Genomic DNA, 144,179 nt, shown 5'->3' with positions numbered 1-144,179 from the left:
GAAAGACAAAGAATGACAGAGAAAGACAAAGGAGGAGGAGGAAGAAGAAAGGTAGGAAAGGAAGCTGAAGATACCCATGGATACCCAGTAATCAGGGAGGAAGGAATTAGGAGTCAAAGCTCTAAGAATTCAGATCGGATCTCTTTGAATGTGGTGCTAATATCTTATCTATGAAATACTACACTGTGAGCACAATCCTAAGATTGTGTTGGGCTGGCGCAAGTCCCTTGTGCGGAACCAGAAGTGTCGCAAATGTGCCATAAAGTACGTTTGCACCCACTCCTGAGTCAGCTGGGCCGGTGCAAGCGTGGCTGTCTGGGGGGGGGGAGCAGGCAAAGGGCAGGGGGAGGATGGGTGGTGAAAGAGGCCGTGGGGGGTAGCAGGAGAGCACAGGTCCCTCTTGAAGTGGCGCAGATCCAAGTAGCCCCATTGGGGCTGCCATGGCTCTTCCTGGGGTAAGTGATTATCCTTGCCCCAGGCTGAGCCACTTTCAGCCCCAAACTCGCGCTAGATATGGGGCAGGTCAACCAGCCTCCCCATTCCAGCACAAGTTCGGATTGCACTGCATTCACTAAAGTGATTCACTGCAATCCACCACCACCCACCTCTTGCTGCTCTTAAGAATATTGTCAAGGTCCTTCTATTCTGCAAGGTCAATCATTGATTCTGTTCTGGTTTTATCTGATTAGCTGTTTTTTATTATCGTTTTTAATTGCTTTGATTATTGTTTGTATTTAATTATTGCAAGGTCCTGATAGGCAGGGTATAAATGCTGGGAATTGTTCACCCAACTGAGAGCCCAATCCTATCCAACTTTCCAGCACCGGTGCAACTGAAATACAGCTCCAATGTAAGGGAACAAATATTCCCATACCTTGAGGAGGCCTCTGTGACTGCCTCCCCACCACAGGATGCAGCACACACCCCACTGACACAGTTGCACTGGCAGTGAAAAATTGGATAGGATTGGGCCCTAACTGGGCAAAGTGGCCCCTTTGAAAGCAGTGGCTCTCTTATATTAAGCAGGAGAAAAGCATCTGTCCTTATTCATTCCAGCACGGCATATTTTCCCAGTGGCTGGTTGCTGGCAGTGGTGTAGCTAAGGGAGTGCAGGGGGTAGCAGTTTCACCGGGCAACAAGCTGTAGGGGGACAACAAGCGGAGCTTGACACTAGTGGTCAAAATTGTTATGTACAAATAATACCATCATGTTATGTATCATTGGAAAGGTAATTTAATGCAGAATGCATTTAAACAAACTGCATTAGAATATCTGTATTCTATCAAAAGTTCTGGCCAATTAACCAGAAAATGAAAACACAACTGCCTTAAGGAACAAAAAGTGGATTTCTTTAACTCAAACCTGACCTGTGAGACTGATTGTTCTGATGGCTAATGAGATGGTATTAAGATACTGCATGGAACCAATAAGGTGTTAATATGAGTCAGCTCTCATATCCATGTATCATAATACAGTTGCTCCTGCTAACTGGTAAAGAGGCACTTTTTCAAGTGGTGCTCCTCTTATATTTAGCAGGGAGAGAATAACCATCCTCTTCACACCAGCACAATGTCTCTAACCAATAAGGGGCACACTTAATTAAATTTGATTTTGTTGTGGAAGGGGGGCTACAAAATCTTCTTTGATCCCAGGTAGCAGATAGCAGCTATGCCACTAGCTGGGGGGAGGTAGCAGACCAAGTGGGTGGTGAACTGCTGGGGGGAAGAGGCAGGTTTCCCCCAATTTGCACTTTTCAAAAAACCCCGGCATGATGTCACTTCCGGTTGTGACATCACTTCCAGGGCATCATTTTGAGCTCCACACCAGCCTATACATTCATTAGCTACGCCAGTGGTTGCTGGTGTTTTCCTTGTGTCTTTTTTTAGATTGTGAGCCCCTATGGGACAAGGAAACATTTTGTGCTTTTTATTTTCAATAATAATAATAATGATAGAAATATTCAGATGTCTAACAAGAAAAAAGGCATACATGCCAACAGTGGTTTTGTAACAACTGGGATATATCTGTGTTGTGTTTTTTTTTAATGCCTCCCTTAGCAAAGTACATTGGTAGCAATTCATTTTTGTGCACATAAAGCAATTGTCACACTGTCAACGGTGGCAGCGGGATGCATCACCAGCATGCAGGGGTTATCAAAATGTCACGGAATGAAATTATCAGAAGTTACATAAGAGTGTTGATCCACTTGAGGTTTGAAATATTTGGCAAAGTGATCTCTAATTTTGTCATATAGGTGTCAGTGCTTCCATACTTGCCTCACCGTTTCCAGTGATTGAATGCCCCGTGCCCTGACAAATGTCTTCGATTCAAATATTGTCTCCGTTATCTTCTTTCCTGGCAACAAGGCCAACCGCCTCCATCATTATCTCAGGGCTGTCTATGACTTTCTGTTCCTGTCAGGTGCCGTTAATATATTGTTGCCACCAAATCATAAGTTCCTCACTGTCTCAGTTTTCATCAACAGGAACCAGTTTCAGTCCATATGATCTTGGTAAGATGATGCATGCCCAAAACTAAGTTGGGATGCAGTGGAAGGGAACCCGCTTTGAAAAATGTAACCAAATTCAGATCTGGCTAGTCATGGTCAGACCTGTTTTTGTATATTATTTCAACCCGTTCAATTTCAAAGGAATATTAAAAACAGTAATCACTAAAACGTTAGTGCATGGATATATTAAAACAAGTGGTGAGGGGGGGTTCATGGGGAATTTCAAGGAAGGGCTCCACTGTTGGGTAACCTCTCCCTCAACAGCATCATTGCAGCTGCTGGGCTCCAGGTCTGAGTAACTCATAACACTATAGAGTGGTTGAGTCATGGAGTGCATCCCCCAATCCTAATCCCTGTCTCCATGATACTAGAAAGTGTTCAGGTTCAAGGCTTGAGTAGGTTCAACTTTCTCTCTGTCTCCACCCACCCACTTTTAAAATTGATGTGTGCATCTTGACTTCCTGGGGAAAGAATAGACCACTAGGGTGGAAGCAAGGCCTCTACAAATGGGTGTTCTGTGACGGGTGGTTTCACTATATTTTAGTGGTGGGTGCAAATAAGTCCACAAGTGGCCTTGAGAGCAGGGTCTGGTGGCAATTTGTTTCCTCATTTTGGGTTGGGGCTTTGGGCCCTCTCAGTCTGCTTTCTTGCACCCCAGTGAGAGGGGTTTGGAGAGGGTAGGGGGGATTGGGATGGTAAGGAGAGAAGCACACAGGCAGGACTGTTGCATCTCTCTTTCAGTGTGGCTTTTTCCTTTTCTCTTTGTCCTGGAGTGAGTTTCTCTCTTTGTGTGTGCAAGTGTATGTATTATTTATTCCACCTTGCTTCTGTGCAAGGGGGCAGGTACTTTAGTGAAGGGGGCATGTGGTTGTTGGTTGGTTTGTATCTCACTAGTTGTGTGTGTGTGTGTGTGTGTGTGTGAGAAAGAGAGAGAGAGAGAGAGAGAGAGAGAGAGAGAGAGATTTGAAGTAGTATTTACAGATTACCCAGAAGTCATCATTGTATTGCTCTCAAATGTCTGATACTTTGCTGCTATGTCCTTTCATCACCAAGTTAAGTGAAATAAGAGTGATTATCTGCACTGAGACAGAATCAGTAACGCCATTACTGGAAGAGAGAGCACTTTATAGGCAACTGCTTTTTTTTGTCTTGGCTGAAACCTACGTAGTCTGATAGTGAGTGAGATTAGCAGAAACAGATGCCAGAGAAACAGTTGTGTGGTGGTCTGTTGCAGGACCCGTGGCTCCTACAAGAACTACATAAGCACAGCCTTATGTAGACAAGAGCCCACGTCACTTCATCAGATGCGTGAAGCAGACCCACAAAGTGATGGCTAATGGAAAGGTACAATGGAAGGAAATCCCAGTGTGAGGAGTCAAAAAGGCAAAAGGATGCATATTCCTTATATGGGCATGTTGCATAAGGCATTTGATTCAATGCTTGATTCCTGTTGAAGCCAAGAATCAACCAAATACCAGTTGGTGTTGCATGCTTATGGCATACAACAGCTTACATAAACTGCAGGCTTAACAGCAGAGACAAAGAGTTAATGCTTTCAGGAAGGGCCAGAAAGAAAGCAAGAAATTCATGTCCTCCTTCCATTGTAATATATTCCTTGCACTTAACTTGTGTCAATAGAGTGGAATACGTGCTGAATAAGAGCAGCAGGGTGAGTCTCATATTTGTCAGGTGCAATTTGACTAGAATGGTAGCACAGGACTACTTAGCTCTCCTTAGGTGCAAGAGATTTATGGAAAAGGAATCAACATTCAAGGGAGGAAAAACCCTTCTTGTATGTCAAGGCTGGCTTGAAGCTCATTTCAGGAACAGGGGCAAAGGAACTCATTTCAGTAGGTAATAATACCATCGTGTAGTATGGAAATATGCTCATAAAGTACTCCTGTAAAATGACTACAAAATCTACTAAACAACATTATGGATTACATAAGTAAACACCTGTAGCACACAAAGAAAGCTTGTGTAACTGTTGTCTGCATGCAGAAAAGGAGAATTAATTCTGGATAGCAGTCCACAAGTTCTGCCCACAACACAATGAGGACATGAGTGTACACATTCTCCCCCTAGAGGTGTAGCTAAAGGGGGGCAGTGGGGTATATTGCCCCAGGTTCCAGGCCTTGAGGGATGTCTTAGAGGCCTCCGAAAGGCACTTTGGTTTTTGATGAAAATTAGAAATGCCTTTCAGAGGCCTCTAAGTGGCCTTCTGAGGTCTTCTCTTGCTGCTACCTCTGGCTCTACTCCTCCCTCCTGCATTTAGCAGCCTGCTCCAGAGTATCCAGGTAGCTGATCAGAGGACAAGAGTAAGTACTTCACTGTCTTTTCCCTTCTAGCATCTTTCTAGGAACTTGCAGGAATTTGGGAGGGGGGTATTATGGGGGTTGGGAGCCTTCCCAGGCCTCACAAGGAGGCCTTCGGAGGCTGGGGGGGTAAACGTTTTAGTGGCACCGACTTCCAGATGCCTTAGCTAAACCACTGTTTCCCCTCCCCCCGCATTCTGATGTACTGTTCCACTCTGCATAACGCCAGGGGGAAGATCATCTGGCAATCTGGAAATACTACTTTAAAGATGAGAGAGTACAGTCTCAGCTTTCAACCAGTTTCAGCTTTTTTTCCTTTAGTGAGCAGGGAGAGGAGCAACCCTGACCAGCAGAATGAAACTCCCATTTTGTTCCAGCAGGCTGAGCGAAAGGCTGGCCCACATCCTTTGAACCCCCTTCCATGATGCAAAAAGGTTCTCAAAGTTTAGGTCCGACTGGCCAAAACTCTTACCTTGTCACAGTTGATATCTAATAGTACTTTCTGGACACAGGTTTGGGCACAAATGTCCTAAACTGTTCTTCCTATAAGTCATATGAAACATTCTTTCAAAGAAGGAGCATAGTGTCTCACTAACTGCACATCCTGCACACAAACATACATACAAGCATGCTCCTTAAATATAATCACCCTCACTTTGTCAGTAGCCAGGTAGACGGCTCCCATTCTAAAACTTGTTGATGTTCCAATTGCATGATTCAAATCCATTTCACCTCTGAAATATTTCCATTTAATCTTCCGCATTCCTTGTAGTGATTTCACTTTGTCTGCAATAAAAAAACAGCTCTGACTTTCAATAGAAAAGACAGTTAGCACTTAGCGAAAGAGAATGTCACTGTCTGTTGATTCCTCTCTTCCTCGGAAGGTCCAGTGACTTAGATTATTCTCCTAATATGAAATCAAATCCATGAGAAATGAGATTTCAGCTACATTCCTTCATTCATTCTCTCCTAATGTGTAGTTTTCATTAAAGGCATTGCAATGGACAGGTAACCTAACAAAATAATACATTGTCTGCGTCATGCCTTTGTGGGTATGTTGTTTTTTTTAACTCCCAACCAGAGAGTTCTGGAATTCATTCTTACACTGTTTATTTTCACACTGAGGCACATGACAGGAGTTCAGTCTGTTCTCTGCTATGCCTATAGATTGCATTACCCCATGTGCTGTTGTACCTTCAAGAAAGCATTGCTGACTTTTATTTGATCTTGTGCCTTGCTCAGAGCAGATAACGTCAGGCAGGCTCTTCCTTTTTCAGTCCCCAAGACTGTTGGGATTATTGAACAGATGGGTTTGGGGCAGCCCTCCACAGAGTTCTCATGCCTCGTCCTCTCCTTCTGCTGGCTGCTGAACGCTGCTGCAATGCTGGCCACCTCCAGGGTGAGGATGATAGTTAAACTGAAGCTGCCCTTAGAACCTCCAGACAGTGCCTACCTTCTGAACACTCACAGAGGCCTGCAATCTTATCGTCATGGTATAGCAGAGCTAATGTCATGGTACCTTCAAATGTAAGCCGTTGTTTTTCACAGAACTCATGCAGGAGGGAGCAGGCTGCACGGCTGTGAGTAGAGAGATCAGATGCTTCATTTTCTCCCAATTCCAAGGCCTTTTGCCGGTTTAAACAAGGTCTCTGCCATCACTTTAACATAGTGTGGGGTTTGAGAGCTGGCAGCGGCATCCTGCCGAGAACAGAAACTACTTGCTTAGGCATTCGACAGGAATGCATCTATAAAACTGACAGCAATCGGCACCCAGAGACCTCTCAGGCTCCTGTCTGCAGTCTTTAAAGTTTTCAGCCAAATGGTAGAGAAAATGATTTTCTGTAGTGCTGCATCCTAACCAGAAAGCACCAATGATGCTGTAGTTCCTTCCATTTTAATCATGATTTTATGCTGCCAGGGTGAGAGCGGGGGGGGGGGAGCCCCTCCGGAGTACACCTCTTTTCACTCAGCTGCAATGCCTGAAGAGCCCGCCACAGCTAAGAATGTTATTAGGAAGGCCTGAAGATCCAAAGCTTGCACCACAAAGAGCTTTGCCTGTCAGGTCTATGCATGGGAGAACCATCCGAGGACCTCCAGAGATGTTAATTCATGCTTCCTTTGTGAGAAGGTCCCAGAAGAAGTGGTTTGAGTGCAACAGGTGGTGCAATGGGGGGGGGTGGACAGGTCGATGAAAGTGTCGACCCAATGTGCGGCGGCAGTGAAGAAGGCCAATTCTATGCTTGGGATCATTAGGTAAGGTATTGAGAACAAAACGGCTAGTATTATAATGCCGTTGTACAAATCTATGGTAAGGCCACACCTGGAGTATTGTGTTCAGTTCTGGTCGCTGCATCTCAAAAAAGACATAGTGGAAATGGAAAAGGTGCAAAAGAGAGCAACTAAGATGATTGCTGGGCTGGGCACCTTCTTTATGAGGAAAGGCTATGGCGTTTGGGCCTCTTCAGCCTAGAAAAGAGACGCCTGAGGGGGGGCATGACTGAGACATACAAAATTATGCAGGGGATGGACAGAGTGGGTAGGGAGATGCTCTTTACACTCTCACATAATACCAGAACCAGGGGACATCCACTAAAATTGCGTGTTGGGAGAGTTAGGACAGACAAAAGAAAATATTTCTTTACTCAGCATGTGATTGGTCTGTGGAACTCCTTGCCACAGGATGTGGTGATGGCGTCTGGCCTGGACACCTTTAAAAGGGGATTGGACAAGTTCCTGGAGGAAAAATCCATTACAGGTTACAAGCCATGATGTGTATGTGCAACCTCCTGATTTTAGAAATGGGCTGTCAGAATGCCAGAATGCCAGATGCAAGGGAGGCCACCAGGATCCAGGTCTCTTGTTATCTGGTGTGCTCCCTGGGGCATTTGGTGGGCCACTGTGAGAAACAGGAAGCTGGACTAGATAGGCCTATGGCCTGATCCAGTGGGGCTGTTCTTATGTTCTTAACAGTAGTGGTAAATGAATGTGGGAGAGCAGAGCTGATGGGCAAGGCAGAGAGAGTTCATTGTCAGTTTCTCTGCTCAGCTGATGAAAAAAGAAAATAGTGCATCCCTCCAGAGCTTCAGAAGTCACAACCCAGTTGCGGACCTACCATAAGTTCTGTCGGGGCAAAAGCCCCAGGCGCAAGGTGCTAGGGTGCAGCAGAAGCCTCTCTGAGGCTTCCAATGGGGCGGAAATTGTGCTTCCAGTTTCCCGGAAGCACAGTCTATAGCAGGGGTGCTCAATAGGTGGATCGCGATCTACCAGTAGATCGCGAGTCAAGATGAGTAGATCACGGAGTGCCGACCCCCTCCCCCGCTTCAGGTGCCTCTGGGAGGAAACGCCAGGAGTAAGGCCCATTGTACTCAATGGGGCTTACTCCCAGGTAAGTGTGGCTAGGATTGCAGCCTCACAGCCTAATTCTAGGCATGTCTACTCAGGAGTAAGTCCTGTTATACTCAGTGGGGCTCAAGGTACACCAACATACATTGTACACATAAATGTTATATGTTATGATGGCGCGAACATTGTAAAAAAAACTCTGGTAGATCTCCGGGCCTTGCTCGGTTTCAAAGTAGCTCTCAAGCCAAAAAAGTGTGAGCACCCCTGGTCTGTAGCTTTGGGGAACCTCTCTGAGGTTTCCCCGACATAGGCGGAGGTTGCATGAGGCTCTGTGAGCCTCTGGTGAGTAGGGGGGTGGATTTCTGCAAGGGGGGTGACGATAGCCTGCCAGGGGGCACCATCGCAGACCTTTGCCCCGGGCGCAGGGCTGTGGAGGTCCACTGCTGTCACAATCGTAGCCATATCCATCCCAAAACAACTGATGGCATTTGCCAAGTGGGGAACCTACATATTAACACCTCACTATCCTCTCAATGTCTAGGGGAAATTCAGGTGAGGAGACTCTACAGAAAAAAAGTCTTCTGGTATCTTGGTTCCAGCACAGGTTCCTTGTTCATAATTATGGGGCAATAGATCAAGATGGGGAGATGATAAAGATGATCTGTAGGAGTGGTGCAAATATTCAGAGCCTAGGCACTCTGACTATGCTCAGTGGGGCATATTGTTATGGTCTCTTTTGTATCTTGTCCATGGTAGGAAGGACCCAGAGAGCAAGACTTGAGTATCAGCAAGAGGTTTCTTTAAGTTACAGCAGTCACTAGTTCCACCACAGATGTATTTTGTAGCAGCACCACTGCTATGAACAAAGGTTGTAAAAGGGAAAGGCTTGGCTTATGCCAACAGATATTTTCTCTTGAATCCTTAGTATGGAAGTCAAGAAAACTCAGGACAGGGTGGACTCTGGATATTTCCATCACCTTTCAAGAAAATACTTGAACTCTTTAATAGGACACAGAAGAATCATTTCGCAAGATTAGGAACTGTACAAGCTATTTTTATTTTATTTTCCGCCTACCAAGGCATTTATAAGTCATCATTTCTAACCAATTCTAGTATCTGCAAACTTCCAATAAACTTTAGGCATGAAATACTAACTCTAAATAAAGTTCATGTGCAGAAAAACCACAAATGAATGTCAAACACACCAGCCAAAGTGAATGATTTTGAATATTATTTTATGATGGCTTATACAATAATTTCTGAAATGTGAAAGATGATATAGAACCTTTAATCAGAGCCAAGAACTACCAATGAATAATACATGACACCCTATAAATTAAGGGAAGAATGAATATACATAATAAAGAGAATAAGAAACTTCCAGTTACAGGAAAGATAAGAACAACGTAATTACCAAAAGGTTCCAGCCATGAGCAAAACTATGGGCAGAAGAATGACAAAGGAATGAATAGCCCAATCCTATAAATCAGTGCTCTAGTCTAAGCCAACAGCTCTCTTGATCTGATACAAGGATGTTGTAACTGGAGTTAAAGCTACAGCACTATAATCAAGAATTTGCCTCATTTTCCCATTTCAAAGACCAGCCTCTAGCACAGTGATTTTCAACCTTTTTCATCACATGGCACACTGACAAGGCCACTAAAATTGTCAAGGCACACCATCAGGTTTTTTACAATTGACAAGGCACACCATGCTGCCAGTGGGGGGCTCACATCCCCATTGGCCCAACTAATCAATGACCTTCCCCCAAATTCCAGTGGCACACCTGTGTACCATTCGTGGCACACCAGTGTGCCACGGCACAGTGGTTGCAAATGGCTGCTCTAGCAGGTCTCTCCCAGCCTCACACTGTAGCATGCCTGTAGACAAAACTGAAAACTAACGCTTGTTCATGAGGGTTTGGAGGGAGAGAGCACTGGTTTTGCTGCCTGCAGAGCAGATTTTGTTTCAGTACATCAACTTAAGCCAAAGCCAAATACTGAAGTTGAGAAAACAAAACCAACCTGAGTCCGAGGACTCCGATTTGTGTAGTCTGACTCATGCATATATCCTTATTATTTCAGGGCATGCTGACACCATGAACCCAGCGTTTGTTTGATTTCAGACCGCCCATCATCTTAATACTAAATGCATTGTTTCCCAAGCATGTGCAGATTCCTTCTCTGAAGATTGTGAGGTTCGTAGCCCAATCCTATGCAGAAGTAAGCCTCACTAAGTTCAGCGAGACTTGCTTCCAGGTAATTGTGCATAGAATTGTAGCTTCATGGCCCAATCCTATCCAATGGTGGCACAGTGGGGCTGCCAAGCCCACACTGCATCCATTGCTGTGCAGGTGGGAGCCCCAGCCTGCTAATCAGATCTACACCAGCTAAATCGTAGGCGCAAAACCAAATAGCCCTATGTAGGGCTTTCAGGTCTGGGAGAGGGGTTAGGATGCTGTGAAGGCCAGCGCCGCCATCCCTGTCCTGGACCCAAACCACCAAAATCTGCAGATCCACCCTTGCCCCAAATCCAAAACAAGCAATGCTGAGGACTGAACAGTCTGAAAAAGCACAACACACAGTTGGGAGATCTGAGACCAAGCAAGCAACAAAAAGCAAGAAAGGGGGGGGGGGTGTTAAAAGCATGGAATAAACAAGCAAATGAAAGAAATGGGGATGAGGATCCAAAGTGCAGGACATAGGTCAAAAGAAAGCAGGGCTGACCCAGAACAAGGTTTGGCAAAATTGGCAGAGAGTTTCAAAGACTAGTAAAAAAGAAAATAAGCAACCCAATTCCAATTAGGGCTTGATGACAACAGAACACAATTCTGCTGTCAGCTATATGGTGGCCAATCAGAACCACCACCACAAATGTGGCAGTGTTGGCAGCCTGCTGCCGCAGCTGGAAATCAACAGGAGCACAGGTAAGCCAGCACAGGAGGCAAGAACTGGGAGGAATGAAGTGGGAAGGGAGAGGGAGAGTGGAACAGGGAAGGATTCCAGAGGTACTGCATGCATCGAGATCCTATCCCCATTCCGCTACTTTTTCCGTCTTCCTTACGTTCCTTGGTTCTGCACTAGAAAAATTCCTGGCACAGAACTGAGAAGATCCATTTGGGCAGAGGAGACATGCCCCAGGGTAAGGTAACAAAAGTACCCTTATTTTGATGAGACCACTGCAACTGCTGTCCCCCTCCCTCACAAGATACAATGCGTGTTCAGTTGTGTTACTGCATCAGCAAGAGGAGGCCCAATTTAGGGTTTGGCAGAAAGTCCTTGGTGCAAGTAACTGGATATTAACCATCCTTAGCTATTTAAACTATCCAGGAGGAAAGGAGTGAGGGTTCTAGTTCCAGCACTAGAATTAGGTGCAATCCTAACCCCTTATGTCAGTGCATTCCAGTACCGGCAGAGCGGTGCCAATGGGACATGTGCTGCATCCTGCAGTTGGGTGTCACTCATGGAGTCTTCCTCAAAGTAAGGGAATGTTTGTTCCCTTTCCTCAGAGCTGCATTGCCCTTATGTCAGTGTTGGGAAGCGCTGACATAAGAGGTTAGGATTGCATCCTTAGTGACTCAACTACTGATGAAACATTGCATTATTTTCAGCACAATCCTATGCATGTCTACTCAAAGTTCAATTCAGTTCATTGAGAGTTACTCCCAAGTAAGAATGTTTAGGATTATTTTCTTAGGGTTCTTCTCCTTGCCAAGTTTTGGTTACTAAAACAGAGGGTTGAGTATTGAAGAAACCAAAAACAGAGCAGCAACTCAGAGACAGAGTGGTTTCCACAGTGCTAGGGCATTTTGCAGAGTGGGTGGTAGCTGGAAAAAAAAAATCACACAGTGAGCTTCTTAGGTCACTTTCAGCTTGATCTTATCTGCTGTGCTGGTGTAACAAGATTGTACCAGTAGCTGAAGATCTGCCAGGGCAGCTTTGGGATCTGCATGAGGGTTTGGACCAAGGCTCCTGAACAGCAGTCCTCCTGTGCCTGTATCATACCACAAGGCTTTTCAGAGAAGGGATGAGAGTGAAAGGATACATTTCTGAGTATGCATCTGCTGTTTTTAGTCATCAGTGCACCAACAGAGAATATGCAAACCCCACAAAGTCAAAGAGGCATGAACTAAACCTGTATTAGCACATGTCCATCTACATAGTCTACATGACACAGATGCCATATGAGGGTTAGCACCACAGGCCATGTTACTGGTTGTGCAACCCACACAAATCCTGCTAACCCCCTGTCCCTTCTTTGGAGATGCAACAAGCAGCGCAGTCATCTGCAGAATTGCCATGTGTCTTGTGGGCATCTGAAAGCGCTATGAGTACTTCAAAAGGCTCTGGACTGATACCATAAAAAGAAGCAAACCTCAACATTAAGAAACGCAGCGTGGTTGTTTTGATACATGTGGTTGGCCATCCCAGATGAAGGTGTGCATCTCCATCTGCATCAAGTCACATCCGGTTTTCACAGGGACCAAATGAGCAATGAGATGTGCATTTGTGTACATCCACATCAGCCGTATGCACAGAATATTAGGATAGGTGGGGTGTGTATAATTACACATATGCATCTTATGCCATAATAGAGAACCAATCATTCAAAGACATGCAGCAAACGTTTGTGTCACTATTTCCTTCTTGGTCTTCCAAAAAACCAGCGGTTTCATTGTTTTTTATTTGATGGGCAAAGGTAGGAGAAAGAAATGTCACATTTATTCATCCTGGGACTGACAAAAAACTGTTGAGTCCAAAGATTCTATCCTAAGTGGGCTGAGGCTAGCAATCCTTCAGATCTCATCTAATTGTGATTTCCCACAGTTCTAAAAGACAAGCTGCAATAATTAAAATAGAGACATTTCTGTGCCAGCACTACGTAGAACTTAAGAAGAAATGGAATGCAGTACTTGTTTAATTACAAAACAGATGAGGTTCTTTGGGCTACTCAGCACAAACTACTAGGTGCAATAATAGCCTCTATGCAAATAATAGTGCTTAACATTATTTTTCCAAATCACCTCCTATGTACAATAGGCACAATCCCATTTTTTATATGCATAGAACATTGTGGTGTATTCAACTGTCTGTCTCTCAGTCACTCCTTCTCCCTCATCTCCAAATGAATGCCATTCCAAAGTAAAAAAAAATACTATTTTGTGCTTATGTGTCCATTTGGTTTTTCCTTTGGTAATGTGATGCAGTACATTATTATTTTTTTTCCTGCTTGCTCTTCTCTGCAACTAAAATAGAGAAACAGAATTTAGGAAGTTTTGGTGCAGTAGAAAAGCACAATGCACAGGGCAAAGTGGCCCATTGTTTATGTGATGTACACAGGCTGGCAGGCACTTTGTATCATACGTTCCCAGATAATGTACTTAATGATCAGAATATATTTTTCCAAAACAAACTCACCACCAGTCTTCATGATGGATGCCACTGTGCACAATTATTTTAAATGCACATTTACAGTTTTCTTACATGTCACAAACTTGCCCCCAGAAATCCTTACATAGAACTGATGATATGGAGCTGGTTTCATGGCCTGTGAAAGCACAATGACTATGATGCTAAGCAGGAAGCAGTCTTGTAATTCATCTACTCTGGGAATAAACTGAACCACAGTGTGCTCTTTATCGTTCATTAGGCATGGCGGGGTAGGAAATATAGACCACTTTAAAAGATCTACATGGAAGAGACATTTTAAGCCCTTCCTCTGTACATGTGGATTGTAACTGACCAAAATATTTATTCTGTAACTTTTCATTGTCATTTTGAGAATAATGAAAAAAATGTCTGGAATGTAATGATACCAACAATCTAAAAATCTATCAAGTAATGTCTAGGTTTTGCTCAAATATGCCTCATAATCCCCTTGACAATAATGAAGATCACTTCTGGCAATTTCATTTCATGCATCATATTTTTATCCCACCCTTCCTTCAATTAATTCAAGATGTATACAGGGTTCTATTCCTACCCCACCCAAATGTTATCCTCACTACAACCCAGCAAGGTAGGTTAAGGTTATAGAGAATGACTAGGGTATGGCACTGCAGCTTAATGTTAGAGCATGGGCTTTGATGCAGAAGAATCCAGGTTCAATGCCCAGCATCTGTTGGTAGGAAGGACCCCAACAGAAAGCCATCACCAGTCAGAGTAAGCAATATATAAATCATATATGCCACCCACTGAACTTCAAGATTGAGTGGGGATTTGAACCCTGGTTCTAGTTTGACACACTAACCACTACACCACACAGTTACCGGGAAGCTGACTTCAGCAAACAGCATTCCCATTAAAGAAGGAGAATCTCCTCTTTTCAGCTCAAATACAAGCAGGAGCTAGGAATTCCTTTGGACTCCCCCCCCCCCCCGCATTTTGCCTGGGGATTGCTTCCGGACAGAAGTAAGAAAGTGATAATCTTCTCACAGTACTTCATTTGACACCTATCTGATAGTGTTAGAATAATTTTACTATACTTTATGCAAACTACTATCAGAGAAGTAGATGGCATGATGTCTCAGGGAGATGAAACCAATTTATTGCAGATGCCACCTCATCCAGATCTTGCATTGGATATTAAAGCTACTTTCAGTTCTTACTGACTTTGAACAAAATAGGTAACCTCAGCGTTTGGCAGGAGCGTGCAAGTTTTTATTTCAACATGGTTGTTATTCATTTCTTAGCAGGACAATGCCTGACTGTTTCCAATAAAATGGGATCTCCTTGGTTAGTACAAAACAGTTCATCTGCTTAGGAAAGATGCATTCAGAGCCACTCACGACTCACAACTGATCCTGAGCTGCCTGTTGCACTGGGACTGCACACAAAAGGGGAGCCACCGGCGGCTCCTCGGGGGAACGGGACTTTCGTCCCCTTCCCCTGGGTAAGGCAAGTAGCTCCACAATGGGGTTACTCAATTCTGTGGCAACCCTTGGCCTGCTGTAGAATCAAGAGCCTCTGTGTTGGGCCCGCAGCCTGACACAAAGGCTCAGAATGCAGAGCAGCAGAACTCCTCAGGTCCTGCCTCCCTGCCGCCCTGCTCCTTCCCCTGGCATGCCTCCTCCCCACCCTCTCCCCACTCTCTCCCCATCCCAGAACAGTTCCTTCTTGCCTCTCCCCATGCCCCACCTACCTCCCAAGCAGCGGCCAAGCAGCGGCAATCCACCAGCACTAGCCCAGCGCCAGCTCACACCAGTACTGAACTGGGGCTGAAGGCTGCAGATGTGTTTGCAACACTCAGCGCCAATGGAGGACCGGTAGTAAGAGCTCAGGATTGGGCTCTCAGCAGTAGCCATAGGTACTGCATAAAGCAAAACAAAAGCAAAAGGATATAGCTCTGAACTACATGTTACTTTGGCAAATGTGTTCCAAAGCCAAGTTTCCCAACGTAAGAGGATCGGCACTTGTAAGAAGGAACCAGAAGGTGGGAAGAAGGGGTGCCTACTCCTGCCACTGTAAACAATAATTCTCCACTGTTTCCCCTACCTAGCTGGTCAGAGGATGGCAGAAGGGGGGCCAAAAGCAGCCAGTGAAGTGCATTTTCAGGGAAGATTTGGCAAGTGCAAGAATGCAATCTCCTTGCAAATGTTCCCCTAGGCCCCTCCTCCCCAGCATAAGAAAACACCACTGGGGAACCCCATGTTTGTCTCATCAAGGGCCACAGGAGTCTATTCCAGCCTGCACTGAGGGCAGCTCAGACATTTTCAGTGACAAAGGCTGCAATCCTAACCACACTTTCCTGAGAGTAAGCCCCACTGAACAAAATAGAATTTACTTCTGAGTAGATCTGATTAGGATTGTGCCCAAAGTCACTACTACTTAACATTAAATCTTTTATCAGTAGTTTCCAAATTTTTTAGCACTGGGACACGCTTTTAAAATGACACTATCAAGACCCGCCTAGTGTTACAATACTAAAAAAAAAAATGTTTCACTTTACCAGCTATTCAAGCTTCTGTTTTAATCCTTTTTTACTGTAGCTGGGGGGCACCACCGTCTGGAGCATTTGTTGAACTCCATGTACATTGGATCAGGACCATTCTGGGGCCTTGCATTCCCTTTTGCCTGGCCTTCAAGAACAGCGAAAGGTACAGTTGTCTACTCACAAGTAAACACACCTGCAGCTCCATTTCACTAGGGCTCAATTCATTTTTCTTGCCAGCTATCAGCTTGTCAGTTTCCGTTTCACCACCCACCAACATTCAGGTCACGACCCCCTAGTGGGTTCTGACCCATGGTCTGGGAAACACTGTCCTATTTCAATTTCCAGTACCACACACTCGATCTCCTTCTAATAGTAACCATGCTTAGCAAGTTCTTCTAGAGTTGTGCATTCCCTTTTTCTCATTTATATCTTACATAGAGATTGTAAGTTTCTTGCAGTCTACATTGCAGTCTACTGCCTTTTTCAACTGTAGTGCCTAGACTGTGAAACTCCCTTCCCCATGAGGTACACCTGGCCCCCTCACTGCTTTTTTCCTGCGGCCTACAAAGCATTTTTTGCTTTGGCAGGTGTTTAATCACAAATGAATTTATATTCCATACTGTTTGTCAGCTACTAGCTTTATGTGAAATTGGTGACTTGTTTCTATAAGCTGCTATACTGAGTCTTTTTAGTTTGGATTTGTGTTCTGTGGTATTTTAAACTATTGGAAACTGCCCTGGGGCCTTGTTAGGGCTAAAAGTCAGGGTAGAAGTATACTGGATCCTAACACACAATTTCCCCCCTCCCCATCTTACGCATGTACGTGTAACATGTAGCTCATGTTACACGTGTTCTGAAAAGAATTACCATTAACAATTTTGTGCCACAAAGATAGTGAACATAGAGACCAAATAACGGAATGTTCTTGGTTGGCTGTTATAGATGGTAAAAGCAGAGATGGGCAAATCCAGTGCGCCTTGACTTGAGTCAAGTCACGAGTCTCCACTTCAGCTTGACTCAAAAACAAGTCCTAATGGGTGAACTTTCTGAGTTGTCCAGAGCTTTTTGGAGACTCTAAAAGACTCAAGTCCCAAGTCTTTTTGGTAAAAAAAAGTCAGCTACAGAAGAAAAATGGAGCTGCTGCCTGGGGGTGTGTGTGTGTGTGTGTGTGTGTGTGTGTGTGTGTGTGTGTGTGTGTGTGTGTGTGTGTGAGTGAGAGAGAGAGAGAGAGAGAGAGAGAGAGAGAGAGAGAGAGAGAGAGTTCTCCTTTAATACTCCCATTTGTACAAAGTGGGACAAACTGTGTGAGAGTGGGGACAGAAGCAGTAAGAGGGAGGAGGCTTAAGTTGCAGCTGGGAGGCTTACAAGTATGACCCAATCCTTTGCAGCTCTGCTCTGCTCAGGAATAGTCTCATTGTGGCTGGTCATTCAATGAGCCTGCTGGATTTCTCTTGGATGGCTAGGAACTGCACGCCCCCCCCATGCCTTTTTCCCTCACTTGTCCAGGGAAAAAGCCTTCATCCAATGATCATCATTTCCTTCAAAGATCTTGCCTCCCCCTCCCTGCTCAATGCAAAACCAAAACATTAGCCCTTCCCTGCCTCCTGGCTCAAACTTCCCTGTGCTCATCCAGTCTGAACGATGGCCACACAAGGTCTTTCATGCCACAAAAAAAGTAAGCAAGCAGACCCAGGCACAGACAGACTTGAGTCTGCTTATATGGGAACTCATTTCAGAATCAGTGGCAGAGTCATTGGCACACCTGACTCAAGCGTAATGAGTCGGAAAAAAGCATGTGTTTTGAGTCCCATCACTGGGTAAAAGTACATTTGCAGATAAAATAGTATTCTAGATATATTGGGCCAAAGATGACATGCCATCCACAGCAAATTTTCTCTATTTTTATTTTTAAATACATGTATCCCACTTCTCTGTTCAAAATAAAACACCTTACAAAGGAAAAATTAAATACACACACAAAAACAACCAAGTACAGAGCAATAATAATAACCAAACTAGCAGAGAAAAGTGAAAACAAAATCAGCAGAACAAAGGCAAGCACAATGGATAAACTAGCCCTCCACCCGAGCCCAAACAGCTATCATCATATGCTGCCATATGAACTTGCCTGAGCCCTTGGAGTGGCATCTGAAACCTAGCTCTATGGCCCACCTCTAACTGAGGCAGTTTTCCAAGAAAGGGTCTGTCTGCTCAATGGCATCACTACTGCTTTGAAAGCTTCGCCAGGGAGGTCAAACAGACTCCATTTCTCTCCATTTTTGGGTGCTTATTGAACACATCTTTTCCCCACAAAGCCTTGTAATTCCTGTTGTTTTTATTCAGGCAATGGGTTGATTTTATGCCTTTCATATTTTATTTTGTGGATTGTCGTTTATTTGGGGTGGTTTTATTGATATTGATTGGTTAACCACATTGGGTTTTATGACGAAGGGCAAGAGAAATCTCCAAAGAGAAATTAAAAACAGGAATAGCAAATATATTGAAATACATTCCACCTAGTCCATTCACCTCGGGGCAAAGCCCATTTAATTACCATGAACAATATCGGTATCTGCACCCAGGATAGACATGCACGTTGATAAAATAGCAAAACATCGAGCTTTAAATATACATCTCATCTCAATGTATAGAAACACAGCCCTGTGGGCATTTTTCCCCCATTGCAGTGAATTCGAATATACTGCCTTATTCAGCAAGATACATCCAACGTGCTCTATTTTTGCGTGGGTGTTTAGCTGGTTTACTTGCCAAGAAAACATTGCATGCACTGTCTCCACCCATATGCATACCTCTAGCACAATAAATATTTTGAAAAGGGGGGAGGAAGGGACTCGGCACTGCAGAGCTGTACTGAACAATTAATTGTTACAAAGAAATGTGCTGGAGATGTCACAGCCTCTTGTCATGAAACTGCTCGCTCTCTCGCTCTCTCAATCCACACACACACACACACACACACACACACACACACACATCTTGCCTCCAAATGCAAATATTTGAAAATTGACCCTTTCCTGCTGTCTTCACACCCCACTACACTGCCTGCATGTCGTGGTTTCTGCATAAGTGGATGAGTGGAAGACAGCTGCAGACACCTTGTACACTTGCCAAGAAGTTCTGACACTTGCTCCCAAACACCCTGTCTCCACTGCCGCTGTTCTTTTCTTACTTCAAACTGCATCACAGCTCTCTTGGGCTGTTTCAAGCTTGATGGTTTTGCTCACCCAGGGCTTGGCTCTGCAGATTTTGCCCCATATATAGATTTGGTTGTCTGGCCCTTTCTTTGCCTGTTTCAAATAACTTATGTGCATCTTTCGCAATGTGTTATGTCAGATCAATAACAACATCTCGAGTTTTCACCAGCTCAGCACTGATGAAACAATATGGGCTCTTTCACACAAATATCTTCTGTGTGTTTGAGCTTTCTGTTTGGAAAAATCAAGCCAGTACAGAAGAAATCCCACAGATAGCTTGCTTCATAAGACCTCCAACAGCCCAGTCCTATAGGGGCTGCTGGTCCTGCAGTTACAGTGGTGCCAAAACAGCCTCTGCTGTATCCCACGGGCCTGGAAGGCAACTGGAGGTTTCCTTGAAATAAGGGGGCATTGGTTCCTTTACCCGATGTCAAGCTCCAGCCTGCCCAGTAAGGCTACTCAGAGCTTAACCAGCTCAAACACTGAAGTGAAAACTAGTCTTGTATGGGGTGGACAGACTCTGGGCAGGGTTTAGAATGCAGTAGAGGCTGTTGTTCCCCCACTCCCTCCTGGGCCTGAACCACCCCCTCCCTGCCCTCACCCCACCCAAAAACCAACCTCCTCACCCGTTCCACCCTTCCCCCCTCCTCCCCACCGCCCAGCAGTTTACTTATCCTGGTTGGCAGGTGCAGCTCCAGCTGGATGACTGCCGGCCTGCTTCCACATGGCTGCAACATGCTTTACCACACATTTGCAACCGTGCACATGCTTATCCCACCAGTGGGAGCCAGTTTAGGAGTGGGCTGCCAATGTATTTCATTTAAATGGTTAAAAAAAAAAATCAGAAAAGCAATACAATTCTGTACCTTTGTCTCTAGCAATTAAGTGAGGAATAAAGGTCTTCTAGAAGTTCTTGAAGAATCACCTTAAAGAACATACAAACATGTTAAAAATCTTTATGAGTAATAGTTCTGATTACTGCCCCCTTCATTAAATATAAAAATCTTTTGACATTTGGTTGCTGCTTCTTTGGTTTTGCTCTTAGGAGTCCAGAATGAAGTTCTCACTTGGAGATGTTTTGGAAAAACATAAAACAGCAAATGGCTTATTGCAGGTAGATTCAGTAAACTTTCTCATGCCAATTAAAAACAGGGCAATACAACTGAGCAATATAGGGCAACACAACTGAGGAGAAAATAGAATGGTCAGATTCCACATATTTCCATATAGTTCCATTGTGGAACTATAAAACTGATTGCCACTTGATAATGCAGAGATCACAGATTTCACAGGATGTGAGGACAGACTGGATAGTCATCGCTGCTGGCCAAAATACTGGGAAAACTCTACACTCCCAAAGTGCAGTTTAAACCAGCAGTCAGCATTAGAGCAGTGGTTCTCAAACTGTGGGTCGGGACCCACTTGGTGGGTTGCGAACTGATTTCTGGTGGGTCACGAGAAGCTGGCAGCAGCCATCTTGGAAGATGGCAAAAGACCTCGGCGGCGCCATTTTGGAAGTGGGCAAAGCCTGGGCGTCAACATTTTAAGCTTCCCGGCATTGAGATGTAACTAAGAGCAGCTTGCACATGTGCAAAGAAAGCAGTGTGCTGCTTTTCCCCAGAAAGCGTGCTGCTGCCTTCCAGCTGGACCTCCCTCTGCACTTGGAGGCTGCCCTCAGGGGGGCCAATCACGGAGTGCAGGCTTGGTCCCTCACCAAAGGCTACTGAAAAAACTCCACAGTCAGGGAATTAGAGGACAGGTCCTCTCGTGGATTGAGAACTGGTTGGAGGCCAGGAAGCAGAGAGTGGGTGTCAATGGGCAATTTTCACAATGGAGAGAGGTGAAAAGTGGTGTGCCCCAAGGATCTGTCCTGGGACCGGTGCTTTTCAGCCTCTTCATAAATGACCTGGAGACAGGGTTGAGCAGTGAAGTGGCTAAGTTTGCAGATGACACCAAACATTTCCGAGTGGTAAAGACCAGAAGTGATTATGAGGAGTTCCAGAAGGATCTCTCCAGATTGGCAGAATGGGCAGCAAAATGGCAGATGCGCTTCAATGTCAGTAAGTGTAAAATCATGCACATTGGGGAAAAAAATCAAAACTTTAGATATAGGCTGATGGGTTCTGAGCTGTCTGTGACAGATCAGGAGAGAGATCTTGGGGTGGTGGTGGACAGGTCGATGAAAGTGTCGACCCAATGTGCGGCGGCAGTGAAGAAGGCCAATTCTATGCTTGGGATCATTAGGAAGAGTATTGAGAACAAAACGGCTAATATTATAATGCCGTTGTGCAAATCTATGGTAAGGCCACACCTGGAGTATTGTGTCCAGTTCTGGTCGCCGCATCTCAAAAAAGACATAGTGGAAATGGAAAAGGTGCAAAAGAGAGCGACTAAGATGATTAAGGGGCTGGGGCACCTTCCTTATGAGGAAAGGCTACGGCGTTTGGGCCTCTTCAGCCTAGAAAAGAGATGCTTGAGGGGGGACATGATTGAGACATACAAAATTATGCAGGGGATGGACAGAGTGGATAGGGAGATGCTCTTTACCCTCTCACATAATACCAGAACCAGGGGACATCCACTAAAATTGAGTGTTGGGCGGGTTAGGACAGACAAAAGAAAATATTCTTTACTCAGCATGTGGTCGGTCTGTGGAACTCCTTGCTACAGGATGTGGTGCTGGCGTCTAGCCTAGACGCCTTTAAAAGGGGATTGGACAAGTTTCTGGAGGAAAAATCCATTATGGGGTACAAGCCATGATGTGTATGCGCAACCTCCTGATTTTAGAAATGGGTTATGTCAGAATGCCAGATGCAGGGGAGGGCACCAGGATGAGGTCTCCTGTTATCTGGTGTGCTCCCTGGGGCATTTGGTGGGCCGCTGTGAGATACAGGAAGCTGGACTAGATGGGCCTATGGCCTGATCCAGTGGGGCTGTTCTTATGTTCTTATGGATTGCAGGCAAAGAAGGACCAGGAGAGACATGGATAAGCCAGCCAGGTTTCTACCCACCAACCTTTGTCAGCTTGGCTGTCATAATGGGATGGGCTGGTTCGGGGTTGCAAGACAGAGCAGCTCCCCCCCCCCCACTGCAGCTGGACTGGGCTGGAGAGTGTAGTTGGAGACCTGAACACAGGGCTTGGGTGAGTAGAGGCAGACCCACGTGATCTTCCCTCTTGTGAGCCTGCCTTGAAAGCAGCATCAAAGCCACTACCACCCCACTGCCATTCTTGTCCTCTGCATCACAACCTCTCTCCCTCTCTGAAATCGCCTGGAAGCCACATCCTTTCCTGCCCTGGCTAGCACGTCCTCTCTTTATATCTTTGCTGGGGTGAGGGGGGATCCCTGGTTGCCAAGAGAGCAGCCAGGAGGGGGAGGAGGGAGGGCAAGCCTGGCATGTGGGGGGGAAGCACCCAGGGAGAATGCTGCTCCCCCAGCTGCTTCTCTCATGTGCACTCTTCTTACTTCTCTCTTAGGCTGCAATTCTGTCTAGTCTTACTTGGGAGTAAGCCCCATTGCCAATAATGGGAGTCAATTCTGAGTAGACGTGCTTAGGCTTGGGGGAGATGAGGGGAAGCGTCCCTGCTAATCTTCCTTCTGAGGGGGATACTACTGTTTTTATTGCCTTTATTTACAAAAGCTGAAGCTACTTCTTGTATTGAAGTGCATGAGTAGGGTGCACTTGTTTCTGGCTAGTGCTGAGCACAGTATCAATAGCCACATCAATGTTGGTTAGCTTCAAGCACAATACAAGAAGTAGCTTGAGATTTTGTAAATAAAGACAGAAATAAAAACAGTAGTAAATAAATACACAAATATTTTGTTCCAGATGTTGTTTTATTTTTTGCTTGATAGCAATGGTAGTGAAGGCAGGGAGAATTGGAAGAAGCTTCTGGGCTGAAATACTGTCTCTTGTCATTTACAGTTTAAGTTTCTAGGCAAGAACTTCCTGCTTGATGACATCACTTCCGGCTCTGACATCACTGTGATGTCAATTCCTGTTTGATGTCATTTCTGGCTATGACATCACTTCCAGGTTACTGACATCACTTCCAGACAGATTGTCATTCTCAGAAGTGGGTCCCAGGCTAAAAAGGGTGAGAACCACTGCATTAGAGATTAGGAAGAGTTAAGAGAGGTGGAAGTGGCAGATTTTCCATCTGTTTCCTTAAACATTTGGGCACCTGCCTTTTATACACCTGGAATCATTCCTTGATGGCTAAGCAGGCTAGGTTTAGAGGGACTCTGAACTGTATTTAAAAGCATTGTTCTAATCGGATTCCTGTGATTCAATTCTTTTTCTTCCTGACTAGACTGTTTTCCATTCCTCTCTGTTCTAAAATTTCATCATTCCATAAGCCGCTGCAGAGGTTCACTGAAGAAGTTTGCCTTTTTTTTTTCAGGTGTCATTTTGGTTAATTATTATTTTCATCATCATCATTATTAATAAAAGCAGTAGAGACATGAGGGTCATCTCAAATTTATATGACCAAGTTTCATACAGTTGTAAGGGCATATTTGCTTTGATGTGTTAACTCCTGTTTTTTCTTACTTGTTCATTTGTGCAAAAGCATGTGAATGATGTCCATGTAAATGTGCCTTAAAGCAAAATATTTGCTGCAAAGTTGATCTAGGTTTAGATCTCGATGATGACTGGTGCAATCCTAACCCCTTATGTCAGTGCTTTCCAGCACTGGCATAGCGGTGCCAATGGGACACGTGCTACATCCTACAGTTGGGTGTTACTCACAGAGGCCTCCTCAAAGTAAGGGAATGTTTGTTCCCTTACCTCAGAGCTCCATTGCCCTCACCCCTAGATGGGCTTTTAGTCCGAGTACTGAACTGAAAAATTATTGTGCAGCTTCTTCCACAACTGCCATAAAATTGTTTTTTTTTAATTTCATATAGATATACACATCAAGAATAGATTAACTTAGATTCATCACCACTTTTACATTATGTGCCATATAAGCTGCTGTAAAATCATCAATTAATTACTCCCAACGCTCCCAGGAACCATGTAAGTAAACAGGATTATTCAAGATTTAGAGAAGAAGCAAACAAGAGGTCTAAGAAGACAACACAGCCCAATCCTGAGCTGCCTGGCACCCAGGGCTGCAGCAGTGCCAAAAATGACTGCTGCTGCATTCCGAGTGCAACTTAGGGCCCAATCCTATCCAACTATCCAGCACTGGTGCAGCCGCAAAGCAGCCCTGAGGTAAGGGAACAAACATTTCCATACCTTGAGGAGGCTTCTGTGACAGCACCCCCAACGCAGGAAGCAGTGCATACCCCTTTGGCACAGCAGCAGCAGCACCGGATAGGATTGGACCCTTGGGCAGCATCGGTGGCTCCTCAGGAGAAGGGGACTTTCGTCCCCTTCCCCTAGGTAAGGCAAGTAACCCTGCATATGGCTATTCAATTCTATGACATTTTCTTAGCAGTTCAGGTTATTCTCCAACAGTTAGAGACAGGGTTAATATTCAGTCAAAACTTAGGAACTGAAATTCAAATTCATGGCCCCTAACCTTTCTTTCGGAATTCATGTAGTGATGTTAAAAGCACACTTGTCAGCAAACTCCTGATTAGTCAAACAAACATAAATATAAGTTTACTAAGGAGGCACAAGTACTGTACCAGTGAAAAGAAAGGAACTATCAGTAACTAAAGTTCAAAATAAACATACCAAAACCCACATGGAAATCAGCATTTCACACAGATGTAGGGCATGTCTGGATGCAAAGTCCATCTGTGAGTGATCCTGGAGTCTTTTTCCCCAAAATGGAACAAGCCAAATGCCTTTTTAATTTCTTAATCCATGAGTTTAGAATTTTCCATGTGGGTTTTGAACATCTGGTCAGAAAACTCGTATGGTTATCTGATATCCATGAGTTTTTGAGTCTTCAGATGAGGTGAGATGGCACCCTAGGCTGTCTCAAGTGAAGAGTTTGCAGGACCAGGAAATTTACTGCCTCAGAACGGCAAGCGCTAAGGGGGAAACTCCCACCACTTTCAGCAGGCAAGTGTTGCTGGTATACGTGCAAACACAGGAAAAGACTAAAGGATGATAGACAGTGCTGGAGGAGGGACTAGCACAGAGTTGTCCACAGATAAACCCCCAGACATGGGTGGTTGGAAATCCCCATGGACTGAAACTCACTGAAGTAATTTCCCATGAAATAACTGCATGTCTGGTGCAGCCCTTTAAGATCAAGCAAGTGGATAGGTCACATTCATATGGTAAAGGTTGTATGTTAAGATTTACTCCAATCAGCTCCAGTCCATTTCAGCCTGTGCTATTGGTTTCACATGTGATCTTTAAAAACAGACTAATAATTCATTGAAGGGCTCCTTGGAAACCTTGATTACCTAGATTCTAAGGAAAGGTGGTACAGAAATCTACAAATAAATAATACAACCGAAATTGCAAATTCAAGGACGCCAGTGTGCTTTCAGACAGCACCGTTTAACGATCTTTGTTACTATAACAAAAAATGGCAGATCAGGGACTCAAATATGCTTTCAGAAAGCACATTTTAAAACAACTTCTCTGGCAACTAAATCTGCAACATTACATCATATACACAACAGAAACCAAGTGCCATCCTTTCGAGCCAAAAATATAATCTCTTGAATCTTGAATTTAGTTTTATTTAGATAAACTAAAACCAAATACCATTTAGGAATGGCATTCTGAATCTGGAGATATCGGAATTTTCATCCCCAAATAAGAGTTTAAAGCATGAAGAGGTTTTCATTTCACTTGCTCCTCCCCGCCCCCAAAAATATGCTTATGTGTAAATTCCAAACAAGGCAGTAGTGCTGTTTCATCCAATTGGACTATGTATGTACTCTTTGCAGCATCAAGATTTATAATGGCCCATATTCATGTGGCCTGCTGCTAGAATATGTTCCCCACTGATGGAACATGCTTCATGGAATCATGAAACACCTTCCAGAAGCATGTGGAACTACAGCCATAGATTGCAGGGAGCATCCCACATGCAGTGGCTGTGAAGAGGAGCCCCACCAACATCAGTAAGTCAGTGGGGTGGGAGGGTGTTGGGAGTATCAGAGTGGATTGAGGGAGGGCTGGGGTGTGTCAGAGGCAGGAGGGGATTGCACCCGCATGGGTGACTTGCACTTGATGCTATCCCCTCCTGAGTTAGATGCCACGCCCCCTTTGTCTCCTCAGACTTGTCCCAGCTAAAGAGCTGGTGCATGTCTGGGGAGACCCATTGGCAGTCGAGGGACTTAAGAAGGGGTCATGTAAGATGTTTTCTCTTTCCCTTCTCAAGCCTCCTGATTGCTTCCCACACCATAACATACAGCATAGCCTGTTTTGGTGCAGCTGCATGCTATGGTAGGGGAAAGCAGAGGACTGAATTGTAAAACTAATTGCTATTTTTTTTATTTAAAAGGTTTCTAAGCCACCTTTCAGTAAAAACCTGCAGGACAGCATACAATTACAGCTAACGCAATAAATATAATATGTAAAACAACAGAAAAGTCAGCAGTCATAAAATGGTGCTGATTAAAACCAGTTTAGATGACATTCTGGAATGCCTGGACAAATAAAAATATCTTGCTCAGTGCCAAAAAAAAGACAGAAGAGTTGGCACCAGGCAAACATCCCCAGGAAGAGCATTCCAAAATCGAAATTTTACCTTGACCAAAAAGGCCCTCTGTCTGATCACCATCCATTAACCTCATAAGAAATTAGAAACAGCCCTGCTAGATGAAGTCAAAGGTCCATCCACTCTAGCATTTATTTCCCACAGTAGCCCATCAGCTACCTTTGGGAAGCCCACAAGTAGGAGAAAAAGGCATTAAAGGAGAAATGGGCATTCTCTCCCATCAGTGAACTCCTGCAACTGCTAATCAAAGGCATACTGCCATTCAACCTGGAGGTAAGACATACTCATCATGACTAATATCTTTTGATATATCTGCCCAAGAATTTGTCCAATCCTCTTTAAAAGCTATCTAAGCTAGTGGCCCCCATCGCATCTTGTGGCAATGAATTCCCCAGTTTAATTATGCACTGTGTAAAAAATGTACCTCCTTTTGTCTGTTCTGAATCTCCTGCCAAACCTTAGGTGATGGGGGTGGAAGCAGACCAGGCAAGTGCACACTGTAGCAGGCAGACCTTCAGAAACCCAGGTCCCAGGCTTTGGGGGGCTTTATAGATAAACACCAACCTATGTTAGCCCTATGACTTCAATCAGATCTTGTCTTTGGATCGCTGTGTCAATACTGACCTTCCAAATGAATGTTCTATTGAGACTACACCAACTTCGTGTACGTGGAACTGTCCACAGTGCTGAAAAATAAGTGTATGCCGATGTGTGTTACATTTGCAATATCTGATATTTCCTCAGAAGCCCTCATACTGTTCTTATATGCTCACAAGAACCCTGTGAGGTAAGCTAAGCTGTAAATTAATGATTTGCCTACTTCACAGCTGAACAGGGATTTGAACCAGGGTTTGCATCATCTATGCTACCCAATTCTGTGTCTATTAAATCACTCTGGCTGCACTGCCAATAAATCAAATCCTGATTCATACAAACAGTGCAGGCTTGCTTCTGTGAAAACTGCGTATTCAAATCATGTTACACTGGCTTTTTTTGTGGGCACTGAAATGACAGCATGCTGAGAAGTGAACAAACAAGAGCAAAAAATTGTCAATTTGCTTGCAGCAACTTATTTGTTTCTTGCCAAAACTATTGATTGCAGGTTGTGGTCTGAGGTTAAGTGTTCTTTTCCTCCAAGAATAGCAGTTTTGACTTAAATTGCATTGTTAACATTGTGCAGGCAGGAAAGAACAAGTCATGGTACCATTTCCACCAAGCTTCGTGGCAACTGCTTTAAATCTCAATGTGCAGAAGCCGCTCCACATGGTGAAAGCACAATATTTGTATGCATACAGAGCATCCCCTTTTCCTTCGGTGATTCTATACTGTGAGCCATTCATGCACAGCTGCTCACCATGCAGAAAATCCAGTTTTCATTCTGCCACACATACCCATATTTAGAGATGGAACTGTGGTGATATGTTACAAGACAGCAACTGAATATGGTGAGCAGGGACACCACCACCTTCTGGAGTCAACAAAAGTTTTAGCAGACTACAGCATTATATTACTAGCCCAGCTGTCCATGCAAACACTGCACTACAGAAAAATTGCTACAGATTTGTAGTAAACAAAGGTGGCGGATAGGTGAAATTAGAACTCTCCTGGTGACAAAAGCAAGGAGGAATGAACGCCTTTGGGAAGTTTCACAGTGTCAAAGTGCTTTATCATGTGGCATGTGGGGAAGACATCCCCCCACATCAGATATCAGTTTGAGAACCCCAAGCCCAAAGACCATCAACAACTTTTGAATTCTACCCTAATTTCTGACAAGGATTAGCACATATTAGAGGGAGCAGGGCTGGGTATTAGAAACATATTTGACAGAAAATTTGCTTTACTAACCATCAGGGCTGGCTGAAGACCTCCTGACACCTGAAGCAGCATGCCAAATGCCATGCTCCTTCAGTTCAAAAATGATGATTGGCAACCTTCAGTCTAGAAAGACTATGGTATAAGCCTACAGCACCCGGTATTCCCAGGTGGTCTCCCATCCAAGTACTAGCCAGGCCTGACCCTGCCTAGCTTCCGAGATCAGACAAGATCGGGCATGTGCAGGGTAACAGTGAAAAAAGGAGGAGCAGTGGAGGGAAGTAAGTGGCTAGTGATGGGTGCTTCTCATGGATCTAACTCAGGCAACTGCTTCAGTTGGCCTCACAGACAGGCTGGCCATGCCAACAATTCCAGTGTAATCTGGTTTACTACAACAATGCAAATTTTCTCATTCTATCTCATCGATAGCATATACAGAATTGTACTTTTCTTGAAGGCATGATGCCTCTATTTCAGATTAATTAGGCTATCTAAATTTATGAGCAGCTGTTTGATACAAACTCGTGCCTGTGACCAAACAGTTGCAGTTATCTCTTTATAGTGAGTGCCTTCATTCAGCATGCTCTCTCTTATTTAATGCTATTTAATTAACATCAGCCAGGCTGGGCTGCCTTTGAGGCAAACCTGTTATGTTATCTTCTCTTTTCTTTCCCTACCTTTCAAAATACAGTATGAAAGCTCTAAATTGACTTCTCTTTTTGGATTAGCTGTTATGTTTCAGTATATTGTGGCCATTTAGACTGCATGTTCAAATAGGAATGAGAGGCAGCTTTCTTGCAGGAAACACCCAAATCATTAGCCTAACTTTGCATATTATGACCATTAATTTTGCTATCCATTTTATTAATATTCAGGAAGTGTCTCTTTAACATAAGCTGCTGTACATCTATTAGTCAGCAGCTGAACACAAATAACCACCATGTTACTCTCACAGCTACAAAATATCTGAGATGCTTACCAAAAAATGCACTCAAGGGTGCCTTTTATGAAGTAGGAATTACATCTTCAGGAGTAATAAAATCTGGACCCTTAGAAGCTCTGAATCTATTTACACTTTGTCCCTGGCTGCTTCGCATAAAGTTAACGGCTGGGTTTTACTAAAACCCTGTTTTAGTAAAAGCCTAAAGGAGGGATGTCAAGCTTGTTTCATACAGAAGGCCGAAGTTAGCATCCATGGTATCTGCTGAGGGCCGGAAGTGACATCATTAATTAGATGATGGCTAGAAATAAGTACTTTGTTCCAACATAGAAACTCATTAGCTGCAAATGACCAAAAAAAAAGTGCAAATCCTGTTCATATTTTTAAGATATAGGACAGTTCAATTATCAAGTTGGAAGAGTCCAATTGCTGGATTAATTGCTTCTGGAGACCACATTCAGCCCACGGGCCTTATGTTTGACAACCCTGGCCTACAGGGTCGAGGCAAGTTCTTCTAGATGAAAGATTTCAAAACCTTGTTACAATAAATTGCCTGAGATCAAGCCAGAGAAGCTCACTCTCCATTTCAGAATGGGCTCAGAGAAAAAGTGGAGGAAGGATGGAAGGAGAGGGATGGAGCATGGCTTTATTTATTTTAACATTTTAAGACTTCATATATGCCTATTTTCAGAAAATGAAAAGGATTTATGTACTCCTAAAAATGACAGAAGTATTCTTACAAACAATAAAGTACAACCTTGAGACTGCATTCTGAAAAGAAAAAAAATTCTACAAAATCCTTTCTCCATGGACAGCTTCCTCTCAAGGGTCAGGACTACAAAAGATAGTACTTAAGATACCTTAGGGCATCCCAATGATAGGTTGATCCCTGGTCAGGAACAACCACCAATCCAACCTCCCTTATAGATGTGACTAGGAACAGAGATGCTATGGCAGAGTCATTGTCTATCCCAAGAGCTGCTTGAGAGACAGTATGTAGTTCATGTTACCATAAAAATCTGCAATTCCATATACCAGTGGTTCTAACACTTTTAGCACAGGGACCCACTTTTTAGAATGAGAATCTGTCAGAACCCACCGGAAGTGATGTCATGATCATAAGTGACATCATCAGGCAGGGAAATTTTTAACAATCCTAGGCTATAATCCTATCCACACTTACCCAGGAGTAAGTCCCACTGACTATCATTGTTAAAAGCATAGACATAGTACATTGTTCAAAGTACAGATCTGTAACATTTCCCCAATGCAGTCACATACCATGACAGCATCAAGTCTAATATATTAAAAATAAAATATTTAAATGAATGGGGACCCACCTGAAATTGGCTTGTGACCCACCTAGTGGGTCCTGACCCACAGTTTGAGAAACACTGCCATACGCATCTACGTAGAAGTAAGCCTAACTGAATTAAGTGAGATTTATTGCTGAGTAAACATGCACTGTAGTACTCTAGGGGCCCAATCCTATCCAGCTTTCCAGCATCAATGCAGCTGCAATGCAACCATGAGGTAAGTGAACAAATGTTCCTTGAGGAGGCCTCCATGTCTGCCCCTCAACTGCAGAATGCAGCTTGCACCCCATTTGCATGGCTACATCAGTGCTGAAAATTTGGATAGGATTTGGCCATAAGACAGGTGTGTTAAACATAAGGCCCATGGGCCAAATGCAGCCCCCACAAGCAATTTAACTGACCCCCATTATAATTCAGCTCTCCAAGCATGATAATTGGGCTCTCTCAATTCTTTAAATTATGAACAAGATTTGCACATTTTCTCTTCTGTCATTTGCACTAATGAGTTTCTTTGTGAGAGAAAAGTGCTTATTTCTGGCCACCATCTGCTTAGTTATGTCACTTTCTGCTTAATGATGTCATTTCCAGCCCTCAGTAAGCACCACGAATGCTAACTTTGGCCCTCTGAATGAAATGAGTTTGACACCCCTGCTCTAATGTATCTTTTAGAAATGTATTTACTTCCAATATTTTTGGTCTCATCTTTCAATTTTTATACATCTAATTTACAACTATTGCAACCCATTCCAACAGTTTGGGATGAAATAAGATAGACCTTTAAAAGAAATACAATATGTTTGAAAGTAAGAGTAAGTGGCAGGAGAAGAAAACAGTGTAAAGAAGAAATTTAAGTTGATTTTTTAATTTTATTATAGTCTTAATGGGGCGTGGTTATTGGAAAGCATAATGACAAGTTGCGTGGGAAGATAGTGTTCCCTAACAACTACTTGCACTTCTATAAGGAGGTTTGCTCATATTTTGAGAACTCTGGAATTTAGAAAGAATATCGTGGGATTACAGCATCTTTTTTCTATAGTAATATGGGGACAGATGAGTAAGTGTCATTAAAACATAGCCAGAATGTTCTTTCTATGCCAGCATGTTAGTAAATGCGATCATCTGTATACAATGGACTGAAGTGGCATGACAACATTTGTTTTTCTTTTGGTCTCCTTTTTCAATCTGTTCACGGTAATGGTGCAATCAGAGGATCTCCAATCCAATTTTAGCGTGGCTGCTGTCAGAAAAGCAAGCTAATGGACTGTCTCGGAGACAGACCGTGAAACTGCATTTCTAGCCACCTAGGGCACTTGAAAAAAAAAGAGCTGTATTCCCTAAAAGATAAGTCACGCAGATTTCCTTTTAGCAATCAACATGAATCATTAGCATACTGCTTATGAGTAACCACTGGGAATACCCAATAAGAATCAGTGCTACTGTCAATTTCTTCATGATTGACTTTCTTTCTATATAGTTATTTAAATAGAAGAAAGGTCAAAGCCGTGAGGATCAGCTTGGAATTTGTACTATACAGAACCAAGTGCAGAACCAAGCTTTTTAGACATTACTGGGGACAGGGATATCCTTGGATTTTACCGAATTGAAAAAAGGCAGAACTTCTGTGTTTTCTCCATCCAAAAGGAAAGACTGAAAGTCTGTTTGAAGTAGCCTGCTCATTGGAGGTGCAACAAGAAAGAGGAAAAAAAACAGATCATTGAGTAGATCAAACAAGAGTATATATAATACATAGTTTGTAAAGCCCAATATAGCCCTTAGACCAGTGGTTCTCAAACTAGGGTTGCGATCCAAATGAGGGCCACATGGGTGTTCTTGAGGGTCACAGGTAGGTAATAATAAATATTAATACTGTTATTGTTAATAATGTGTACCACCTCAGTGGGTCACTGAACTGAAAGAAAAACTGTATTTTTAAGGATAATGTATTTAAATGTATTTAGTTTGGGAGATGCTGCCTTAGAACAATACCCGCTCAACACTGATGTGACAAATGTAAATATGCTGCCTTTAGTCAATGATCCATCAAGTCCAGCATTCTGCTTCCGCCAGCAACTAACCAGATCCTCCAGGAAACCCACAAGTAAGATACGAAGTCCAACCTGCTGTTGTTTGATGCCCACATCCAGCAACTGGAAGTGCCATCTGTTCATCATGACTAATGACCACCAACAGATCACTTCCCTTTTAAAGCTAGTGGCCATCACCACACTGCACAGCAGCAAATTCCACAAGTGAATTCCTACTTGTATGAAGAATTCTGTCCTCGATCTCCTGCCAATCTAGTCACTGGATGACCCCAAGTTCAAGCATTAAGATCCAAGGGATTAAAACATTTCTATCTCCCCTTTACTCACATCATGCATAATTTTATAAACTGCATCCTGGGAATAAACTGGAATTTGTGGGTGCACATTTGTGCTCCACATTTTCTGTGTTGGCAGCAGGAAACACTGATGTCCAAGCAGTTGTTGCTTTGGTCACATCAAGTGGGGACCTGCCCACAAACAATATGGTTACAACTGGGAACTGGATCAAAGAAGGCCGTGAGGTCTCCAAAAGCCAAATGAGGTAGAAGGAGATGGCAAAAACAACAATGAACAAATAAGAAGCGGGGAATCAGCAATGGCCCATTTTCCCTCTTACAGAAGCTTCCCAAGTGCACAGGTACATTTCTAGTTAACATCTCCCTATGTCTCCAGAGAACCTCAACCCTCATTTCAAAATTCTCTACCATTATGACATCAGCTCTGAAGACAAAAAAAAGTGATGCCGTTGTGTCTGAAAAGGTCAGAAACCAGAAGAGAAATGGAAAGATAACTTTATTACATGTCTTAATCCAATAATTTTGAACTTGATCTCAGCAGTCTGATTTTGAACATACATGAGAATTGATGTGAACCAGGGTGCAGCCGTGCAAGCTGTTTTGAATGCTGGCCAACCACAGAATGGGAAACGGAATAAAAAGTTTAACATCGGAGCTTGTGAAGACTGCATTTTCCCCAGTTCTGAGTAACAGCAGATAGCAACCATGCACCTGGGGGGATTCATGTCCCTGATCAGACATGATGTTTAGAACCCCCTTTTAGAACCTCGGCAAACAGGGCTGGAAATACTTTTGTTCCAGATTTGTTTCTAAAAGCAAAAATTACACACAAATCACAGTTCAAGAGCCAAGAAGTAGCACAACATGTCAATGCGGGTGTGGAAATCAAATCCACTAAGGGCACAATCCTAACTCCTTATGTCAGTGCTTTTCAGCACTGGCATAGCGGTGCTAATGGGACATGTGCCGCTTCCTGCAGTTGGGTGTCACTCATGGAGGCTTTCTCAAAGTAAGGGAATGTTTGTTTCCTGACCTTGGAGCTGAATTGCCCTTATGTCACTGCTAGAAAGCGCTGACATAAGGGGTTAGGATTGCGCCCTAATGTATTCAAACCTCATGCAAATTCTGCCTGTTTCATATAATGACAATTTCCCAGGGTTCTTTAGTTACTATTGGACATAGTAACTGACCTTGCTTTAAAGGCCAACAGAAATTTGTAGAATTGATACATTTATTCTTTCCAAATCAGACTACAACGGGCCCTCCTTATCCATAGACTTGGCTGAGTCCGCAGCCCACTCCATCCCTGGCCTCAGAACACCTCTCAGACGCAAACCAGAAGTGACTTCCTATCACATCTGGATGCCTTCCAAAGACACTGGGAGGTTGGCATAACCTCTGGATGGCCTGGTGTGGCCTGAAGATGAATCCCTGTGGTACTGTGGCCTCCCCAGGATTTCATTATCCACAGCTTTTGGTATCTATGGGAGCTTGGGAAACTGATCCCTCATGAATTCTGAGGGCCTACTAGTACTGTGTTTTGGAGATGAAACTGTGAATTAAATCACAATGAAGCAGAAGTGGTTCCACAGCAGAGAGGAAACTTCTCATTAGCATCCTTAGGGCTATATTTTTATTAAATGTGTTGGTGTTATTTTTCTTTTATTTGGCTCTTGCCCTTAACTTCTACCTTTTCCATTGTGAAGATTAACTGATTTGTTTCAGGGTGAAGACTACAAACCATGATTACTTGAACTAACAGGGTATAATCTTGGACACTTTCTGGTGGTCCAAGGTAAGGTGGCAAGACTTGATTTTTGCCGCCCTCTTCATGAAACAATAAAGGGGGGAATTCTGAAGAAATTAGGGTAAGTTAGTTAGTAGACCTTTAATGGCATAAATACATCTATAGCAAATTCTACAAACAATAACACCAAAAAGCATACAACACAAGCGATACGCATTTATTTTTCCTAAATTAGGGTAATTATCTCTACTTTTAAAACATAGAAACATCAAATGCCACTTTAAAAATATCAAACCAATGTTCCTATGTGCATATTCTTGTTTATACATATTTAAACAGTACTAGTCACTAACCCCAGGAATGTCATGAGATTACAAATGAATGCAGAAACAACTGAATTATAACCTGTCTATTGAGGCATGATCCACTTTGCAAAGAAATAGGAAAGCCCCCGTTCCATTTCATGTGTTAATTGCAAGCTGAATAACACTAAAAGGTGTGAACTCTCCACATTCATCATCCATGGGTGTTAAACTTTATAGCCTTTGCTCTGCTGTCAGCATCTCAATTGCCATTTAAAAACACTGGACTGGAACCTCACTTATGGCAAACCAGCACATAGCCCCAGTTCAGCAGGAAAATGGATAACTGTTCTTCTACTTCAATTCATGCATGCTCTCTCTTTAAAATGACAAGATTTTATAACGTTACTGAAAATGCTATGACATCTTTGTGGGGCTGGCTCTATTTTGGATTCCTATGTATGTGGACATCCCCTGCATACATATGGAAAAGCAAGTTTAAATGTGCGCTCAACTATGAAGCTCTCGAGGTGGCCAGGGGCAAGTCACCACTATGCAGTCTACATCACTCACCTCATATCCTCATCGGGAGGATAAAATGAGCTAGCCTCATGGTGTCTCTTACAGGCCAATCCTACCTAATTCTTCCCCCCTCCCCGAATTGATGCAGCAGAACCAACCCAGGTTAGGCAGGGAAATTTAGCAGGTTGGAGGTCTCTTCAGGGTAAGGGGAGATTTGTCCCAGCCACTACTATGGGTCAACTTGTTTGTGCACCAGCAATATTGCATTCACCCATGTCGATGGATCAGGCCCAGAAAGAGGGATAGGATACAGCGCACAGTTAATTCAACAAAGTTGGAATACAGTCTTAGGTACTACTGGCTTCATCTCTCAAAAGTTTTATGAAACTGGAGTGTATGGCCCTGCTTGAAAGTGGAGAAGGTTACAAAATGAAGGGCAATTCTTGCACTTTGTTGGAACAGACAGTGTTTCGAATGAGGAGCAGAAAAGGCTAGACATGGCATACTGTTGCATCCCGTGGGGCCAAACTACATGCTATTGAAGCTAATACTTTCTGTTAGCTGCTTGCTCAAATGACTCCGATCAGGAAGAAGAAACCAGAGTGGTTCCACAAGGACTTTCTGAGGGACTGGTATGCACCTGTATAGGAAGTACATTGAGGGGCAAATTGACAACGATATGAAGCGTAAGGAGACTTGTCAAGGGGGGGGGGGCTTCCCTCCTTCATTCCCCAGCAATGTCTTGGTGTGTCACTGTTTACAGCAGCAGCCTGGTTTTCACACCACCATAAAGGAACTTGTACTGCCGGAACACTAGTTAGCTACATCTCACATTAGATTCCTTGCTCCTCAATGTATGTATGAATGTCACACAAACCCAGCTCTCAAGTTCTACAGTTGTACAGTTCAGTGCATGCTAGCAAAATTGTTCCATCCTATTTTTTATAAAGCTGGCAATCGACCAGCCAAATTAGTACAACAGCATGGTGCAAAGCACTAAGCTTTACAGGGAATCGCTCCAAAAGGGAGGGGGAGGGATCGCTTGCATGCCGTGGTGAGGATCCCTGCAAAACTTAGTGCTTTGCACCCCCTCTAGCTACACCACTGCTGGTAATCGTACACAGGAATAAATAATAGATATTAAATACCTACATTGAGTAGACACTTAACCAGATGATGCCGATCTGTCCTTGTCACAGTCTGCCCTTGATTTCTCCCTAACATTAGGTACACAATCTTTGTTGCTAGTCAGTCTCAGTATTGCTTTAACTTTTGGTTGTGCTGCCCTTCAGAGTCTTATGTGTCAACAGTTATTTTCCCACTTCATTACTATCTCTTTTCAGATTCTGCTATTTTCCTTCATTTGCCACGTGCTTCATATTATCGGCGTCCCTCTCCTCGGTCCCCTCATCCCACTGCACTGTCAACTCTGCATGTTCTTAATTAGGTTTGTAAGGTCTCTAGGAATGTGAAATGTCATTACGTGTTTTATAAAACATTGTGCGCTCCTTTTAAGCAATACACTGAATAAATAATAGGAATCTATTTTCGCTAAGAGTCAAAACAAGGGCTGCTCGACATTTCAAGATTTCCCGTTGACGAATCCACCTTGCTTTTATGTCAGTAATTAAATCAGTACAGATTAAATACATTTTAATATTCTCAAAACGTGAGTCGGGGTGCTGTTTGGAATGCACTGGTGTGAGCGGGAGAGACGTCAGCAGGAGGAGGACAAGACTCTGTGCTGTTCCACAAACTCTTGCTCAAGCACTGGGGACCACCAGCCACAGCACAGAGCCACCGCGTACTGTGGGTTGAATTACAATCGAAGAATTCCGGTGGCACGTGTATTAGCACGCCACCGGCGTTTACCCTGCCCGCCCACGAGACACAGGAAGGGCCAGCCTCGCAGCCGATTGGCTGGGGGCTAATTGGTCTGGGGCCACGTGCAGGCTGCTCAGAGAAGCCCGCGCAGTCGGGACCAGGCAGCGGTCAGGGAAGGACCTCTTGCACGCTGCTCCCCGACTCAGGCCACGTTGCTGGGGCCTCGAGCCCAGCAGACTTGGCTGCGGGCGCCCGCCTGCCCGCCTGCCCTCTCGGCTTACCTGTGGGCAGCGAGCGGTTGCTGGTGGTGTTGCCTGGGTTGGGCTTCTTGGCTGGGTTGCGGTGGGCTGCCTTGCAGGGGCGGCGGTCCAGCTGCGCCCCTCTTTGGCCTCGTGTGTGCGGCTGGTGTGCCCACGCCTCCAGTGGGCTTGGTGTGCCTTGGGGCTGGTGCTTGGCTGCTCTCCTCCAGGCTGCTGGCTGCGCTCAGCGAGAGCGCTCAGCGGGAGCCGCTGAGCGCCCGACCTCCCCCCCACCTCCCTCACTCAGTGCCCGACCCCCCCCACCTCCCCAGGGTAGTTTGGGTGGCCAGCGCTTGGACGCCTGGCGGCTCTGCACGGGTCAGTGTTTGAGCCTGCTGGTCGTTTGGGGTGCCTGTGGGAAACGGGTCGCCTGCTTGGTGTGCAGGCGCCCCGTGGGAGCGCTGTTTGGGCGCGTGCCTGGCTGCAGCTGGTGCCTGCCGCTCTTGGGGTTGCTCTGCCTCCTGCCCGGCTGCTTGTTGAGCCTGCTGGCAGAGGCACCAGGAGCTTTTCTCCGCACCTTCCTCCGTGTGTTTGGGGCTTTCAGGGCGTCACCAGCCTCCTCCCCAGCACATAGTATGGAAGAGCATTTTGCCAGGAGTTTGCTTCCTTTGCTTGCCTATAAGGCCTGCTGGCTGAGTGGTGTTTTACACTCAACATTGAGTAAAGCTAAGCAGAGTCAGCTGTGGTTGAGAATTGGATGGGAAACCGCAAGTTGGATAGTTGTTTTGCTGTGTCATTTGCATGCTAGTTCAAAAAAAAAAAAAAAAGAGAGGAAAAAAAAGGGGGGGGAGAGGAAAGAAAATAAGAAGTTGATTGGATAAATAAATAAAGAGGTGAGATTAAAAATAATAATAATATTAATAAAAATAATAAATAATAATAATAAAAAATTTAATTTAAAAAAAAAACACAACGAAACAAACAAACAAACAAACAAAAAAAAAACCAAATTCCATAATTAAGGAAGTTGTAGTTAAAATATAAATTAATAACAAAACAAAACAAAACAAAAAAAAAAGAAAATTAATGATTGTTAAATAATAAGACGGTCATGATAAATAAGACTTCAATCTTGTCTACACTTTCCTGGGAGTAAGCCCCATTGACTATAATGGGACTTACTTCTGAGTAGACATGCATAGGACTGGGCTCTCAGAAATAATATATATATATTTCTCTAATAGAAATATACTGGAGGGGTGAGAGGTGGCTGTCAGTTGCCACCACTCCCCCCCCCCCCAGGTTTTTTGTTGAGACGTCTGTATGCCCAATGAGGAATAAGAAATCAGGGGGGAAGGCCCCCCCCAGCTCGCACTGATTTCTTCCTCAGAGGAGGAGGATGATACAGCTGAGCTGTGGGCTCTGGTTGCACAGGCAGAAGCTTTTAAGAAGGAGAGTGCAATGTGCAAACGCTGGTTTGGGTGATGGTCAATGCATCAGGCGCTTCCCTCCCCAGGGAGGTCTACCAGGAAGGGACGTGGGGCGAACCTAACGCAAATCCTCTCTTCCAGAGTAACCATTGGAGGAGCTTAAGGAGTCACAGGCTCCAGCCAGACCTCCGGTTGTGCAAGCACAGTGGGACCCTGATGAGCAGCAGCAGCCACAGGTGGCATCTTCCCAGGTTCCTGGGTAGGGACAGTTCAGGTTCTTATCTGTGGGCACTCCATCATTTTCTGGGCACAGAAGAGATTAACCACTTTGGACAAGCTCATTGAGCGACAGGCTCCGGGACCTCCAGTTGTTCAGGTACAGGCATCGGATCTTGATGGTCTCTGGTGTCCCTTACAGCCTGGCTCCTTATGCTGATGTCCTGTATGGTGTTTTCTCTCAGGGAGCCACGGAAGGGTCAGGTGAATGTCCACGAGTGGCCTAGTGGGATGTGGCCCTGCCTTTGGGTGGTCAACTCGTCTTGGCAGTTAAAGGAAAATTTAGCAGGGCGAGTTTGTTACTGTGTTTAGTTTATTGTGTGAGCAACCTGAGCCAGCCTTGAAGGCGGGTGACCCAGTGCCTGTCCCTCAAGTGGGGTGAAGGCAGAAAAATTGATAAAAATTGGAATAATTGGTCGACCTGATATTTATGCTGCAGTAGTTATTCTAATGTAGGCAGCACGGGCAGCTGCACTTTAAGTACCTGGATATTATCCCCTCGACTGGCAGATTTCAGAGCAGGATTGTGGGTTCAAATTATCTGGCTGGCCCGGTCCAATTTGGGCGATTGATCCTTAGTGGGCATTTGCTCTGGGCGCAGCCGGGCCAGTGGCAGGGATGTTAGGAGTGTGATGCATTCACCCTCCACTCCTGCTATGAGTTTAACTCCATGGGGCGGGGCGGCAGGGCAGGTTGCACCCTTGCACATGTCAGCGGGCAGTACAACGGCCAGCACTCGGTGTCCGTGTGCCCCGAGTTGGCAGGATTTAGGAGGAGTCCCAGGCTCCGAGCTGGGCAGGCCAAAAGTGGGGGTGGTCAGCCCCCTCAAGCTGGGAAGGTGGCCCACCCTGATTAGAGTAGAGGTGTTGGCTGTATTTTGTTGGGGTATCCTAAGTTTTCGGACGCTCAATCATTAGTTGAAGGTAGTGACAAGGGATTCAGATTCCTGTGGCCCCTCCCTCCAGGTCTACCTGGGCCAGGAATCTCCTGTCGGTAAAGGGTATGGAAGGAACAGTTTAAGCTAAGATAGATAAGGAATAGGGAGCCGGCCATCTGGTGGGCCCCTTTAAGTCTCCTCAGTTTCCCAATGTTTAGGTGTTCCCGTTACGTGTAGTTCCAAGAAGGTCCCTGGACCTTCCCTCTCATTCACCATCTGTCCTATCCTTATGGGGGTTCAGTTAGTGATAGGATCCCTGCACACCTTAGTTCATTATGATATATTCTTTGGACCAAGCTATCAGGGTAGTACGTGGCTGTGGCCTTGACGCCCTTATGGCCAAGGCGGATATTGTGTCTACAGTCAGACTCTTGCCCGTCCACCCTGATGATTTTTGTTTGCTTGGTTTTCAGTTTAATGGTTCCTTATATCTGGATAAAGTGCTACCAATGGGATGCGCAATTTCCTGTGCCCTTTCGAGAAATCTGCCTCCCTTATGGGGTGGTTAGTGGTGAGCAGAGCACGACTCGCCTCAATGGTCTATTATTTTGAGGGGCCCGCAACTACCCTTACGTTTTTGGTATTGAATTAGACACTGTACAGCGGTGCAGTAGGCCGCCTGGCAACAGGTTGGTTAGGCTGCAGCAGCTAATACGTGCTGGCCTCCAGGCTCCGAAATTGTCCTAGAGACATTTGCAGGTTCTCGTGGGGCATCTGAATTTTGCCTGCAGGGTAGTTGCCCCTGGCCAGGCCTTTTTTTTTTCAGGGGCTGCATGCCTGCATGGCGGGTATTAGAGGCTTCACCATCGCCTGCGGATCACCCAGGACATGAAGGCAGATTGGGTAATCTGGTTACAGTTTTGGAGTTTTATAATGGTGTATCCTTTTGGCAGCAGGAGTGTTTACTTGGGGCGGGGCTGCAAGTTCACTCTGATGTTGCGGGTGGTTTTGGATTTGGAGTTATTTTAGAGAGAGATGGTGTTCTGCCCCTTGGCCGGATACATGGGTTTCAGAAGGGGTTACTGTAGACATGATTTTTTAGGGCTGTCCCCCCCCTTGCGGTGGCAGTTCAATTATGGGCAGAGGAATTTGCCAACTCCACTGTGCGTTTCTGGTGCGACAACCAAGCTGTGGTTTTTGTCGTTAACCAGCAGACGTCCCGGTCCCCACAGGTAATGGGACTGGTGAGGGTGTTTGTTTTGCATTGCCTTAAGATTAACCTTGTTTTTCATTAGGCACATCCAGGGTCTTGATAACGGCATAGCCGACACCCTATCTCGTTTTTTAGGTGGAGCATTTCCGGCAGCTGGCTCCAGGGGTGCAGCGGGATCCCGACCCGATGCCTCTTTGGCTTAGGACCCTTGGCTGTGCAGAGCGCAGCATGTAATTTTGTCTGCGCTTGCGCCGTCTACCTTCACAGCTATCAAAGGGCGGCAAGGGAATTTGAGGCCCTTTGGGCAGCCCTGGCTGTACCCCAAGTCTGGCCTATTCCGCCAGAACACCTGATGCGGTTCTTTTATACCTGCAGGGCATTAACGTATCGTGTGGGTCTTTATCAGTGTACTTGGCGGCATTGGCGTTCTGTGCCAAGGCCTCAAGTTTTGCTGATGCTGGTCTTGTTTGGCTGCACGTCCTGTGGTTTGGGATGCCTTGTTCTGTCATGTTGATGCCTCACCTGTTATGTTTTTCCAGTTAGGATCCTTTTTCGCAGGGCAGTGGCGGACCTGGGGTTTTGGACGGAAGATTACGGCCTGCACTCTTTCAGGATTGGGGCTGCATCGGCTACAGCTGATATCGGCCTCCCAGCCCGGGACATTCAGAGGATTGGCCGTTGGCGCTCCTGCGCATTTTCGTATTACGTCAGAGAGCCTGACAAGCGCTGAGCGGGATTCGCTCGGCTATTCCCCCTCGCCCTGGTGGTAGGGGCGAGGGGTGATGCAGATACCACAGAAATTTCCAGGCGCGGCCTGTGACAGTGGTTGGGCGCTCTTTATACTGGCATTGCCAGGTGTTTATAGTGGCACTGCCACAAGTTCCTGTATTGCATGCTATATTTCCGGGCTTGTCCCGTGACAGCGGTTGGGCGCTCTTTATACTGGCATTGCCAGAAGTTTATAGTGGCACTGCCACATGTTCCTGTTTTGCATGCTATATTTCCGGGCTCGTCCCGTGACAGCGGTTGGGCGCTCACTTGCACTGACTTTGCCAGGTGCTATATGGTTAAGTGATGCATGTTTCTGGAATTGTGATTCCTGTTTTCCTGTCCACAGGTTCCAGGGCGGGAGCAGTTTGGGTCATTATCTTCAGCCACTCCATCGTTTTCTGGGCAAGGAAGAGGGCGGTATCCAGTAGCTTTGGCATGCAGTTGCAGCTTGGTTCCTTGGCTACTGTGCATTGGGTTGCACGGCGGGGAATGCTGTGGGATCAGCTTCTTCCTGCTTTTTATGAGTTTGTGCATGCCCATGCCCAGCCTCACATTGTTGTTATACTTTTGGGAGGGAACGACCTGGGCCAGAGGACGACTCTGTCCTTGAGGCTTCAGGCCTACAGCGATATTCTCCACATTAATCAGCATCTTGCAGGACGGTCATCTTATGGTCTGACCTCTTGCCTCACAGTGTTTGGTGTTATGCCTCTGATGTTAAAAAGATTGAACTGGATAGGAAGAAGGTAAATTCATATGTGAGGCGGGCGGTACCCCTTTACGGAGTCGGTGTCATTTATCACCCAGGCATCAGCTATGATGCGCCCCAGTTGTTCAAAAGCGATGGAGTACACCTTTTGGTGTTGGGCAATTATCCTTTTCTTCTTGAATTGCAACTGGGCCTGCGGAAATTTGTTTCCGTGTGGGGCGGTGGGGCCAAGCGCTAGGCTGACCCCCCGGGTGGCAGGTGTCGTGCGGGTTTTGGGTAGGTAAGGTCATATCGGTGTACACCGCAGGGTGGCAAGGGCCGGGTGGACTCCACGCTTGGTCATGCTGGCATTCCCGGCTGGGTGGCGCAGGCTGGATGAACCTCGGCCTGGTGGTAAAGGCGCACCGCGGGTTCGCTCGGGTGGCCTGAGCTAGCCTGCCACCCTGCCCCTTCGGGGTGACAATGAAGGGGGCGGCAGGCTTGTACTGACGCTGCCCTGAGTCTGGTGTGGTCGCCCAAATCACTATAGGGGGAAGTAGACGGGCAGCTCCGTTTCCCCCATGTAGAACCCGCATGACTTATTTGTTAGGCCCTGTTGCAATCTGAAGTATATTTAAATAGTTAATAAAGTGGCCCTTTGTACCATATACCCTTGCCTGTGTCTTTATTGGGGGGTGCTGGGTAAATATGGTGAATAAGGAAGACTCAAGCTGTGGGACCTAAACTCCAGGGAACTGTAAGAATGTGTGCAGAGTCTTGAACAACAGCTTGCATGAACTCTGCATTGGGGGCTACTTTTCTTACACAGCACTCCACGAATGGGAGGCTTTCTGCTAGGAAAAGGGCACCGTTGCATCAGAGCCATTGAAAGAAGGTTATTGTTTCAGGGTGAAACACATTAAGAACATAAGAACAGCCCCACTGGATCAGGCCATAGGCCCATCTAGTCCAGCTTCCTGTATCTTACAGCAGCCCACCAAATGCCCCAGGGAGCACACCAGATAGCAAGAGACCTCATCCTGGTGCCCTCCCTTGCATCTGGCATTCTGACATAAAATTACACAGTCCAATCCTATCCATGATGACCCATGCCATCCAGTGCACTGCATCCTATGGGGGAAGTTGGAAGGATGGCAGGCTCCTCAAGGTAAGGAGACATTCATTCCCTTGCCCCAGAGCAGCAGCATTCCTACATAAAAGCCTTGCTGGATCAGGCCAAAGGCCCATCTAGTCCAACTTCCTGTATCTCACAGTGGCCCACCAAGCGTCTCAGGACACTCAAGACAACAAGATACCTGCATCCTGTTGCCACTCCCTTGCACCTGGCATTCTGAGGTAGTCCACTTCTAAAACCAGGAGGTTGCAGATACCCATCATGGCTTGCAATCTGTGGTGCACTTTTCTTCCAGAAAATTTATACCCCACCTCATCCTTAGGCCACTGGACAAGTTAATCCGTCTATTGCCATTTTCTTTAAATATTTCGCATTCCAGAATAGAAAGCAGAGAAGGCCATTATCCATGTAGGGTTCACCATGTAAGTAAACCGTATGCAAGCATAGGTCATCGTATCTTAAATTCACATGAAAATGAAATGATGATGATGACAATCTGCTGCAAACCTGACACCTGTACTCATGTTCCTGTTTTTCATTCAAGTACTATAAGCTGGTGGGAAGTTTCAGGGTAAACACAGGTTTTGTTTCTTTTGGATGAGAAAGCACTGGAGATTTATGGGTCTTTGGAATAATTGCTTGTAAATTGCTTGTATTTACAAATAGACAAACAAGGCACACTACAGGCAAATACTGAATAACCAGGCAAGACAGCCTGCATCAGATTCCAAGTGCATAACCTTTCTCTAGGCTGTACTCCAGTTCCTAGTTAACTCTCTCTCTCTCTCTCTCCCCTAATTTAAACTGCTTTTTGATGTGTCCCCCTCACCACAGCTGGAGAGCTGTCAGCTTCAAGCACTGATGCCTCTCTCATTTCAACAAGAGAGTCGGCAGCTATCAGGAGGCCAAGTCCTGTCACTAGCTGAGTTCCCATTTATGAAACATCAATGGACCATCCTGGACTATTAGCCAGTCATTGGTTTAACAAAAAGCTACAGTAAGTCAGTAGTGATCACATAAAGAACATGATTCATGTTTCATGTTGCTTCACAACTGTGATACCTCTGACCTATCCCACAGCCTCCTTGATCCCACCCCATCCCAAGGTGTCAAGATAGGAAGTAAAATTCCATAATACAAGAGCTGTTCTAATACTTACTCTCCCACATCCTCCATCACCAGTGTTCCACCTCAGTGAAGGTTTGTCTCTGATTTGCTCTCCAATACAGTTATCCTGTTTCATGTACAGCAGAGAAGCTGCATGCATGAAAACACCTGTTCCACACATGAAACCTCCGACAAAACTCCACTGCATGCAGAAAAGCGCAGAGCCAGCAATCTGCATTCTGTATGCAGTAACCTGCACATGGGGAAAGAAGATCTTGTGGTTTTGTAATCTGCAGTACAGATCTACTGAAATGCTTCCACATATGCAACATGTCACAAAAAGTGATGCAATGTAGACAGCCTCTTTTTGCAGACTGCATCTCTACATCAAAGACTTACCTCAAAGTACTCTGCTCAGAGCTAGTCACATGCAGCATCCTGTTGGCACACAAGAGCATCTACTCTAGACAAAGTGTTTACTTTTCTGAATTTACCTGAACTTTGGCTCTCAAGTCATAAACTGGCCTCATTCCTAAAAGAGGAGGAAATTCCCGTAGGACATGATAGTAGTGTGTGTTCTGAACATTCACAACAGCATATTCAGCAATTTCATGACATATTTATGTCCAACTTAAATTTATTCCATAGATTATAGAGAGGAACAATTCAGTACCATTTATAAATGAATTCAGAGATGGCAATCCTGCCAGTTACCTTGCTGAAAGAAGACATTCCTTTGACTACTTTTCCCATATTTTGCTCACCCATATGCAAGCCCCTGAATGCAAATGAGAAATTTATTGAGATTAATTAGCATACAGTGGATAATGAGAATTAATGATGAATTAATTATGAAAATGGATACAATGCTGAACATTGAAACTTAGCAATTCAGAAGCTGATTGGCTATTAGATCTCTAATGAATGGGTGCATGGAATTACCTAATAATAAAACAGGTTTCCCTGTGCAAGGGGTAAACACTGCAGCATTCAAATCAGTGGGCATTTTGTGAATCACTTTAATGGGTTTTGGATCTGACATTCAACATGTTGTTTTCTAATTTGTTGAGACAATCTATGTGTGCATACTTGTTAATAATGGTTTTATTTGTTTACAACAGGGGCTCCCAGCATCTTATTGTCAGAAGAACCCTTGGGATGGATTGACAGATGGATCCACCATGTCCATAGGAACAATTATGAAACAGGCCTGCTGCAGTGCCTGGGTTTTTTTTTAATTCTCAGTTTAAGCTCCTCTCTCTCTCTCTCTCTCTCTCTCTCTCTCTCTCACCATTCTGAGCATTTTTTTTTCTTTCCCCACTCTTTGTCCATGTCATCTTTCTCTGTTAGACATTTTCAGTAGACAGGAAACACGTCAACTGTCAACTATTAACGCAGCTATCCTACATGCTCTTACCCAGGACTAAGCACCACTGAACTGAAAATATGCTTAGATCTTTGCTGCACACTAGTTGTTCATAGTCACAAGACAGAATTTTATATTCCATTGTTACTCTGATCATATTTTGAAGAACCACAGTTAAACATGTTCTAGCACTTATTAATACAATATAGTATTCAGTTGAGTGAGCACATGAGGGATATGACCCTGGGTCCCTTTGGGGAGAAGGGCGGGATAAAAATAAAGTTTATTATTATTTATTATTATTTATTATTTGATTGTCACATTATGCCTTTCTTAGAGAAGGGTATGATAAAGTCTAGTAGAAGGATGCAGTGCTCACCACACTAATCATATATGTACACAACTGCTTCAGCATGTCAGGACTACCACTCAGCTTAGGCAGAAGTGGTCATGTGACTGTGCTGACACAAAAAGAAGCTAAATTTCAGTCCATGTTATAATCTGATCAAAATATGGATTCTTCAGTAGTACACCAACCTCAGCTTAACTTCTGCATGAGTTGATTTGTTCATATGACAGTCATTTTGGATCACAGAAACCACAGACTAGAAAATATCCTTCACTTTTCCAACTATGCTGGCATCTGGTATACCTATGCTACAAATTACAGCACTTTTATACTGGTTCAATGGCTATAACATCCCCCCCAAAAATCTTGGAAACTGTAGTTCTGTGAGGGAGATCCTTATGCCTCAGAACAGTGATTTTCAACCATTTTCACCTCACAGCACACTGACAAGGTGTTAAAATTGTCAAGGCACACCATCGGTTTACTGACAAGAAACACCATGCTGTTGGTGGGGAGCTTACATTCCCAATTGTCCTACTAATAAATGACCCCCCCAAAAAACTCCCATGGCACCCTGCAGACCATTTGCAGCACACCAGTGTGCCACGACACAGTGGTTGAAAATGGCTGCCTCAGAGCAACAATTTCCAGAATTACCTGGAAACAGAGAATGATTATCATTCTAGTGGTCTTTAGTGTAGCAGCTACATTCTTGGGTAGATTCTGGGAACATAAAGGGAATTCCAGTCACTCTCCCTCTGCCCCACCTGGTATACATCAGTGATTCAGTTGGAAAGAAGCATACTTTGGGTATCACACGCAGAAACTTGTTCATGCAACTGCACTAACCCGTCCACAAAAGTATAACCCACATTATAAAGGCCAACTCAGTTTGCCAAGCCAACAGATGCCAAAGGAGCTATGCAAACAATAGGACCTTACTTAGAAGCAAATTCCACAATCAGTGAGACTACCATGTAAATACGGTTAAAATCAAATTGTAGATAAGTTAGGCATCTGTATAAGAGCAACATCTGCAGCAATAAGACAGTATTGTGTAGTTACTCGGCATAAACAGCATACATTACTGGAAGAGTATCAGCACACATTACAAAGTACAAAAGCACTAGTATTTCATTGTAATGTAGAAATGAACAACAAAACTCAAATGTTATTAGACATGCCTCAAGGATGTGATACTTGTAACTGAAAATCACAGTTCAATGTTACACTAAGAAGCATTGTTCCTTCACAAGTCTATTCATGAGCCAAGCAAAACCCTACCCTTATCCAAAACAACTACATCCAAAACATCCTCTTTTTCCCCACCATGTATGTAGCCTAACCAAACTCTACCTTGGTTTCCGGTTGGCATCTTTCAGAGCCAAGCAGGACTTGGCTTTGCAAGGGGTGAGCGCAGGCTGAACTCATAGGAAAGGACATGTTAATTCAGGGTCATCAAGGGGAAGTAGGTTGGAGCTTGCGGGATGCCTGAATGTCTCCTTTCCGCTAAGGCAGCGCTACCCAAACTAACCTCCATTGCGACGCCCTTTGTGCTTGCAGATGCAGCACATAGAACCAGGAAGTATGTGATGATGATGTCATCACCAGTTACTTCCGGGTTGGAGATCCCAAAGTGACCCTGAAAATGGTGGTAAGAGGCTAAGAGTGGGTGAGTGGGCCCTTCCAGCAGTGGAAAACCTCACACACAGAACTCTGCCCACCATGCTAAGCCTCATCACTACTTCAGTGTCCTGTTGGGTGCTTGCTGCTGGGTGGCGATCATCCCACTGTGCCCCTGAACATTTGCCGCACTGCCACTGGGAGTTACATTCCACAGATTGGGGGTCACTGCTCTAAGGTCTTGCAAATTGGGTGCTTCATTCTGAATAAATTATTACAAGCACAAGTCCTGCTGCATAATAAAGATTAATTGTTCAGTGGACAATCTTTTCAAATTCCTATGCCAAGGAGCCTCTTAAATTAACGATCTGAGCCTGGATGCAGCATACTTCCTGCCATGCCTTTTGTCCCTCAGGAATTTTCTGATAAGGGTGCAATCAAGCCTTTGTGTGCTCTTGGAAGGACACTCTCAAGCCCTATCAATCAAGTCCAGGAACTCTGAGTCCAGGAAAGTCCAGGACTTTCCCAATCAAGAAATCTGTGTTGCATACCAAAAGAGACGCTCCAAACCTCTTTTGTCCATCCAGAAATGCTTTTACAGGTCCAACCTTGTTATACACTGATTTTTCATACACAGATTTGACTCAACATGAATGGCCCCTGCAAATGAGAAGGAATGTACTGATCCCTAGAGAAGGGGAAAAATGCATCCCTTTAAAATCAGTTTAAAAAACTGAACTGTCCTTTAACAATAGCCTCCTTAATGAGACGGGGGCACAGCTGGCTGACAATCCATCAATCCTTCTCTCTCCAGGCGACCCCTCCCTTCCCCCTGAGCATGTGAAAGAAAGGTGAACACTTTGCATTGGTGAAGGGAGGGGCTGAGTGAAGCACCTTTCCAAGCACTTGGAGAAGGACTGATTGATGGATTGTCTTCTTAAAGACTCTTATCTTACATCACAAAGGTCAGCAAGGCTGTTTTTAAATCAGCAGAGCAAGGGAACTTTGTTTTTTAAATGAATTCGCTTTAGTGCATTTTTTTGCCATCCACGTGAGTTCTGGGGATGGAACCCACACGAATAATGAGGCTCAACCTGTATTTTCTTTGTGCAAAGTCCTATAACTGCCCCTGCTCTGGAAGCAGAATTTTATTACTTTCTCCATTCCTTGGAGGTGTCCACAATGAGCATTTTTGTCACTTCTCCATCCCTTGGAAAGTGCACATGCTGCTGAGCAATTCCTTCATCTTGCTGTTTGCCAGGACGCCCATCCTGCTGTGCATTCTGGTGGTCTCTCCCGCAGAGGGATCCCCCTCTATTTTATCGCACTTTCTTCCCTGGTGAAGGGCTTCACATTCTTGCTTGGCAGTGCAAGAAGCCTTTTGCTGAGCCCTCTTGATACCCTCACTCTTGGAGGAGCTACCTTTCTAGCTCAAAGAAGAACCTTTTCAGTATGTTTTTCTCCTCTGGAACCTGGAATCATGCAGCCCTGCCCTTGCTGTTTAGAATCTATAACAAGATACAAGAGCTACATAGTAAGGTGAAATGGCATTGGTATATGATTCTCAAAAAGTCTGTGTACAAGCATGCACACACACAAATAAAAAAAATTATTGTTATTGTTAAAAGACAAAGAAGAAGAAGGTGATGAAGACAAAAGACTAACTGCAATAAATGACTGAAATGTTCGTACACATGCAAGAGTCATGTCTGCCTCATAAGAGAACTATGGGACTTCGTATTGGCTGAAACTGATCGAATGGTAATACAAAATGTGCCAAAGGCTATGATGCTTGCAATCTTGGGAATCTTTTCATTAGATCAGTGAGATAGCTTGCATAAAAACCTTAATTTGCATCCTCTAACAGTACCAAGAACTGAAAAGCAACCAACAAGAAAGGTCTATCAAATCCTATACTTGTCATGGGGTTTAAATGCATTTGGGATCACACAAGAACAGGATAATGTTATTAATCACATGAAGAAAGACAGTTCTTGGAAGAAATTTTTTTTGCTCTCTGATAATATCTAAACCAGTGTTTCTCAACCAGTGGTACTCGTATCACTGGTGGTATTTGAGGTGGTGTCTGATGGTATGGGTAGGACCCCACACCCTTTTGCCTGGTAGCAAGGCCAGCAATGCAATGAGGCAAGCAGCAATAGGAGGCTCAGCTCAGCAGACAAAACTCCAGCATGTGCTTTTTGTGCACTTGAAAAAGCCCTCCTGTCTGCCCTGAGTCTCTTACAAGTGTTTGTTGCATTGTGTTTGGCCTTCCAATCCAGTAGTAACGGGCAATGGCATCATTGACCGCAATCCTAACCAACTTTCCAACATTGACATAAGGGCAATGCAACTTCAAAGTAAGGGAATGGACATCGCCTTACCTTGAGGAAGCCTCCACGACTACTCCCAACTGCAGGATGCAGCACATGCCCCACTGGCACAGCTATGCCAGTGCTGGAAAGTTGGTTAGGATTGCGCCCATCACCAGTTACTTCTGATGGTACTTCCAATAGGTGGACCATGCGAAATGGTACAGTGGGAGACAAATGTTGATAAACACTGATCTAGACTACATAGATCACTCACTGCAGACTCAGGGCCCAATCCTATCCAACTTTCCAGCAGCAATGCAGCCTGGAGGTAAAAGAACAAACGTTCCCATGCCTTGAGGAGACCTCTGTGATTGCCTCCTCATCACAGGAAGCAGTGCACGCCCCACTGACATGACTGCACCTGCACTGTAACATTGGATATAATTGGGCCCTTACGCTCCACCTGACAAATAAAAACATTGCTGACTTGTTACAATGCCTGTAATTAGACTTAGCCAGTAATTAAGGATTAGTCAGTTATTGAATACATTTGTATTCTAGAAGTTTGTTATACATAATTTTAAGCACATACTTTAGAAGTAATCTATGTGATATTTGTAACTACCTCACATCCATCTGTAGTGTCATTTTAAAAAAGTTTTTAAAATGGATCATAACTTTTTATACATATTGTTCATTACCATACCACGCTGCTATAAGTTGATTACCAAACATATAGTATCACACATGTAAGTCAAGCTCCTAAGGCATCATGTTCCACTCTTCTCTTTTCCGATAGTATTGGATGTGACTATGGACAACAGATTTCAGAGACTTAAAACTTAAATAAATACTGCTTACCCTTCATCAGTTTACTGTAGAGCCTTCTTTTGACTTTTAGTCCTCATACATCTTGTTTACTCAGAAGGAAAGCCCACTATTTTCAATGGGAATTAGCCCAGATGTGCGCAACATTGCAACATTAAAAAGACTTTCATACTGGCAGCAGACTAATAGACCAGGGGTGCCCAAACCCCAGCCCTGGGGCCACTCGTGGGCCTTGAGGACTCTCAATGAGGCCCTCAGGGACCCCCAGTCTCCAATGAGCCTCTGGCCCTCTGGAAATTTGTTGGAGCCCACACTGGCCCAACGCAACTGCTCTTAGCGTGAGGGCAACTGTTTGACCTCTTGTGTGAGCTGTGGGATGAGGGCTCCCTCCACTGCTTGTTGTTTCACGTCTGTGATGCAGCAGAGGCAGCAAAGGAAAGGCCAGTCTTGCTTTGTACAAGGCCTTTTATAGGCCTTGAGCTATTGCAAGACCTTCATTCATTCATATAAGTTCATCTTTGATATATTCATTTATGTAAACTTATGTAAATTTATTCAAATTTTAAATGTAAATTAATTCTTTTTTTCCCCCGCCCCCGACACAGTGTCAGAGAGATGATGTGGCCCTCCTGCCAAAAACTTTGGACACCTCTGTAATAAACTAATAGTTGAAAAATGATACAATCACACAATTTCCAACACAGTCAACATATGTTTGTTCTAATCAACATTAAAGACCACAAGATGACAGTATGCAACAGTGATGCTCTCTTAACCCTGCACTGGTTCTCTGACTGTGTTCTAGATGTGGAGGATTAGTGTGAAAACAGCATACAAGCCACATAACTAGCAGGCTGTGAGCCCCCCCCCCTCCAGCTATCCCACTGTTTTGGTAATTTCAGCCAGCACCACTGAGCAAAACATGACAATCCCCTGTTGCAGACATTGTGATATAAAAAGCTCAAGCTACATATGACCATACAGGTCAAAACCAAGTCAAAATCCCTCGTTTCTTGTGGAGACCAATTGGATGATGCAAGCCACAAGCATTGTGGCTAAGGCCAAATTAGGGTTGTTGCACTTTTGGGGGGGAGCACGAGTTCCATTCCTTTAACAGCTACAGACATGCAGAGATTCAGTGAAGCCGTTTTCCAGCATAGAGACATCATTACAGGGAATGTTTCACCTGTTGGTTTCTCTGATGCAGTTTTATTCACAGAACAAAGTTCCTGTTCGTCAAAAAGCAGCAATCCTTTACCATACAAACACAAAATGTTTACTGTTGTCAGATTCCTCCTACCTTATTATAAGGAAATAACTTTTAAAGGAGCATCACTGTTCCAGCCATAGAATATAATGGAATTCTTCTAATGCAGCCACTTTCTGTCCTGCACAAAAAGCACCTTGGCTCTAAATCAAGGCTGTCAAACTCATTTCATACAGTGGGCCAAATAGCATTCAAAATGCCTGCTGAGGGCCAGAAGTGATGTCATTAGGCAGGAAGTGATATCATTAAACAGGTCATGACCAGAACTAAACAACTCTTTCTCATTTAGGAACATTAGCTGCAAATGACAGAATTGAAAATACACAAATCTTGAACATATTTCAAGATATGAGAGAGCCCAATTATCATGCGGTCTTCCCTTTCAACAGAGACAGCTCAATACAGCTCAGTAGCTGAGAGCCCAAGGGCTGAACAGAAAGCTTCCATAGGCCGCATCTGGCCCCCGGGCCTTATGTTTGACACCCCTTCTCTAGATTATGTGCTAACTAGAGAATATAATCTTATTACCAGTTCCTCAGGCCATGTAACTCTTCTAAAACATGAGTGTGGCCCAGTTCATGCAGGACAGAGAGCCTTTGGCCTGTTCCCCACATGTAGTCATTCCTGTTTAAACTGTTGCCGGGGCACCTATCTGTGGGTCAACGTCAGCACACTAGCGAATGGCATGAGCCAGGGCTTTTTTTCTAATGGAACGTGGGGGACGTTCCCTCCCCTTTGGAGGCATTCCGGGGGGGGAGCAAAATAGAGGCATTCGCAGGGTGGGTGATGCAGGGTGCAGGGTGGGTGGGCGCCTGGCCCCTGCCGGACCGCACAATGACCCCCTCCTGCCCCATCTCCAAGCTCTCACCTGAGCCCAGCCTGCCTCCCCTCCCCCCACGCTCTGCTTCCCAGCGCAGCTTCCAAGCCAGTGGAGGGTGTGGGGGACACGCGCCAACGCCGAGGAGGAGGACGGACAGCCAGCCAGCCATCCAGCCAGGGAGACGGGCTGCAGCACCCACGGAACGCCCAGGTACTGGCTTGGCGGAGGAGTTGGGGAAGGAAGCTGGCCCGTGCCAATCTGCAGCACGAGCCTAGGTGTGTCTACTCAGAAGTAAGTCTCATTATGCTCAATGGGGCTTGCTCCTGGGAAAGGGTGCATAGCCTTGCAGCCTGAGAGCCCAAGCATGTCTACTCAGAAGTAAGTTCCATTGTGTTCAATGGGGCTTACTCCTGGGAAAGTGTCATAGTCATGCAGCCTGAGTAGACAGGCAGAGGAAGGGCTCTGAGGCTGCAGTCCTCTCCACACTTTCCTGGGAGGAAGCCCCACTGTCTCTAGTGGGACTGACTTCTGAGTAGACAGGCACAGGATTGGGCCCTGAGGCTGCCATCCTATCCACAGTAAGCCCCATTCACTAAAGTGGACTTCTGAGTAGACATGCATAGGATTGGGCTCTTAGGCTGCAATCCTAGGCACTTTCCTGGGAGTAAGCTCCATTGACTAGAATGATACTTACTTCAGAGTAGACATACCTAGGATTGGGCTCTTAATCCTGGCAGAGATATATATCTGCACCCGTTTTCACATGCTAAGGGCAGGTGAAAAGGGATTCTACGTGTGTACAACATGCTGTCCAGCCTTGCCAGAGATCCTCCTCATCCTTCCCCCACAAGCATGCCCTCTGCCAGCCAGCGTTTGCAGCTCCTCTCCAGCAATGCACAGCAGCTGCTCAGGGCAGCAGAGAACATACAATTTCATGCCAAGCGCCTTCCCAAAGACACAGAGTATTCTGATACCTGAATTAAACCATATTTAATGGCTTGTTTGCAAACGTAGCAGTTTCTATGTGCACCTAAGGACCCCTCTGGTGTAAGAATTCCTTTTTTGTTCTGACTCCCACAGTTGCTTAGAGTAATTTTACTACATGGAACTCATGTAAGCCATTTTTTGGAATCCATTCACTGCTTCCTCTCCTTGAAGTAGTGCCATACTACACGCTGCAAGTGCACCTGTACAGTATTTTTCCCCATGTGTAGAAAAAATAGCTAGGGGGAAAGGGATGTGGAGATTGACAGCCCAATCCTATGCATGTCTACTCAGAAGTAAGTTCATCTTTAGGGGGGAAGCACATAAAAATATTTTATTTCTCCAATAAAAAATGGTAAATAAATAAATAAATAAATAAAAGATTAACAAGTTGTGAGTTCCTGCACCTTTTTATTTACAAAAAAAGCACTGGCATGAGCAATGTATTAACCTGACACACCAGGCATACAGAAAGCATCTCTACATATGACCTGGTGCACATAGAAAGTTTACAAAGTTAAGGACTTCTCCTGAGCTTCTCCCCTTTCATGTGTTCATGTCCTGTATAAATCTGATCTAATTAGTTCTCAGTTGCCTCTGAAAGTAGTACTAGATCCAACAGGTACAAACTGCAAGAGAAGAGATTCTGATTGGACATCAGGAAAAAATTTCTGCCAGTCAGGGTGCTTCAGCAATGGAACGGATTGCTGAGGGAGGTGGTGGAGTCTCCCTTGCTGGAAATCTTCGATACTTGACAAGCACATGCTGGAGACGCTCTAGGACAGTGATTTTCAACCTCTTTGCCACAGCGCATTGGTGTGAACGATCTGCAGGTGTGTCGCAGGAGTTTGGGGGAGTGTCATTTATTAATAGGGCCATTGGGGGATCTGAGCCCCTTATCAGCAGTGCAGTGTGCCTTGTCAATTGTCCCCCCCCCAAAAAAAAATGATGGTGTGCCTTGACAATTTTAGCACCTTCTCAGTGTGCCATGAGATGGAAAATGTTGAAAATCACTGCTTTAGGAGGACTTCCCGCTACAGGCAGGAGGTTGGACTAGATGATCTTTTAGGTACCAGCCCAAGCACTGAACTAAGCTTTGGGATGAAGCCCTGGTGAACACTGCTTTTCCTGAGTGATGGCCAGCCCTTTCCTGGGAAGACTGCTACTACACTCCATCACCCCTCCTGGTCCTTCTCCAGGTTCTCCCAGGAGATGTGCCATATTCTCTTCCACATGCATAAGCTCCTGCTCTTACAGCCCAATCCTGTGCATGTCTACTCAGAAGTAAGCCCCATTGTCGTCAATGGGTCTTACTCCCCGGAAAGCGTGGCTAGGCTTGCAGCCTCAGAACCCGATCCTCCGCGTGTCTGCTCAGAAGCAAGCCCCATTCTGGTCACCGGGGCTTGCTCCGGGCCAGGGCGGCCAGGATCGCAGCTTTCCTGCGCGGGCTGCAGCCCTCTCCCCAGCGGCGCGCGCGCAGGCGCAATTCAGGCACACTTGTCCCCATTGTTCCCATTGTGGGCAGCGCTGGAGGGAAGAGGAGCTTCCTCGGGAGAGCGCCGGCGGGGCGCGGGGCTGAGGGCACCGGCGTCACGTTCTTAGTGGGCATGTGCGCGCCACCCGCACATGCCCATTCGGGCTGGAGAGTGGGCAGCTTGTGCCGTGGCGCTGGTGGGGGAGGCGGGCAGAGACCGTGAGTGGGGAGGAAAGGCTCCAGGCGGAGCGAGCGGCCAGGCGGCAGGCAGGCACCAGGGGGTGGGGTGGGCGCTGGAGGAAGCGCCTAGACGTTTCTGGCTGCTGGCGGTGCAAGCAGCGGCTGCGCGCCCCGCGTGGAGCGAGACGGCCATCGCCTGACCCCGATGAAATACTCCAAACTGTATCTCTGCGCTGAGCCATGGCAGCCCCGCGGCTGAGCCCTCCCCGCCCTGCCCGGGCGCCGCGGAGAAGGTGAGGCTGCAAACTTTGCCATGCCTGCGCCCGGCTGGCCGCCTTCCCCGCGGTGAGCTCCTCCGCTCGGCTGGGGCGCGCAGGCATGGAGCTGACCTGAAGCCGCAGCAGCAGGTCGCTGGACAGCACCCCCAGCGCGGGGATCGGGACCCTCCAGTCGGAAAACATCCACGGCGCTCCCCAAGGTGGGGAGGGAGGCGGGAGGAATCCCTTTCCACCCCTGCGGGGATCGCTGGGCGCTGAGATGCCTCCGGCGGCGCCTGGGACTTCCAGCTAAGTTCCCCGCCCGGTCCACGACCCACGGGGTTGTGCTCCCTTCCCTCTCGGAGCGGATTCTGGAGGCGCCCGCGCCGGGGGAGCTATGGGGAGAGGGAGCTCTGCTGCGCCTGGCCACCTGGGCATGGACTAAGGACGCTTTCCGGGGAGCAAGCCCCATTGAACGCAATGGGACTTCCTTCTGAGTAGACCCACTTAGGATCGGGCTGTGTCATGAGGAAACTGGCCCTGAACTCCGGCGGCGTGTGCTCTGCAAGGGCGGATTTCTCCCCCCGGGGCTTTTTGGACTGAGGAAGAGGCGAGTCTCTTTCCTGCAAACGTTGCGAGACGCCGATGGGGGAGGACGTCCATTCATTCAGTTCTGCAGGTGTGTGATCAGCCGGAGCCTCTGGATCTCCAGTGGATCTACAACCCAGCCACCAAATCCCGGCCCCCTCTGAGAGGATCAGGTTTCTGGAGCTCGTGCGTGCGATTTCTTTGAAATATTCGTGTGATTTGATTTCCCCCTCCCCCATCCCTGCCTCTCCCTCCCTCCTTCCCTCCCTCTGTGGTCCACGCCGGGGAGTGGGCGCTCGTCTGAGATTAGTCAGCAAGTGTGTCTGGATTCCCCCCCCCCGCTTCAATCCCCACCCCCATCTCACTCCTGGACCCCCCCCCCAAAAAAGCCCACTCTGCCACCCTCCCACTTGGCTGGGCAGAAAGAGCCCTGATCAGTAAAAGAAACAAAGAAAGAAAGAGGTGTTGTCACCCATGAGATCTGGGTTTCCTTAGTTCCCTTCAAACCCCCCCCCCCATTGGTTTAAAACCTCCCTTTCCCTTGAGAGTCTTTGTGGCTGTTTAAAGTCAGACAATGAGGCGCCGGGAAACTCCCTTAGACAGCCTGGAGGGAGGCAAAGAGCTTTAGCACCCACTGGGCACCCAGCTGGAGAGAGGGAGGGAGACTTTGCCCGTCTGGTCAATTTCAGCCTGGAGGGGAAGCTCCCGCCTGCCTGGGCTCCCCGATGGTTTTGCCTTGGCTCTGGAAGAGCTTCAGATTCCATCGTGCGCGCTTTGCCCTCCTGAGCTGCTTCTGCACTAGGATGTTGCGGCAGGTCTTGCACAGGGGGCTGAGAACGTCTTTCGCTAGACTCGGCCACTTCATCGCCAGCCACCCGGTCTTCTTCGCCTCCGCACCTGTCCTCATCTCCATCTTGCTGGGGGCCAGTTTCAGCAGGTACCAGATCGAGGAGAGTGTCGAGCACCTGCTGGCCCCCAAACACAGCCTGGCCAAGATTGAGAGGAACCTCGTCAACAGCCTCTTCCCTGTCAACCGCTCCAAGCACCGGCTCTACTCTGACCTACAGACCCCTGGGAGATACGGCAGGGTCATCATCACATCCTTCATGAAGGCGAACATGCTGGACCAACACCACACTGATCTGATCTTAAAGGTGAGCACTAGATAGAGACTGTCCTCCATGCCAGATGAATCCACCCCCCCTTCTGCATCCCACTCTTTCAAACCTGTCCCTCCACACTTACTGTGTTTGCTTTTCCGTCTGGAATGATGCCACAACATCATTCATACACAAATAGTTAAGTAACTGGTGTGTGTCTATCTTGGTCGATGGTCCTTGCCCTGAGAATTTAGCTACCAAGTCACATCCCTGCAACAGTTGGGTTGATTGCTGGTTGCAGAGGTTCCCTTTCATTTTGGTAGGCAGTAACCCAGAGGGTGGGGGAGGTTGTGAAGGAGGACATGTCACCTTAAAACCATTCTCCCCAAAACACACACATCCCCTTTTCTAGCTTGCTTTCTCTCTGTTCCTGCTGTACGAGTTGTGTCATTGACAACTAGTTTGGCTGATTTGCACTGGATTCTAAACTTCAAAATTGCTTAAGGAGATTTGTACAAGTTAATACTCATGGGCTGCTCAGGACATTTTTCCTATAGCAAGGTTAGGAAGAAATTTAGATTATCATGGTTCTTGGAAGTTCATTGTAAAACAAAGACAGAGATTGTTTTGTTTTGAGATATATTTATTTTGTGCAACCAGCTATGCTTGTTGGGAAAGTGCCCCATGCGATTTTCTCTTATACACACAAATATTGTACTTAAAATTTACCCTTTCCTTTGAAATGGGTGTCAGTGGACAAGTGATTGTAGAATGCATGGATAGATTTTACCTTCCTGTGTCAATATGCAGTCTGTCATGAGAGGTACCACGTATTTCAATGGTCCATTATAATTTCTCAAGCATTGTTTTCAAGTTCACTTTACAATGTCTACTGCAGTGAGGTTGGGTTGTGGTTGGGAGAAAAGCATAGATGAGAGGCAGATTTGGAAAGAGGATCAAAGTTGGTGAAATGAAAAGAAAAAGAATTTCTGAAAGATGGAGTAATGTTTTGGAGGTGTGGCTTTGAGCGCACACACTTTCTAGCACTCAACAACTGCACTGAATGTTTACATTGCTTCCTTTGGAAAATGCCAGGCAATGACTTCCTGAAAACTGCAAAATGTTGACAAGCCTTCAAAACACACTGTGAAGTCATCGTAAATGTTTTGACCTTTCAAGTCTGTCTCCTCAAATACGAAAATCCATATTCATAGAGAATCCTGCAGATTCCTCTAACCAAAGATACGAAGCTTCCTACTTTTAACCCATCTATAAAGAAATCATTTAGTAGTTATTGATCTAACATGTTGTGATCTATCTAGGAATATTGATATGTCAATCAACAGAACTATCAACAAGCAGATGTAGTTAGAGCCTCTTCCATGGAAAAGAATTTCTGGAAAATAAGAAAACTCCAGAGAGATCCATCCCTGGTCCTTCTTTTACCCTGTAATACATTCCTTCAGAAGCAGGCAGAAGATTAGAATGGATCTTCTCCTGGTGCGCTACCATTAGAAATCTTAGTAAAATAATAATGACTAACAAATATGACTCAGAATCTTTTTTTTTTCCAAACCTCATGTATCAGTACCTGAGAGAATTAAGTGAGATAGTGAACATTCTATTCATATTCAATATAATTTAGTTTTTAGAGTCAGAGTTTGGCCACAGAATGATTATTTTGGCCATGTAATGAAATGATAACCTCACGCCATTGTAATTTTTACACCATGGACACTTGTAGTTAGCTAGAAGTCATTAGGCACACCAAATGCTCTCTGATGCTGTATAGTCATCACCTATTTGTTGTCAATGACTGCTGTTTTAATTACTTCTCTTTGGGACATGTTCCATGCTCAGGTGAATGTGGGGTTAACCCTTGGAAAGACGCTGGAGGTTTGGTTTAAATAAGTGGAAGATAGAAAATACAGTTGACATATTGTGGTGATGTGACATTGACTAGTGGGGCAGCAAAGGAAGGTAGCAGGTGGAGGAAGAGAGAAGAACTAAGGTTTAGAGTACTTGTGATGCTCCACGTTATAGGTATATTATGAGTATGCAATGGAACAAGAACAGGAATATGTTCTGGAGAAGTTCATCAAACAGAGGCAGCTAGGCAAAAAGAGAATGCTGGTAATTAACAACAATAATGCATTGGAACCGAGGTCTTCAGACATTCCAGACCTAGGACCAACCTTTTGCAATGACTTAAAGCATGGAATCCATCCTTAGTGAAGGTGAAATTGTATATACAATAAATGATTTCTGTGTGACTTGGCTAACTGGATGGGACCTCGCCTCCCTTTTTCTTCTGTTTTTTTTTTCCCCACCAAAAGAAGGACATGGCACTACGGGTGCAATTTCCTAACTGATTAACTCCTCCACCTCACTATCTTAAGAGGTGGAGGTGGTCCCATTCATCTGAGTCTGGAAAATCTTGCCCACTGCTATAAATGCAGGAAGAAGATTATTACATTGGTTCTCCCACGTTGTTGAGATGCAAAACAGTTACATCATCCTCAGAATGAGAAACTGAATTTAGAGTGTTGGTTGTTTGGTTTTAGGACTGTTTCCTGTTTATCAGTTTTGGTCTTGGGATACAAGAGAGCCAGACTATTATGTTTGCAACAATGAATCGTACTTGGCAGAAAAGGGCTGAAAGCATAGAGATTGAACTAAAACTGGCAATAGTGCATCAGGGCCCAATCCTATCCAACTTCGCAGCGCCAGTGCAGCTATGCCAGTGGGGCACATGCTACATCCTGTGGTGGGGCAGTCATGGAGGCCACTTAAAGATAAGGGAATACTTGTCCCCTTATCTCAGGATTGCATTGCGGCTGCACTGGCGTTGGAAAGTTGGATAGGATTGGACCCTCAGTCACAGAAGCCTCTTCTAGTCCAAGATGGACCTCAAATGTTACATATTAAAGAACTGCATAAGCCTGACTGTCCCCTACAGTTTTGCAAAAGTTCAATAATAACATGAACAAAGATGTTCTGTACATCACAATTCTGGTCTGAACATCTATGACTTCTGCTGATGTAAAAAGGATTTCAACATTTCCCCAAATGAACTGCCTCAGTAGTTGGTGGGAGATACCAAAGTGAAGGGGTCTGATTATACTTTATTTATTGAGGCATTTTTGCCTCTTAACTGGTCTGATTTTAAATTTCAGTACAACCATATGGCTGTGCTCCCACATTGTACACTTTACTTGTGAATACATTTGGGCAGCCGCAACAGCCAATGTTATTTCAACTTCTGCAAGTTGACAGACAAATTCATTGATGGGAGGAAAGCCAAATTTGTGCCTAAATCTAAATGCCATAGCAGTACCTTTTTTTCCATGACAAAGTGCTGATCAGACATTAAAATAAGAGCTTTAACTACCAAGCTGATAATGGGAATGAAAATGGGAAACTCTGGACTTTGGCACAATAGTTTCCTAATGGAAAGAAACCCTTGTGCCTCTCACTTTAGTGCAAAAAAAATGGCCTTTAATCTTTAGCGGTTAGGAAAACTAATAAAACCAAGAATGGCAAAAAACAGCATAAATGTATGCTTTATTTCTGAATGTCTAGAAGAATGGAACCTTTATCATAACACCAAGGGATTCTGATCCATGACATGAGTCCAGTGAAATTGTTCTCTGAGGGAGATCCAGATAGGTACAAGTGTTCCTTTGGTTTCAATAATATTTCACATGATTCTGAAAATTCTTAGGCAGCAATGTTCTTTCTAGATCTACAGCATAAGCATTCACTTTCTGTGGAGAAGTGACTACTGAATTGACCTATTACATTGTGCCAGACTCCAAAGGGTTTAATACAGCGGTGTCAAAATTGTTTCATACAGTGGGCCAAAGTTAGCATTCGTGGTGCCTGCTGAGGACCGGAAGTGACATCATTAAGCAGAAGTGACATCATTAAGCAGGTGACGGCCAGAAAGAAGCACTTTGTGCTCACATAAAAACTCATTAGCTCCAATTGACAGAAGAGAAAATGTGCAAATCTTGTTCATATTTTCAAGGTATGAGAGAGCCCAGTTATCACACTGGGAGGGCCCAATTATAACAGGGGCGGGAGAAATTGCTTCCAGGGGCCTCGTTCAGCCTGTGGGCCTTATGTTTGACATCCCTGGTCTAGTAGAATTTTGTTTGTTTCTTATTTGACTGGGGGATGGGGAAGGAGACTAGATAAGAAGTTTCTTTCTTGGGTGTCGGAGGACCACATAAAAGGAGGCTGTGGTTGAATACTTATGGCATCCTCAGAGCTTAATTTATACCATTTTTACAGACTAAATGGGTTTTATTTAATAGTGGTAAGAAACATGCTATTTTAAGTTGGAAAATAGCCTGAAGCACACAAAAGGTTGGGAAGTCATGTTTACAGATGTTCACTACAAAATTATAGGGCACTGGCTTGCTCCGGTATTAGTGCCATCTCTCCTACAGTATAGCATGGAAGGTAAAGAGAGAAGAGAACTTATCTAAAATAATTAACTAGGGTTGGTAGCAAAGTCATAAAAAGAAAAATATTAAAGATGGCTTTTTCTTCTTGCAATTAATAGCTCTTCTTTACTAAATTGCTATCTCACACTTGTTTTGACATAAATACTTCATCAATACTGAGGTTTGAGGATGTGTAATTTATGATTAATCAACTAATTTCATTTAAGGGATAATTATTAAAATTAATAGTAAGAATAACTGATCATGCATTTCAGTAGACTGTTAGAAAATCCAGTTTTTGGACATGCTTGGATATAATAATTCTATATTAGAGTTCAACATAGGAAAATTATTCACATTTCAAGTAGGATTTCAACCATGCAGCATTTCCAGTCTACTTTGGGTTCAGCCAATACTAAATTTGTGCTGATTTGGTTCCAGTTTATGTTTGTTTGTTTCTCAGAATGTAGTCAATTCATTTTCAGGTCACATGAGAAAGTTCTGGTGACTCGTACAAATACCAGAATAAAAAACAATTATGATTCCAAAACTTAAAAAAAACCCAATCTCTTTTACATTCACATACTATCCATCCCCAGAAAGTCACATTTTCTATCTCACCTTGAATAGCAGCAGGTGCTACACTCTGCCCTGGGTTATTGAATCACTACCAGAGATGTAGCTTGCCTGTAGGGAACCCACTTTTATATGCTAATTATTGGGTCAAAATGCGATTGAGAATAAAAACTCTGGCTCATGGGTTTGTTTTTTCTTGTTTGTGTTAAGTCTAATGCGGAGCTAGTTGCCAAAAGAACAGGGTGCAAGGATGTTCCTCCCCCCAGTCCTTTTAATAGTGTACATGTTCAGTGATGAACGGTTTCCTTTGTTTCTGCATAATCTGTGACAGGGGATTGCACCTTTACAGCACTGGGCCTTCACCCTGCCTTCTGCTTCCATGGCTCATTGATGCATGTTGATTTTAAATGGGAGCCTGGATAAACTCCGAGCAGAATGGGATGCTTCCCTCAGTGTTGGTTTTGTATAATCATGATGCATTTTGGTCAGGGCCAGTGAGTGTACCACAACATCAGTGTTTTTTGTCAAATCATTAGACTCAATTCAGGCAGCACACCAAACCAGAGCAGTTTCTCGGCAATCATTTTCCATCTGCTCAGCACTCCTGTCTCTACGTGCCGTGGCCTCTAAAGATGGAGCAGCAGCCATAACAAAGGTTCATCCATTCAGACTTCACACCAAACCAAGCTTCATCATCATTTACCATGATGTTGCCATTGACAAGCCAAGGGTTGCAATCCATGGGCAAACTAGACTATGAAGTTATGATGTGAAATAGGAATGCAAGGGCTCATATACACATGTTAGCACTAGCCCACTCCCTGGTTTGCATCTGCCCTTTTATGACTTTTAGTGAATCTTGTTCCCAATCCCAAATCCTGACTACAAGCAGTGTATCTGCCACTGCAGCACTGGGAAAGTTCCGTTTGTTCCTACCGCAGTACTTGTGTTGCCATCAAAAATGCTGCTCTAGGCAACCAGAGTTATGATCCTGTGCACACTTACCTGGGAGTAAGTCAGTGAACTCCATAGGGTTTACTTCTGAGTACATACAGACACTATTGTACTGCACTCTGCACTCTGATCATAATCTAGTTTAAATGAAATAATGTGTCAATAACCAATGGTCTTTCTGAAAGAGGTGGCAAACTCCACTATACAAGTACATAGTACTTCTTTCTGCTTTTGTTGGAATTCTTAGCCATACCCCACCCCCTATTAGAAGACTGTACGTGTTGATTATCCCATTAATAGCCTGACTTTGCCGAGCAAAGTGGCTTTACAACTACCTCAGTGGTTTATCATTAACCCCTAGCATTTTGTAATTGTATGACCTGGAAATCACATTCGGCTTAGAAATAATGAGATGTAATATGCTTTGGGGTAAGATGTCATCAGTATGATGATTACACTCATGGCCCAATCCCATCCTCGAAGTGTGCTGGCATACTAAGGGGTTGGCCAGCATGGCAGGCTCTCCACTGTCACAGAAGCCAAAAAGCTGTGTGCTGCCAGCAGAGTGGGGCAAATTGGCCATAAACAGGATTCTGCTGGTGGAGGGGCAGGGATCAGGAGAGGGGCAGGTTGCAGCAGCACCAGTGCTTGCCATCTCCTGAATCCCTGCTCCAGTCTGATCTGTCTTCAGCAGTTTCTTCAGAACTATGCCAAAGAACTGGCACAGATCTGATAACTCCCATTGGAAACCATGCAGTGGCCAGGAAGGTATTTCACTTCTTACCTTTCACGACTGGCCTAATCCCTGGACAGCACGCTGAATACAGCATATGCAGAGCCGACATCCCTGCATGTAGCATGCTGTCGCAAGACAGGATTAACCCACCTTCTCTCTTGGTCCTTTTCAGTGCCACCAAATGACATGGTAGAGACCCTAAACCAGTGTTTCTCAAACTATGGGTTGGGACCCAATAGGTGGGTCGTGAGTCAATTTCAGGTGGGTCCCCATTCATTTCAATATTTTATTTTTAATATATTAGACTTGATGCTACCACGTATTGTGACTGCATTTGGGGAAATGTTGCAGGCCTGTACTTTTAACAAGCTACTATGTATATTATTTTAACAATGATAGTAAATGGGACTTACTCCTGGATAAATGTGGGTAGGATTGTTAAAAATTTTTCCTGCTTGATGATGTCACTTCCAGTCATGACATCACTTCCGGTGGATCCTGACAGATTCTCATGCTAAATAAGTGGGTCCCAGTGTTAAATGTGTGAGAACCACTGCCCTAAACAAGTAGCTGCTTTCCTTGAAGGGTGGACTGAATGAAGATGAATAAGGATGAGGACCAAATTAGAGTGAGAAGCTGCAGTGGTACCTGTACTGAATATTGACGGTCAGAAGAGCAAATAAACTAGAAATGGGTGGATCTGTGTTCTGAATGGAACTGTACTATTCGTAAAAGGTCAGGTGTACAGTCTGGTAGTCTTACGCTCATGTCAGTCTTTGTCCTGAAACCAAAAATGCTAGGGAAGTGTTTTTCTACTTAATTAAAGCCCAGATTCATAACTCCAAAAGTTAAGGTGCTAAGTGAAATTCAATACCTTATTATGGAATTAGCTATAAACATCTCAGAACTGAATGATAAAGGAGATGCTTAACACTAAACAACCTCATTTCATTAGAAAAAATTATATAGACCATAGCTTTCATTAAAATGGCATTTGCAGGATCCCAACAAGTGGCAAATTGCACAGTTAAATCAAACCGTCTTGTGATTTTTCAGCATGAAAGTATGATCCAGCATTCTGGTCTATTGCAATAGACAGCCACCTTGAATGGCTTTATGTTGGAAGGAAGGGGATGAATAGGAGGGTAATGTTGGAAAGATTATTATGGTGGTAGACTTGGTAGAGGCACAGTAGCTGAGTGGTTAAAGACACTGGAGTGTCTGCTGGAAGGTCGGCAGCCAAGGAGTTTGAGACCCCAGTGCTGTGGAACAGGGTGAGCTCCTGTTACTTGCCTCAGCTCCTGCCAACCTAGCAGTTCAAAAGCATGCAAATGCAAGTAGATAAATAGGTGCTTAGTCATGCTGGCCACATGATGCCTTCGGACAAGGCTGGCTCCCTTGGCTTGGAAATGGAGATGAGCCCCTGCACCCAAGAGTTGGACACGACTGTGCAGGGGAAACCTTTACCTTTTTAGAGTTAATATTAGGAGTTGTTAAGTGAATTGTGGTGATAATTCAGACTTGGAATAGGAGGAGGGCTAGTAATGTAGGGTGGTAGGAAGTTCACTGTTGGAGGATGAGGAATAAATGGGGATATCTGGGGGTCACTGTTGGGGAGCTATCATGGTAATTATGGGGTGAGGGGAGTGGAAATTAGGGGAAAGTCTGAGGGTTAATATTGGGACTGTTATGGAGTGAGGGGAAGAGTTGGGTGGTGAAAACGAGGGGAGTGGTAGGGAGGTAAGTTGGGGAAAACTCAAGTGGAGGGGTTGGTATTGGTGGGGGATTAAGGGCCCAGTCCTGTCCAACTTTCTAGCACCAGTGCATCCACAATGCAGCCCCGAGGTAAGGGAACAAATGTTCCCATACCTTGAGGAGACCTCAGTGAGTGCCCTCCACCACAGGATGCAGTGCACGCCCCATTGGCACAGCTGCACCGGCACTGGAAAACTGGATAGGATTTGACCCTAAGTGATCATGTAGGAGGGGAGGACTTTGGGCTAGGGAAAGGGAAGAGATGTATGGGGTGGAAAGGTTGGTATTGGAATAAAACAAAAATTGGTGGGCAGTATGGGAGAATTAATGTAGGGAGAAGAACATTTGGAGTCTCATTGGGATGTGGGGGGAGCTTGAGTTTAGTTCGGAGGATGGAAAGTTTAGTGTTGGTTGTGAGGTATGGAGCAGTTCTATCTTGGAATGTATCAAGGTAACTGTATTTTCAAGGTGCTCTACAAAAAATATGCCAGGAAGCCTGAGATTTTGGGTTTAATAATGGAAGGGAATATGTGGAAGTGGAGCTTACAGAAGGGTGGAAGTAAAGTGTCATTTGGAGTGGGGGAAGGGAGTAGGCGTTGTAGAGTTACTTTCTAGTTATTTGGCAGGGAAGACTTGGAAGTTTCAAGCTGGACAGTCAGGAGGTTGAACGTGCAATATCAAGTGTCTGCATCTTAAAAATATGTATTTGAAAAGAATTTTATGTATAAATAATTTTTCAGACTTTTGATACTTTAGCACACAGCTCTGCCATGGCAAATTTTTACTAGTTTCCTTTGTATAGAATGATGCAGAGAGAACCTCCTACCCATGAAACAAAAATGCTCTGTATTTAGCAGAAGCTTGGGCTCTTTGTGTATATATGAGGGGGTGTTAAAAAACATTATTCTCCCCAGATGTCAAATGCACTAGCTATGCCACTGTTCTAGGGTTCAGGGAGTATCACACTAACTGCTTGCGTCTATGGGTGAAGGAGGCTTTACTCTTATAATAATACTAATACTAATACTAATAATAATACTAATAAAATTTGTATAGTTCCATCAATTGCATGATACTTTACAGAAGAATAAGACTGTTCCCTGCCATGAGGCTCTAGCAATCTAAAACAGACGCAAGAGGGACAACAGAGGAAGAGAAGGAGAATGGTACCAGGGAAGAAGAGGAAGGATTTGCAGTTATTTCATGTGGACGTACTTTGACTTAACTGCAGTAAGGGAGAGGGACTAGACCAGAGGGTAGTGACAAAGGCTTCACAGAAAAGGTGAGATTTCAGGAGGATTTTGAACAAAGTAAGAGAAGGAACAGCTCGTAAGTGTTCAAGGAAACCATTCCTAGCATAAAGGTCAGCAAAGGAGAAAAGACAGATAAAGCTTGTTTTAGGAAGCAGGAGACCTTCAGATGGTTGAGAGTCTTGGAACTGGAACAGCAAAGATCCCAGGCAAGAGTATAGTGGAGTATGAGAGATAAAAGGTTCAGAGGGCCAATGCCATGGAGGGCTGACAAGGAGCTTGTGCTCAGGGTCAATCAAAGATCTCCTAACACCTGAAGAGGTGTGCCAAATGCTGATTCTCCTCACCCACTAATGCACCAGCCTCTGCTCTCCCTAATCCCTGAATTGGGAAAGCGGGGTACCATTGCAGCTGGAACCATTTCCTCCTGCTTCCTCCCCCTCCCCACCCCTGTTCCACCCTCCTCCACGCCTCTAACTTCCCCCGCTGGTTTACTGCTCCAGCAGGTGGCCAGCTATCCAGCAACATGTGCTAGAAGGTTCTGGCCTTCTCTCCAGGGCTCTGGCTGCTTTGTAGCAGCCACCGCTGGCAGAACATGCATTCTGCTAGCTCTTCAGGATTGGGCTGAAAATCGAGGCAGTGGGAATAAGTAGCACACTCCAGGAATTTGGAGCAAAGGGTAGAAGTTTGACTGTGCAGTCATTGGAAAGGGGGAAAGGATGGTTTCTTGAGAATGGTGGACACATTGGCATTCTCATACAGTCGGGAAGGAGAGAGAAAGGTTTGTGTGGACAGAAGTAGAACCAGTGGAGATAGTAACCAGGGGGTTGGAAGGGGATATGATCAAGGGAGTTACCCTGAGGGATTCAATGAGAATATCAAGGTAGTCAACTTGCCAGGGAAGACAGGGAAAAAGAAGAAAGGGTTGAGAGATGAAGAAAAGGGGGAGCAGGAAAGGATGAGAGATTGGAGCAGATCGCTTCAATTGTGGCTTTGAAATAAGAGGCAAAGCCTTGAGAAAAGAACAAGGACAGGGACAGGTGTGGGGCAGACCTAAGGAGGATGTCAAACATGGAGAGAAGCTACTGAAAATGCATATTGTTGGTGTGGCTCATGAAACTATAATAATGTTTGGCCAGAAATAAGGCAGATGAGAAGGAGAAGATGAATTTTTGATGGATGCAGTTTGCCAATTGTTTAGTTTTCCTCTACAGGCATTCAGCAGCATGAGAGCATGAACGAAGTATTTGGATGAACAAGAGTGAGCCAGTGATAGGCATGGGAAGGGCAAATAGATTGTCAGGAGACTGGAGCAAATATGTCCAAAACCATTTTCATTGAGGTCAAGTTGTCAGAGGGTGCAAGAGAGGAACAGATCACGGATAGTGACAGCTTTCTGGACAGATCCCAAAGGGAACTGGGAGACCATCAGTTACTGAACTAGATGTGGAAAGAGAGAGAGAGAGAGAGAGAGAGAGAGAGAGAGAGAGCAGGAAGGTGCACTGATGCTGTAAGCAAGGGACGGAAGGCAAAGAAAGATGAAGAGACAGAAAGTTGGAACTGTGAGCAGTTGGACTGACAAGGTAGGAATCAAAAGGTAGGTAGCTTGGTCACAAAGAGGTGCCAGTGTCCTTTGGCACTGCACTTTGGTTACCACCCATGATGGCTAGCCAGGCACTGAAATGGTAGCTTGAGCAGCAGATCCACTCCTAGACAAGGTTCAGGTGATGCTGAGAGAGAGAGGAGGATTGCTCCAAAGAGGAGCAGCAGCTTCCTTGGCTGGTCTCTCTGTAATTCCCTCCCTTGGTCAGAGCATGGTCACCAGTTCTCAGTTTCTAACATCTACCTCAAATAAAGACATCTCGATAGCACCTCATTCAGTTTGGATACAAACTGAACACCTTGAGGGAATATCAGGAGGTCCATAGAATATTTTAGTGTCATTAATTTTGGTGACTATTTGTCCTTAATAAAACTAAAGTTTTCTCTGCCAGTATATCAAAAAAGTATAAACATTGCACCACAAGAGAGGAGAAGAGAAGACAGGGAGAAGGATCCAATCATAGAGATTCTGAAAGCCTGACAGTCTTAAGTGGAAATAAGGAGAAGCATAAGTCCAGTCACTGTGGCTTAAAATATTATTTAAAACTAGTCTGTGTAGGCCTTGTGTATCTGTGTAGGTGTCCAATCTCTCTATAGCCAGTGGTGAGTTGTCATTTCAAACGTGGCTAACAAAGTTCCATCTCTAAAATTTTGGTAATGTTTTCTGTAATTTACAGAAATATTATGCATTTGGGGTAATTTTATAAATATTTTAACTTTAAAACACAGAACAATTGTGATGAGGCACTCACCTGCATTGGCTAGCAAAAGGACCAATACATCCCAAATGGCTGTATGTATCAACCTTTCCTGTCCTATAAATATGCTTTAGGATTGTGGTGTTGACCTTCCCTCCAACTGACTAAATCCCAGGACTAAATTCCATTCCACTGAGGGAGAATTCACTGAATATGAGCATCTTTGTGAAAAATGACCATACCGTTTATATTTCTTCTCTAGGGAAGAAAACAATTGCTGGGAATCATGTGGAAGACAGGCAAAACTGATAGTAATCCCAGAAGTGTTTTGTTGCTCTGCTTGATGGATAGAACTTATAGCAGGGCTCTGTATACCCTGTGCTTAAAAAAAACAACTGAATTCTTTGCAAAGTCAACATGGATTCTGAGACCTGTATAAATATGCAATCAAAGAAAAATTGTCTGTGTGTATATAGGCACTCTTTCTTATTTTTTGCATTATTTCTTGATTCTTTTGTGTTCTAGAGAGCTCGTGTAGCGTAGTGACTAAAGGCCCAATCCTAAGGGCCTTTGCGCTGGTGGTACACTCATACTGCTGACTCTGGGTGTCGCAAATGTGCCATAAGGCACATTCGCAGCACCAGAGGGGAGGCCTGTGTCATGCTGCAAGAAGGTAAGTGCTAGGTGGCGTAGGGATGTGGGAAGGGTGGTAGGAAGGGTGGGGGAAGGCGGAGAGGACAGGATGAGGGATTGGCCCAGGAGGGAGTGGGACCAGCAGAGACCTCCTCCATCACATCCTATGCCCCGTGTCCAGCACAGAAGCTTGACATGGAGATTCTCAAGTCTGCGCCAGCTATTTGTGCCTATGAATGCCCCCTTCCCCCAAGGAGACCTCCAGTGGCTTTCTTGGTCCTGCAGGATATAGCGGCAGCCATTTCAGTGCCGCTGTAGCCTGCAGCACTGGGAGCCTTAGGATTGGGCTGTAAGAGACTGAACTGTGAGTTGGGACCTCCTGGTTCAAATCTCATTCCGCCATGAACTCTTGAGGTGGCCTTAGGCAAGCCACTTCCTCTCAGCCCCATAATCCTTACCTTGCAGGTTGTTTTAAGGATAGCACCAATTTAATAAAGGTGAAATGCTTTACACGCTCTAAAAGCACCACACAAATGCTACCCATTGTTTTCTGGTTGCTAATGGGGATGATCATAATAAACCTAGAAGGGCAGGCTCCATTTCTGTCACTTCTCCAAATGTTTCCAGTGTGCCTTCAGTGCTGTCATTTTATTTCTTTATCTCAGTACTTATACTCTGGCTTTTGGTCCCCGAAAGGGCCCCCAAGGGCTCCCTTAGAAGGACTGCAGACTTGCCTAGTAGGAATGCTGAAATTCTAAGGATGCTAAACCCTGTGCTCAGTGTCAGTTTCCATGTTTGACTGTGCAGTCACGGAAGGGCAGAAACCACATGGCCCTGCATGCTTCTGTTTACTCTGTCAGATAGCTTTATATATGTGCTATGGAAAATGTCTTCTGTGTGATGGTGTCAACATTCCCATATGAATTCTGACAACCCCTGTTTGAATTTTGTGACTGTCCAGACATTTATATCTATTTCCACAGCACACGAATGCAGAGAAATGCACCTAAATTGCCTTTAGGTAAATGAAAATGATACACCAGTGAATGTTAGCAGGCAAAAAAGTCATCTAGGCAAACAGGAACATTAACAGCCCAATGCTAACCAACTTTCCAGTGTCAGTGCAGCTGTAATGCAGCCCTGAGGTAATGGAACAAACATTATCTTACCTTGAGCAGGCCTCCATGACTACTCCACCCCTACTGCAGGATGCAGCTAGTGCCCCATTGGCATGGCTGCATCAGCACTGGAAAGTTAGTAAGGATTGGACTATAACTAAACTTTGGAGATTCACAGTAACATAGTATCATATATATTCCGTACACATACAGAGTAAGATCAAATCATCATTTTCAGTAACTGTTAAAACCCCTAGTATATTTGTTCTTTGGGATCCACCTGTGAGTTTCACTGCCTTCAAAAAGAAACTAACTAACCAGTCCATAATCCCTCCTCTCCCATTCACTAGCCATCCATGAGATTCCTGCAAACCACTAGGAAGTCACTTGCCTAAGCAACCTTCTGGAACTCCAGTGTACGCACATCACTAAGACAGAACCACAAAAATAGATTTGTTTTTGAAACAGCCTCTTTAATTTTGCCTTCTGGGATATGTACCAGTGGAATTGACCTTTTCAACATTTCCCCCCTGAAAGCTCTGAGGATTTTTTTTGCTCTTTAATGAGATAACCTGAGGTTCTCCAGTAATGACTCTCCTATAATGACACGGCTCCAGAGGGCTCAGGCTTTATAAAGGGGAAAAAAGTCACCTGTCAAAAGGTTTTTGACCTTACTTACCTGAAGTGCCCTTTTTCATTCTAACCACAGGTTGCTCTTTGTCCTTGGTCTGAAAGTCAATCTGTAAACAACAAAGGGCAAAATTTATAGTTCCTTGGTAGTGTCACAAATGTCAGGCTGTCATACCGGCAATGTTTCTCTGTTTTGTCAGATTACTCACTCTGCTGGAACAAAATATATCCATCATGCTAATTTTATATGGTGAGCTATTTATCTCCACATGTCGAGTGACACAGCATAATTTAAAGTAACAATGTATCGTATTTCCCCTCCAAATTACCATGAACCATAGTCTGAAAACTAAAGAAAAAATAAACACATTTTTGGAGATGGTTGAAGATAGGCAAGCTATTATGTGAAATACAGAAAATAACCTCTTGTTCTTCATTGTTACCAAAATTAGCTTGTAATTGTTTTCTGTGGACCTAATATTAGCAACAAACAGATCCTAATTCCCGGATTTGTATGGATTTAGCTAAGGAATTTATTTTCAGTGACAAGGCCCATTCTATTTGGTGCCTGAAGTTAAAGAACAGAGGCTCATTAAATTCATGTAGGGTGCTTTTTCCTGCCCCCCACACTTTATTTTATTATGTATTCATCTTTTTAAAATACTGTTGCCTCTCCACCAACAGGTGCAACAGGGATTCAGGATTATGGGGAAGGACTTCTGAGTTGGAGGGCATCCAACTCTCATGAAAATCAGTGGGAGTCTTTCTGTTTTCTGAGTAAGTGTTGGACTAGTTTAAATTTGCTTTTGGTTCAGAATTTGATTGGGAACCTTCAGGTTTAGCAGAAAAACCTTTTTATCCCTTCAGGTGTCTTTTTTCCCCTAGATTTTTAATTTATGTTTCATTCTTTTACTTTTCAGCTTTAAATTTGATCACAGGACCCTGTTATACAGCCACCTTTACAAGATTTCAGGTATTATGTAACTGTGCAAAGAAATGCCCCTGACCTTCTATTATAGAGAGAAATGTAATTTGTTTAAAAGAAACTGCATAGACTTTAATGTGCCCTGTGGTATTCTTTAAAAGAAGTCACCAGTTTCTCAGATGATACTGTGCATTGTACTCGGGCATTTGTTTCTTCATGGAAGGAGATCTTTGTTTTTATATTCATTAGGACCTTATTAATAGTTTGGGAAACAACAATAACATACTACCTGTTTTTCTCTGCAGACTGCCTATTGTTCCCCATTTGTTCTTAGCTTCAGCTGTGCTCTATCAGATAGGTGCTCTGTTAAACAGCCTAGAGATAGGTGCTCTGTTGAACAGCCTAGAGAAGGACTGATGGCCCATGCCGGTGGAATGCACGTTCCACCAACGAGCAGTTGCAAAAGCTAGATTAGCATGGCTTTTTCCATGGATAATCCTCCAGATTGGAATGAATATGTGGATGTCAGTCTCATGTGGGTTGACACTCACATATGAGATTTCCCACAAATGTACTGCATGTTTGATCTGGCCTTATGGAGGCATATGTAAGCAGGTTAGAATACAGGTGGGCCCATGTTTTCCATGAGTTTGGTACCCGTGGATTACATCATTTGGACCTGGGCCCTCATTGGGGCACCTGGACCCTCCGAGTACAACCACAGCTGTGTTCCAGTCACATTCGGTGGGTCCAGGTGAGGCCCTAATCTTATTTGGGTATCCACGGGGTTCCAAGAATGGAACCCCCATGGATAACAAGGCCACCTATACCTTTTTGGTGATACAATGGCAAGACTGGGCTCCTACAGGTCTTTTCTCCCTGTCCCAGGTTGTTCCCTTACTGACTCCCAACACCAGCCTTTACTGAGAGCCCTGAGAGGAACACATATATGGAACCTAAGAAGCTGCCTTCTTCTGGGTCAGACTAGTGGTCCATCCATTGAGTAGCAATGGCTCTCCTGTCCTAATGAGGTTCACAATTTAAAAAGAAAGTCACAAAGAAGATGCTAGCAACACCACTGGGAGGGTTGCAGTGCTGGGATTACCAGGGACAAATCTATGGTGAAACCATTTTGAAGATATTCTGTATAGCTCTGATCATCACACGTCAAAAAAGACATTGTAGAACTGGAAAGGATTCAGGAGACTACAACCAAAATGATCAGGGGGCTGGAGCACGTTTCTTATGAGGAAAGACTACAATGTTTGAGGCATTTTTCCTGAGAAACAAGCAGATGGGGGGGCTATGACTGACGATTATAAAATTATTTATGATTCAGAGAGAGGGAAGTTCTGGTATCTCTTTCATGACACTAGAACAGGGGTTTCCAAACCATGGCCCGGGGGCCAGATGTGGTCCGTGGCTATCCGGCCCGCGGCAAACATCTGGTCCCTGCAAGCCTCTGGTCTGCTCATCTGAATGTGACCAGAGCTGTGCTCCAGTCACATCTGGAGGGTGTTCTGAGGGCTGGGGAGGCCACACGCCTCCCTTCAGAATGCCTTCTAAAGGCCTAAAAGCATCACTTCCTGGTTTTCCTGAAAAACTAGATTTTTTGAGCCATCTGAAGGTCTGAGGCTTTCTAATGTATTTATTTAATTTTTATATTTAAAATTTATTTATTTTTCTGGCCCTCGACACCATGCCAGATATTTGATGTGGCCCTCTGGCCAAAAAGTTTAGAGACCCCTGCACTAAAACCACAGACCATTCAATGAAATTGATTGGTGGGAATTTTAGAATAAACAACAGGAAATGCTTCTTCACAGTGAGTAATTAATCTATGGAATTCACATCACACTTGTATGGCTTTGTAAGAGGATTAGATCATTGCATGAAAAACAAGTCTATCACTGGCTACTAGTTATGATGGCTGTATGTCACCTCCAGTTCAGAGGCAGCACACATGGAGGGCAATGGTAGGACAGAGGTATGCCATCATCTCCTGCTTGTGGACTTCTCAAAGGTAGCTGGTGGGTCCCTGGGCGAAATGGAATGCTGGATCAGAAGGGCGTTTGTCTGATGCAGAAGGGCTCTTCTGATCTGTACTCATTGGTACATTTTTCATTATTCAAAATTTTAACATAAGAACATAAGAAGAGCCCTGCTGGATCAGGCCAAAGGCCCATCTAGTCCAGCTTCCTGTATCTCACAGTGGCCCACCAAATGCTTCAAGGAGCACACAAGACACAACCTGTGTCCTGGTGCTCTCCCCTGCATTGGCAAACTGAGGTAGCCTACCTCTAAAACCAGGAGCTTGCACATAACTACTATGACTTGTAACCCATGATGAACTTTTCCTCCAGTAATTTGTCCAATCCCTTCTTAAAGGCATCTAGGCAAGATGTCATCACTACTTCCTGTGGCAAGGAGTTCCACAGACTAATTACATGCTAGGTAAATAAATATTTTAGAATGGTATCATGCTGTTTAATGTACTGAAGTGTGTGTCTGTGTGTGGTCTTCTCTTGCAAGAAGTGAATGTAGGATAACTAATCCCATCTCGCAACATTTAGGGCAGAATTATGCTGCTGGGGTGGAACTATGAATTCATTTCTGTGATTGTTAATCCTCTCCAATTAATACTTCCAGAGATGGCTAATTATCATTTGAACCAAGTCTCCAAATGAAATTCATGACAAAAACTAGAAGACAGTTGTTGAACCCTGGTTATGAATGGCCTGCCCAAACGATAATCTTGAAGTGAAAATTTGTGGGTTATTTATCAAGCTAACTTTAAAAAAAAATATCAAATTAACAAAAAAAAAAAATGATTTAAGTCATGGTTGGCAACTAGATTGGTCAGCAGGCTTAGAGTTGTGGAATGTTGGGCCAAGTTGTTTCCCAAGTTCTTCCCTCTCATTAACTGCCATTGCTCATACTCATAGCTAAAAATCTCCAGCCAGCAGACTGCCTTGCCAAAGTAGGTAAGAGGGAAATGTAGGCAAAATGACTTCTGTTTTTGCCAGTTTGCCCTTTCTTCTGAAGTAAGAAGGGGGACAGCATTTCAGTCATTAAAATGCCATAGATCTTTGATGGGCCAGCTGTTGGTTGACTTGATTTGACCTCTGGACTTCCACTTGCCCAGTATAAGGCAGTACAGACTTTCTCTTGATAAAACAGAAGCGGCATTGCATGGCAATAGTAGCTACACAAACATGGTGATAATGTTTTCAAAGTGAACATTTCTTTTTTGTCCCTAAGCAATTAAGAAAACATCTTAACATATTCTGGGGGAAAAAATATCTGCTCATGTTTTAATACCTATTTGGGGACAGGAAGGAAGGAAAGGTGTGTGTCATTCTGGCAAATATAATGTTATACAAATCTCGCTGCTGCAGTGTTTAGGTGAGATTGCAGCGTTCTTGTGTCTAAAGTTATTTATACCGAGAGAGCTGCTAAATTATGAGCAATGACTAAGCAGTGCCAGTCGCCCTGTGTGTGTGTGTGTGTGTGTGTGTGTGTGTGTGTGTGTGTGTGTGTTTTGTTTGGGATTTTTTGCATCTCAGTTAGGAATTCCTCCTGCAGATTATATTATTATCCCCTTAATTTGCCCTTCCCAGCCTTTAGGGGGGGAAAAAACACCTTTTGTTGATGACAATTAATTGGAATTGAAAACAAACTTCTTGATCAGACCAAGCTGCTTTCCTGCAACTTTTTCAAATCCAGCTTTTGCATTCACAATTCTGTCCCGATTAAGTGTGCACTAATGCTGCCCCAATTAAGCATCTTTCACTGTCATTAAACTAAAAAGTTTCCTGGGGAATTCCTTTAATATACTGTGTCCAAATGAATTAGCATGTAAAATAATAATTCACATTTATAGCACCTTTCATGTTTGATATCAAACAAAGAAAAAGGCACGGAAATGAATTGCTTAAAAAATGAATTATGGAGACTGAAATAATGAGTGAAAATTGAATGCAGTTCTGCAGCCTTTCTCAATGGGGAAGATTTGGTTGTTAGGGGGTAGGCAGCAGTAGCCCTCCAGGTTTGAAATCTGCTGTGTTTTCCTAATCGTAATGAGTCGGCAGGTGTTGGCAACAGTTAGCAATAGGGGTTCTACTGTGTTGCTGTAATAGCCAATATCACAGAGCTGCAAATGCTTCCAGAGAGACAAGTAGCAATTACCAGGACATCTAGAGTCGCTACATGTCCATTTTTCACTAGGACAGTTTGAAAAATGAATATCTATGTCCAGTCCAGATCCAGCTGTTCCCCAGCCATGTTTTTTCTCCCCTCCATTGCCAGAATTTAAGAAGAGCTCTGGAGGATTTGATAAAAGGATTATTTGCTACAATGGCCAACCCAATATGTCTCAAAGTTTGCAAAAGGGCCAGGAAGCCAACAACCCTCCACTCCTTTCTGTTTCAGCTTAAGGTGTTCAGATGGATATAATCTTTGAACTTAGAGGTTCCATTTAGCTATTTTAGGTAATACCTTGCTAGCATTGTCTATCTTCTGACCATTTTTTAAACATGAAAATGCACATAGCAAAACTCATCAGTCACTATAAAAAAAAAGAAGCTTTGGTAGGGTGTGTGATCAATGATGTAAAAATAAGTAACAGGTTGAGGAGATGTAGCTCGTCCCCTACAGCTGCGGTTTTCAAACTCTCCAGGAGTTTGAAAAGCGCAGTAAGTCTTTGCATGAGAGGGAAGGAAGGCAGCCGGAGGAAGGCAGCAACACAATTCCCAGGATTGTGTCACTCAGGGGGGCTACAGGGACTGGGATGCACACACCAGTCCCTGCAGCAACCTTCCCGGGATGCGGGGAGCCCTGCACAAGCGTCTGCAGGGCTCCACAGCATGCAGAAAGTGAAAGTGGAGCGTTTGCGCTGCACTTCCGCAAAACCGGACTAATACAATTTTTAAAAAACTAATGCAATTTAAATTGGCTTAAAAATACCACATTGGCCCACATTTAAACTGGCTTAAAAATACACAGAGAACGTAACAGTAATAAAGTAGCATACAGTGCAAGCCTGTTCAGGTTTATTCAGAAGTGCCACTTGCTTCAGTGAGGCTTACTCCCAAGTAAAGATGCATGAGATCACAGCATTACACTACAGTCATATGCATATCTATTTGGAAGTAAGCCTGTCAGTGGGACTTAGGGTCCAATCCTATCTGACTTCCCAGTCTCAATGCAGCTGCAATGCAGCAATACAATATTGCTCATTCTCAAAATGTTCTCTTACCTTGAGAATCTCTTACCCACAGGATTCAGCATACACTGTGTTGGCACAGCACTGGGAAGTTGGATAGAATTGGGCACTTATCCTCAGGGAAGTGTGTACTGGGTTGGTGGGCCATAGAGGGCCAAAGTTAGCATTCATGCTGCCTGCTGAGGCAAAGAAGTGACATCATTGAGAAGATGATTGCCAGAAAGAAACACTTTGTTCTTACATAGAAACTCATTAGCTGCAAATGATAGATGAGAATATGTGCAAATCTTGTTCATATTTTCAAGATAAGAAAGCCCAGTTATAACAGGGGCCAGATAAATTGCTTCTGGGGACTGCATTCAGCCGGTAGGCCTTACATTTGTCACCCCTGTATTAACTCATTAGTTAGTTCTCATCTTTTTGGAGAAAGCAAAAAGTTAGGTACATTGGCTTGCCTACTCCAGCCTCCCATCCCATACTCCATCCAAAAGCTTCAGAGAATAAGTATAATGAAGCTCAAATGTGTTGCTTATAAAGGGCTTAGAAGGATATCACAAACTTTGAGGAGGTCTCTGTGACTGCCCCCTGCCTCCCATCCTGTTGGCATGTCTGCATCAGTGTGGACAGTTGGATAAGATTGGGCCCTAGGTCTCCTACATGCAGAGAGGTTAGGTTTGGAGCTCTAATACTGATAGCACTTGAAATAAAGACCTGTGTGGAAGAGAAAATATTCATACATAATATGGCAATTCTTGCTGACCAGAGAAAGCTACGCTTATCCCATTCAGACAGACCCTTTTAGTAATCGCCTCCTTCAAGGGAATATAATGAAGCTTGTAAAATGCAGTAAGGTCAGCTGAGATATAAACCCCCAGGTGTTTATTGGCCTTATTAGGGTAGTTAAATATTCTTCAGCCCCACCTTGAGTACAGAAGGTAAGGTTATAGTTATAATTTCAACCTTTTGCAGAATAGTTTTGCTGCCTAAGACCAAAAAATAAGTTTCTAATTTCTTTATGATATTGGGTTAGAGATAGAAAATTTCCAGAAATTTTGAAGCCATAAGAAAATATGTGTTTTTCTTCTCCTTGTGGGAAAGACAGTGTGTGCGTTTAATGTGGGGGAGGGGGGTTTGGAAACTTATGCAGTTCTTTTAATCAAATCTAAATGTACTTCCTTGCTTTAAGAAAATGAAATGCAGTATGCATGACCTAGCACATAAATGTGTACTGTTTGATATATTTATAAAATTATAAATGCCTTCAATTTATTCCAAAAATAATTACAAATGTATCCAGTGTTAAAGATGGAGCACAGTAGTACACCTGAAGGTCCTGAGTCATAAATGGTAGCCAGCTGGGAACATAGAAAAAAATTAAAATAAGAGCTGAAAATAAAAGCCACCTATTTTATAGTAAACAAAATTCAGTTTTTATTATTTGGACTTAGAAACAAGGGAATGTTTTTTATGGTCAGTGTTGGGTAGAAACAGAAGAAACCATACCAAAACTCTGAACAACTGTTTATTGGAACCTACCATGAGATGAGAGTACACCACAAAAGTGATTAAAAAAAAACTTCAAACTGATTCCAAATATTACAATGGCAAGAAAGGAACAGTATCTTTATCCAGCCTAAGAGGTCACAGTATGGACTATCCATAAATCTGGATATTGAGTTAATTTCTATAACACTGAACACATCATTGTTCACAAAAACCAAGATAGTAACCACAGACAAAATCAGCCACATGAAACCCATATTGTATCATTGAATCATGTATTCTTGACAATGCAAACCTATCATGTTTCTGTCTCTAATTGGAATCCAGTATCTGAAAACTCAGTAGCTTCTGATTCTGAACTTTCATTTTTATTTCCATGAATTTCAGAGAGCTGAACACAAGATTCTCTTCTCAAGTTAGCTTGTTTCTTGATTTATGTGCATTTCCAAACATTAGATCATTTCTTTGTCATGCTGCATAAGATGAAGCAAACTGAAGCAGGTGAGAGGCTTTGAGAATTGTACTTGTCTATAATTACAAGAATTTCTAACTGCCTCTGTCTTGCATAGCAAAGAACCTCGTGACGCATGAAAGACTAACACATTTATTATAGGTTTTTGTGGATAGTCTGCTCCATCAGATGTATAAAGTATTATCCCAGGGTGTGTGGAAAAGGAAAACATCTATAAACCATGATGCCAAATGACAATACAAAAGATATTTCCTGTGACACTTCTGTGTAAAGGTCAAATGTACAAAAGATATGCATAGTGACAATTCACAACACAAATAATTGATAACGAAATCCTCCTATCTTTGCTAAATTAGTTCAACCTGCAATGTGACAAGAAACCATTGTCTCAATTAATGCTTGATCAAGGAGAATCAAACTTTGCCTAAAATTCTAATTTGTCAGTTCCATGCTGGAGTCTCCCTTTGGTGTTTGCCATTTTAAGAATGGTGACTTTCAAATCTGCAGCAGACTGTGTGGGGATACAGAAATATTATCCCACTGGTTTCTCAATAGTGCAGTTTTTGATGTCAGACAGGTGCCCATTTATGCTTTTGTGTAGAGACTGACCTATGCAGAAGAGATTTGTTGGTAGATGTAAATGTGAAGGTAAACGGGTAAATCTTGGTGATGTTATTAGGCCATATAATAGTGTTGCCTGAGGGAATATGGGGGACAGGGTTGGCATTTGGGTTTCTTATATAGTCTGATCCCTGTAATGTGGTCTATTGTTGCTAGTGAGTAGCTGTGGAAGATTGAAAAGGGCTGCCTGTGAGCAATGACAAGCCTAACACTCAATGACTCAAAGAGAGACATGTCATTGTAAAAGATGGCGTGTAGGTCGCTGAGGAGACATTGGAGTGGTTATAGCTGGGAGCTGTACGTGGCAGCCAGTGCTATGCTAACGTTTTCTCTTTAGAATCTTGGAAAAGGGGGGGGGCATGAAGGAAAGAAGAACAAAAAGTTTTCAAATTTTTCTGGGTATTTTTTAGGGCCTTCACATCTCTGTCTCAATCAGAGCCTGTCTAAAATTGGGGGGAAAAACCATATCACCAACATGTTTATGTTCCAGAGAACCAGAATTTTAGGAGACCTCTTTAATACATCCAAACTTTATAAGATCATTGTGGACGCAATCCTAACCAACTTTCCAGCACTGACGTAGCTGTTCCAATGTGGCATGCACTGCATCCTGCAGTGAGGAGGCAGCCAATGGGGCCTCCTCAAGGTAAGGGCATGTTTGTTACCTTACCTTGGGGCTGCATTGCTGCTAGGTCAGCGCTGGAAAGTTGGTTAAGATTGCGCCCTGCCAGAGACACTACAACAATGCCCAGGCTGCCCATTGTCCCCTGTGCAAGTACTTCTAGATGAAGAAAACATTGGGATCCAAGGTTCTTCGTGGAAATGGAAACTGTCTGCATTTTGTTAATCTTTGAAAGAATAACCTTCATTCTTGAGGAAACCAAACACAAACACCACTAGATCCCATACACTTGTATCTGCCGCTTTAAGATTTTGAATTACTGCATAAGACATATCCTGACTGCCTCTTGGTCTTTCCATACACAGTTCTTATTAGCCAGCCTCGGACACCATATTTAAATGCAATGCAGATGATGGGTGTTTCCACTGAAACATACCACTATATTCTCTTTAACGTACAAGGGAATGTCCTTAGTAGTTTGCTGCACTCAGGAGCAAGAAGTTATTCAACCTCTGCAGCAGAGTTTCTCAAACTGTGGGACACGACCTGATTGTGGGTGGGTTGCAGAGCTGAAACTGACAAACAGCTGAGAAGGAAAATGCATGGATCCCTATGGAAAGTGAAGCAGAACCACATCGCATTTTTACTCATTTGTAGGTGGACGTGCCTTAGTCCATTGCAAAGGGCGGGCCAAGAGGAATCCAACCCTACCACCATGTTCTGATCCAATGAACGCAGTCCCCCAAAAACACCCAAGAGGAAGTCCCTCCCTCCAAGCTGACAAATGTATTGAGACCTATGGAAAATGAAACTAAGCTACGTGTTCGCGTTTACTTATGAGTATGCAGACATATCTTGGCTCATGCTGTATGTCAGGCAGAGGGAATGCAAGGCCACCAGAATGATCCTGATCCAATGAAAGTGGAGCTCAACAAATTCTCCAGAAGGCAGTCCCCTCCCCCTTATTCTAAAAAGGATAAAAACAGAGGCTTGAGCTGGTAAGGTGATTTTTTTTTCCTTTTTACACATTTAAAGCTAGATGGGTCCTGATAGTGATATGGTTTAAAAATAAGAACTTAAATTGAACTGGGCACTGGATAGGGCTGAAAATCTTACTGATTTGGGGGGAGGGTTAAGGTCATTGCAGGCAAGCTACAGAGAGAATACACTAGGTGGAACAGTGTTGGCTTCCCCATCTCATCTCCCCTTATTTATTTGTTTTACTTTAATTATATGTAATTATTAAATTTGCTTGATGATATCACTTCCAGTGCGTCCCAGACAAATTGTCATTCTAAAAAGTGGGTCCCGGAGATTAAAAGTTTGAGAATTACTACTCTACAGGTTAGGATCAGTTCCACATCATCCAAGGACAGTGAAAGAAATGTCCCCTCAGAATATTCTCAATCTGAGAATCAGAACATCCCCCCATCTCTTACCAAAGGAAGGAGCATAAATGTAAGGGAAACTACATGCCCCCTACAGACCCAAGAAGTGAAATAGCTTACCATCATTACCTCCATCTTATCTAGATTCAATTTCAGGCTGCTTAATCTCGTCACTCTACCACAGCCTCCGTTTAGAACCAAGGTAAGTAGTTTATGGGTGTATATTTAATAAGGTATCAGCTGAGTGCCATAAGCATATTGAGGATATTTAGTCTCCCAGTGGCTTCATAGAGAAATGAGACAGAGCCTGACACACAACCAGCTTGGTCAGTATTGTCCATTCTGACCAGCAGTCTCCAGATTTCTGAGAGATGTCTTTCCCAGCCCTATCTGAAATGCTAGGGATTTAACCTGGGACATTTTGCATACAAAGCAGGTGGTCTATCACTGAGTTATAGTCCCTGGCCAAGCACCACATATCAACTCCCATGGGGCTGAGCAGGAGTTATCAGCAATGATCTGGTGAATGTGCTCTGATTAAAAGAATGGAATTACTGAAAAGCCAAATCCAACACCCATACTACTTGTTCAAGCTGGGTTATCAAAACTGTATGTTATACTATATCAAAAATCTCTGAAAATCCCCATTCACTTCTAGATGTAGTTCATCCACCAGGGCTATTAAGGTCAGGTCAAGAGCTGCATAACCAAGGAGGTCAGCCCTCCAGATATGACTGCAATAGCTCTTGTCACCACATGTTTACCTGCTCTAAAAAGGGACATATGAAACCTGTTTAAAACCAGCTAAATTAGTCATATCTTATGATGGTTTCTTCAGGAGTAGACACATAATTGTCTCTTTACTTGTTACTGTGCAGAAGGAGCACCAAAATAGCCCTGCGCATGACAGGTTGCCTCACCTCCTACATTATCAAAAGAGATGCCATAATTTTAACATTAGAGTTACTAAAAAGTTACTTTTATATTTATATTTGATCCGTGACATACCCTTTTACGTGTAGTAGATCAAGTAACCTATACATTTAAGCCTTTGCTGCCCAATGTTGCATATACGTAACAGAGATCAAATGTGTACACCTGCGGGCTGGGCAGAAATGGGTTTAGCACAGTAGTTTATAAAGATTGGGGTAGACAGGTTTGGGGGGGGTGTGAGACAGAACGCTACCAGCTGATGCGTACAGTGTTTCTATGTCTGAATCTAATTGATTTATGGAGAACAGTGTTGGTAAAAGGTAACAATACTTTCATGCATGCTGTCCATTTTCAGCTGGTACTTATGATTATTATAATAGTTATTGAAACTGACTTGGTTGGTTAGTTGAGAGAAAACTGTGTTTGATCAAGCTGATGCTGCTCTGCCTGGTATAACGCAAGATTATCTGATAATGTGTGTGATTTTTTCTTTCCCTTGTAGCTGCACTCTGCTGTGACCAGGATTCAAGTACAAAGACCTGGTTTTAATTATACCTTTGCCCATATCTGCATCCTAAATAATGACAAGTCTTGCATAGTGGATGACATTGTGCATGTCCTGAAGGAGCTGAAGACTGCTCGCTTGTCTAATCAAACTAATTTTGCTATCACATATCCAATCACGCACCTAAAAGATGGCAGGGAAGTATACAATGGGCACCAGCTTGGTGGTGTCACGGTGCACAGCAAAGACCGGGTGAAGTCTGCCGAAGCCATTCAGCTCACCTATTACTTGCAAGCAATCAACTCCCTGAACGACATGGTGGCAGAAAAATGGGAATCCAACTTTTGTGACACTATTAAACTTTTCCAGAAATCCAACCAGAATGTCACAATGTATCCCTTCACTTCATCTTCTCTTCAAGAGGACTTCCAGAGGACGAGCAGGGTGTCGGAACGTTACCTGACCACAAGCCTGGTTCTTGTGGTCACCTTGGCCATGCTCTGCTGTTCCATGCAAGACTGTGTCCGCAGCAAACCCTGGCTTGGCCTCCTTGGGTTGTTAACTGTGAGCTTGGCTACTCTCACTGCAGCTGGAATAATTAATCTGACTGGTGGGAAATATAATTCTACCTTCCTGGGAATTCCCTTCATCGTATTAGGTAACCATCTCTTTTTATGTTATTGCTGTGGGTCTGTCTGAATTATTTTCTTGGTCTGAAATATTGCTTGGACTAACGCTACCACAAAGAGAGCAGAGGTAGGATGATGATAATAAGCGTTCAGGCCATCTAGATGGGCCACAACTTGTCTGATCATTAGTCACTTTCAAAACTGAGAGAGCTGACCGAGACTCTCACTCAGACATTTCTGTTTACCATCATACTGCGTACTGAACATCAGTTCATATGATATATGTAATACTTAGAATTGTTATTTATATTTTTGCATGAAATAGAATCTAACTCCACAGGCAAAGATGTTCTATAGCATAATTTTGAGGACCATTCTGCAGTGGAAAATGTATGTATCAACACACGGAGTTTGCAAGAGAAAGTAAGGGAGAAAAGTCAAATGCATGCTTCTCTATGAAAAATCTGGTCAGCTTTGGTGCCTCGCTGCACAACAAAATATTGCACAGCTCCTCTTGCTGAAATTAAAATATCAGTTGCCTTGGTGAATAAGAAGAACAATGTGAATCTTCTCATTTACATAGCGCACAACATACTGTCATTATGGTCTTTGCCGAGTACATATTGTTTTTTACCACTGGCATTTATTTTAATCAGAATTAGCCTAGGAAGCAATCATAAAAAATCCTGGCTTGATTTTTGATTAGAGATCCTAGGTTTACTTTTTCTCTGCATAGCATAGCTGAAAGATGCATAGCTGAAACGGAAGGTGTGCGTTTTCCAACAAAGAAAAGATAAAACCAATCACATTCCAAAACTCAGATTTTGCAGCTAATTCAGCTCTGAGAGAGTGGTCTTGGGTCCAACTGTTTTTAATGCTTTCTTGGAGATTTTGGCCGTGCGCGCGCGCGCGCGCGCACGTGTGTGTGTGTAATTCTCCTTGATTTAAACTGTACGAAGCACCATGACAAAATGAAGGTGAAAGCCGCCAAAATAAGAAGGGAGTCAAATGAGCATGAGCCTAATGGTGTTTTTTTCTTTCTTATTCAGATGCATTCTGGGAACACATCTGGTTTAAATTGTGATTGGATCATATAAGAAATGACTTCAGCCACAAGCTGGTCAGCCCAATCCTAACTAAATCAGTTGGTCAGCCCAATCCTAATTAAAGAAACACTGGTGGAAAGTGTGTTCCACTAACACTAGTTGCTGCAAAAGCGCTGTAAAGCACTTTGTGGCAGCGCAGGAAGCTGGCGGGCCTGGCAGGAAGGCTGGAACCTTTCCTGCATGTGCCAGTGAAGCAACAGAGGCCTGTCCACACAGGTAAGCCCAGTGCAGGGGACAGAACAGGGCAGGGGGAAGACAGAATGAGGAGGAGATGGGGCAAGGGGTGGGCAGATCAGACTTTGGAGGAGGCAGGTGCCCACCAGATCCCATCCCCCTTCCCGGACTTGATCCGCCTGCACGGATTAGTGCAGCGAAATCGCTAGTGCAGGTCTGAGTTTGACCAGTTGCAGCTGTTGGGGCTTACCATTTACCCTGAGGAGACTTTCAGCAGTCAAAAAGCCCCTGTGGGATGCAGTGGAAGCCACACTGGCACCACTGCATCACCACATGGAAATTTAGGTAGGATTGGGCTATGTGGCTACAATTCTATACACCCTTACCTGGGCGTAATCCCTATTGAAAGTAATTAGACTTGCATCTGAGTAAACATGAATAGCAGTGTTTCTCAAACTTTTGGTCGGGACCCACTAGGTGGGTCGCGAGCCAATTTCAGGTGGGTCCCCATTCATTTCAATATTTTATTTTTAATATATTAGACTTGTTGCTACCATGGTAGGTGACTGCATTTGGGGGAATGTGACAGATCTGTACTTTTCACAGACTACTATATTTTGCTTTTAACAATGACAGTAAATGGGATTTACTTCTGGGTAAGTGTGGGTAGGATTGCAGCCTAGGATTGTGAAAAATTTTCCTGCTTGAGGATGTCCCTTCTGGTACTGTCATCACTTCCAGTAGGTCCTGACTGATTCACATTCTAAAAAGTGGGTCCCAGTGCTAAACGCTTGAGAACCACTGATGTATAGGATTACGCTATGTTTCTACTATAAACAAGACATTTCACATATGAGGGCAGTGCATTTCCTGGTAGTGGAAATATTCCCATTAATGGAATGATTCTCTGATTCAGGTTTTCTATAATAAATTGAAGCTGCCATCAGGAGAAATCGAGATCTTCATTGCACAAAGTGATGTTTAACTGTGCTCCTCATCTGCTATTTCAACGTATGTGTGCTAGTGCTGTTTTGCTACAACAACCTCAATGTTTGGAAACAAGCAATTTGAAAATGGCATGTATGCAGTGAATCGGCACACGCAGACTGTGCCTCCCTTCCTGGGTATTGGGGGACTATCCACTCCTATTAGAGGACTGAAAGAAGCAACTAAGGGCGCAATCCTAACCCCTTATGTCAGTGCTTTCCAGCACTGACTTAAGGGCAATGCAGCTCTGAGGTAAGGGAACAAACATTCCTTCACTTTGATGAGGCCTCTGTGAGTGACACCCAACAGCAGGATGCAGCACACGTCCCATTGGCACTGCTATGCCAGTGCTGGAAAGCACTGACATAAGGGGTTAGATTTGCAACCTAAGAGTATGCAGAAGTACGGCAATGAGTTGGATTAGATGACCTTTTGAAAGCCCCCTGTGATACTTTCAGAAATCCCATTGTTTAATGCTGGGGGGGGGGGGGGGGAACTCTGCAACTTGCAAGGCACATTGATACATCCTTGCTGACTCATTTGCAGTGCCTGATGCACTGACTTGATTGAGGCATCCCTGGTGAAATTTAATTTATGGTGCTTCTTTACATTTTAGCATAAGTGAGCTCATTTTGCCTTATCATATCTTGTAGTTGCGTTATACAGCTCTCAGGTGGGTTTCTAGGGTTGTTTGGGTTTTTTTTTTAATACATTCAGATTGAATATTAGGTCTGCTAACATTTGCACATAATATGCCTGTTGCTCTGTTGTGCTTTTAACTAAAAGGAATTACAGATTCATCATTCACAGCTACCATTTGTGAACAGAGGACAGTTAGCAGAAAGAATAGAAGCCAAAATCAGAGGCAGAGTTTGTTGTGTTCCATTTCTAAATAATGTGAAAAATGCAAGATAAATATCATACACCTTTAGACCATATGTTTCAGTCTACATATAGATATGCTGCAGGATGTTATCAGGGCTCTAGTCATTTCCATTGCACCAAAAGAGTCATAAAGCACTTTCATACCACTGGGAGAGGAGGAAAGCCGGCTCAAGCCAATTGGGCTGGCACAAAAGTTGAGGCTGCATCGGCCAAGCTAGGCCAGTACAGGAGTCTGGAGAGGGTGGGGAGGGGGTGTTTCATAGCAGGGGAGGCTGGGTGGTGGGCAGGCTCATGGGCGGGTGGCAAGTGAGGTGGCAGAGTCAGGATCTGGCACTTATGCGGGATCCTATTCCCATTTCTGGGCAGCCTGGGACAGCTCCAGGCTGCTTGGATCTGCGCCACCTCTCTAGGTGGCACAGATCCAAGTAGCCCCGCTGGTGCTGCTGCAGCTTTACCCGGGGTAAGAGAAAACAATTCCCCTTGCCCCAGGCTGAGCCGCTTCTAGCCCCAATCTTGCATTGGAGACGGGGCAGACCAGCCAGCCTCCCTGTACCAGTGCATTAGAACTGGGCTGTAAGTCGACTATGCAAAACATAACCCACTCCCCAAGCCCCCGACATCACCATTTATGTTACTCATTGCAGGAATTAAATATACAAGTTCACCTCTAGAATCGGTAGTGTGACTTTAGAAAAAAAAGAGTGGTTGAATTAAGGGATCAAGGCGCATGTTATCTGAGGAGAAGTTTTCACATTTCTAATTGACTGGCACAGAATATACTGTGATCCTTGCTTTTTCATGGGTTAAAATTAACTGTGGCAAGCCTTACGATTTTGAGCGTTCCATTGTTCAACAGCAGATACAAGCACATTTCAGGTTCCCTCCAGGCATGAGTTTCAAGCAAGCAATTCAACTCTAAATAATTGTCAGAACAAAATTGCCCAGTTCATTTGAATTCCTCCAATGCTTTGCATGGCTTAATAAAAACTGACAAAAGCTAGACTGCAGAGTGAAGGACCAGTGCATAGCAAGGTCTAAAGAATCTTTAATGAGAATTAGTTCAGCCTGGAAGACAGCTTTATCTCTGCCAAAATATAACATTCGGGACTAACATAAAGAAATATTTTACTAGAAACACAAGATGTAGCTTGCTTAACTTAAGTCATTTCTGCCCAATGTTGCATATACGCAATAGGGACAAAATGTGTACACCTGTGGCCTGGGCAAAAATGGGTTAGAACAATATGTAAAATGTAATGCTTCCATCTTCTCACACCTTTTTTCCAAACAACCCAAACAGTCATTATCCCCAGGCGAGCTTGTCCTCATGCCCCTCTCACCATCTATGCCCTCGGTATCTGCTACACCCCACCCCTCCCCCAGTCTGTTTCCATGCCCTTTGTATGGTTTTTCCTTGCCATAATATTTTTACAATATTGTAAGAGTAATTTTGCAATATGAATGTTTGTGGGGGGGGGGGGGGAAACTGACAATAGATGGACTTGTAGGCAACATCCAATTAACCGTCTATTATGCCTGATAAATTCTGCTACCTTTTGATGAACATTACCATCTAATGTACAGGCAGCCTCCCCCATATCCACAGGTCCCATGTCTGCAGTTTCATTTATCTGCAGTACTCACATTCTCCCCCCTCCCATTGTGCTCATGACTCACCTCTCTTCATTTGCATACACTTTGCAAAAGGCACCTTTTCCTTCATTTTACTTTGGAACCAGAAGCAAACAGCAAGAACCTAGAATCATAGTTGCTAGAGGAGCACTACAGGAGGCAATAGTCAGAAAGCTAACAGGAAGTCCTTTGCTGTCCACTTCCTGTGGTCAGATTGGGCCTGTGAGGGAGCAGATTTGGTGGCTGCACATGCTGAATCCCAACCACCTGCACAGATCAACGTGGACTTGCCCCAGCAATATAACTGGTGCAGGTCCAAGTTAACCTGTTGCAGCTGCTGGGGCTACCCCAGGTGTCCCCTTGCCCAAGGAGACCTCCAGCAGCCAAAAACTTTCCTGCAGGATGCAGCAGAAGCCACGCTGGTGGTGCTGCATGGCCACGTGGGTATTTAGGTAGAATTGGGCTGCAAGTGCCTACCTCTTCACTCTGCAAGGTCTGCTTAGGGAAGGAAGACCCTTTTCTCCTTATGTATCTTGATACTGCTGCAAGCGAGGGACAGATTAGTTTTTCTCATTTTGGTCTCTGGGGTTTTCTTTGAAAGGGTTTCTACTTCTCTGTCAGAAATTGCTGCTTCTGTGCCCCCAAGGAATGGTAGATTACTATGAGGAGTAAAAATCAGAGATGGAACTAAGACATCCAATACATGCTACATCCATGAGACAAAGCAGTATAAGGCTAGCTTACTGTTGGTGCTTGCTGTAATGTTTGAAGACAAGTGAGCAAGAGGACACAAAAACAAATGAACCTCTCCTCCTATTGGTGCTTCTGAGAGTTTGAATTTGTCCAAAACTGGAAGTGCCTAGCAAATTAAGAACATGAGATGCTTATACAAACAGATCAGTAAGAAGTGATGCTTGCGATAAATGGATGGTGTAATGGTTTAAGAGTCGGACTTAGACCTGGAACATCCAAGTTCAAATTCCTGCTCATCCATGAAGCTTCCTAGGTGACCTTGGGCCAGTCACTGTCTCTCAGCCTCACCGTCCCTACAGGATTGTTACGAGGACAAAAGGAGGGAAGGGACTATGTACACTGCCCTGAGCTCCTTGGAGGAAGGGTGGTATAGAAATGTGAAAAGAAATAAACATTTCATGGCTACTGAAAAATACTGACATTAGTCATTTGAGTTCAAAATATGCTCTTAGTATGAAAAATGAAAATAAATAGTTTACATAAAGAACCAGTGGTTCTTAAAATCCATTTGAAACAGCCATGGAAAGCAAAAAATGCCCATGTAAAATGACTCCCTGCCCCCAAAAAGAGCAATGATATTGTTAACACAAGGAAGCATACTTAAACGCTTCTATTTGGCTGTTTATTGTAAGTTAAATTGAATATGGAATCCACTGTTCTTTGGATATTAGAATGACTTCACGTTTTGTCAATCACTAAACTGAATCTGTTCAAGCATGTTGAACAGAAACCAAATAAGAGATGTATCAGCTCTCACTAACCCATACCTATTTTTCTCCTTGGTCAAATTTATACCTTTTGATCATATTGAAAATATTTTGCCACATGGATTTACATTTTGGCACTTCTGCCCCCACCCCAGGTCTTGTTTAGATAGGCTTCTCTTAAGCACTCTCCCCCCCCCCCATGCCTTTCTGTCCTTTTCCTTTCCGAACAAGTCCCTTTCCCAAAATGTCTTCCCCTACCTGGGCTCCTAGTTTCCCCTTTTATTGGTTCTATTATTGTTTTTATATTCAGCAGTATTTTTTTCCCTTGGCATCTATTCCAGGAACTCTCTTCTTCCTTTTTGATTCTGCACTTTCTGGGCATTCTGCCCTCATTGTCCCTCTTCAACACTGATAGAGCCTTCATTCTCATGCCCCACTCTTTGCTGAGGTTCATTCCCCTTCCCCTTTCTTTCTGCATAATCCTCACAAGACACAACCCACCCCCCTTTCCCATCCTGCAATCTACTCCCTTTCTCCTGAGCATCTCCAGTCATTTTTCTGTTCACAATCAGTTCTCCTGTCAGCTTTCTTGTTAATGTCATGGACCACTCCTGGAGAGATAAGCATGCTTACCTTTCAACCTGACAAAGTCCAAAGTGAGTGACACAAAAGTATTCATGGAGAGATTTAGAACACTGCAAGCGTCTTTCCTCTATTACTAGTTGCTCGATCTACAATCGCAGGGCCCCTCCAGACTTGGTTTTTATTTTTCCTTAATGTAATGCTTCCACTACAGGGCGATCACATTTTTTAGCACTCAAATTACAAAGTAATTTCAATCAGTTGAAGAAAACAGATTCTTAGAGATTCATTCATGTGCCAAACAGCATGGAAATTTTAAGTTAAGATGGTCATCCTACCTTTTGTACCATGTAAGGCATGAACTTATTCTACAATCTTGCATATTGTACTTTGCCTCCATCCACCCTTGCTTTGCATGGCATTTCAACCCCAGTCCCTTTCCTCTGCAGCTGCACATCTCCTTCCATCTTGTATATACTGTACAATTGGGACCCCCGTCACACACACACACACACACACACACACACACAGAACAATCCCTCTCTTTTTTGTATATCTACAAACACAAACTCATACATGTGTAGCAGCACTCCCTGGCTCTTCTCTCTCACTCACTAATGGGATGCTGCCCCCCCTTATTGGTGCAGCCTACTAGATTCTAGAAAGCAGGCTGTGTAGCTGGCCTTCACTTTCCCTTGATTCAAATGGGAACTTTAAAACTTCATAGTTTCAAAGAAAACTCAAAAGTTTTCCCAAAGCAACTGTTGTGACACAGCCATTCTTCATTGGATTTCTCTGGAATTGGCCAAATTGTAGCCCTCATTATAGCCTCTTCATGCCAAGTTTTATACTAGTGAGACAAATTGTCATGACTGTATAATAAACAAAAGGCTTTATGGTAGGATGCTGCAAAACTAAGGGCCCAATCCTATCCAACTTTCCTGGGCCTATGCTGCCCTGAGGGAACGGAACAAACATCCCTTTACCTTGAGGAAGCCTTTGTGATTGCCCCCTCACTGCAGGGTGCAGCTCATGCCCAACTGGCACAGCTGCATTAGTGCTGAAAACTTGGATAGAATTGGGCCCTGAGACACCTTAGCTTCTCTGGCTCCATAACTGGTTGGCTCTACACTCACCCTTGCCAACACTGCCTGTGTATTTACTGAAGATTAAATAAACTGCCATGTCAGTGTTGCATCTAAGAATTGTGCTAACAAGCCAATGAAATTGGCAGTGTCCTGAACAAGACGTTCTCCTGATTTGTATCCAATCCCTTGGGGACTAGGTATAACATTAAAAAGAGCTTATAGAGAAATTGTGCAAGAGCCCCTCCCTTTGGAGAGTAGTCTGGATAAGCCCTCAGTCAATTAAAATCTTATTTTTGCTGTACAGCAATTCAGTACAAGCAAGACTACTGGGAATCATATGTGGGATGTGTGTGTTAGCAAACTAATGTTTATTTACATATTTAATCTGTCTTTTTCCCAAGGCTCAGGGCACACCGTAACTAAAAATATCCAAAAATACAGCACATAACTAAAGAGAACCAAAAATAATAAAATATTGGCAACAAAAGTTAGCACCATGACCAGAGCCCTCTTCCTATTAAAGCCTAATTCACTTTGGTATTTTTATTTTACAGCCGCCTTGGTATTTTACAGCCTCCGTGAGCTGTATAGTATGTTTGGGTCCAAGTCACTGATCCTGTATAGTTCAGAAAGACATTCCTGCTTCTGAACAAGCTTTGGAAGACCTAATGCTGCTTTCTCCAACCTCGTTGCTAATTTCCACATGATGCTTTCAGAGATAGGCGCAAGCAACCAAATTGTTCCTGTACCTTTCAGTTCTAACAGGCACAGCACCCCTTGCTGTATTTCTGGTAAAGTACCCATGCGAATAGCCCTTCTCCTTTGATCAAATACAGAGAAATGCACCTAAGGCCAAGGACAAATAGAATGTTGGGGCAGGATTCTGAAATGTTTCTTCCTTACTACACTCTACTCATGTTGCCTAGCAACACACCTATTCTTTCCCACATTCCAACTTTCCAGCCCATTTGTCAGTGAACAACTCATCTCTGTACCCTAGATGTTTTATGAGCTATATCCATGGCCTTGTCCAACCTGTTACGGCAGTCAATTTCAGTCTTCACTGTACATGTTCTTCTTACACATACTACCATATCTCTTGCTTAATCCAGTAGCATCACGAGGACTTGAGTTACCCAGTGCGATAGGCCAGCATGTCAGACCCATGATGGACCTCCTCCCATGCAGTAGGCAGGGCCATGATGATGCACCATTGCCCTGTCCTGCTGGGTTTTTTGGCTATAACTTTTGATAAATTTCAACATGGTTTATTTCATTGTATTCTGCATGAAATTACACATCAAATGATGTTTAACAAGGTGGTATTATTCAAAAATACCAAGATTTTAACATTTTGGCCAGTAGTCATGTCACTCCCCTGTGCGCGTCACCCAGTGCGGCCTGTGGCTTAATCACATTAACCAGGACACACGTCTTAATTGTTGCTGTTTTAATTGCATCAGCTTCCTGAGGCCCAGTTTGTGACATACAGATTTTAAGACCTTATCTGCTTTCTTAACCCTCCCTTCAAATTTAGGATTGTCATCTTTGTATCCAGGCTTTTCTGGACCCCTGTCGTAATTCGCCTTGTGAAATATGAACATGCAAACAGGTTTCCATGCATGCGCTGCCTGATGGATCGGGAACTGCAGCGTAAAGTCAATGTGCATAAATGCAGTGGCGTAGCTAGCAAGAGGCTGGGGGTGGTCCACCCCAGGTACCAGCCTTGGGGTGGTGATATCACAAATGAGCCAACATTGCAGAGGTTACGAATAACCCCATCATACTATATACTGTTGGATGCAGAATTTCCAGCAGAATGCAGTGCAAAACACCGGAGTGAAATATCTCCTTTCCATCAAAAGTTATGGCCAAAAAAACAGAAACAAAAAATGCATGGAGCCCTATGGAAAGTGAAACTGAGCCAAGTAGCACGTTTACTCACAAGTAGGCAAACTTGCCTTAGTACGTCGGAAAGGGCAGACTGAGAGGAATCCAACGACACCAGAATGGTTCCTATCCAATGAAAACAGCCCCCAAAAAACACCCAAGAAGGTGATCCCTTCCTCCAAGCCAGGGGTGCCCAAACCCCAGCCCTGGGGCCACTTGCAGCCCTCGAGGCCTCCCAATGCGGCCCTCAGGGAGCCCCCAGTCTCCAATGAGCCTCTGGCCCTTTAGAGATTTGTTGGAGCCCGCACTGGCCTGACACAACTGCTCTCAGCATGAGGGTGACTGTTTGACCTCTCGCATGAGCTGTGGGATGAGGGCTCCCTCCACTGCTTGCTGTTTCACATCTGTGATGCAGCAGTGGCAGCAAAAGAAAGGCCAGCCTTGCTTTGTGCAAGGCCTTTTATAGGCCTTGAGCTATTGCAAGACTTTCATTCATTCATATATGTTCATCTTTAATGTATTCATTTATGTAAACTTATGTAAATTTATTCAAATTTTAAATGTAGATTAATTCTTTTTTTCTCAGCCCCCAACACAGTGTCAGGGAAATGATGTGGCCCTCCTGCCAAAAACTTTGGACACCCCTGCTCCAAGCAGATGAATGTATTGAGCCCTATGGAAAGCAAAAGTAAGCCACATGGTTGCATTTACTCACAAGTAAACGCCTTGGCTCCTGGTCCAGTCAGGCAAAGGGGAATGCAAGGCTACTGCATGGTCCCAATCTGATGAAAGTGGAGCTCAACAAATGCTTCAGAAAGCAGCACCCCCCCCCCTCAAAAGAATAAAACAGAGGCATGAGCTGGTAAGGTGGGCACTAGGGAGGACTGAAAATCTCACTGATTTTTTTGTGGGGTGGGGGGTGTTATAGCAGGCAGGCTACAAAGAAAAGTCACTTGATGAAACAGGGCTGGCTTCCCCTTATTTAATTATCTGTCTTTCTTTAATTTAATTATCTATAATTACTATATTTTGCTTGATGGTGTCACTTCCAGCCATGACATCACTTCCGGTGGGTCCTGGATAGATTGTCATTCTAAAAAGCGGGTCCCAGTGTTAAAAGTTTGAGAACCACTGCCTTGCATCAAAACAAGCCAATGAGACATCCTAGAGGGAGGGAGTGACACCCTAGTGACCAAAATTCTGGAAATCGTGGCTTTTAGGAATAATACCATCATGTTATATACCATTTGATGCATAATTTTATCTATTGCTTGTGGGGAAATATTCATTGCATATATCTTCTGGCCATTATTATTATTCATTTCATGTCATGACTATTACTATCTGTTGCACCTACCTCACAGGGTTGTTGTGAGGGAAGGAACCATGTAAACCATGGGAATTAGAGGACAGGTCCTCTCCTGGATTGAGAACTGGTTGGAGGCCAGGAAGCAGAGAGTGGGTGTCAATGGGCAATTTTCACAATGGAGAGAGGTGAAAAGCGGTGTGCCCCAAGGATCTGTCCTGGGACCGGTGCTTTTCAGCCTCTTCATAAATGACCTGGAGACAGGGTTGAGCAGTGAAGTGGCTAAGTTTGCAGATGACACCAAACTTTTCCGAGTGGTAAAGACCAGAAGTGATTGTGAGGAGCTCCAGAAGGATCTCTCCAGACTGGCAGAATGGGCAGCAAAATGGCAGATGCGCTTCAATGTCAGTAAGTGTAAAGTCATGCACATTGGGGCAAAAAATCAAAACTTTAGATATAGGCTGATGGGTTCTGAGCTGTCTGTGACAGATCAGGAGAGAGATCTTGGGGTGGTGGTGGACAGGTCGATGAAAGAGTCGACCCAATGTGCGGCGGCAGTGAAGAAGGCCAATTCTATGCTTGGGATCATTAGGAAGGGTATTGAGAACAAAACGGTTAGTATTATAATGCCGTTGTACAAATCGATGGTAAGGCCACACCTGGAGTATTGTGTCCAGTTCTGGTCGCCGCATCTCAAAAAAGACATAGTGGAAATGGAAAAGGTGCAAAAGAGAGCGACTAAGATGATTACGGGGCTGGGGCACCTTCCTTATGAGGAAAGGCTACAGCGTTTGGGCCTCTTCAGCCTAGAAAAGAGACGCTTGAGGGGGGACATGATTGAGACATACAAAATTATGCAGGGGATGGACAGAGTGGATAGGGAGATGCTCTTTACACTCTCACATAATACCAGAACCAGGGGACATCCACTAAAATTGAGTGTTGGGCGGGTTAGGACAGACAAAAGAAAATATTTCTTTACTCAGCGCGTGGTCGGTCTGTGGAACTCCTTGCCACAGGATGTGGTGCTGGCGTCTAGCCTAGACGCCTTTAAAAGGGGATTGGACGAGTTTCTGGAGGAAAAATCCATTATGGGGTACAAGCCATGATGTGTATGCGCAACCTCCTGATTTTAGGAATGGGTTAAGTCAGAATGCCAGATGTAGGGGAGAGCACCAGGATGAGGTCTCTTGTTATCTGGTGTGCTCCCTGGGGCATTTGGTGGGCCGCTGTGAGATACAGGAAGCTGGACTAGATGGGCCTATGGCCTGATCCAGTGGGGCTGTTCTTATGTTCTTATGTAAACCACCCTCAGCTGCTTAGAGGAAGAGTGGTATAAAAATGTGAATTAAAAATTAATAATTTAATTATTAATTAATTAATGATTTAATAAATAATAATTAAATAATTGCATAATTAACTATGTCATATGGGGTGACAAAAATTTATGGGCCTCGGGTGTCAAATGACTTAGCTATGCCTCTGCATACATGTATCTGCATGGCATTGCTTTCAGTGAGATGTACTTTGCAAGAGAAGCAAATTCCGTTTTAATGATGTTTGAGAAACAGGATGGAAAAGAAAACTTCCAGCATCATAACACCATCATAACTGATAATGCAGCAGTATTTCAAATACTGGATACTGTTCTGGTCACCCCTTCTCAAAAGGAATGTAAAGCTGGAAATGGGGCAGCTAAGGGCAGCCCAAATTAGTTGAAGCATATTTCCTTTGAGAACAGGATAATGCAGCAGAGACTTCTTCATTTAGAATAAAAATGACTAGAGGGGTACATGATAGACATTTATAAAATTACACACATCATGGTTACACCATGGCTTCCTCATGAGGAAGCTGCTTGAACCATTCACTAATGAGGCTATACTATATCTCCAAAACTAGGCGTGATAGGGCAAAACAGATGCCATTTTTGGAATCAGCACCCCAAATTCATATCAAACCACCATAAAGTTTGGGAAAAACTTTTCTAACCCTCAATTTTGTAGGCCTGTGTTCTTTAGTGGTATAGAAATAGGTAGGAACTAAAACATAATGCTTGATACTAGAGCTTGGACTACCAATGACATTAATTGAAATAGGTTCAGTAGAGTTGGGCCACAAGACACTATATACGTGGTGAGAGAAGAGAAATGATGCTGAGTTGCTACAAATAATGTTAAGAAGAGCAGCAGAAAGAAAAAGAGAAGAGAGAATCACAAGTGATTGTGTCACCATGAATGAAAATTCCAAATTAGTTTCAAAATGTTTAGGAGTGAGAAATACATGGATTTCTCCTCAAGGAAGTGGTCATAGGGAGTGGTAAAGCATCTGCTTTCTATGTGAAAATCCCAGGTTCAGTCCCTGGTTCTTCCTGATAGATCCGGGTAGGAAAAATCTTGCTCTGAAATCTGGAGAGGCACTGCTAGTCACTACAGACAATACAGATGTAGTTGAATCATAGGTTTGACTCAGAATAAGGTGGCTTCGTATGTTCATAGGTAAAAGCAAAAACATGTATGTGAAATCTTACAGAGCAACTACCGTAACCAAACTATAGCTACAGTGGTATTAATGCAAGCAGTAAATCTAATCTGTCTTGTACAAAATAATAGCATACACAAACATAATTATAAGTTACTGCAGGCTAAGATCAGTGATTTGTAGCTCTTGGGAGACTTTAAAATATATGTTCAGTTTATCAAAGCATATAAAATGTAGATAATCAGTTCCACAATGTTCCAACTCAAATCATGTTACAAGAGCTACACTGTGCATACATTCAGATATGGTTCAATAGAATGACATTTCCTTCTGAGCCATTCATCACTCAGTGATTGACTAGAGCAATCTAGAAGTTCAAGTAGAACTGGTGCTCTGACATTTGAAGCAACAAAAATCTTTGGTGTGGGCTTCAAAGTATGTGGCTTCATTTCCAAAGGCTGCAGTGTTAGGCAAACTCACTTCTAAGTAAGCACCATTGAATTCTATACAACTTTCTTCCAAGTAGATGTATATAGAATTAGGTTGCACAGTGTAGATTTGCCTTGGAATAATGAGTATGTTCCTATTAACCAATTTTTTTAAGAAGTATTAACTACCTTCCAGTTTCTTTACTTCAGTAGAAATGGTTCTGGAATAGGTTTATCTCATGAACATATATCCCACCTGCCCAAAAAAGTTGGAGGCAGCATGAGCAATACAGTAAAAAAATTAGCATTGCCAGTTTTCTCTGGTAAGAAAATACTTACATTAAAAATGATCTGCAGTTGTGAATCTACATCACAAAAAACAAATGAAGAATGCAAGTAAGTGAATCACTGAGTTAAGGGGTACAAAACTCTCTCTAAGGTTATCTAGCCCAGACCTCTGTCTAGAGGCAACACCACACTCCAAGTGACACTTAGTTTAGCCAAAGAGTTTTCCATAAGTAGTGAATAGGAGAAATGAAGGTGAAGCAACGCTAGAGAGGTCCAGGAAAGAGAAGGAAACATGATATCACATGAATAAATAAGCTGCCTATGCGACAATGCAAAATTAGACACTGTCCCATCTTCAACCTGAAGTCTGTCCATATATTACTTTCAAAATGCCCACTTTAACTCTGAACAAAGTACTTTTTTGAAATTATGCACCAATAGCCCAGACTGGCCACATGACAAAAGAAATATAGGAGCATTGCCCTCTGGGTCTTGATATGCAAGCAAAGTTTGCTTTCTCTGTTGCAGAACATGCACAAGGTAGGGTCTGGAGAGAAGCAGAGGGCTTGCTAGATTGGCCAGATGGGATAGTTGACACTTTCTGTTCTCCAGCCCTGTTTGGTCCAGAGGAAGAGCCTTTTTCCTTGGCATTGAAAAGATGGCAAGAACTCATGCGCCGAATGGAAAAGTGCCCCAGTTTTTTTTAAACTAAATGTGCATGATCGGCAAAAATATTGTCACCCCCTTCTATCATATTTTAAGGGAGGAACAATATAGTTAAGCCTTTCTGCTGTGTTTCTTATTTCCCAGCTTAGTTAAAGACATCCTGAAAAGTTATATTAAAAAAAAAAATCTAAGCTAATTTGCAGAAATACACTCCTGCAAGGAACTGATATTGGATCTAGCAACTCAGTTCTTGCAAGAGACTGTGTTGCATGTCTGAATCACTAATAATAATCACAATCATCACAATCACTAATAATAAGGGGGCTGGGAGTCAGTGAAGAAAGACTGGATGAAGCTGACAAACTATGTACCAACATTATGAGGACAAGTCTGACAATCTCAAGAATACATTTGGTAGCTTCAGATACTACTGTCATTACTGTCATTGAGTGTACTTCTAGTTCCACAGTCAGCCCTCCTGGTGCCTATGGCAGCATGCCAAATGCTGCCACTCTTTACCTGGTGTTACACTAGCCTTTGTTTCTCCTGTTCCCTGAACTGGAAAAGACAAAGGAAGACAGAGCAGAAGAGGAAGTGTGGAGGAGAGGACCATGATGGGAGAATGAGGAAGAGTAGTGAAAGCAAATGGGTGCTCTCTGCCATTGGTTTCCCAAAGGAGTGGTAAATAATTTCCCTAAGCAATAGGGCAGCTAAGAAATAACATCTGCTATATTCTTAAGATGTTTGTCCCTCAGCTTTGTTCTGACCCTTCTTCTGTCTGTTGTACACAGCAGCTGTACAACTGTAGAGTTCAATTGTATATTGATATCAGGGAATTTATGTGCACAACATATACAATAAGGTTCATGTCATTTTTCTCATTTTAAAGAGCAATTAAGGTTACAAGCCTATCCACATTTACCTGGGAGTAAGCCCATTGACTATAATGGGACTTATTAGGGATGGGAACTCAAGTCTGAGTCGCAAAACATGTTTTTTGCTGACTCGTGAAGACTCATCACCTGTGCCAGTGACTTGGGCACTGGTTTGAGTCTGAGGTCACTGATTCGGCACTTGGTCCCCACGCATGCAAACTTGAATCTGTCTGTGTCTGGGTGTGCAGTTCCAGTCAGGAGGCAGGGAAGGGTTAATGTTTTGTTTTTTTAATTAAATATTGATTTAAAAATTTTTTTTATAAAACACACACAGACATACAAACATATAACATACATTTAAGCATGCTAAATACCATATACCATTACTAATTAATCATACTATACCTCCTGATCTGTTTATTCATTGACTTCTACCTCTTACTGATTTATCTTTTACGATAAATCATCATTTATCGTATTTATCATATACGATAAGTTCTTACTAATACCCTATGCTATATTTTCTAAATATTCACTTTCTAACAAACATAAACTAACTTCAATTACTCATTAGTATTAATGAGAATTAATTATCAGAATCTATCAGAATATAACAAAATCAACAATCTCTTGTGATTGAGTCTTTACTATACTCTATTCTGGTTTTATATATATATATATATATATATATATATATATATATATATATATATATATATATATATATTAATAATAATAATAATAATAATTTATACCCCGCCTTTTTGCCCAACGGGCACACAAGACGGCTCACAACACTTTAAAAATACAACATTAAAAACAATTATTAAAAACAATTTACAATAATTAAAAATCTAAAAACAAACAAACAAACAAACAAACCCCGTGGATTTTCATATAAAAAGCAAGAACGCCAGCCAGCCTGTCAACAATTAAAAGCTTTTTGAAACAAAAAGGTCTTCAGTCCACTCCAAAACGTTAGCAACGAGGGAGCAGTTTTCAGTTCTAAGGGGAGGGTATGCCACAGTTCGGGGGCCACCACCGAGAAGGCCCTCTTCCTGGCCGCCGCCCCTCTCACATCTCTTAGTGGCGGCACAGTCAAAAGGGCCCCCCCAGATTATCTAAGAGCACGGGCAGGATTGTAGGGAAGGAGGCGGTCCCTCAAATACCCCAGCCCCGAGCCGTAAAGGTCTTTAAAAGTCGAAACTAGCATTTTGAATTGGGCCTGGAACAGAACTGGCAGCCAGTGTAGCCACCGGAGCAGCAGCTCGACAGAGTCAAACCGACGTGCCCCAGCAACCACACAAGCAGCCGGGTTCTATACTAGTTGTAATTTCCGGACCGTCTTCAAAGGCAGCCCCACGTAGAGCGCATTGCAATAATCTAATCTAGATGTCACTAGGGCATGGGTTACTGTGGCCAGGTCCGTGCAGCTCAGGTACGGTCGCAGCTGGCGAATCAGCCGAAGCTGAGCAAAGGCTCCCCTGGCCACTGCCGCCACCTGGGACTCCAGGAGCAGCTGTGGATCCAGGAGAACCCCCAAGCTGCGGACCTTCCTTCAGAGGAAGTGCAACCCCATTCAGAGCAGGACGATAGTCCAGCACCCAAGCTGTGGATTTCCGAACCAAGAGCACCTCTGTCTTATCCGGATTTAATTTCAGCTTGTTTGCCCACATCCAGCCCCTAACCGCCTCTAGACAGCGATCCAGGACCCCAACCGCTTCCTCAGAATCAGGGGGAAAGGAGAGATAAAGCTGGGTGTCATCAGCATACTGATGGCAACCCACTCCAAACCCCCGGATGACCTCTCCCAGCAGCTTCATGTAGATGTTAAAAAGCATGGGGGATAAGATGGAACCCTGCGGCACCCGAAACCTCAGAGGTCGGGGTGCCGAACAGGCATCCCCCAGCACCACCTTCTGGGATCTGTCAGCCAGGAAGGAGTGGAACCACTTCAAAACAGTGCCTCCAAGCCCCAACCCGGCCAGCCGGCCCAGAAGGACACCATGGTCGATGGTGTCGAAAGCCGCCGAGAGGTCCAGCAGGACTAACAGGGTTGCACTCCCCCTGTCCATCCCCCGGCGAAGGTCATCCACCAAGGCGACCAAGGCAGTCTCCGTCCCAAACCCCGGCCTGAAGACAGATTGGAATGGGTCCAGATAATCCGTTTCTTCCAGTACCCTCTGAAGCTGGGACGCCACCACCCGCTCAATCACCTTGCCCAGGAATGGGATATTCGAGAACGGCCGAAAGTTATTTAAATTAGTGGGATCCAGGGAGGGCTTCTCCAGGAGGGGGCGAACCATATATATTACTTTAAATAAATATATTTAAATTATTTATTTAAATATATATATTTAAAGTAATAACCACATATAAAACAGTTCTTCCACACATTTATTTCCAGGTATTATTTTTTTAAAAATACATTCTAATTCATATTTATCAATTTATCAATTTCATATATATTTTTTATTTTCCTTTTTTTTGGGGAAAAAAAGTTTGAGCCATTGTTATTAACTAAGTAAATCCTCTAGTTTTCTTTAACCCTCAGGTTTCTTTTTCTTTCTTACTTTCCATTTTTCCTCCTATAATATCTTTAATAGTTTATTTCTATAACAGAGTCTAATAGATCCACACTTTCTTATATAAAATGTGTTCATTCTTCCAGTTAACTGGGATGTATTTTCTCCTTTTTGTTCCAACAAATTTTGTATTTTGTGCGTCCATGTTACTCTGTCTATCTTATCAATCTTGATCTCCATCAGCACCTCCTCTTCATCCTATAAATTTCTTGTCCGCTCCTCTGATGGTGGTTCCGTCCCTCACCATCACCTGGGAAGGGTTAATGCTGAGGTATTCAATCTGTTTGTCCCATCTCCCTAGTGAGGCGTGGCTAGCCTCCAGGGGCATCAACAGGCATCTCGGAGAGAGAGGCTGCTCTGCTCTGCTCAGCTGCACGTGCTGCCTGCTGACTTGCTGCTTTTCTGCAGCTGTGAACGAGGTGGGTGGGGCAGCATGAGGCTGAGAGGGCTTGTGAAACATGATGGGGGGAGGTGGGAGAGAAGGCTGGCTGGGCAGGCAGGCAGAGGTGCCGCATCTCATCATGGAGTTCTCTCCATGTGCAACCTCACCCCGAGGACTACGCTTCCCAGCATGCCCCTCGCCCTGGGCATCCTGGGATTGGTCAAGGCTGCTTGGGATGGAAGGAACCAGCCTGCTCCTAGTGGGGGGGGGGTGTCCAAATGCCCCAGCCTCCACTACTTGCTGTTTCACATCTATGATGCAGCAGTGGCAGCGAAGAAAAGGCTGGCCTTGCTTTGTGCAAGGCCTTTTATAGGCCTTGAGCTACTTCAAGACCTTAATTCATTCATATAAGTTCCATCTCTAATAAAGTCATTTATGTAAATTTATTCAAACTTTAATGTAAATTCTTTTTTTTCCTGGCCCCCCGACACAGTATCAGAGAGATGATGTGGCCCTCCTGCCAAAATGTTTGGACACCCCTGCCCCAGTTCATCATGTTTAAATGATGACTATCATGACCATAGATTCAATTTAAAAATGTTAAGCATTAGTTTTGTGTAAGGCCTACAGAAAGGGGAGAAGCATTATTAATTAAAAAAAATGAGTTTGTAAAAAACAAAAACACTTCTATGAGAGTTGAACTGTCTGCCTGATTGTTGAGGTCCCCCAAGGCCTCAGAAGGCCTTATAAAGACCTAAAACATCACTCCTGGTCCGTCCCCTCCCCCCCCCCCCAAAAAAACTGGAAGTGACCTTCTAAGGCCTCCTGAAGGCCATGCTTGAAGGCACTCTGAGGCCCCAATGGGGCCAGGGAAGCATTCGGAGGTCTCCTCAGAGTAAGGGAACTTTGGTTCCCTTACCCAGGTAGACCCCCAGCAGCCCCAATGGGTCTACTCAGAACTGTGCCAGCTACACAGAAGCAAGGAGACCCATGTTAGGCTCCAAGGCCTGAGAGGGATGAGGGAATAGAATCCGGCGGCAACCTCTGCTGCCGTCCCTAGCCCCTCCGAGGCCTGAAACACCCCCCCACGTTGTCCAGATCTGGTGCTCAGAAGACCCATGGCACAGCAGAATGGTAAGCGCCATTCACACTGGGGAAGGCTTGCCCGGTGAGACAGCTTTTATAAAGTGCACTATATATGCTCAAAACTCTTTTGTCCAGTTCGGGTAAGTCATTGTGTCAGTGGTCCATAAGGAATGCAATCCTATGCACACTCACTTGAGAGTAAAATCCCACCGAGATCAGTGAGACTTAATTCTAAGTAACTATGCATAGGATCAGGCTGCATGGCTCCAAGATGTGATTCTCCATCTGCACTCATCTTCCAGTACATAACAATTTGTATTTCAATATAAGGAAGAAGTTCAGCACAGTAATAAATCTATTGAACTTCACCCTCTGGCATTACTTTTTCATACCTTGTTCCGTTTCAATTTAAAATCTAAAAATACATCTTATCTTTTCTTGATGTGAGGAAAAGAAAAGATCATTCTGTAGGCCCAGGCTGTGATCCTTCAATAGAGAGACCTCTCACAATTGCAGGAGAGAAGCTGAAAAGGAAGTTGACCACATTGTAGCTAAGCTGTGTGGAGCTTGCCATTCCACTTTGAAGGCATAATTTCACCAGTGGCATCCCAATACAGTGAATGCAGGTTGGGAAAAATGTGGCCATGCTGGGCAGTGGCACAAAAGCCAAAGTCCATCAGAAGCCCATCCAGCCAACCCCTGAAGCTCATCCAGCCAACCGCTGAAACAATAGTACTAGTACCTACCTTCTTGTACGGACAAATGTGATCCCACTGAATAATTTTATCACCTGTAGCCAGTAACTGGAAGCAAACTTTTTCCATTGAAGAGAACAAAGGAGTCAGATTTGTGGTTGCTTTTATAAATAACATAGATGACACATTAGCCATACTAACCTTTTTTCCATGACCATTAATTACTATTTCTTAACTTGATTCAAAAACTTCATCTTGGATTTGGTATTATGGACATAACATTCTCATATGTTTTCACCACACATTCCCCTCATGTTGCTATCTTGGATCTCTCAAGCCCAGATCCCATTAATTCTCCCTCCTGCTTGATAGGATGATACAAATGACCAACCTCCTCAGGGCTGAGAAAGTAATTTGGTCATTGGTATGTGCACTCTGTTGTCACAGTGTTTGCTATGAAGTGTGCCTGGGCAGCCACTGTAGCCACTGATCAATACTCTGCAGTATTGATCCAGAAACAAACAAGATGGTTCACAACACTAAAAGTAAAACAGAATGAAAAACAAGTGAGCATTTCAATATGCCTTTTAGGAGACATACATTAAAGCTTCATTGGATACTGTAATGCAGTGTTTCTCAAACTGTGGGTCGGGACCCACTAGGTGGGTTGCGAGTCAATTTCAGGTGGGTCCCCATTCCTTTCAATATTTTATTTTTAATATACTGTATTAGACTTGATGCTACCATGGCATGTGACTGCATTTGGGGAAACGTGACAGATTTGTACTTTTAACAGGCTACTATGGATATGCTTTAAACAATGATAGTAAATGGGACTTACTCCTGGGCAAGTGTGGGTAGGACTGCAGCCTAGGATTGTTAAACATCTTCCTGGGTGATGATGTCACTTCTGGTCATGACATCACTTCCGGTGGGCCCTGACAAATTCTCATTCTAAAAAGTGGGTCCCGGTGCTAAAAGTGTGAGAACCACTGCTTTAGTGCATAAATAAAATTGCTTTCCGGTTGTGATATTATCATTCCCTATATTTGTAAAGTAGTATGACAGTGTGCAGAAGGAGGGAGCCATTTCTCAGTGGTAAGGTCACCTGCTTTGCTTGCAGAACCTCTTAGATTTTTTGGAAAAGACTGGGAAAGGTGGTCTGAAACCCTGGAGAACCCCTACCAGTCAGTGTATAGCCAATAGAAGTATAGTTAGTGTAAGAAAAGTGTCTGTGAGGAGATTAAGTGGAGATTTGAAAGAACTGAGAGATGGGCAGCCCAATCCTACCTAACTCCCCGTGCAGCGATGCAGCAGAGACAACATGGCATCTGTTGTATCCCGCAGGAGAGTTTCAGCATGTTGAAGCCTCCTAGAGAGAAGGGAAAGTATTCCCTTTCCCCAGGGCAAGCCCCTGCTGCCGCCATGGGTCATCTCAGACCTTCACTCATGATATTGCTGGCACAAGTCTGCATTGACCAGTGAAAGCAGATCAGTTCAGGGATGAGGGTTGGATTCAATGGGCACTCTTGCTACCAAACCTACCCCCTTCCCAGTCCCGATCTGCTCTCCTCTCTGCCCCATGCCTCCCTGTTCCACCCAACAGTGCCCCATTCTACCTCCTCCTAACCCCTGCACGATCTTACCAACAGCAGCGGGTGTTTGCTGTCTGTCATTGCACACACCCAGCTGTTTGTGGCAGTGGCCAGACTATGCTCACTGTCACATTTGCAACAGCCGTAAAGCTGTTTATGTCACCAGAATACCAGAAGTAGTGTGAATGGTCCATAGGATTGATCCATGAGGCTGCAATCCAGTGGACACATTCCTAGGAATAAGCCCCACTGAGCATAGTGAGATGCACTTCTGAGTAGACATACTCAGTAGGATTGTGCTGTGAATATTGCTGAGGTGGTGGTGGAAACAGCAGAAACCTTCTGGAGTCACACATCTCCCATCCACCAGCAAGGTCAGCACCAGAAGTGAGAGAGACTGGCGCCTCAAGACTATAGACAGCTCTGCTTCTTCACTTGGCTGCAGATTAGCAACATATATCCTCCTACTTTGTGCTAACTGATCTCAAAATTGTATATTCATTGCATTGTCGTTGTCTTTCCCTCCCCTTCTCCTCCCTCCCCTTCTCCTCTTTTTTGTGTTCCCCCTATAAGTCCTCATTGTGGTTTTCCCCCTTTTGTTATCTACTAGTATGCATTGCTCAACAGAAAGTCTGGTGAGCTAGGCGGCTAGAAGCACTGCACACTAATTTGCAGCCCTGGTATTATTCCGTCACATAGATTTTTAAAAGAACCCAATTCCCACAAATGTTTTCCCCACAACTGGGGGTTGCTGATGAGGAAAGTAGGCTTATGTAGGCTGATGATGAGGAAAGTAGGCTGAGTAGGATAGATTCTCAGGAAACTAGGTGAAGGAGATTCTGAGGGAAGCTGAGCGACAAATCTTATCGTTCAGATGTTTCTGTCGATTCTTTAGGTTTATGGGCTATGACTTCAGATCTCAGTCTTTCGGTTGTCTCAGGAATGCTTCAGCCTTTCAATCTGCTTCTATCTCAAACTTTCTATCCAGAATATTCTCCTCTCAGGGCCAAATCCTATCCAATTTTCCAGCACTGGTGCAGCCGTGCCATCGAGGTGAAAACAGCATCCTACAGTAGGGGAGCAGTAACAGAGACATCCTCCAGGTAAGGGAACATTTGTTCCCTTTCCTAATGGCTGCATTGCAGCTGCACCGGTACTGCAAAGTTGGATAGGATTGGGCCCTCAGTCACCTCAGAATCTTCTTAATTCATTCTCCTCAGAATCTCATGGTTTGCAAGCTCCCTGGGCCAAAACTCCATAGGGTTTCATGTATAAAACAGGGCCCAAAGAATTCTACTATATTAAATGTTCTCTTTTCCTCTTCCACACCGCTAACTTCAATGACATCGTTATCCACAACTTTATACAACTAAAAATAGTACACCCTGTGTCATTTTTAGAGAGCTCTAAATTTTGCTTTATTGCCAAGACTTGCCAAATTAATAAGGATGTTCTGAAGTAGTTTTTTTTTTATAAGGCCTTATTACTGGGCTGTGTCTTTGTGTTAAATTGCAATTACTATGATACAGAGCACCAAAAATTTGCAGAACGCCGCAATTCAATGTTTTAGCCGATGTTTTGCTTCAAAGTTTTGCTTACTAAGTTTATGCAGATGAGACATGGAATTCTCAGCCAGGTTTTTCTGCAGCTCTTATAGGATCTATAAAAGGACTAAACCTCTCAGTTCCTACTCTGGCAAGCAATCTGTGTGGGGGGGGGGGGCGCAATCCTAACCCCTTATGTCAGTGCTTTCCGGCACTGGCATAGAGGTGCTAATGGGACATATGCTGCATCCTGCAGTTGGGTGTCACTCACGGAGGCCTCCTCAAAGTAAGGGAATGTTTGTTCCCTTACCTCAGAGCTGCATGGCCCTTATGTCAGTGCTGGAAAGCACTGACATAAGGGGTTAGGATTGCGCCCTGTGTGCATTAAATAAAGGTCATTCTGTCTTTACAAAGGCTGTGAAAGGACAATAGATTTCCCTGCAGAGAATATAACATAACTATTTAAACATAATTAACAATGAGATGTCAGTCACTGATTGTACTTTTACTTGATTTTATGTCTGGGGAGTTTCAGTGCTCCCAATTAGCCTTAATGGGGGCACCAGTGCCTAGTTATCAAACTGACAGTCTTGACCTGTCTGCCGGAAGCAACTGTAAAATAGTATGGAAAATGAACAGGAATAGCAAAAAGCCTCCCTGAAAATTTGGACACAAACATGGTTTATGTGCCTATTCATGTTTTGTATGACAATATTGGAAATTATTATGACCCTGTGGTATCTAGTATGGAGAGGAATAGATGCCTTGCTAATGTAAATTGCAGGTGGTTATAAGGGAACATGCTGAGAATACTTTTACATCCTAGCCGCCTTTGTGCATTCCTGTTCTCGGTTGAGCCTTATAAAAGGTAAAATTACCTTATCTGTTATATAATTTCATCAGGGTTCCCCTTTAGTTTAAGGAGCCTGTGACTATGCTTCTCTTTAGACACTGAACTCTGGCATTGTCAGATTGAAGACCCCTGCCCAGAGGTCTATGTACAGGTGCAGGATTTTTGATGTATCTACTAAGCTACATCACCTGAGCATCCGTTTCCTAATTTACTTCCAAGTAAGTAGAGAAAACTTTCTGAAGATGAGCTCTTTAGAAAGGGTCTTCGTAAGAGCAGTAAAGATCAGAATTGCCCCTGAAGGAACTAGGATTTTTGATCAAATTTCACACTGTCCTGATTGAGAATAAAACGATTCAGCTGTTTCGTGCGGTTTATCTTCTTTTGGTTTTGTTTTGGCTGCTGCTCTTTCTAGTTGGTTTTCCTGAGACTATGAAGGAAATATAGCTTCTAAATCAATAGTTCTCAAACTTTTTAGAGGTCATAGAGCAGTGATTTTCAGCCTGTGTGCCATGGCACATTGATGTGCTGTGAATGGTCTGGAGGTGTTCAGCAGGAGTTTGATGGAGTATCATTTATTAGTAGGGCCATTGAGGGATGCGAGCCTCCCACCAGCAGTGTGGTATGCCTTGTCTATTGTCAAAAAACAGATGGTGTGCCCTGACAATTTTAGTGCCTTGTCAGTGTGCCATGAGATGGAAAAGATTGAAAATCGCTGCCATAGAGGTGGCTGCCTGATCTGAATTGGGTGGAAGTGCTCCCCCACCCCCCGCCCACAGTAGCAGCTTGTTTAATCCTTGATGCACACAGTCTAATCTGTCCACACCAAAAATTGGGCCATGACCCACTGGTAAATTCCAGATCCACTGTTTGATAACCACTGCTCTAACATATATCCTACAAAGGACTTTTGTCTAGGATTAAATGTCTGTAGGTTAACTATTTTTTGAGTCAGATACTTGACTTGATGCTACAAAATAACCAATTCAAAAAAGTTCTGGGACCAGACATTTTTATATTATTTCAAGATGCAGTAGCATCAAAGTTCATTGATTTTTGTTTCTGATCGTAGCAAAAATAGAGCTATTCAAAAGTCTTGGTAAGGAGCCAAAATCATGGCATCCAACTTGGAAAAGAGTCATCATTATCAGTGTTTTATAGACCATTATCATTACTTAGAGTACAAAATATTAACAGTGATATTATTTATTTATTTTAAAAGTTTTATATCCTGCTTCATTGTCAGAGAGACTTGAGGTGGCTAACAGCATATTTTAAAGTACAATATAGCATTAAAAACAAGCATAACACAAAATAAAAACATCATTAAAAAACAACACAACAGAGGAACAACAACAGTGTTATCTCGGTTTAAAAAAAATCAAAAGCAGAAATAGTATATCTGAATATTGAACAAAATATTAGTAGGAAGTTGTAACACTGTATTGAAGAGAAAGGAGAACTCCTCAAGTGTATGTAGAAGTTTCTCTGACAGTTTTAGTTATCTTTACCAGGATTGCAATAAAAAAAATTTTTTTTAGAAAACGCATGGAGAAAGACGCATTGAAAATGCTTACATTTATCCTACTACTAAAATAACTATGGAAGTTTTGTACTTTTCCTGCAAACAACAGCTTCCTAATTCTCTAGACCAGTGGTTCTCACACATTTAGCACTGGGACCCACTTTTAAGAATGAGAATCTGTCAGGGCCCACCATAAGTGATGTCATGACCAGAAGTGACATCATCCAGCAGGAAAATTTTTAACAATCCTAGGCTGCAATCCTACCTGCACTTACCCAGGAGTAAGTCCCATTTACTATCATTGTTAAAATAATATACATAGGAGCTTGTTAAAAGTACAGGTCCTTAACATTTCCCCAAATGCATACCATAGTAGCATCAAGTCTAATATATTAAAAATAAAATATTGACATGAATGGAGACCCACCTGAAATTGGCTCGCGACCCACAGTTTGAGAAGTACTGCACTAAACTGTTGCAAATACCCCAGACATAGATTCTCTTATGTATACAGACTGTTCCCAAAATAAATAATAATGGGTAAATAATACTGGAGTGGGAATTCCACATGAGTATCACATAGTCCCTAGTTCAAGTGGTGATTAGTAAAAATAGCTGTAAATACTATATCATATCAGACATACCTCTCTTAATCAAATGCCATTAATACGTGGGCTGTCATTAATCTGTTTAGCTGTGGCCAAGTGCGGACAAGAATGATTGGTTAGAAACACAGCTTGTAGAAAGTATCAATTTGGCCTGCGTGAAATAACCTTCTTTTAAAAGGTTTTCAGAAGAACATTTTAACCATTATGACTGCAGAGATAATGTCCCTGTAGAAGGTTAAGCACAGCTAATGTAGCAACGTAAAAATGTGGAGCAGTCAGAACAGTCACTGTGAGTACCGAACTTCATCGTTTCAATCGATCAGAGAGATCAGCCTTAAAGGACCAGTGCTGCATCAACACTGAGCACTTAAGAACTGTTCTTTAAAAAAGAATTGGATGGCTCAACACACGGATAGTAATGAGACATGCACTGCATTGCTAAATACAGGATTAATGACCCAGAATGCTCTTTTATTTTGATGTTAAAAACAGGAACCTAAACCAACTAGTTTCATTCTCTTATAGTGCAAGCCTATGCGTGTCTACTCAGAAGTAAGTCCCATTGTTTTTAAGGGAACTGACTCCCAGGTTCTTAGTTCTTCTGCCATTCCAATTAGGGATTAAAACATTGTAAAGAAACACATCATGCTCTAAGTTTAAGAAACTGAGGGCGCAATCCTAACCCCTTATGTCAGTGCTTTCCAGCACTGACATAAGGGCAATGGAGCTCTGAGATAAGGGAACAAACATTCTTTTACTATGAGGAGGCCTCCATTAGTGACACCCAACTGCAGGATGCAGCACACGTCCCATTGGCACCACTATGCTAGTGCTGGAAAGTACTGACATAAGGGGTTAGGATTGCACCCTGAAAGTCCAGTGGATCACAACAGGATAATTAAACATGTTCTTAATCATTTTCTAAATGTTGGGACTGAACACACAGTAAGTCTTAATAGCAGGGTTGATTTTAAATTTTTAAAATCAGTTAATTTAAGTTTCTAAGTAAAATAAATTGGTTCAAAGACAGGAAAGGGGGTGTCTTTTTAGAGAACTTCTTTAAAATCAAATCCTAAAAGATTTGATTCCAAATTCCAAAATTATAGATATTTGGCCAGGATGATATACGTCTGCATTTGCCTAACAGATTTTGTTGTGAACAGCCTGATATCTGCACCACTTCCACTGGCAATCTGCAGAAAAATGAATGCAGAGAAACAGCAGGGGTGGCTCATCCCTGAGCCCGACTGAAGCAGTTGTCTCAAGCATCAGATGGGAGGGGGGGGAGAGCACATCTCCAACCTTTCACTTACCTCCTTGTACTGGAAAAGGAAGAAGAGGGATGGAACAAAAGAGTAAATGCAGAGAAGAGAGTATCTCCAACACTCTAGCCCACCACTCTCTTGCCTCCACACTCCAGTTCAGTCTTTTCCTTCCTTTTCCAATCCAGGGAGCAAGAAGAGCAGATACTGGTGCATCACTGGGTATGGGGAGGATAGCATTTGGCATGCTGCTTCAAGAGCCAGGAGGGCTTGAACTGGCCTGGGACACTACAAGTACATTCTCTTTACCTTCACAGATTGCAAGGGACTTTAATTTTGGAACACTACTTCCTGTTGCAGCTTTAAGATGTAAATATTATTCTGAGCACCAATCTGAGCATCATAACTGAAATGATAATGAAAATGCCTGTACTACCAGCCCTGGTTTGCAACGTTTATTCGCATATTTTTGATCTATTTGTGCCTGGATCAGATGGCTATGCCTAAAAATATTCTCTCCATTAGGACACTAGCCATAGAAATGCTGTAAGCATCCTGTAACTAAGGAAGTTATCCTCAGAGTATCTTGTATCAGAGCAATTTTGAGTGCAATCACTAATGGTCTCCTTATTACCGTCATTTCAGTGATATCAGTAATGAAAACTCTGGTACATTATTGCACAATCTGTTTTTCTTCCATAGGCTTATTCTTAGCAAAAATATAGTAACTCTACTTAGGCTTATTTGTTCATTTTAGTCATCTTATGGCTCAATCTTATCTTGGGTCTATGGCAGTGGATCTCATTATCCACTGCCATAAGTCCTGTTATGGTAGTGTTAAAGGTATGCCACTGTTAGGTTCTCCACAGCCACCAGTGCAAATGACCAGCCCGATATTCTTATCCCATCCCTCATGCACCAATATCCTCGTCCCATTTTTCCCCAGTCTCTCTCCCTTACTCATGCACCAGCAAAGTAGCTGATGCAGATCTGAGGTTCCCACTGGGCAAATAGAGGCTAATCCCCAGGCAAGAGAACAGATGTTCCCTGGAGAAGGTCTCTGTGACTGCCCTCTGCAGTCCCCTTCCTTACTAACCATATAGGGATGTTAAACGGTTGCTTTCTTCTTTATTCCAGGTCATGGGTTATATGGAACATTTGAAATGCTGTCCTCCTGGAGGAAAACGAGAGAAGACCAGCATGTTAAAGAGAGGACGGCGGCTGTATTTGCGGACTCCATGCTCTCCTTCTCTCTCACCACTGCCATGTATCTGGTCACTTTTGGAATAGGTGCCAGCCCCTTCACTAACATTGAAGCAGCCAGAATCTTCTGCTGCAACTCCTGTATTGCAATTTTCTTCAACTACCTCTATGTACTCTCCTTTTATGGTTCCAGCCTCGTGTTTACTGGCTACATAGAAAACAACTACCAGCATAGTATCTTCTGCAGAAAGGTACCAAAGCCAGAGGTGTTGCAAGAGAAGCCTGCCTGGTACCGGTTTCTTCTGACAGCCAAATTCAGCGAGGACACGACAGACTCGGAGGAGACACACAGCTACGAGAGTCACCTTTTGGTGTGTTTCCTCAAGCGTTATTACAGTGACTGGATAACGAACACGTACGTCAAGCCTTTTGTAGTCCTCTTTTACCTTATTTATATTTCCTTTGCCTTAATGGGCTACCTGCAGGTCAACGAAGAGTCAGACCTTAGTAACATTGTAGCAACTGCGACACGAACCATGGAGTACACTGCTGCTCAGCAGAAGTACTTCAGCAATTACAGCCCAGTCATTGGGTTTTACATCTATGAATCCATAGAATACTGGAACATGACCGTTCAAGACGACATGCTAGAGTACACCAAGGGGTTTGTGAGGATATCGTGGTTTGAAAGTTACTTAAATTACCTTAGAAAACTCAACATATCCACTGGATTACCCAAAAAGAATTTTACAGATATGCTGAGGAACTCCTTCCTAAAAGCCTCCCAGTTTGCCCATTTTTCCGAGGATATCATTTTCTCCAAGAAATACAACAACGAAATCGACGTTGTGGCCTCTAGAATGTTCTTGGTGGCTAAGACAATGGAAACCAAACGGGAAGAGCTTTATCACCTCCTGGAAACCTTAAGAAAGCTCTCTCTCAAATCAAAAGTCAAATTCATTGTTTTCAACCCATCGTTTGTATACATGGACCGTTACGCCTCCTACGTGGGTGCCCCTTTGCAGAACTCCTGCATTAGTGCTTTATTCCTGCTGGTCTTCTCGGCATTTCTGGTGGCAGACTCTCTCATCAATGTATGGCTCACGCTCACTGTTGCCTCAGTTGAATTTGGAGTTATAGGTTTTATGACCTTGTGGAAAGTAGAACTGGACTGTATTTCTGTGTTGTGCTTAATTTATGGGATTAATTATACAGTTGACAACTGTGCACCTCTCTTGTCAACATTTGTCCTGGGCAAAGATTTCACAAGAACTAAATGGGTAAAGAATGCCCTAGAAGTGCATGGGGTAGCTATTTTACAGAGCTACCTCTGCTATATTGTTGGTCTGATTCCTCTCGCAGCTGTGCCTTCAAATCTGACCCGTACACTGTTCAGGTGCTTGTTTTTGATAGCATTAGTCACCTTCTTTCATTGCTTTGCCATTTTACCTGTGATACTGACTTTTCTGCCACCATCCAAGAAAAAGAGGAAAGAGAAGAAAGCTCCTGAAAACCGGGAGGAGATAGAGTGCGTTGAAATGGTGGATATGGATAGTACCCGAGTGGTTGACCAAATTACAACAGTCTGACTAGCTGGGTTTGTTTTGCCTTTTTTTTTAAAACCCTAGATATTACTGGGAGAAGAAAATCATATTGATTTAACAATAGGGTTTGGATTTCTGTTTCCAATTAAAACCAGAAGGCATCTAAAGCATTGGGGGGGGGGGGAGACGGGACGACAGATCTGTACATGATTGGCCTTCACATAAAAAAAGTACAGTGGAATTTACATGCACCCAATACAAAGAGAAGGTTAATATGTGTTGCTACCTGAGATAAGATAATAGAGGTGGGTTACTAAATAGCATTCTGCCACGTCTACCCTGCAGATGCTGCTACCCTTGGGGCAGAGTCCCAGCACATTGAAAGGTCAACTGTCAAGGCTGAAGGAGCACTAACTGTACATTTTGGACATCCAGGCTTTAGTAAACTTTCAGCACAGCAATAACTTAAATCAGTGAGTCAGCAATTCTGGATCTTAGCCATCACATCTAGTGTTCCTTTCTATTGCTTTTTCTTTCTTTTTTTTCTGAATGGAAACGTATATGCAAGTTTGTAAAACAAAACAAAAAGCCAAGCAAATCAGATTACACAAGGGATAAATACAGCAATCACTGTCAGCATAGGATCATGTTGCGGTTGCCTTCTTTTCTGACTTAGATGTTTCAAAAATGTAATTACCCCAGTATATTTTTTTAAATATGACATGATTTTGTAGCTTTTCATTTTAGAAACATGCAAGCGAATTAATTGTGTGTAAAAGATACACAAGTAATTCTGGTACTCTGATGCAACTCTGTTTTCTGAATGTGTTTGTTCTGAGTCATGGAATCTGGTTCACCAATGATAGATTTTGTAGCACTCTCTTAAATATGCTAGAGGATCTAATGGCAGATAACAGACTATACTAAGCACTTCACCACCAAAATCCATGAAACAAGCCTCAGATGCCTAAATCTCAGCAAGTAAATGTGAATGTTAGGGCTCTTTTTCAAATAAGAGCCTTCACTCCAGGCCATTCACTAATAATGCACACTTAAGAGGATCAATGAGCAGCTTTACATAACATGTATCACAGGCCTCAATCTCCTTCAGTAATCACCACCATAGACATGAGTCATGGAAATGAGCAAGACTGGAAGAAATTCTTCTTCTAAAAGAAGTCTTAATGCTGCATTTTAATGTCCCTTAAGGAAATGTTAAACTCAGCTGAACAATTATGGATGACAAGAAGTTCCTCCACCACAGGGCAGAAGGTTCCTTTGATTATATTGTGCTAGAGACAGGTGGAAAATAATTCTACAGAAAAATAACTAAAATTATTGCAATGATTGATACTACAGGAGACTAAACTTTTAAAAATCTACAGCCTCTTTCGTACTCTGTACCTTTATTATTTAAGCTGTGAAGTATACAGGATTCTCCTTCCTTCATTTGAACCTCACAACAACTCTGTGAGGTAGGCTAAGGAATGAGAGAGCAACTGACCCATAGTCACTCAATGAGCTGAATGCAGTTTTGAACCTGGAGCTACCCATTCCTAGTCCAAAACAATGAGCATGAGACCTACACTACACCATACCACCTCTCTATTAATTAAATAGTAACATTTATAATTTGGAGTGACACAGCTCACGCCTTACAAAAAATGGACTTTCAAGAGAGAATGGGTAAGCAGATCCAGTGGTGCTGCCTGAGCTGCTATGGCACAATGTTTGTGGCAGAGCAGCTCATATAAGATGTTATGTGATTATGCACAGAGATGCCAAACACCCCTCAAGAAGTCACTAGCACAGATGCCAAACACCCCTTGCTGCAAGAAGGCACTAGCTCAGTGTTGCACTGTCAAAGCAGCACTAGTCAGCCAACCCTTTAAATCTCTGAAAAAGCTCTTTGATCAACAGAGCTGGGATGGGGTTGTGCTGATCCAGTACAGGGTAGGGTATTGGGTTCATAGACCAGGGCAAAGCAATGAATTGTCCCCTTATATGCTAGTTCTTTCTTCACTACTTTAGAAAATAAGAATGAGATATTAATATCATAGGTAGGAAACTAAGGGCGCAATCCTAACTAGGAATTAGGCTGGCGCAAGAGTTGCGCCAGCCCAGGAGGGCCACAAATGTACTGTAAAGCACTTTTGCACCTCCTCATGTGTCGGCTGGGCCAACGCAGGGATGTGTGCCAGCCCACTGAGGCTGCATCCAGCCTCCAGACCTACATGGAGAGGTAAGGCTGCACCAGCAGAGCTCAGTCGACGCAGGGGTCTGGGGAGGGTGGGGAGGAGATGGGAGGGAGGCATTCCAGGGCAGGGGGAGGACGGGCAGAGAGCGTTCCAGGGGGCAGGCAGGTGGGGTGTGGGAGGCAGGGCTGGGACTCAGTAGTTATGTTGGATCCCAAACCCATTCCCTGAGCATTGCAGAGCAACTCCAAGTCACTCCGTTCTTCTGAGACTTGTGTCACCTCCTGAGGGCTGAGTCCATTGGGGCTTTACCTGGGAGTAAGGGGAAGAATTTCCCCTGGCCTCCTGACTGCCTGTTCCAGCGCAAGATAGGATTGTGCTGTAAATAAATTTGTGGCTTTTGTAAAGGATCCTCTAATGAACAAAGATTTTAGCTGGAAAAATACTTGGAATGAACTTTTGTGTTCAGATCATAAGAAGCACCCTTTAAGAACTTGGGGTTGGGCAGCCCAATCCGAACCTGTGCTGGCACAGCCAGGCCCACAACCTATGCTGTATCTAGTGCACATAAGGAACAGGCTGGAAGAATTCTCGGGAATATTTTTCCCCTTATCCTGAATAACCCTCCAGGCTACCCAGTGGGTCTGCTAAGATCTGCACCAGCTAAATCACTGGCTCAAGTCTGAGCAGCCCTGTCTAGGGCATTCAGGCCTGGGTGGGAGGATAGGGTACAGTGAAGGGCTCCTCCACCAATCCCACTCCCTTCCAGGCCTGATTGACCCCCCCCCATTTCGCCCTTACCGAAACACCCCCTCCCTACCACCGTTCCACCTTCCCCAATGCCCTGTGTCGCTCGGTGCTTTGCTTACCTCTGCTAGTGGCCAGGGGTATGGATCTAGCACCAGGGAGCCGGTGCAGGCCTTCCATTCTAGGCCAGTGCTTAGGGTTGCACTGTCAAGGAAGACACACATTTTACCCCATACTAACACAATGAGGCTCTCCTGAACCACAGGTGATTCTAGCAGTCTGTGACTTGGACTTTGAAGATAACCCTGCAGTATCATTTGCTGGAGCAAATTAGCAATTGGCTTTGGTCTCTTTTGTTCATTGTGAGATCTGCAACATTCTAGCCATTCTTGCCGCTTTGCTTTGATGAAAGAGTTTCTTTTGTTGCACCTCACCTGTTGTGTATCTGTATGCTTGTGAAAGTTAAGATGTTTTGTTTCAATGTAAAATATTTTGCCATTCTTGCCAACCTGAGAGGTATTTAAGCAGGAGACATTTGTACACCTGCCAAACCTTTCTCCTTTCCAAAATGGAAACAAAACAAAAAAACCATAATTCTCCAATTTGGCAAGCTGCTATGTGGATAAAACTCAGATGAATTTACAATAGCAAGTGGAAGTTGTAATGCAATTTCTCTGTTGGTGACTCTCTATGTATAAGAGACAGGACAGGACTTCTTAGTAACAACCAAAGCTAGAAGTGCAATTCTATGCAAGTTTACTCCACTTCTGAGTCCAATTGGGTTACTCCCAGATGACCATGCATAGGATTGCAGCTTAAATGTACTTTGAATTTGTCAGAGGTCACTGCAATGTGGTTTCTCAAGCTTGTGCATAAAGTACACAAACATTCCCTTGACAAAGGTTTATACTGAAATGCAAGGGAATACCCATACTACGTAGTAGCTGACCTTCCTAAGTGTACAACACCACTATTGTAGAGTACATACTGCCTTAAGAGGGAGATGAATATTTCATCCCCCAGCTCCAGGGCACTAAAGGCAAGCCCTATCATATTTCCAGTAATTATGGGCAACATTTTTGATTGGGTGAAAAGTTAAGCTACTCATGACATCAACAACAACATGATTTTATTCCCCTTATGTTGCAGCAAATGTTTTTATCTACATACCATCTTCAGGTTCTTAATTTTTTGAAAGTTGAAATAATTAAAATATCAATAACTGAAATTATTATTTTTTCTGAATTCCTGCTTCTGAACTGAGAGCAATTTAAATTTGATCCCCAAATACACAATGGAGGAAATCCAGTCAAAGGTCTGCATATTTAAATCTCATTGAAATTAATGCTGCTTGAGCAGCAAGTCTGTGCTGGATTGTGGCCATTGAGCTTAGGCTTTATATGGCCTATCATTTTATTCCCAGAACACCACCTACTTAGTCTAAGTGCTCATAGCTTAAAAGGTAGTTACAGGGAGCTTTTAAATTTACTGTATTGCAATTCCTTTAACTGATTACCTCATTTTAAAACATTGCAACATCCATTTAATAACTGATCAGTCATAGCAGTTTTTTATTTTTTATTTTTTTTTACTCTGGGGAAAAAATAAACGTAATTGACTTTGCCCAGCAAGTTCATTCACTGTAGTCTTCTTGGAGATATTATTCTTTATAGTGGCACTGAGTGAGTTCATTCTCCATTTACAGGCATTCTGAATCTAGAGGGAAATGAGAAAGAAAAACTGGAGCAACTGGAACAATTTCACTGTAAATGGTCCATATCCAAAATTTATTCCCATCCCTTTATTGGGATGTATCCCTAATACAAATTAGATTGACACTAGAAATGAAAATCCTGAAGAAAAGCTACCTGGTAAGAAAAAAATTGATCTTTTTCTATATGTCAGGTTAGACCTATAAAAGCTTAAAGTCCTCTCTAAATGGTACATTGAAAACTACAGATTCTCTTTGCAACATGGAAGGTTCCATATGCTTGTTCTTGAGGCAAAGGACAAGGATTTTTTGATATTGTCTATTCCTTGGCTCAGCCAGTACCAATAGGTTAGCCCTGCTCCAATCAATGATTTGGTTCCATAAAGATAACAGATGTAAAACTAATTTTAAGAAAGATTCATTTTGTTTGAGAAATTTGGGGATGTCTACATTTGCTGTGAAAACCTATCTTCAAACAACAGATTACTACAAACATTCTATCTTAAGCTTGAAGGCCTTTGTTTTTGGAGGAAAAACAATCTTAAAGTAGCTATTCACTGCCCTCTAAGAGAAACTGTTTTCTTTGGTGTATGTAAATACCTAAAATAAACCCAAGTGATTCTAAACTGTATCTTTATTAATGAGAAGCTGACGACCATGTCATTTACTTCTCTTGCATGGGACAGTGGATTTCAAGAACACAAGCTAAGGATTTTAAGGGGATGGTTTATTGGCTCTATACATTTTGAGTCTCTTGACTCTTTTGCAGGGGCAACTTGGTATAGCTCTTTCCAAAGGTACTTGAAGGTGGTAAAGAAAGTATTTTTTGCTCTTTTGGGAGGAAATTGATGGCCCTTGACAAAGAACCAAAATACTCAAAATGTGTTGGGCTAAGAAACCCTCTTCTATGCACTTTGAGGTCTTCTGTCTATGTTCTTGAGGCAGTTTACAGGAGGGGTAACCTCCAAATTTTGCACAGTATATAAAACAACACATTGTTTCTTCCCATCTAGCCACGAATCAAATGAATAAAAAGTAAACAAAGTCAGAATGTTATCATCAAGGAACAATTTGAGCCATGCAAATGCAAACAAATTCAGTCAGATTCCTGTCTAAATAGGAATGCTGCCTTGTACTCATTTTGAAAGGCAGTGAACACATGACACTGCTCAGAATTATCAACACCATCCAGCAGCAGTTCTGCAGGGTATCCCAGCTGTACCAGAAGATTCCAGGGATTGAACCTGGGACCTTCTGCATGCAAAGCAGGTACTCCCTTACTGAGCCTTGGCTTATCTCCTTTATCTCTAGCACAGGCAGGTATCCCTAGATCAAGGCTGGCCTAAGTAGGTGTGGGGCCGAATTCTGGATAGTCCTTGAGGGGAGGGGGGGCATTGCATGCTGCCTACATCATAACAAGTTGAGTGGTGGCAGCTCAGGCCAGGTGCAACACCAAGTGCCAGTGGAGCACCCAGAAGTAGATCATGTCACTGCCAATTACTTCCAGAGTGGCCCAATTTTGAGCCAGTTGGAAGCAGGGGTGGGCAAGCAGGCCCAGCAAGAGCTCTGCTCGCTGTACCGGCCTCTGCATGAAGGTAAGCTTCCATGCAGAGTGACGGCTGTAAGCAGCCCACTCTCCACTGCAGTATGTGGCCCTCCCAAATTCAAGACCTTATTTGACCAAGTGGTAAAATTGGCCTAAAGTCAGCCTGGCTCTAGAGAACAAATGATGGGACTACTTTGGAACTTCACAGCATCCAGATAAAAATCAATAGTTTCTAAACACTCTGGGGAAAGGGCTGAACCCTTAAGGACAATACCCCTAGCAACTCACACTAAATTTAACAAGTTATCCCCCAAACGGCAAAAACAGTGATTTCTCATGGACAGGGACTAGAAAATACATATGGGTTGTCCATGATAAATGGACACAATTGGGAGCATATGAAGCTGAAGTTCGATGTGGGTGAGCACGTGGAGATGCTAAATAATGAACACATTGAGAAGATGGCCTTTGTACTGCTGATACCTCAGGCAGAAACTAAAGGTTAGGCTTGAAAGCAACATTATTGACTGAAATATATAACTGATATAAAAAGCATTTCATGCAACTCTTGTTGATTCAGAGCAGTGAATGAAACTGCAGAGGTAATGAACCGACAAGTAGAAAGCATCAGCAAAAAAATTGGAGGGGTTTACCAAAAGACGAGGATTCATTTACAGGCTATGGAGCATGAAAGCACAAAACAAGTGCTAGATAAATGGGGAAGGGTGGTAATTCAATTTTTTTAAGAGGAGGCATTATAGAATAAAGTCTATTTTTAATATGCTTGCCCATAAGACAGAGAGGAGAAAACACAAACCTTTCCACCCCATCTTTGATTTTGTACCTAGTGGCAAGCCCAATCCTAACCCATTCTGGAACAGGCAGGCCAGCTTTGCCCGGGAGTGGGGTTAGGAATCAGTACAAAGCTCCTGGCTTCACCCCCTGACCAGGCTTGGCCCACCCATGGACCCAACTGCCACCCATCCTCCTCCTACCAGGAATGCCCCTGTTCCGCCCTCCCCTGCCCTCCCCAAGCTCCCACGCCAGCCTGACTCAGCTGGCACAAACATACTGGTGCGCTGACTCTGAGGGGCCTGTGTCAGCCTCCAGAGGCTGGCACACTGATGTGCACCAGCCTTCATCTTCTCCCAGGGGCACAAAAGTGTTATATGGCACTTTTGCGACACCTCTGAGCCAGCACAAAGGATTTGCGCTGGCCCGAAGGCCAGTTGGGATTGCGCCCTAATTCTCATAAAATGCTGGCCTATTGATGCTTTTTTAAGTAACCGTAGTGTAGGGATGTGATATAGGGAATCATCTTTGGTGATTGTATTAAATACTCTGGCAAGAATGGGTGAAATCTAGGCACAGTTACTCATATCGGTTGCATTGGAACTACAGTCACTAGACCCATCTTCTTTCCTTTTGTTCTTATATTTAAAAAAAAACCCTCATAACATGAAGAAAATTGCCACCTGGTTTAACTGCATCTTCATTAATACTTTGGTCTTTTGCAATCAGTTTTGTTTCAGTCAGTTGTTTTAGGGCACAATCCTAACCGCTTTCCAGCACTGGCATCGCAGTGCCAATGGGACATGTGCTGCATCCTGCAGTTGGGTGTCACTTACGGAGGCCTCTTCAAAGTAAGGGAATGTTTGTTCCCTTACCTCGGAGCTGCATTGCCCTTATGTCAGTGCTTTCCAGCACTGACAGAAGGGGTTAGGATTGCGCCCTTAGAGTGAAAAACTATTTCATGTCAGCACTGGTTTTTTTTTCTATTCCTTGTCTCTGTGTTTCAGTATGAAACATTTTAAATGTTAAATGGCCCAAGTTTCTGAAGAGTTTGCTGTATTAGGTAGCAGACTTGTAACAGGCTAATCTCTCATTTTCTCAAACAGCAGCAGTGGAAATCATGCAAAACATCCAATGGTGCAAACCAGAAATGAAATCAATGCAATTAGCTGCTAAATATGTGATGCACTTTTGAAATACCTGATCAATCAGCTATAACATGGGGGAGAAGTATGTCTCACTAGAGGGCAATTCAAACAGAGAAGCCCCATGCCTGCATCTTGGGACAACCTGAAGGCTCATAGAGGGTTCACTGCCATCATTTCAAAAATTGTTAAAATTGGTCCTCCATGGAGGTCAAGGACAATACATGAGACTACTGTGATTGTGGGGTCATAATGGCCCATGAAAGGATTCCACTAGTCAAGCAAATTAGGACCAGCGTCCGTTTCAGGGACAAATTCTTTCCATGGGCTCCTTCCTATCTGTTTTGGCCCTGAAAGAGTCACTCTGCCATGTCAGTGAGCAGTAGCGGACTCTTCTGAGGAGCGTGAACTCTTGGTAGCTGCCCACCAATGCCAATCCCTGATGCTGGTTCAATTAATAGTGCATATATAGCTCCCACATGGAAGTGCTAGTTCTCACAGTGCCTCTGTGTGAGTGCTTCCCCATTGTAAGTGTGGGAGCAGCTTGCATGCAGTCCCGAAGGGCATGAGTAAGAGAAGTGGGGGGAGTAAACAGGAGTGTTTAATTGGAAATGTCTTAATGTTGCATCCCAAAATATGACAGAATAATGTTAATGTCAAATGTTAAGTCCATTCCTGTTCAATCTGAACAACTTCTGAAGCCACACACTCAACAGTACAACCCTCAATTTCCTCCCTCTGTAGGAAGCAATTTGAAAACTGAGTCACTGGCAATTTCCCCTCTACAGTTACCTATCCGTTTGATTTAAAGGAGCTTCTTGGGGGAAAGGTGCATCTGGGGGGAAGATGTTTCTAATTGGGAAATACTGCCAATGGTGCAAACCGGAAATGAAACCAGTGCAACTTTATCTTCATTTTCTGACAATAACAGGGCCTGGAAGCTGGCAAGCCATAGTGGCAGACTGGAAAAAAATGAGACCCTCAAGAACAACAGAGATATAACACAGACCTGACCAAGAAGAACTGAATGCAACATTCATTTGCCCAATAAATCCAGTTTATTGTTTTCTCTTATCCTTCCGGAGGAAATGGAGGCTAGCTATTTTCAACCCTTTTCATTTCACGGCACACTGACAAGGTGCTAAGCTTGTCAAGGCACACCATCAATTTTTCAACAATTGACAAGGCACAACATGCTGCTGGTGTAGGGTTCATACCCCCAACAGCCCTACTAATAAATGATCCTCCCCAAAACCCCAGTGACACATCTGCAAACCATTTGCACCATACCAATGTGCCATGGCACACTGGTTGAAAATCACTGCTCTATACTCTTGCCAAATATTCTAGTCCAACATACATATAAAAGTATCTTCATAGTAATAATATGTTTAGAACAGTCTATATTTTCCTTTCTCCCTAGCAAGCTTCCCAACCATTGCAGTGCTAGTATCTAAAAAGAACATTGCCAAGACCAAGACTGGTTAGTAACCATGCCTGCTGCCTTGGAAGCCCTACTCCTTCATCCTGTGTGCAGTGACTCAAGAAAGACACAACACCCAAGCTTCCCTTTATTGTGATTCCAAATATGCCAGGATTCCATCTTGGAATTGAAAAGCAAATGTTGTTTAGATATTTGCCGGGCCATCAGCAGAGTTTACACAGTGGAAGGAGAGCAGGTGCAATCATCTCCTCCACCATGCAAATCGCATGTGGGCGCAACTCTGGCATCTCTGTGGCAGGGTCTCTACCCGGAGCATCCACATTCTCAATACCAAGGAGTCCAAACTGGTTCTGACCTCTGGTCCAAATTCAGCCCTCTTAGAAAAGGGTGATTCTTCAGAGTAATTTTCACTTCCAGCACAATTTCTGCTAGACCAGCTTTCTAAAGAATGGTCTTATTTGTGCTTTCAGGAAGACTGTGAGATAATGACAAAAATGATGCATTGAAATGTCAAAGTTTCTTTTAAGTTTCCATTGATGTCACTTCTTTCTTCAGCCGTGCAATGTCAAAGAAATCACCACCTGTACTAATAACCTCCTGGGCAAGAGATGGCCTCCCACAAGGTGTCCAAGAATCAATTTTGAACAGTACTATCTTGACTGACAACTGGTGGGAAACAGGACGCAGGACTAGACAGGCCTTTCATCTAATCAGCAGGCTTATCTTATGTTGCTATGGTTAACATATATTTCAGTAACATGAAGCATGTATAACACTAGTAGGGGGCCATAGCTCAGTGAAAGAGCATGTGCTTTGCATGCAGAAAGTACCAGGTTTAATCCCCAAAGTCTCCAGATGGCTGGAAAAGACCCTCTCCAAACCCTGGAGAGCTGCTGCATCTCTTGTAAACAATTCAAAATTATATAGACCAATGACCTAACTCAGTAAAATGGAGATCTGTATGATGATAATATTGCTTACCTCTTGCTTCGAAATACTTCACCCCATGAATTTTTGTTGTTTATAATAAACAGTTCAGCTACGCTGGAATGCAGAAGGTGAGTTTGATTCAGAAGCCTTCCAGAGATGCTCCCCACATAGCATCATAACAGAAGAACAGGTGGTGGAAAGAAGATGCAAAACAAAATAATGGTCTGCAACGCAACTTGATTGAAGAAGTTACTGACCTGGGAAACAAAAACCATGTCACATGACATCAACAGCCAATCATAAGATGGTGGTGGTGATTATTTTAAATAGCATCTTCTTGTTTTCAAATTCATAAAAGTTCATAGGCCACCAATTGATTACCTGACATTTGCTGCCTACATTTCATTAGGATATCCTCGAACCATATACTGAACTACACCGAATGGGTTTTCTTTACAGCTGCAGTCCTCAACCGCTTGCTCAGATTAGTCATCATCACTTTCTAATATTAGATTTCTGAAGGTTGTGGGCTTTCCTTCTAAAACAACAGGTGAAATGCAGCAAATGAGCTGGACCTCAAAAAGGAGGTCTTGCTGGAAAAGCAAACTTTATTTATAATACAGAGAGATTTGGTGGATACTGTTTAAAATGTAACAGAGGTACACCTTTAGAACCTTGGCAGTTGACCTTCTATGGGAATGTGGTTTGGAAAATCATAGCTCTTCTATATGGTTGATGGTATCCCTTCTCCTCGTGCTCTGTGAAAAGCATACTACTACCTGATGCTCGTATGCAATGCATATTTAGATCCAAAGGAGCCCGATATGGAGTACTAACTGAACCAAGACTGAGAACATGGTGTTGACTAGTTGGCTTATAGTTAAGTTTACTCTGTTTAAATCCAGGGTGAACCCAGCCAGTATCAAGCACCCTCTCTGCTGAATCCACCATGACAAAATAAGTACTGGTTACTATCATGTTGGCAGACCAAGAAGCTAATTTTTTTGGTGAGTACATCTGTAATGTATATACATCAAAAATAGTCTCTGAGGCTCTAGTATTAACATGATCAAATGTTCAATGAGCATGGAGGGGAAGAAAGGAAATCTCAGGTAACTAAGCAATGTAATGAAATGAATTTGCATGATTCCTTTGAAATTATGTGGGGTTTATACCCTCCAGGGAGGAAAAGATAGTCTAACAAATACACAAATTTGAAAGCCTGGTATTTATTTTCTGTCTTGCAAGAGAAACTCTCTTCTCTCGATTTTGCTTTCTTACAAAACTCCCAGAATTCAGCCACAATGGTTTAATGGCTCCCCTAACACTCTTTTGCAAATTGTAAGCACTCAGGGGTTTCACTGAAAAGGGTGGCTGGATGCAGCTTCAGGATTAATTGTATCCTACAATGTTATGTAATTTATGCACCTACAACTGAAAGGACACAATTTTAAGTCAACCTATTGTGACAGACACTGTGTAATGTCATACAATCAAATGCAATGTTTAGTAAACATAAATCTCTTTGTCATTTTGTATTTATTTATACAGGTTTAAAAAAAAATAAAGCACACATTTAAAAAATGCTCTTTTTTCCCTTGTATATCTATAATATTGTCAACTTTCACACAGGATTCAACCTGCAGGTTGTTATGCCCCTTATAAAATGTGGGATGACTAGGACACAGCATTTGAACTTCATGGGGAAGCATAAACTGCATCTTCTTGGGCTACTCATAGAATTATGCAGCTGTAAGGAATGGCCGCTGTTATCTCTGTATGCTCATGTCAATCAAAGTATCAGGAAAGGACACTGGACACTACAAGCCATCCAAGGGGAGTAAAGCCTCTTGGTTACTCACTCACACACCCCTTCCTCCACTCTACTTTTCTGCTTGGTCAGCAGCTGAATTGGGATGGTGGTGGAACTGGTAAAGCTATCCACTGCCTCCCTGGTCCCCTCTTCCAGTTCCGGGAATGGAAGCAGGAGCAGTAGAGGCAAGTAGGCAGACAGAGATTAGCAGACACACCCACATCAAACTGCTGCTGCTTCAGTTGGCCTCATGGATGGCCCAACCCTGGATGTGTCCAACTAGCATGGGTTGCAGGGGGTCTATTAGCAGACAACTATGGCAGAGAACTGACTTATCAAATGAAAAGGAAATCATGTCATTTCCTTTTCCTGAAAGAACAAAAAAATAGGCCATGCAAACAGAAACAGATATCCCAAAGTAACTAAATGATGCTCCTTACTCCCAATACTAAATCAGCACACCAAGATGGAAGCAAAGAGGGGGCAAATTTTCCCAGTGAAAAAAAACAAACAAACAAACCGGGAAATGTATGCCGTTCTTAACAATTAATACAGCAGGCTTCTTTCTTTCTTGTGGGCTTATGAAAGTCATCGCTACAGGCACAAAATGGTATGAGGGAGAAATTTAAGACCTGTGTGCCTGGATCTCAGAAACAGCTGCTATAGCAGCATGGTCTCTTCCAGACCTTGCTGATCTGTAGGACAGAATCTGTGTGAGGTTAATGCATTTCTCAGCCACTCAACCTCCTACCTCCTACAGCCTTCTATGCTGACAAAAATAAAGTGCGAACCCTGTTCTGGTTGATTATAATTTTCTCAGAGAAGAAGATTTGTTTTGAGTTTACAAGTGTTGACAGTGCCCATGCACAAAACAGAAAGAGTGGTGAATCAGGCTGTACAATATCTGGTGGCCATCTTGGAGAAAAAATCATTTTCAATGTGCAAGATGTGCAAGAGAATGTGCACGTGCGCAAGAGAAAGTTTACAACGCCTCCCCATGCCCAGCCTGTGTCTTCTGCTGAAGCATCCCTAGGACACTGGTGGCTGTAGAGGACATGTATCTTTGGGAGATAACAAGGACTTCATTTTCTCAAAAGCATCATGCACTCCTCTGTAGCATACATCTGCATCCAAGAGAATATTAGTAAATGCCAACATCCACTGAGTTTCTACAACATGAATCATATATACAGTATATTGTTGTACCCTCAATTTTCAAATCTGACAGGAATGTGTCTCTCAGCAGGCAACATGCGACAACAAGACACAAGAATCTGTGAAATGGGAACACCCAGTGTTGCCAGTCACTCATCAGCAAGTCATTCGTCTGGTATTGCGCAAGGGATTTGGGAGACACAGAAAGAAATGGAGTAGCATACTGAAAACTCTCCCTGCCACATAAACTCAGTCACTCTTGATCTTTTCTGCTGCTACTAGACTGTAGTCAGAATGAGGCTATAAGCATTCTTAGACCAGTCACTCCATATCCTTGGGGGGGCATGGGGCTGGGAGCTTGTGTCAGGAATTTGTGGCATTTGGAGGTGGGGACTCACCACAGAGTAGAGCTGTAATACAAAGTTTATCATTCTCATGCATGATGGTGGTGGCCTTTACAGTGTTACTTCATACACTGTGGACTTCTGCAATGTATTTTAAATAAGCAAACCTTGTCCTTGAATGCAGGCCTGTCAAACTTGCAAGCTCCAGCAGAACGCAATACGTAGGGAGTGTGGATAAGCAGTCATGTTTGCTGCAGAAAGTCAAGTCCCAATGGGTTCTTCCTCCCACCCCCACCGATATGTGTCTTTTAACTCCCTCAAGGCTACCTCAGCTGAAACGACAACATGGAAATGATGTCCTTTAAAAAAAAATACAACCTTGTATTTATACTTACTGACCAGAAGAATTCCATAGGGAAAGTCACACAAAGACATTCAAAATGGCATGTAGGTAACTCTTGCATTACCAATTTCAAAGATTTACTAACCTTGCTGGCTAAAGCCCCCACTCAAAGCACTTGGGACCCCAAATCAGTATGACTGGGTAAATGCTCCCCCACTCCTACACATCTGAAATGCAACAACACCAAATATAGCTCTTCAAAAACAAAGAATGGGACTACTAAAATAGGATGCTTTGTTGAAAACAAGCAGTGGTACTCTAAAAAAGACAATGGAGTCTTACGCAAAGTCTAGAAGCTCAGCTGAAAATCTATGTCCCAGAGTTCTAGTTCTCCTGAGGGCCTGTTGATGCCCATGGTTCCCGCAGTGACTTCTGCAGTGACATCAACAGGGAGTGCAATGGCCTTGTCAAATGGGACTTGCTGTTCAGCAATGCTCTGACACTTTGGGAAATCTCAAAGAGACTGGGGAAGAGGAGTCTATAGCAAGCTAGTGGTTTCCGCTCAGGAAATCAGCTCAAGCAATAATATAGTATGGTGATAGCAGTATAGCAGTAATTCCTTCCCTTTCCATGGTCAGCCCAGAAAGATAAAAAGACCTATAACAGCCTTTAACTATTGTTGACACTCTCATATACCCAAGATTTACAGCAGGAACCTACCTTCAAGCAGAAAAACAGGCATCACCAAAGAACCTCTTAAAAAGAATGGAAGCCAGTTCAGCAAATTGTCCTTGCGATTCTTGTACCTCTCATTCCCAGCACCTCTCATACATGCAAGGGTTAGGGTGAGCGGCGCCATTTAAGTACAATTTCTTCCCTGGAAAGTTGAACAACAGCAGAAAGTACTATAAACATAATTCTGACTTTACCAATGGACAGAACAATTAAGCGTGTAGATAAACCCCATCCAGCTATGCAGATTTAGTGTCCACGCAGTCTGTTTGGTTGGCAGTATTTGTTTTCTACTGCTGGATGGCTGCTGCAGAGGCTTATTTTCTAAAGGGTTACAATCCAACACATACAAAATATACTGAATACCTGACCCTACTGAATTCAATTAGTTTCAGGTACAGGTGGGGCCTCTGTATCCATGGATTCTGTACCCGGGGATCTGGCTCAATGCGAGTCCCCTGCATTCCAGTTGCCCCTGTGTTCCGGTTGCCTCTGCAGGGCTTTCTGAAGTCTGCAGAGTCCACACGCGTCCGCCTGCAACCTCTACGGGCTTCAGAATGGCCTTTTTGGCAAAAAAAAACACAATTTCCAGTTTCCAAAGGGAAACCAGAAGTGATATTTTAATCTTATAAGGCATTCAGAGGCCCAGGAAGCCCCCAGAGAGAGGCCTCTGAGGGCTTCAGAAAGCCCGGAGCACAGCTCCAGTCACCCCCAGAAGGCTTAAAGGGGTCAAAATAGCGAGTTTCATTATCCACAGTTTTTTGTATCCATGGGGGTCCAAGAACGGATGCCCCGCAGAGATGGAGGCTCCACCTGCATACTTATCTCTGCATTGAGTAATGCCAGGATATCATAATGTATTTACAAGCTATAATTCAAATACAATTCAAACAAGCAATTCAAGCTACAATTCAAAAAGCTAGAGAAATAAGAAAGAAATCAGTATAGAGGATTGAAGGGCAGAAAGTAGTAGGAGCTCAATATCTTTCATGTCTTCCCTACAAGCAAATCTGTGCACGTATAATAAATTCCACCAGAGCTGAACAAATAATTCATTCTGAATAATTCATCTGATGAGTTTATTCTCTTTCTCTTTGCAAAACATCGACAAGCACATTCGTTTTCCCCAATTGTATTTATTGTTCCAAATTAGGCTGCTTTTTTATGAGTGTAGAAAACATATTACAGATTAATTACAATTATTCTCTGCAAGATTTTCATATTCATTTGATATAAAAACCATGCATGTGAGGTACTTTTAATTTAAGCCCAAACCTGACAATTTTATTAATTTGGCTACAAATGTTCAGACCGCTAAAGGATCAGGAAATAATCATTTGTTTGGACACTTTCATTTACCATCACAGAAAATGGGCAGCCCATCAGAAACAGCGCGATGCTAAGCACATCTACTTACAAGTAAACCCCATTTATAATAACTTTTTTGTAAGTAAATGTATTTAAGATCCCAGCTGCAGTGCCATGACTTAAACTGGTTTTCGGCCTTCCCCTAGAATCACCCACATACAAGAATGGTGCTTCCTTGCTCGTATTTTTCTGGACCATGCAAAGTGGGAATGCACAAATGCCCCCTGTGGTGAGATAAATGAACTCCACATTCACCAGGAATTCATTTTTCTCTCTGCAGGACAAATACATGAATCCTCACTTTGCACATTTCACAAAAACAATGAAAAGAAACACAAGCTATGCCCTCTCCTAACTTTTGTATTGGCAAACTTCAGTCTCGAAAGACTATGGTATCACGCTCTGAAAGGTGGTTCTGGCACAGCGTCTAGTGTGGCTGAAAAGGCCAATCCGGGAGTGACAATCCCTTCCACATCGGGAGCTAGTGCAGTCTGTCCCTGGTCTGTCTCCCTGGCTATGGGCTTTCCTTCTTTGCCTCTTTGCCTCAGACTGTTGGCCAAGTGTCTCTTCAAACTGGGAAAGGCCATGCTGCACAGCCTGCCTCCAAGCGGGCCACTCAGAGGCCAGGGTTTCCCACTTGTTGAGGTCCATCCCTAAGGCCTTCAGATCCCTCTTGCAGATGTCCTTGTATCGCAGCTGTGGTCTACCTGTAGGGCGCTTTCCTTGCACGAGTTCTCCATAGAGGAGATCCTTTGGGATCCGGCCATCATCCATTCTCACAACATGACCAAGCCAACGCAGGCGTCTCTGTTTCAGCAGTGCATACATGCTAGGGATTCCAGCACGTTCCAGGACTGTGTTGTTAGGAACTTTGTCCTGCCAGGTGATGCTGAGAATGCGCCAGAGGCAGCGCATGTGGAAAGCGTTCAGTTTCCTCTCCTGTTGTGAGCGAAGAGTCCATGACTCGCTGCAGTACAGAAGTGTACTCAGGACGCAAGCTCTGTAGACCTGGATCTTAGTATGTTCTGTCAGCTTCTTGTTGGACCAGACTCTCTTTGTGAGTCTGGAAAACGTGGTAGCTGCTTTACCAATGCATTTGTTTAGCTCGGTATCAAGAGAAAGAGTGTCGGAGATCATTGAGCCAAGGTACACAAAGTCATGGACAAAGTCATACTTGTGTGAAATGTCTGAGACGTTGGTTAGCCCCAAATGCTAACCATTTCTAACCATTGAAATGTTAAAGTTGTTGTCCTACACAAAGCCATTCATTGCTTTGAAGATGACAGGTTTGCTTCATGAATACATGAAGATGTTACTGAATGGGAAAGTTCCAGTTTCACATTAGGGTCCTCTAATGTAAAATGACTCTTAATTGTTCCTGGAATTCCCTTCTTGGATTACTCTTGTTTTGTTAAGCCTGTCATAATGGCCAAATGTCTTCACCCAAGAAAGCTGACTGACCCCAGAGAAACACTTCACAAGATGTGATTTTAATATTCCTCCTGTCTAGCCTACTCTTGTGGTTTCATTACCATTTTTACCAATGTTGTGCCACTGAGATTCCATGGCTGACATACACACTCTTATTTTGTCATGTAACAGTGGTAGCATAGCTAGAGGGGTGCAAAACACTAAGTTTTGCAGGGCGCCTCACCTTGGTGTGCAAGTGGCCTCTCCCCTTCGAAGCCATTCAGGGTCACTAGAGCAAAACAGAGGTGTCTCCTCCATTTCATTCTAGCGACTCGGAGTGGCTTCAATGGGGAGGGGCCACTTGCATACAAAGATGAGGCGCTCTGCAAAACTTAGTGTTTTGTACCCCATCTATTATTATCTGATTGAAATTACTATCTGATTGAACATAACATCCATGTTTCTTTCAATCAGATAGTATCAGTATGGTAAAATGGGGAAAAAAAAGCTTTAAAAAGAAATCAGCAAATCTTGTTTGTAGGAAAATAATCAAATTCATTAAGTGAAGATTATTAACAGTATTGAATAAGTATTCAACAGTATTTAATAATGAAGAGGGTTGTATATGTCCCAGAAATATACTTTATGGTTCAAAAAACTATAATAGGGTTATTGAGCTACTGACATTAGCTCATTTCAAAAGTGCTATTAGTCTGAAATACACTACAACCAGAATCCTATACACAGTTAGCTGGGAGCAAGTTTCATTGACCATAATGGGACATGCTCAGAGTAAACATATAGGATTGTACTGTGGGTGTAGGAGTTCAAATGCCTGGCAAAGTCATTCAACATTTCTGACAACTTCAGGCCATATGAGAATACTAGGAAGTGTCTATGGGATGTACAACTTGAGACAGCTGACATCTTTCTTATTTTATTTATACATATACATCCTGCCTTTCTCCCAGTCTCCCAGGGCCCCAGGAGACATTGGAAGTGCAAGTAAGTGGAACTTCCTTCTAAATAAACATGCATAGGTTCACACTCTTTAACTATACATTTTATATTTATTTGGGATTTTTTTCCCCCACTCTTCCATTTTAAGACATTTGCTTTAAACCAGTGATTTTCAACGTTTTTTTTAATTTCATAGCACATTGGCAAGAAACTAAAATGGTCAAGGCATACCACCAGTTCTTGGACAATTGACAAGGCACACTGTGCTGCCAATGGGGGGCTCACATCCCCCAATGGCCCTACTAATAAATGACCCTCTCCCAAACTTAGGCAGCACACTTGGGGACCATTCAAGGCACACCAGTGTGCCACAGCACAGTGGTTGAAAATGGTCACTTTAAACTGTTGCAACCTACTAAGAGTTTGGGATGAAATATGCTACATTGCTGAAGCATAATAAACGCCAAAGTAGTAATCAGTAAATGAAAACACTTGAAAGAAAAATGTAAAGTTGATTTTGTTGCTGTTTTGTTGTGGTTGTTAGGCCCAATCCTATCCAATTTTCGAGGACCGATATAGCCATGCCAATGGGGTGTGCACTGCATCGTGTGGTAGGGAGGCAGTCACAGAGGTCTCCTCAAGGTATAGGAACATTTGTTCCCTTACCTTGGGACTGCATTTCAGTTGCACTAGTGCTGGAAAGTTGGATAGGATTGGACTCTCAGTGTGGTGTGGCTATGGGGGTATCATGTCAAGTCCTGCACTCCAGCATTTACCACTGCACCCCTCCAGAAGTTTCTTAAAAGCATGTAAATAGAGACAAATATCAGTTTCAACATCACTGTTCAATGATGCTATCTGAAGGTCAAAGGAAAAAGGAATACATTTAGAGGTGGTGGAAATAATGAGCAAGCATACATGAAAATATATACAAGTATGTTTCTCTTCTTGCACTGGCAGCTAAAGAGATGTAAACTGGAGCAGGCATCTTTGTACTGTTATCAAATCCCTTATGTAGGATAAGCCATATGGGGCATCTTAGCTTCTAAAAGGAATAGTGGCATATGCATCTTTCAAATAAATAAATAAAATGTGTGAGCCAAGCCATGATATAGGCAATGCAGCCTTTTTGCTCATTGAACTGGAAGCTTACCAGGCATGGGAAAATCCAGAGTGGCTTAACTCTAGTCAAGCCTAGAGTCTCCACCCCCTGAAACTTGAGTGAAAAATGAGTCATAACAGGGGAACTTTCTGAGTTCCCTTTGTGACTCGAGTTCCCTTTGTGACTCTAAAGGACTCGAGTCACCCCCCCTTTAAAAAGTCCACCACAGCTCTGTGGAGGGAAACAGGGCTGCTGCTGGACTGTGTGTGTGTGAGTTCTCTTTGAATGCTCTCCTGATGATCCTCTGTAAATAGGTCCATCTGTAAATAGGGCAGGAGGGGTGGGAGGGACTGCATGAGAGCCGGGACAGAAGCAGGAAAAGGGAAGAGGGTCACATGCAGCAGCTGTGAGGCTTATCTGAATGACCTGATCCTTTGCATTTGCACCTGTCATACAGTCTCCCCAGACTTGAATGAAGGATAGAGCCCTTGTCCTAAAGAGTGTGAAATTTCTGAAGAAATTAGATAGACTCTTGCAGGTACAAAAATTACAGCACAGGCATCCATTTGACAATAGCTAACTTAGCATAACAATTTGGCCATGCTCAGGTAGATTTACTGAATGGATAAACAAAACTTAAGCAGGGCTTTCAGTTCAGCATGGATGGCAAAAAAGCCATTTGGCGACTTTTATGCTTGGCACTTTCTCAGTATGCAAATTTAGGCCTCGGAGTTGGCTGTTCTTCTATCCTTCGGTTTTTCATTGTAAAATCAGGGAGGCGTAATTCACTGGGATTTATAAACAGGAATTCTAATTAATGTTTGAGAAGCACTTCCAAACCTGGGATGAAAAGTGCTAAACCTGAATAAAATATGAAGCATTTCTATGAGCAATTTAAAATGCACAGTGTATTTTTCCCAAGAGGACAATAAAAACTAGTTTGATTTAGGGCCTTTTGGAAATAGCTATTTACACAGAATAGTTGATCATCCTAGGGTAAAACTTGATATGAAAAATTAAAGGAAAAAGGAATGCTTTTGCTGCACCACCACCAAAGGTCACCACCAAAGGTAATTCAGGACGTAATCCTAACCAACCTTCCAGCACCGAGGTAAGGGCAATGCAACTCTGAGGTAAAGGAACAAACATTGCCTTACCTTGAGAAGGCTTCCATAACTGTCCCCCAACTGCAGGATGCAGCACATATCCCACTGGCACAGCTATGCCAGTGCTGGAAAGTTGGTAAGGATTGCACCCTCAGACCTGCAGCTGAAGTGGCAACCCTTGACATAGCAAGCAGTCCAGATACCCCCGTAAACCTAACCAAACTCATTTACTATCAAGTAAAAGAGTCATGAAGGCCACACTACAAGTTATAAGATTCATGAACTTTGGCATAGATTTTCGCTTTTATTTATTTTTCATTATACCACCACAATTATAACATCTCAAACATCCTCACTTGATGAACATTTCTCTCATTGTACAAAGAAGTAATTAAAAATGTCTTCATTTTTCAAGAAAGAAAGGGAAAAGTCTATTTATCTGGTCTCCCATCTCTAATACATCTTCGACAATGTTAATTTTGCTGAAATGGCATTTTCATATCATTTATTTTCCCATTTCCAACACTTTGCATACAAAATCCTTGCTACAACAAATCATGTACAAGAACATTTCTCTTATCTTCTCAATTGTGTTTCTAAGAAAAGTTATTCAAAATAGGTGAGAATTTAAAACAAAGTTAGAACCTATAATATCAAAAACCTTCTTGCACTTGTCTAATAGTGATGTCTAAATTTACAAGTTCACGCCATATGTTAAAATGTTCCTACATAAGATTCACCATTTTCACAATATGCTTATATGTTTCTGGGTGCAATTCAAAAAAAGGAGACGGGCTGGTGCAAGTCTTTTGTGGCAAGCTGGCCCAGAGGTGTTGCAAATGTGTCATAAGGCATGTTTGTGCCACTAAGTGAGGAAGAAGGCCAGCCCGAGCCCCGCAGGGCCGGTGCCAAAGGTAAGCCCATGCCAGCAGAGTGAGGCTGGCGCAGGAGTCTGGGGGGACAGGGGGAGCGCGGGAAGGAATTGTTGCCTGAGTGGGCAGGCTGTTGTTGAGCAGAAGGTGGAGCCAAGAGCAGCACTTGTGCCGGATCCTGACCCCGTTCTCAGGCAGCCCAGAGCAACTCCTGGCTGCTCAGATCACAGCCACCTCTTTAGGGTAACACTTTGCAGCAGTGTTACCCGGTGTAAAGGAACTGAATTCCCCTTGCCCCACGCTGAGCCGCAGGCAGCCTCGTCCCTACTCTGGATGCAGGGCAGGCCTGCCTGCTCCAGGGCAAGTTAGGATTAGGCTGCAGTGGTGTAGCTAGGTCATGTGACAGCCGGGACCCATAAATTTCGGTCACCCCATACAACATAATTGATTGATTGATTATATTATTAATTCATTCATTCACATTTTTATACCACCCTTCCTCTAAGCAGCTCAGGGTGGTGTACCTGGTTCCTCTCCTTATTTTGTCCTCACAACAACCCTGTGAGGTAGGTGAGACTGAGAGATAGTAATAGTCATGACATGAAATGAATAATAATAATGAACAGAAAATAAATGCAGTGAATATTTCCCCATAAGCAATGGATGAAATTCTGCATCAAATAGTATATAACATGATGGTATTATTCCTAAAAGCCACGATTTCCAGAATTTTGGTCACTAGGGTATCACCCCCCCCCCCAGATGTCTCATTGGCCTGTTTTGAGTTAAGGCAGTGGTTCTCAAACTTTTAACACTAGGACCCACTTTTTAGAATGACAATCTGTCCAGGACCCACCAGAAGTGATGTCATGGCTGGAAGTAACATCATCGAGCAAAATAAAATAAATAATCCTGCCTGCATCACCTCCCTGCATTACAATCTCTGCACATGAACTGGAGGTTGTCCATGACTTTGTGTACCTTGGCTCAACGATCTCCGACACTCTTTCTTACGATACCGAGCTAAACAAATGCATCGGTAAAGCAGCTACCACGTTTTCCAGACTCACAAAGAGAGTCTGGTCCAACAAGAAGCTGACGGAACATACCAAGATCCAGGTCTACAGAGCTTGCGTCCTGAGTACACTTCTGTACTGCAGCGAGTCATGGACTCTTCGCTCACAACAGGAGAGGAAACTGAACGCTTTCCACATGCGCTGCCTCCGACGCATTCTCGGCATCACCTGGCAGGGCAAAGTTCCAAACAACACAGTCCTGGAACGTGCTGGAATCCCTAGCATGTATGCACTGCTGAAACAGAGACGCCTGCGTTGGCTCGGTCATGTCGTGAGAATGGATGATGGCCGGATCCCAAAGGATCTCCTCTATGGAGAACTCGTGCAAGGAAAGCGCCCTACAGGTAGACCACAGCTGCGATACAAGGACATCTGCAAGAGGGATCTGAAGGCCTTAGGAGTGGACCTCAACAAGTGGGAAACCCTGGCCTCTGAGCGGCCCGCTTGGAGGCAGGCTGTGCAGCATGGCCTTTCCCAGTTTGAAGAGACACTTGGCCAACAGTCTGAGGCAAAAAGGAAAAGAAGGAAGGCCCATAGCCAGGGAGACAGACCAGGGACAGACTGCACTTGCTCCCGGTGTGGAAGGGATTGTCACTCCCGAATTGGCCTTTTCAGCCACACTAGACGCTGTTCCAGAACCACCTTTCAGAGCGCGATACCATAGTCTTTCGAGACTGAAAGTTGCCAACAACAACAATTAAATTAAAGAAAAACAAATAATTAAATACGGGGAAGCCAGCCCTGTTTCACCAAGTGAATTTTCTCTGTAGCCTGCCTGCAAGAAACCCCCCCCCCCAAAAAAAAAAAATCAGTGAAATTTTCAGCCCTCCCCAGTGCCCAGTTCATTGTAAGTTCTTATATTTCAAGCATTGCACTATCAGGACCCACCTGACTTTACAAGTCTAAAAACAAATAAAAATTGACCTTACCAACTTTGGGACCATGCAGCTAGCCTTGCATTCCTCTTTGCCTGACTTGACCAGCAGCCAAAGCATGTTTGCTTACTCATGAGTAAACATGACTATGTGGCTTAATTTTCGCTTTCTATTGAGCGCAATACATTCGTCTGCTTGGTGGGAGGGACTTCCTTCTTAGGTGTTTTTGGGGGGCTGCGTTCATTGAATAAGAACCATTCTGGTCTCATTGGATTCCTCTCAGCCTGCCCTTTCTGACAGACTAAGGCAAGTTCCCCTACTCACGCATAAATGAGCAATATGGCTCAGTTTCACTTTCCATAGGGCTCCATGCATTTTTTTTTGTTTCTGTTTTTTTGGCCATAACTATTGATAGAAAGGAGATATTTCACTCTGGTGTTTTCCATTGCATTCCTCTGTAAATTCTGCATCCAACGGTATATAGCATGATGGGGTTATACATAACGTCTGTGATATTAACAACATTGGGTCATTTGTGGTGTCACCCCCCCAAGGTTGGTATCTGGGGTGAACCGCCCCCCCCCAGCCCCTTGCTAGCTAAACCACTGTTGGGCTGCCCATCATTTTGAAATGTTTTAGGTATGTAATATAGCATCAACTCATGATTTTGACCATTTTCTCTTAGCATAGAATGAGTTATAAATTTTTCACTCATAAACCATAGCTCCATTTTTTAAAAGATCCATAGTACAGTCTTGTATCCATAAAAATCATATAATTTTTATATTTTGTTCTATTTCATGTCACAACTGCATTCTAGTAAAATGTTACATTTTAGCATTTTATTTCTGTTATCTTCTAGGATTAATATTTCAAATTCTGCTAGGTTTCTTTTGCTGAAATTCTATACACACATACCTGGGAGTAACTCTCATTGCAGTTGGACTTACTTCTGATTAGACATGCACAGAATTCTAGCCTTAGTTGATACCCTTTTCTACCTAATCAATCACTATAATTATTTGCAAATATTAATACTAGTTTGGATTTACAGTATTGTGTTCTCATAAATCTTCTCCATGCATCAAAACATTATTATTATTTATTTTTTATTTATTGGACTTGTAATTCGCCTTTCTCCCCGAAGGGCACCCAAGGCGGCTAACAGCACTTAAAAACCATAAAATACATAAAAATACATAAAATTATAAAATACAATAATAAAATAAATAGTAAAACAGCAAGGCCAGCAGCATTAAAACAAGCAGTATAAAAACAATTATTTAAAAAGCAGCCATCATGCCCTCTCAGGCATAAAATGCTTTCTGAAATAAGAAAGTCTCCAGGCCTCGCCGGAAGGTTAACAGAGAAGGAGCTGTTCGAACCTCAAAGGGGAGGGAATTCCACAGTACAGGAGCCACCACCGAGAAAGCCCTGTTTCTGACCGCCATCCCCCTCACCTCTCTCAATGGCAGCACAGCCAACAGGACCCCCTCCTGATGACTGAAGAGGACGGGCTGGACTATATGGAAGAAGGCAATCTCTCAAATACACTGGTCCCAAGCCAGCTTTAAAGGTCAGAACCAGCACCTTGAATTGGGCCTGGAAAAGAACCGGCAGCCAGTGCAGCCGCCAGAGCAGCTGCATGACAGAGTCAAACAGCGGACCTCCATCAACTACACAACCTGCAGCATTCTGCACTAGCCGCAACTTCCAGACCGTCTTCAAGAGCAGCCCCACGTAGAGTGCATTACAGTAGTCTAATCTTGATGTCACCATGGCATGGACCACCGTGGCCAGTTCCGACTGAGGGAGGTACGGCCGCAGCTGGCGCACCAACCAAAACTGGGCAAAGGCGCTCCTGGCCATAGCCGACACCTGGACATCCAGGAGCAACTGTGAGTCCAGGATAACCCCCAAGCTGTGAGCCTGCTCTTTGAGGGGGAGTGTAACCCCATTCAGAGCAAGGTGATAGTCTAGCACACACATCATGGATTTCTGCACCAGGAGGACCTCTGTCTTGTCCGGATTTAATTTCAGCTTGTTCACCCTCATCCAGATCCCAACTGCCTCCAGACAACGCTCCAGGACAGAGACAGCCACCCTGCAGTCCGGTGGAAAGGAGAGCTAGAGCTGGGTATCATCAGCATACTGATGGCACCCAACTCCAAAACTCTGGATAATCTTTCCCAGCAGTTTCATATACATGTTAAATAACATGGGGGACAGTATAGAACCCTGCGGCACCCCACACTCTAAAGGCCAAGGTGCTGAACAGGAGTCCCCCAGGACCACCATCTGGACCTGTCGGCCAAGAAGGAGCAGAACCACCACAAAATGGTGCCTCCAATCCCTGACTCAGCCAACCACCCCAGAAGGACACCATGGTCAATGGTGTCAAAAGCTGTTGGGAGGTCCAGAAAGACCAGCATGGATGCACTCCCACCATCCAGCCCTTGGCATAGGTCATCCACCAAAGCAACCAAGGCTGCCCCATCCCAAAGCCTGGCCAGAAGCCAAACTGAAAGGGATCCAGATAATCCACTTCATCCAAAGCTCTCTGGAGCTGAGACATCACCAACCGCTCAACTACTTTGCCCAGAAATGCGAGGTTAGATACTGGCTGATAATTGTCTAATACAGAGGGGTCCAGAGAGGGCTTTTTCAGAAGGGTGCGAACCACTGCTTGCTCTAGAGCCGGTGGCAGCACCCCTTCCCTCAAAGATGAATTTACCACCCTCTCTGTTCACTCAGCCAGTCCCTCCCAGGCAGATCTAATCAGCCATGCTGGGCACGGGTCCAGCGGGCGGGCAGGCAGCCTTACACGCCAAAGGATCCTATCCACATCCTCAGGTTCCACAAGCTGAAAAGAATCCCACAAACTGGGACTGACTGATGCCATGGGGACATCACCAGACATTGCCAATGTGGAGTCCAAGTCATGGCGAATCTGAGCAATTTTATCCACAAAGTGCCAGCGAAGGTGTTACAGCAGACCTCCGTGTGCTCCTCCTGATCCATTGCTGGGGTCTGATGGAGGAGACTGACTGGCTTTGTGCAGACGTGATAGTGGCACAAGGAACGCTTCGTTACCACTATCGCCACAGAATAAGCCCTGTAATGGGCCCTAGCCTGTGTCCAGTCGGATCTGTGACAAGTCTTCCTCCACCATTGCTCAAAACGCCTGCCCTGCCACTTCATCATTCATAGCTCCTCGGAAAACCAAGGAGCCATTTTGACTCTGCTAGCTGGGAGGCGCCACTCGGGAGCAATCTCATCCACAGCCCTGGCCATCTCCGTGTTCCAGAGATCAACCAGAGCCTCAGATGAGACAGTGGCCTAAGCAGCAGGAAAATCCCCCAGAGCTCTCAGGAAACCATTCTGATCCATCAGTCTCCAGGGGTAGACCATACAATAAGGTCCTCCGCCTCTGCAGAGATAGGAGGCCGCAATAAGTATAACCTTACCAGGAAGTGATCTGTCCATGACAACAGAGTGATTGCGATCTCCTCCACATCCAGATCACCATCCCTTTGCCCAGGCACAAACACCAGGTCTAATATGTGTCCACCTCATTGGTTGGGGTAGAGATTTTCTGTGACAGGCCCATGGTTACCATAGCGCCATGAAATCCTGAGCTGCGCCTACCCCTGGGGCCTCAGCGTACACATTGAAGTCCCCCAACACCAATAGGCGTGGAGCCTTCAATCAACCCAGTCAGCTCAGACAGGGAGACTGTTGGGCAGCAAGTCAGACAGTACACCAACAGAATCCCAATTCTGTCCCGCCCTTCCAATGTGACATACAGACACTCAAACCCAGTGAATTGCTGGACAGGGCTCCTGGAAAGGGAGACTATCACGACCCCCTCCTCCCCATCCCTGCAGTCATGGCCGCTGCACTACCTATAAACCCGGTGGA

The 144,179-nt window shown here is 43.8% G+C and overlaps 1 protein-coding gene across 2 annotated transcripts; it reads left to right on the top strand.

The window, feature by feature from the left end:
* Window positions 1–58,343: 58,343 nt before the first annotated feature.
* Window positions 58,344–116,637, top strand: PTCHD1 (patched domain containing 1). Of its 2 annotated transcripts, XM_066621923.1 has the most exons (4): window positions 58,344–58,694; window positions 85,234–85,254; window positions 85,420–85,894; window positions 114,983–116,637. In XM_066621923.1, exons 1-4 carry the CDS (start codon window positions 58,344–58,346, stop codon window positions 116,635–116,637), a joined length of 2,502 nt encoding a protein of 833 aa, XP_066478020.1. The 2 variants fall into 2 exon arrangements, with proteins under 2 accessions (XP_066478020.1, XP_066478019.1); XM_066621922.1 differs by having other exon boundaries at window positions 85,234–85,894.
* Window positions 116,638–144,179: the final 27,542 nt, after the last annotated feature.

This window comes from Tiliqua scincoides, chromosome 3 (assembly GCF_035046505.1).
Source record: "Tiliqua scincoides isolate rTilSci1 chromosome 3, rTilSci1.hap2, whole genome shotgun sequence".
Taxonomy (NCBI): domain Eukaryota; kingdom Metazoa; phylum Chordata; class Lepidosauria; order Squamata; family Scincidae; genus Tiliqua; species Tiliqua scincoides.
The sequence above is the reverse complement of the archived record's forward strand: the minus strand, read 5'-3'. Positions and strand labels throughout refer to the sequence as shown.

Excerpts from the sequence above, each read along its gene's own strand:
- PTCHD1 (XM_066621922.1), top strand. The coding sequence starts at position 58,344 with ATGTTGCGGCAGGTCTTGCACAGGGGGCTGAGAACGTCTTTCGCTAGA. Across the intron at positions 58,695-85,233 it reads ACACTGATCTGATCTTAAAG|CTGCACTCTGCTGTGACCAG; the intron begins GTGAGCACTAGA and ends TTTCCCTTGTAG. Across the intron at positions 85,895-114,982 it reads AATTCCCTTCATCGTATTAG|GTCATGGGTTATATGGAACA; the intron begins GTAACCATCTCT and ends TCTTTATTCCAG.